At 42.4% G+C, this 144,179-nt stretch overlaps 3 protein-coding genes across 4 annotated transcripts; 1 reads left to right on the forward strand and 2 right to left on the reverse strand.

Moving 5' to 3' along the window:
* Window positions 1–555: 555 nt before the first annotated feature.
* CUL5 (cullin 5) lies at window positions 556–79,089 on the reverse strand. 2 transcript variants are annotated; one of them, XM_005289963.5, is made up of 19 exons: window positions 78,784–79,089; window positions 45,639–45,748; window positions 40,707–40,806; window positions 38,839–39,015; window positions 35,573–35,714; window positions 34,922–35,067; window positions 33,129–33,209; window positions 31,373–31,466; window positions 27,768–27,898; window positions 23,074–23,181; window positions 22,174–22,238; window positions 16,691–16,823; window positions 16,046–16,177; window positions 11,493–11,616; window positions 11,095–11,270; window positions 10,754–10,915; window positions 9,857–9,975; window positions 8,584–8,707; window positions 556–4,614 (listed from the first exon to the last, which is right to left on the reverse strand). In XM_005289963.5, the coding sequence occupies exons 1-19, from the start codon at window positions 78,805–78,807 to the stop codon at window positions 4,420–4,422; spliced, it is 2,343 nt and encodes a 780-aa protein (XP_005290020.1). In that variant the 5' UTR covers window positions 78,808–79,089; the 3' UTR covers window positions 556–4,419. The 2 variants fall into 2 exon arrangements, with proteins under 2 accessions (XP_005290020.1, XP_065437549.1); XM_065581477.1 differs by lacking the exon at window positions 78,784–79,089 and adding an exon at window positions 70,108–70,772.
* On the forward strand, window positions 53,764–55,848 carry LOC135980913 (uncharacterized). Its single transcript, XM_065581478.1, has 2 exons — window positions 53,764–54,638; window positions 55,234–55,848. Exons 1-2 carry the CDS (start codon window positions 54,098–54,100, stop codon window positions 55,734–55,736), a joined length of 1,044 nt encoding a protein of 347 aa, XP_065437550.1. The 5' UTR covers window positions 53,764–54,097; the 3' UTR covers window positions 55,737–55,848.
* A 32,518-nt stretch (window positions 79,090–111,607) lies between the features above and the next one.
* On the reverse strand, window positions 111,608–137,238 carry RAB39A (RAB39A, member RAS oncogene family). The gene is made up of 2 exons (XM_005289964.5): window positions 136,817–137,238; window positions 111,608–116,700 (listed from the first exon to the last, which is right to left on the reverse strand). The coding sequence occupies exons 1-2, from the start codon at window positions 137,137–137,139 to the stop codon at window positions 116,274–116,276; spliced, it is 750 nt and encodes a 249-aa protein (XP_005290021.1). The 5' UTR covers window positions 137,140–137,238; the 3' UTR covers window positions 111,608–116,273.
* Between the last annotated feature and the right edge of the window lie 6,941 nt (window positions 137,239–144,179).

Raw genomic sequence — 144,179 nt, forward strand, 5'->3', positions numbered from 1 at the left:
AAGTTCCATCAGTTTGCATAATTTGGTGACATCACTGATAGATAGTTCTAGTACGATACAATCAGTAAACTAACGGTATCAGTGATTTCACAAAGTGATTTATTCTGGGAGGTATTTAACAAAGATGTGCCAGAGAATTTCATGTACATAAACAAATTTTTAAAAGAATCACAACATTTGTGTGCTGTATACTCCTGAGCAACACTGTTACTGAGGGTATTCAGCTGGCATTTCTTGGTTTAAATTACCTTTCATTTTAGATTTACATTTCACCTTTAAAAAGGAATTTAACATATAGCATAAAAAAGGACAGCAAAAGATCCGTCTCTATGTACATACACCACACACTTAAATCAAATTACATAGGTGAGAAAGGAGGACTGAAAACTGTTTCATTGTATCTTTTGATCCTCTGCTCACCTTGTAATATACACTGGAATTTAGAATAGGTGGATTTCACACACGGTGGTATTTCTAATATAATAACTAGGAAAGAGTACTATGCTCATTAAAAAATTTGCAGAGGAGGACACCAACATATCTTGCTAAAATGAATAGTCTTTTATATTACATTTTTATTTTGCAAGAAAATAAATTATACAACTTAAAAAATAAAATTCAAAAATTAAGCAGTACATCAAAATAGTTTAGCCGGACTGCCATAAAGAAACTGCTACCATTCAAAATTGTACAGCATTATCATCTCAGTATGTAGTGGCACACATTCAAAATTGTAAATACCATATGTAGATAGATATTACAACCTAGGAACTCAAGCTTGCTCAACACACCAGACTACATATAGTGTATATGACAGGAAAGCTTTCATGTATTGTTTATTTCACAAAGACTATTTCATATGACCTTGAATTTACAAAGAGAGCATCCCAGTCATTTAGATGAAAATAGAAAACTGTTGGAGTCTAAGAGCAAATCTTTCTGTAAAACTATATCTTTCACCCCATTGTGTTTTTAAAATTTGCATCTTACAGGATGACATCCCAATGCAAATAAATGTAAAATGCTGACTATTCAGAACATATTACACATTTAAGAAAAGGTGAAAACAAGAAAGTCATTTGTTTTGTTTTTTAAATGTAATTGTATTACGCTCAAAACAAGTGCAAGAGAATTAGATGACTAACAGAAGCTATGGACACTAACAGTGGAAAGATAAAAATGGAAGACTTCAGAATTAAAACTGAGATCTTCATTAAGTTATTGGGACAGAGGAGGATTTAACAATGTTTCTTAATTCAATGAGATATTAAGAATGTGATAAACTGTATTTTCGCTTCTGTAGTCAGTTTTACTCCATACCTATTCACTGTGACACCATGAGTGGCACCATATGTTTCAGATTCAGCACCTCTTTAAGCTAGGTCTTTGGAGATGTATAGTCATTGCTAAACTTCAGCTTTAAAAGTGCATTGTTGCCATATTGCAAGTGAAGAATCTCATTTTTATTTAGATCGGAATTCCTCCCATTCCCAAAACACTTTACTGCAAGTATCTACCTATGCCTCAGATAATATTAGCTTTAAATGGATGTTTGTGAAAGTAACCTGATGAAGGATGCTAAATGTGATTCTGCATCTTTAGGAAGTTGCTGGTGTGATTCTCAGATTCAAGTTTAAAAAAAAAAAAATCTATTTTTAAATATAAACCTAAGGAAAATGTAACAATGTTATAGATATGCTGTTAATTACAAATTCCCCTCATCCAAATAATGACACAGGCTATAATTTTAGTATATGCTAGTGGGAGGGGAAGGGAGAAATGTAAATAACTAGCATTTAAAAGTTTGTTGCTGTCTGGATGCAAAATGAACTGGGACATAATTGTTTATGAAAGTCAATCTCAAAGTTGTCTCCTAGATTTTGGTTAGGGTTTAGAAATTAGTATTGCCCACTTTTATATTTAACTTGCTTGTGTGTGACAATACTTCATGGCTATTATTCTCTGATTTAATGCTGTAAACTGTTACAGATTCAAAATAAGTGCTCAGATCATCATAATAGAATTATTTTAAAATTCTGGCTTGTTCGCCATTTCCCAATTATTCCCAAATGAGCATTTATTCTTCTTAATATCAAATTACAAATGCTGAAAATCTTGTGGCACCATACAAAAAGATTTCTATTCTTAGAACAAACTAATTTTAGTTTTCTAAATTTAAAATGTTGGCATATGTGTTACTGGCAAAATACAGAGAGCACCATTTACTTTTAATTCTGAATAGCAACATTTTAGGGCTAAGAATCTGATGTTTCCATGCTACCTTAAAGGTGAAATACGTTTTCACAGTATCTGCTCTCATTTATAAGCATCAATAAAGGCATATAAATATATGCAGTGAGATTTCAATCAGAGTTTTATATTGCCACATATCAGTTTTTCTTGCTCTCTTGCATGTCCATGAAGCCTTCCTGGAGCTGAAGATGTCTTATTCAGCAAGATATCAAATATGCACTGTTCTAAGGAACTTGCACTGGCACATACTTCAGTGGTAGGACACACAGCCCTGGTCTACACTAGGAGTTCACATCAGTACAGCTACATCTCTCAAGCATGTGAAAAATCCACACTTCAGAGACATTATACCAACCTAACCCCCACTATAAACAGAGGTAGGTTGACAGAAAAATTCTTCTGTCTACCTAGTTACTGCCTGTTGGGGAGGTGGATTACCTACACCAACAGTAGAATCCCTCTCGATGGTGTGGGCAGTGTCTATACTGAAGTGCTGCAGCAGTGCAGGCATGCAGCAGCAGCATTTTAAGTGTCAACAAGCCCACAGTCAGCTTAAGGCAGTAAAAGACCATCCCCACAATTTCTTTTTTGTAAGGTGCTCTTATTTTATGCATTACAGCAACCATGCAAAATTCAGTTCCCCACTCACCTAGGGAAAGGTTGGTTCTTTTTGGAAGAGTGTGTAAAATTAAGGGGTCCCCCCCCATTATCGATCATCAAAAGAAAACAAGTAGATTTTGTGCCTGGGTTGGTAAATTTTCAGGGCAGTTTTTGCAAGGCTGCCTGATAGCATCTAAGAGTACTCACATGACACTGAATAAAAGCTGACTTACCTTCCACCCCCCACCCCTCCAAGGCAGATTCTCTGCTCCAGCAGTACTGATGTCATCAGTCCAATAAACACTGGAACATTTGAGGAGGAGTTAGATATTACCAAGAGGCTACTTAACATGGCTGAAGAAAGATGTAACATTTAAAATTTGCCAAATACACATCAGGAATTTTGACAATTTCTTTTCACACACAAAAACTGGGAGTTTTTTCTTCCTTAAACATTTGCAGGTCTCCTTTAGATACATCCTTTATCTCCTGCTCACTTCAAATCAATAGGCAGTTGCTGCTTTATGTATTTATTTATTTTAAAGAAGACTGACTTTTAGGCAACTAAGAGTCTAATCCCTAAAACATAAAGCCATTGGAATACCCAGATATGATGCTACTGTATGTGTACAGAAATTGCAAAGGGTTTTCTTCTCATAAGGGACTTGTGGATCAGTTACTTTTTAATGCCTTCAGATTTATGTAGTTAGTTATATTCAAACATATGGAATACAAATATTAAATGTACAAGGGAATACACTTAATATTTCTGTTCACTATAACAGACGCAGCCATGAAACAGATATGGGGAAGAAAGCTTCACCTTTCAAAAGGATTGTAATAAACCATTTGCTCAGATAAGATAAGCAATGTATATCCATATGTTTACAGCAAACAATATAAAACAATGATCTCCTGCTTAAGGAAAAACAACATCCACAAGTTGGAAATATTTTTATGTCACTTGTATGTCAATATTAAAATCCAGTTACTATATTGAAGCACTGCTTGAGCCAACAGGTTGTTACTGTAACAAATACATATCTGTTGTGATGCATCTGTGTCTCTCTCAAATGTTATACATAAAAAGGATCACCAAAGGTGGACAGTACATTTACTCTGTTGATCCAAAACACAAAGTGAAAGTGCTACTTCTAGTCCTAATTGCATTTAAAAACAAAAACAAAAACAAACTTAATAGCAGTTTCTCAGTGCATGAGTATTGGAAGGTCTTTTTTTGTGTGCAAGTACTGTTCATCTAAAAACCCAAACCTGTATTCTTCTTGGTGGGTGTAAATCAAATCTACTTTAAAAAGCTCACAATGGGCTCTTCATAAATGCAAGTTTCCCACAAAACAACATGCTGTTAAAGTGTGCATCATGAAGGGAATGCCATCATGCTAGCTGAATGAGATTGGCAAAATATAGTCCTCTTGTAAGATAAGGCAGGGATTTTAATATGTAATGAAAGTCAAAATGAGTCCTTCTCCAGCACAAAAAACTGTTGCAGCTGTCTGCCCAAGCACCCTTCAATTTGTGTTCTTGGCATCTTACAGAGTCTTCAAATTATGCCATGTATATGAAGGTGTTGATATCCGATTCATCTCTTCTGATATATTTGTGCTCTATAAGCCATTCAATTTGCTCTTTTATCATTTTCTTTTGTGGCAAGAACATGTTTTTCAATATTTCTACCAGTTCAGTCTGAAGCTGAGCATTGGTAATTTTCTTCCGCATTTTCATTATTTGGATAATAGCCTCCTAGTAGGGGGGGGATAAAAAAGAAAATGTTTTTGGAAATATCCGGTACAAGTGGCAAAATGAATACACAGGGTTAATTGGGAGGCTGTGGGAAAGGAAAGAGAGCAATTCAGTTTGATGAACACCAATTAATGTTTTTTTTCTCAATATGTCGCTAATAGGAAATTTAGCCTGTCAGGTTATAACATTAGATCCTAAAGAAAGTATATATAGTAGATCTTAGTAAAAGCAACCTAGAGCCAACTTCTGCTTTTGTTCATATCCAATCAATCCTACTGACTTCAGTGGATGTGCATAGGTGTACATGAGGGCAGGATCTTACCATGAGAAAATCCCTCCACATATATGCATATTTAAGCAGTGTGATATGCAATAACTATGTGGATTAAATGGTGAGATGACTAGCCTTTAACATCTGGAAAAAATAAGGAATGGTAATCAGAAGGTTGTTTGGGAACACAAGAACATGGTGATATTCAAGGAAATTAAAAGGTGGAAACAATTAAAAACTGACCAAAGAAAATACTTGTTCCACACAATGAATAATTAGACGGTAGAATTCAGTACCATTCGAAGTTGCAGAAGCCAAGAACTCAGCAAAATTCAAAGAGAGATTGGAAATGTATATGGATAACAATATCAAAGATTACAATAGGTAATGCCAACAAAGATTTTGGAAGGAATATTAAACATTATGCTCCAGGGTTTAAACCCATCTCTAAACTATTAAAGACCAAGGTAAGATCTAATGTGGAGAGCAGAATACTCCACATTCACCTACTGCAGGGCTCTTAACATTCCTTTGAAGCATCTGGCACTGGCCACTGTCAGAAACAGGACAGTGAACTAGACAGACTACAAGTTTGATCCAGTATGGCAATCTCTATGTTCCTATGAAGTCTGGTTTAAAACTACGTTTTGTTCAGCAAATATCTAAGATGGGAATAGTGATGATTTTATTGTCCATATCAGTTATGGACCAAGTACCTTCAGTCGCTCACTGAAGAAAAAGGGCACACTCCATGTTTTTAATAACCTCTAAGAGGAAAACATTAAAAAGGGCTGTTTTTTTCCCTGGGCTTACAACAGAATTCCTCTAAACAGACTACTTTGGAATGATCTGCACTGTAGAGATCTTTGAAGTTAGTATGCTACACAGATCTATACTTTGAATAATCATTTGTCAACTAGCTTGGTAAGAACTGAAAGTCACATCCTACAACCATCCTTCTTAATTCACCTAACCAGATATTGAATATATTTCATGAAGAGGTTGGTGGATGGAGAGTATACAGTTAACTGCTGAGAGGATGATTAAGAGTTATGATGGAATTCAGTCACCAACTTTTGAAGGAATTTAGAAGGCATTCATCGTGCTACCCTACTTTGTGGTTGGTATACAAACCACATGGGTCAGCCACTAAGGCATTCACTCACTCCGTGTGCTAAAGTAATTGTCATTAGAAAAACTATCTTTCCTTTGAAAAACAAGCTCTCAGGCATCATGGGGCTCAAAAGGAGTTTTCATCAGCTTAGCTTGATTTTATGCATGGTCATGGCTTTCTGTTGAAAGAAGAGCCAAAATGTCAAGTGGACCCAGATGGCACAGTTTGCTAGACAGCTGGCTGCAGTGACCTGGGCTCTAATTCCCGATCATGATCAGAAAGAATCTACAAGTTGAAGTTAATATAAAATGTTGAGAGTCCACTGCAAGGGGTAGTGTATGATAGTTCTACTGACTCCAGTGAGGGTTATCAGCTTGGAGACTTTCCATATGGGTATGTATTTTTATAGAAGTGCATTTTTTATTACATTTGTGAAGTACTTTTAAACCTTCTCTAGAAGTTAAATGAAATAAGGGACGTTAAAGCTTCTCGAAGAAAGCAGGTCTCTCTTTTGTACTTAAAGTCTGGTTTCACAAGAACGCTGCTCTCACCCATTCTGTGTATAGAACAGTCAAAGAAAAATTAAAACTATGATTCATTGTTTCTTCATCTTTGTCGGGAACTTCTGCCCTGGCTGGAGTGAGACTCAATATCCCACTGTCCCCACTACAAAGTGTCCACTCCCATTGCATTGCTCTCTGCCATTTACAGATGACAGTTTGTTGTTACATCAGAACAGTAGGTCGATATTATCTGTAAATAAATACAAATAGACACTCACAAGGGCTCAGATGGAGCCTGTAAGTCAAAACTAAGCATCCCCCCCATCCTATCCCATCACTGAATCTCAAATTTGATCTGAGTGAACCCCTTTACAAGCAAGAAATTAATTTTGCTTCCAGAAGTCAGTCAGTTTTTGACATCCCCGCCCAGAGCCCTCACAAGAAAAATCAGCTACAGCTATGTTTTCTATGATTTGGACACCTGCTTTCTGGGAACTGGACCATAAATTAGACCATCGACACCTTTCACACAGGTTACCAGATAGCCATCAGATGGGTAACAGCTTTCATTAACTATGGATTGGTTCTGCATACCAACAAATTGCTTAGGTGAAAAGTTAGATATCTAATGCTGATTTTCGACTCATCTAGTCATCCTCTAGTACAGTCTTCAAAGGCTCAATACAGAAATTGGTAACAGTTCAGAATTTAGTTATTTTCAAAAATCTGCAGATTTTTACATTGAAAACACATAACTACATTATAGATGCCCTCGGGGTAAGCAGGTGATTTCAGCAGGTAAGCAGGGAACAGATGGGCTTTTGGCACCTAACAATAACTGGGAATGTTGCCTTGGGTGCTTCCTGGGTGTCAAAAAGCATTTGATAATGGGAGGGTATGAGTCTCCCTCTTTTGGGGAAGAGACGAGACACTAGATTTGAAGGGGAGTGGAGGGTAGGTTGAATTTCCCACTTTGTACCTCCCACTGACCCTTGATAGCAGCTAGCTCCCCACTGCACGCCATCCCAATATTTGTCACTACATCCAACAATGAAGTACATTAGCTTGAGGTTTCTGCTATAATGACCAGTAGTCATTTATACATTGAACTACATTGTCATTTATAACAGTCTTTTGTTTCTGAGTTAATACCTAACTGAGATAAATTGGAGTTGGGCAGCAAACACCTCTCAGAGCTCTCGTTTCAGGCTGACTTCAGTGGACAAGTTCACATTTGATTCAAATTCTGAAGGTTTTCTTCACAACCATAAGGGCTAGAGACTGGATATTTTTAAATGAAAACTTACATTGGGAGCAATGCTGCGGAGTACATAGTTCCCATGTTGAACACATTTATGAAACTTTCCCTCCAAAGAAAAATTCATGCATTGTAAACCCTTTTCAAAAAACAACCTCATTTTGAATCCCTCCCCCTCCCCCCACACTTACACTGATGAGCGTCTAAATCTGGGATTCTCTAACTTCACTACGCCGCAACCCCCTTCTGACAACAAAAATTACTACAGGATCTCAGGAGGGGAGACCGAAGCCTGAGCCCGCCAGAGCCCCACCGTCCCAGGTGCGAGGGGGGGGGGGGGAATAGGAGAGGCAGCAAAGCCCAAGGACTACAGGCCTCCCCTGCCTGGGGATGAAACTTGAGCCTTGCCACCCAGGGCTGAACCCCTTTGGCTCAGGATTCAGTCCAACCCCAGCAAGTCTAACTCCAGCCCTTGGTGACCCTATTAAAATGGAGTCACGACCACTTTGGGGTCCCAACCCCCAGTTTGAGAACCGGTGGTCTAAATAAATAAATCTGGAAGGAAATACAGTTTGAAAACAGCCTTTTTCAAGTGGTGCAGAATAGAAAAAGTAAGTACTTTTAAACAAGAGTGGTAAAGCAGCATAACGACCCAGACTCCCTGTGCTCTGCAGACTTTGTGAGGTTGAGCTTAAAGCTATTTTTATCCAGTTTAATAAGCTTTTCATGGAAGAACATCTCAGAAACGGAGGTGGCATATGGTGGTAGTAGTAAACCAAAGGAAATGGGACTGTTTTACATTGCTCTGTTAAACTTTACTTACCTGGGTTCGTAATATTCTTAGTTGGACAATTCCTTCATTCTCCTCTTCTCGCATTCTTTCTGTAGTGAGTTGCAACCGGCCAATCAAGTTTATCTTACCCCTTTTCTGAACTTTAGCATTTTTTCTGAAAGAGTCAATTATATATGAAAATAAGCTAAAACATACCCATTTTACATTAAGAAGGAATTCACATTAGACTTTCAGCAAAGCAGTACTGCAGCAATGGTTGGAAATGGCTGGTTGGCAGTCAATACACAATTCAAAACCCCACCCCCGAAAACATGTGTAGGTTAGTTTAATGCATCAACAGATGAAAAACATACACAACAGATGTCAAACTGACAGGCTGGACTGTGGTATTATGTAGTTTTACAGACAAAAATACTTCACGTACAATATTAAGTTCAGGGTTCTGGACAAGGAGTTATACAAAAGTAAAATTAGAAAGTTGGGCTACTTTCTTGTTCATCATAGAGGCCGGCTGTCTGTCTATCACAGAAACACATGAAAAAAAATCAGATAAATTATGGTAAATATGATAATCATGGTGTTATTCAATTTTCACCCCCAACATTTTTCCGGACTGCTTCCTCTGTATCATGGTGTCCTGTCATCCGGTCTCCCAGGGTATGTTCCAAGAAGGAAGCAGGGACATCTTCAGCCCTTTGCAGGGGACTCAGCAGCTACTGGGGACTAAGCAGCAGTTGTCACTATATCCCCCCTCTAACAAGGCCAACCAGCAAATAGGAGAGAGTCTCAGAATCTGATCCCCACCGCAAGCCGCCAGCCCTACTGATAGTTATTCATGATAAAAAGAGCTAATATCTTCTACATAAAGTGCCCTGAAGCAAATGTATATCAGATGTTGTTAAAGTTTTATTTCTATAGCATCTTTCATTCTGAAGGATCCCAAAGCACGAACATGAGATTTCTACATTTCTCACTACAATATGGTCACCTCTATTGTAAGATACAGTAGCTGAGCCACTTTTTAACAGTGCACAGAAACATTAAACAATTTAGAACAAGAAGTGAAAATATCATTCCTATTGTTTCTGACATCATAGGGTAAATGTAGATAGCATCAATCTTCTACTCAGATTCTCTTCTAACACAATTATTCCTGCTTGAAGTGCCGTGGACTCATTAGTAACAAGTCATCAAAACCTCAATTTTGCATCTCATTGTTAAGGGATTAAGAAATCAGCTAATTTCAAGAGAAATCCTTTAGTACTAAAACATTATATATTTTTATTTTCAAAGAATATCTTACATTAAACTGAACTCCTGGTTCACGGAGAAGAGAGTTCCTTCTGTAAAGTCTTTGGGCGAATTGACTTGAGGTTCATACAATAAAACCTGACGTTTCAGCTTTGGAAATGCTACAAGAGACTACAGAGAAAGGGGAGAGGGGAAGAGACCATGAAAATGAAACATTAGACTCTTAAAACAGAACCAACCAACCTTCAGGATTTAACTGCATAACAGAGAGCTGTACTATACGCTCATTGGTACAGGAACTGTGTAGTCTTATTTGATTGTAAAAAGCTCATGCATGTTGTTGGCATTCATAATAATCTAATCAGCATCAAGTCAATGATTTATTAAACACTGTTATGATACATTATTTACCACACCTCTTTTTGAAATGTTTTAATATAAACAGTATCATTCAGAAGAGCTGAAGTGCATAAACTCACAGCCACAGAAATGGCCAGTGGTAAATCTGATCCATTCAAGATTTCTTCTTCTAGAGTTTCTGCTGATCTGAGTGGATTACAGGAGTGTTCCCCAAAAAATTAAGTCACTTTTAAATAAAGTACATTTAAGTAGTAACTGCTGAACTCCTAAAACTTGACGAGTCCTACAACAAAAACAAACTATTACAATTGCATCCTCTAAGCAACATCTGGCCAGAAAGACTTAGCTGCCTCTAAAAGTTTAAGTTGGGCAATCTTGATAGGAAAGAATGCCTAAAGATGAAGGCTATACATATTAATGTAAAGCACAAAGAAGCACCATTGCAACTAAAAGGCTAGTTAGGAAAGGTTTTCACTCTTCAATTTCAAAAGCACTGCCAGAGTTAGTACTTGAATATTTTTTAAGGTGGAAATTTAAGTATTAAATAAAGGTAAAGAAGAAATCTGTTTCAACAGAAAGGTAAAAATACCCATAAAGTCCTCCTAAGTTCTGCATCAGGGAGCTCAGTTGCCAGTTTAAGATTTTCAAAGCTGATTTTCTCTCTGGGTCTTTGGTTCCATGCAAACAGCACAGCCAGCTGAAACGTTGTTACCTCTAAGTCATACTGGCCAACCTCATTCTTAAATGTTATCTGACAACAGAAAAAAATATATTTTTGTTCATTAGGTTTTTTTGTTCATCAGTTGTTTTTGTTCATTAGGTTTTTTTGTTCATCAGTTGTTTTTCTAAGTCCAAACATATATTGCTTATTGCTGTAGACAGATACAGATTTTATACATTAAAAATGAATAGTAAACTCAATATACTTACAATTCCATTGGACATGAGATGATGCCAGTGCAGTTTTCTGCCACTGTGATTCTTTTTGTAGAACTCTTCTACCTCTGGGATGAGGTCTTCTAATTCCGTGGGTAGCGATACAAACACTTTTTCAGAACTTCGAGACCAGGCACCAGCATTTAAAATTTTAATATTCACAGAATCAGCTATAAAAACCAGACAGTATTAAAATATATTAATCTGAAAATACACCACCAAACTAGATAGCAAAGGAGCATGTTAACTGTTTTTGACCTCAAAGTAAGATGTGTTCTAACTGACAACCTATGTTCAAACTGAAGTCTAAACATGATAGAAATTCCAAGTTTTAAAAGAACTATTCTTTAACATGAGTAAAACAAATATCAAAACACATTTGAGAATAATACCTGGTAGGGCCAACTTATTATTTTTGTGCATTTCTTTGAAGGCCTGGTTCAAGTCTTCAGATACTTTGATATCCTGGAACATCCTGGCCAACTTGTTTACATAGTCTGCTGGCATACCTACTTCCTGTATAAACAGATGACAAATTATACCAAGAAGCCACAATCTTTAAGATAAAAAGCGTACATACATCAGTCTTGAGGTTTACATAAGTAATTTAAAAATAAATGGACTTCAGTAAAAAAAAAAAAAAAAAAAAAAAAAACAGATTGTGGCATTTTGTGATAGCAAGTCGCAATCTTTCTGTAGATATATATCACATCAGGGCCGAAAGAAAATGCAATTACTTTCAAGAATCAACATAAAAAAAGGTAAAAACATGAAGAGACTGACGGATCCTATAAACTGAAGGGGCTTAAACCAAAAAGTTTAAAGTGTGCAAATAAACATGCAAAATGTATAGTTAACTTGCATGCAATTTCCACGAACGTGCTCACAAATCTGTTATTTTGATGCCTCAACAACCAGTTAGCAGTGTATCTGGTCATCTGGATATGTAAAGACCAGATGGCTTCACAACTTTTGCACATCTAGCCCTAGGGCTGTTCTTTTGATAGGGCAGGAACTAATCTGCTGACAGTTTCAAGTCACATGGTTTGCCTAACTATCACCCAATGTTACAAGAACATATGCACAGGATTTTACAGAATCATTTTGAGAAAGCCAAATCCCACGTATGGCCTATTGAACAGACCTCTACGTACACAATTCCCATTATGCATCGGGATGCAGGATTATCCCTTAGAATGCATCTGATTCCAATGTAAAAAAGTCATCATGAACACAAAAACTTTCATAAAGTAAAACAGTTCTGTCTGGGCTTTTTTTCCATGTTAAACCACAACTCATTTTGTTCCACATAACCCTTTATATCCGATATACTAAAATGACAATTCATAAAACATTGGTCTCATTTTCATAATAAATTAAAATTTAACCAGTAGCTAAGGTTTTTTTTGTTTGTTTTGTTTTTTAAGAGTTTCATTATTGGAGAGAGAAAATGTTTTTTAAATAATTCATAGGTCCTGTTCCACATCTGCAAAATGTTGGAATTTATACAGAGTAGGGCTGTCAAATGATTAAAAAACTTAACCGCACAATTAATTGCGCTGTTAAACAATAGAATACCATTTATTTAAATATTTTTGGATGTTTTCTACATTTTCAAATATACTGATTTCAATTACAACACAGAATACAAAGTGTACAGTGCTCACTTTATATTTATTTTTTATTACAAATATTCGCACTGTAACAAAACAATTCACCTCATACAAGTACTGTAGTGCAATCTCTTTATCATGAAAGTTGAACTTACAAATGTAGAATTATGTACAAAAATAACTGCACCCAAAACAATGTAAAACTTTAGAGCCTACAAGTCCACTCAGTCCTACTTCTTGTTCAGCCAATTGCTCAGACAAACAACTTCATTTACATTTATGGGACATAGTGCTGCCCACTTCTTGTTCACAATGTCACCTGAAAGCGAGAACAGGCATTCGCATAGCATTGTTGTAGCCGGTGTCGCAAGATACGTGCCAAATGTGTTAAATATTCATATGTCCCTTCATGCTCCAACCACCATTCCAGAGGAAATGCTTCCATGCTGATGACTGCTTCTGCTTGGCAACGATCCAAAGCAGTGCATACCAATGCATTTTTTTGCCTCTGTCTTCACAAACAAGGTCAGCTCCCAGACTGCTGCACTGGGCAGTACAGCATGGGGAGAAGGTGACCAACCCTCTGTGGAGAAAGAAGTGGTTCGGGACTATTTAGAAAAACTGGACGTGCACAAGTCCATGGGGCCGGATGCGCTGCATCCGAGGGTGCTAAAGGAGTTGGCGGGTGAGATTGCAGAGCCATTAGCCATTATTTTTGAAAACTCATGGCGATCGGGGGAGGTCCCGGATGACTGGAAAAAGGCTAATGTAGTGCCCATCTTTAAAAAAGGGAAGAAGGAGGATCCGGGGAACTACAGGCCAGTCAGCCTCACCTCAGTCCCTGGAAAAATCATGGAGCAGGTCCTCAAGGAATCAATTATGAAACATTTAGAGGAGAGGAAAGTGATCAGGAACAGTCAGCATGGATTCACGAAGGGGAAGTCGTGCCTGACTAACCTAATTGCCTTCTATGATGAGATAACTGGCTCTGTGGATGAGGGGAAAGCAGTGGATGTGTTATTCCTTGACTTTAGCAAAGCTTTTGATACGGTCTCCCACAGTATTCTTGCCGCCAAGTTAAAGAAGTATGGGCTGGATGAATGGACTGTAAGGTGGATAGAAAGCTGGCTAGATCGTCGGGCTCAACGTGTAGTGATCAATGGCTCCATGTCTAGTTGGCAGCCGGTTTCAAGCGGAGTGCCCCAAGGGTCGGTCCTGGGGCCGGTTTTGTTTAATATCTTTATTAATGATCTGGAGGATGGTGTGGACTGCACTCTCAGCAAGTTTGCAGATGACACTAAACTAGGAGGCGTGGTAGATACACTAGAGGGTAGGGATCGGATACAGAGGGACCTAGACAAATTAGAAGATTGGGCCGAAAAAAACCTGATGAGGTTCAACAAGGACAAGTGCAGAGTCCTGCACTTAGGACGGAAGAATCCCATGCACTGCTACAGACTAGGGACCGAATGGCTAGGTAGCAGTTCTGCAGAAAAGGACCTAGGGGTCACAGTGGACGAGAAGCTGGATATGAGTCAACAGTGTGCTCTTGTTGCCAAGAAGGCTAACGGCATTTTGGGCTGTATAAGTAGGGGCATTGCCAGCAGATCGAGGGACGTGATCGTTCCCCTTTATTCGACATTGGTGAGGCCTCATCTGGAATACTGTGTCCAGTTTTGGGCCCCACACTACAAGAAGGATGTGGAAAAATTGGAAAGAGTCCAGCGGAGGGCAACAAAAATGATTAGGGGTCTGGAGCACATGACTTATGAGGAGAGGCTGAGGGAACTGGGATTGTTTAGTCTCCAGAAGAGAAGAATGAGGGGGGATTTGATAGCAGCCTTCAACTACCTGAAGGGGGGTTCCAAAGAGGATGGAGCTCGGCTGTTCTCAGTGGTGGCAGACAGAACAAGGAGCAATGGTCTCAAGTTGCAGTGGGGGAGGTCCAGGTTGGATATCAGGAAAAACTATTTCACTAGGAGGGTGGTGAAACACTGGAATGCGTTACCTAGGGAGGTGGTGGAGTCTCCTTCCTTGGAGGTTTTTAAGGCCCGGCTTGACAAAGCCCTGGCTGGGATGATTTAGCTGGGAATTGGTCCTGCTTTGAGCAGGGGGTTGGACTAGATGACCTCTTGAGGTCCCTTCCAACTCTGATATTCTATGATTCTATGTTCACTTTCATCATCTGAGTTAGATGCCAACTGCAGAAGGTGGATTTTTTTTTTTTTTGGTTGTTCGTCTTCTGTTGTTTCCGCATCGGAGTGTTGCTCTTAAGACTTCTGAAAGCATGCTCCATACCTCATCCCTCTCAGATTTTGGACAGCACTTCAGAGTCTTAAACCTGGGGTCGAGTGCTGTAGCTATCTTTAGAAATCTCACATTGGTACCTTCTTTGTGTTTTGTCAAATCGGCAATTAAAGTGTTCTTGAAACGAACAACATGTACTGGGTCATCATATGAGACTGCCATAAATGAAATATATGGCAGAATGCAGGTAACAGAGAGCAGGAGACATACAATTCTCCCACAAGGAGTTCAGTCACAAATTTAATTAACGCATGATTTTTTTAACGAGCGTCATCAGCATGGAAGCATGTCCTCTGGAATGGTGGTTGATGCAAGAAGGGGCATATGAATGTTTTAGCATATCTGGCATGTAAATACCTTGCAAAGCTGGCTACAAAAGTGCCAAGCAAACGTCTGTTCTCACTTTCAGGTGACATTGTAAATAAGAAGCGGGTAGCATTATCTCCCGTAAATGTAAACAAACTTGTTTGTCTTAGCGATTAGCTGAACAAGAAGTAGGATTGAGAGGACTGGTAGGCTCTAAAGTTTTACATTGTTTTGTTTTTGAGTGCAGTTATGTAACAAATAAAATATCTACATTTGTAAACCCTACTTTCATGATAGAGAGTGAACTACAGTACTTGTATGAGCTGAATTGAAAAATACTATTTCTTTGTCACTTGTACAATGCAAATATTTGTAATAAAAATCACAATATAAAGTGAGCAGTGTACACTTTGTACTCTGTGTTGCAACTGAAATCAATATATTTGAAAATATAAAAAAACATACAAAGTATTTCATAAATTTCAAGTGGTATTCGATTGTTCAACAGTGCGATTAAAAATGGTGATTAATTTTTTTGAGTTATTCACGGGAGTTAACTGTGATTAATCGACAGCCCTAATACAGAGGCATAAAATATCAAAACTGGATACAATTTAAAATAGAAAAGTCACACATGACAGGAGAAACATTTAAATTGAAAAAGGAAAACTGATCATCAACAGGAACTAAGAAATCAAACAAGGTTTCAGGATACTTACTCTCAGCCATTCCACCATATTCTCTTCAATTTCACTATCAGCTGATATATCTAGTATCAGACGTCTTGTTAAGTGAGCTTTGTGGTATCGCATGAAAACATCCTTATTCTGTACATATTTAAGTACCAAAAGCTGTTAAAAATAGATTTCAATGCCTATTTATTTCCATGCCAAATCAAACCACTTCATTTACAGTTTCCCCCCCCCAAAACTGGTCCCACATATCACCATAAAATAAAACTAGCGCAAGGCTACTTTAGATTTCCTTACAAAAGGATCATGTTACAAACTAGTCACCAGTTGTAAAATTGCTACAGTATCATAATCACCAATTTCTTCAACTGAATCACGGAGGAGCAAGCCCTTCAATGGTGTATCAGATCTGCTTTGTATTTAAACTTTAATTTCCTGTCTATATTTTCAGAGTCTTGTCCATTATATATGTAATACACAATATGTAAATTGTAAACTAGCACATTGACATTGCTGTCCTGTGACAGCATATGGACATATAAATATTCGCTGTGGAGGTTTCAGTTTCAACTATTAATATTCTAGTGTAGCAACATTTTTGAAGATGAAATCCTGAAAAACAGCAAAAATTATTTCTTAGCTTAATTAAAAAAGTTGAGAGCATGCACATACCACTTCCTTAAGCTTTGCTTCAATTTCTTCAGAGGTTAATTTTTTGCTTAGTGGTGTTTTTCTTAACAGCATGTCACAGTAATTAGCAAGCAGTTCAGGGCATTTGGACTCAGGCTGTGTTTTCAATCCAACCCTAAAAGCAACATGAAACGAAAACTCCATAAAACTGTGAAGAGAAACCTGCTATACCAGGTTAACTAGAAACTAAGATTAAAGGGAAGGGAATAAATGACCAGGTAAGAGATCCTACCTCAATTAAACTGTTGCAAAATGAAAGGTAATTCCCTCTTCCATTCCCCCTAACCCCACCCCATTCAGTCAAACAGTAACCAAAAGATGTCCAAGTGTTTCCATTTGTCTCTTCAACTAATGTTGTTTGGAAATTTCAGAACTGCAATTAGCTAGGAATAATTTCAAACAGTAATTTGCATAAACATCTGAAAGGTGGGTGTCCACATACTGGTTAGAGTTCCAGAAAAGAATGATCAAATAAGGAATGCATTTTCTGTGTCTTCCTGTTACTAGTGCAATTTGATGGGTCCCAAGTAACAATGCGGAGAAATGAAGTTCATAGAAGCAAGAGAGCAAGCCATTATTGTCACAGACACACCAAATAAGTATTGGATGCAAACCACTGGAAGGTGGTTCAGAGACAGACGACCTGAAATCCTGCTGCTACAAGCGGAATCAGCAGAACTACAATATTAAGGCCTGGTCCCCACTAAGTCCCCACTTCGGACTAAGGTACGCAAATTCAGCTACGTTAATAACGTAGCTGAATTCGAAGTACCTTAGTCCGAACTTACCGCGGGTCCAGACGCGGCAGGAAGGCTCCCCCGTCGATGCTGCGTACGCCTCTCGGCGAGCTGGAGTACCGGCGTCGACAGCGAGCACTTCCGGGATCGATCCGGGATCGATTTATCGCGTCTTAACCAGACGTGATAAATCGATCCCAGAACATCGATTGCCTGCCGCCGGACCCTCCGGTAAGTGAAGACGTACCCTAAGACTATAGTGCCTCAAAGTATGCAAGGGCCACAAGATAGTATTCTTATGGAACACTTCAGACAACTCAGTGGTTTTAGGACAAAAAGCATCTTGTAGTACAGGGTTATCTGATGGCCTTTTAAAGGTCTCAGAAATGAAAGTATAGCACCTTTAGGTTATTGTAAGTCTTGAAGCCTTGGCTTTGGAATAGTTCTCAGGATTTTCTGAATGATGGGATCATGCTGATTTTCGGGCCATAGAAGCATTCAACAGGTATCAAAGCTTTATTTTGTCTGCTCGAGGTTTAGGGTACAAACTAGGCAGGAAAATGTCCTGGTTAAAGTAAAACAGACCAAAAGGTAGAAAACTTGGACAAATTCATGGAATGAATGACATGCAGAATTCTGAATAGGAAGAGGACAAAACAGTCAGTTTTTCTACCATTCACATTAATATTATGACCTCTAGGAAAACTATAGGCCAGGAATGTCATTAGTGGTTCAAATGGTGGAAGAGGGCGTGGTAGAAAGGCTAAGCTGTGAAAGAACTAGATGTAGGTTCTAGGGAGGAACCACAAACTTAATCAGGAATCTTTGTTTGGAAACTGTGTTAAGAAACTGGACTTTGGTGAGTGAAAAATCTAGTGGAATTCTCTCTATATTACCTTACCTGGAGAAAACTGGGCTCCAAGCTTCTGCCAAGTGGGTTCCTTTAATAATTTAGGAGGCATAGCAATCTCTCTTACTGACTATAGTTTACCCCAGTCTAGGTTAGCAAAAACATGACACTGGTGCTGCACAACTCTGGTGAAATCCCATGTGAAATTTTCCATATAAGGCACTGACAGGCAAACAGATGTGGGTAAAAGTTTCTATGATGAACGATTGCCCTACCTGTAGCCCAAGTCCATATGGACACCCAGGAATGTTCTGAGATGCTGACTGTGGGAATACCAGAGAAAATATTCCTTTTGAGTTGTTAGTGGGAAATGGTGTAACCGGGTAACCCCAGAGTGCACAGATGCAAACCCAACAAGGCCAGATACAGTGGCCCAGAAGCTGAGCTAACAGTTTTCCTTTACCAGGGAAGAAAATCAGTGTCAACCATTTTGGTGGTCAAAAATCATGCCAGAAGCAGGGGGAAAGATACAGTTCAAGGTCTTATGGATTCAAAACCCTGCTGGGAGAAATGGTAAAGATACCCCCTCAAACTCATGATATCCAGCAGATGTGGGAAAAGCCCCAGCTGGGTATAAAGCAACTGCTTAGGGAAATGCAGAGAAAACGAAGGTGGGAAATTTCCCCTTAATCTATGGCTTCAGGGTAGTCAGTCAAGATGAATCATTGAACTAGAGTGGGGATGGATGAGGAAGCACAGCTCACCTCTCTTCAGCAGGTGTGAAGAATAGAGATTCCACCTCATCCAGCAAGAGAAACTGCTCACTTGACAGAGGCACTACAATAATAATATTCTCCAGGGGGCCAAGCCAAGCCTCTCATGGCTGCCCCAGCCAACCAGAAGTATTGGGAGTGCCAAGGGCTCTGGGTGAGCCATGAACTCTACCCAGTCCCAACAAGCTGTGGGATTCAGCACTTGGATCCTCCCGCACAGCAGTCTGGTAACTGTCCAACAAGGGGAGCTCAACCAGATCTGACACAACACACTATACGCCGTTGTCAGGAACTATGTCTTAGGATTCTATTTGCTTAAAGTAACAGTAACTATCGTCTGCCCTTAAAAATGCAACTTTTTAAACATTAGAACTAAAGTGTTTTTGCCCAAGTGATCAAGGCTCTTAATTTTCAATTCTGACTGTTGCAAATAAGTGGTTTTCAGACCACGAGAGCTGACAAGTTTGTCAATGAGTAGCTGTCAGAGACCCCACCCATCAGTGCTTTGTGTAAACACTGTTCACAATTAAGAGACTCCCTGAAAAAAGCAACAAGCTATATCGGGTACTGAAGATTCATACCATGTTGACATTCATAGTCAGTTGTATGTTTAAGTTTTAGAGGAATCACATTGACTTCTACATAAACTTAAATCATTACACAAAAACCCTGACTTCTTTGAATACAAAGTTTTGAGTTTTTCAATTTAAAATAGATACTGAATTACAATTTTAAAACCAGAATTAAAAGAAAAATACAGCCTCTACCCATAACAGTAATCTATAAGAAGGAACCATTTTTACTGGATACAGCTATCATATGGTTATTATAAGCAGATTCATTTTATATGAGTAGGGTCCTACCAAATACACTGCTATGAAAAAAGCGCCATGGGCTGTGAAATCTGGTCTTTTGTGTGTTTTTACCCTATACCAGCAGTTCTCAAACTTTAGCAACCCGAGGACCCCCATTTTGATTTTAAAATTTTCATGGACCCCCAACCCTCCTGCTCAGCCCCAGGCCCCACCCCCACTCCACCTTTTTCCCCAAGGTCCCACCTTTTTCTGGCCCCGCTCCATCCCTGCCACCTCTCCTCCCAGCACACCCCGTCCCTGCTCCTCCCCCTCCCTCCCAGCGCCTCCTGCATGCCACTGAACAGCTGTTCCCAGGCGTGCAAGAGGCACTGGAAGAGAGGGGGAGGAGTTGATCAGCGGGACCGGCGGACCCCCTGGAGTACCCTCGCGGACCTCAGTTTGAGAAATGCTGCCTTGTACTATACAGATTTCACGGGGGAGATCAGCGTTTCTCAAATTGGGGGTCCTGACCCAAAAGGGAGTTGCAAGATTATTTTAAGGGGGGGGGGGCACAGTATTGCCAACCTTACTTCTGCGCTGCCTTCAGAGCTGGGCGACCGGAGAGCAGTGGCTGATGGCCGGGCACCCAGCCAGCAGCAGTGCAGAAGTAAGCGTGGCAATACCATGTCATGCTACCCTTACTTCTACATTGCTCTCTTCAGAGCTGGGCGGCCAGAAAGTGGCAGTTGCTGACCAAGGGCCCAGCTCTGAAGGCAGCAGCACAGAAGTAAGGGTGGCAATACCATACCAGGCCATCCTTACTTCTGCGCTGCTGCTGATGGTGGTTCTGCCTTCAGAGCTGGGATCCCGGCCAGCAGCTGCCGCTCTCCAGCTGCCCAGCTCTGACAGCAGTGCTGCTGCCAGCAACAGAGCAGAAGTAACGATAGCAATACCACAACCTCCCCTACAATAACCTTGCGACCTCCACACAACTCCTTTTTGGGTCAGGACCCCTACAATTACACCATAAAATTTCAGATTTAAATATCTGAAATCATTAAATTTACAATTTTTAAAATCCTATGACTGTGAAATTGACCAAAATGGACTGTGAATTTGGTAAGGCCCTATATATGAGACGGCTACAGAATTTAGATGCAGGTTGTCACAGCATACTCAGGGTTTGTATATAATCCTATGTTGATGTTCCATAGGACAGAGAATGGGCAATTTCACCTTTCCAAATGAGGCTCCTGGCCAAAAAAGGGTCTCTATAGCTTACCAAGTTTTGCATTCTCAGTTTGAATGCTTACTTCCCGAGGGTTCCTATTGTTTGGACACAAGGATTTTTTCTGCCTTTGACATTTCTACCTCAAGAATAGACCATGCCCTGATTGATACCAGGTCCTTCTGGACCTAGTGACCATCTCGTGGTCTCTTTAACTGAAGTTCTCTCCTTCAAATTACAGCTTGAAACTGCTGCCTTGCTGTGGAAATTCACAGTCTGCTCACAGGTCACAAAAATCCTGGTGAATAACTACTGCACGAAGCTCCCCACACACAGTGCACCTATGTCTTTTTTCATCCCACTTCCTCCGCTATTGTCATCATTATCTCAGTGAAAAAGAAAGTAACAAATGTGTATAAAATAAAAGTGCAGTAGGACAGAAAGTGATGACAATGGCCTCTTCCTTCCTGCCTGATTCAATGACAGAAATTAAAACAGTAGAGGGAAGTAAAAGTTGTAGTTACCCTAGCTGAGGGGAATGAAAATGCTTGGCATTCACTGCCAGCTCTCAGTATGAAAGAGGACTATCCATCAGTCTGGATAGTGGCAGTCCAATAACAATATGTAGAGAGACAAGGATTTGTGTATTGATACATACACAGCTCAACAGCAACTTTACATAATTAATAAAAACACCATTTAAATAAGGACAGGTTAAAAAAAAAAAAGAATCAGTATCCCTAAACAGTCCTAAACTTATGTAGACCCCAACTCTAAGTCATTATAAACAATGTAAAAATATTTAAGCAACAAAATACTACAAGTAAAAGCCAGCTTGATAGGCTACATTTTTTATTTAATAACTGATCTGCTGTCATGTGAAAAAGTTCCTCAGAGTATGAAAAAAGGTACAAAGCCCCAACAGGCCTTTAGTTTGCTTTTCTGTTGACCCCAAAAGCACTCAAAGTAATCTGTAGTATGACATTACATAGCCTTCTTAAAACATTTTAAAACATTATTGAACTCACCTGTTCAAATTTAAATTTGAAATACTTGATTCACATTAGTATTTAAATGGCTTACCCTTTCTGCTTCAATGGCAATTCAAGTTTAAATATTGTAGCATCATTCACAACTGCCTTATATGCCTAAAATGAATAGTTAAAATAAGAGTATAAAACACTTCATTCAATTTTTTTAATAATGTATTCAAATATGAAACAATTCACATCTCCAATTTTTTAAATTTACTATAGCAAGTGTCTGTACCCTCTCATCCATGTCCTTTACTAGTCCAATATGTTTGTAGACTGCTTTTCAATATGTGTGTCTTAGAAGCAGGCTAAGGCTTTTTTAGTATTAAATCCATCGATTTTAAATTCATCAGTGCTATACGTTTCCAGGGCTTGTCAGTGATTTCCCCAATTCTTGTATGTCACTGACAGGCCCTGGAAATGTATAGCACTGATGAATTAAAAATCAATTGATTCAACACTAAGAATGTCTTAGACGCAGACTAATGCTACCGTACTGAAAAGCAGCTTTTTCTTAAGCCCCGATTCAGCAAGATACTTCAGCACATGCTTAACTTTAAGCATGTGAGGGGTTCCACTGAAGTCAGAGGACTATTCAGAATTATACGTACAACCTGGAGCATAACTACTTTGCTGAATCAGGCACTTAGACTATAAGCTCCTCAGCACAGTCAGCATCTTCATAGGTGCTGTACAATTAAACAACACTACCAGCTCCAGGCCTGACTGGGTCCTTTGGGCACTACCACAATACAAATAATAAAAATCAGGTTACCAATTACCTTAAAAAGATTCTAACCAGACTTTTATTCAACAAGTTTATTAGCATAAGAACAGACTTCAGGACTCATCAATAAACAGGCAATGGGATTTCAGAGGCATAATTTATTATGGATTTCAAAAATTTAAAATAAATGAAGACAAAGATCAGTTATATTAAAACATATACCTTATCTCTTGCAGTAAGAAACCTTGGGTCATCTTGAAAAGCTTCTTTAACCAGCTTACTAAATCGATTAAATAATGTAAGCAACTGCTCTACATATTTCTCAGAATCCTAAAAGTAAAGCAGCAAAACAAAACAAATGAAAACAAAAAAACCAATCTCCAGGTGAAAAAAAAGAGAGGTTACTCACCTTGTGCAGTAACTGAGGTTCTTTGAGATGGTTCTCACTGCGGGTTCTCCACTTTAGGTGTCTTGATGCCCTGCGCTTGTAATTGGAGATTTGTCGTAGCAGTGCCTGACTGCACCGCGCCGGCGCCATCTTGTGCCACTATGGGCGGTTACATAGCAGTGCACAGCTAACTGTCCCTCGGTTCCTTCTCTACCCCAGAGAATCTACGTGAAACTCCGAAGTAGAGGGGAGTAGGGAGGGTAGTGGAGCACCCACAGGGACAACCATCATGAAGAACCTCAGGTACTGCACTTCTCTTCTTCAAGAAGTGTCCCTTTGGGTGCTCCACTTTAGGCGACTGTTGAGCAGTGCCCCTCAGTGGAAGGGAGGGGCTTCGGAGTTTCGATATTGACGCTGGATAACACTGAGAGTCCAAAGTGAGCGTCTGATGCTGACTTGTTGTTCTTTAGCATAGTGCTTTGGGAATGTATGGCTGATGCCCAGGTTGCTGCTCTGCAAAGATTAGTGACGGGGACATTACTAAGAAAGGCCACAGATGCTGCCTGTGCTCTGGTAGAGTGCGTGCGGACTCCCACTGGGCCTTGTAGGTTGGTGTTTTGGTAGCAGAAGTGGATGCATGCTGATATACATTTGGATAGTCTCGGTTTTGAGATGTTTTGACCCATCGAGCATTCTGTTATGGAGACAGATAGTCTTGGTGATTTTCTGAATACTTTTGTTTCTTTCAGTGTAGAAAGCTAATGCTCTTTGGATGTCCAGTCTTTATCTTTAAAGAATGCTGTGTATGGGGGATGTTCCATTAAGGCACCTAATTCTCTCTCTCATCTGGCGGATGTGATGGCAATGAGGAAGGCCATCGATGTGACAATCCATCTCCGAATGGTTGGGAGATAGTGTCTGTTTCTAGCATTAGAACGTGCAGTTGTCTTGTGCCCTCGAGCACACCTTCAAAACTGCTCGCTAGTGTTGGATTGTTGGGACGTCGAAGGTTGGTTTTGGGTCTGTCAACGTCTGGTTTGCTGATGTTTGCAGTGCTGGTCATACTTTCTATGTTGTGTGTATGGAGGCGATCAGGCTCCCTGGTTATAATACCTGTCCTGTTTCTTTTTATTTGCAGGCATGTAGATATCCATGGATTTCAAAGTTGCCCATGTGTCTTTCAGGGTGTGGAGAGACCCATCTGTTTTGGCCACAAATAATTTTGGGTCTTCAAAGGGAAAGTCTTCGACTGTAGCCTGGACCTCCATAGGGAACCTTGAGTGAGGGAGCCAGCCGCAATGGACAATGCAGCCATGTCTACGGAGTCAAGAGAGGCCTATAAAGCTGTTCTGGCGATGAGATGTCCTTCAGCGATATTAACTTTAAATTGTTCTTTTTTTATTGTCAGGCACACTATCAATAAATTCTGACATTTCTGAAAAGATAGTGTATGTGTGTATTTTGCCAGTAGGGCTGCATAATTACTATAAGGAACTGAAGTGTCGCAGAGGAAAAGGCCTTGCGGCCGAAGATGTCTAATCTTTTCCAGTCTATCATATGGGGTTGTTCTGGAGTGGTGTTGTTTTCCCCTCTCATTTACTGCCTCCACCACTAGTGAGTTTGGTGTGGTGTGTAAATAAAAACTCAGCTCCTTTAGATGGCAAATAATATTTTTTGTCCAATCTCTTGCATGATGCTGTTGCTGGTGTCTGCCAGATGTTTTTGGCAGGCTCCATAATAGCATCGTTGATCGGTAATACTATCTTTGCTGACGGGGATGACTGGAGTATGTCCAGTGACTTATGTTGAGATTCAGGTACCTGTTCTAATGAAATAGCTAAGGATTCTGCCACCTTTTGAAGAGGTCCTGAAAGGCCTTGAAATCATCCCAATGATTAGGGACGGTGGCCTTATGGTTTCATCCGATGACAAAGATGAGAGGTGTGCATGTGGTGAGGTTTCCTGGTCGGGGGGGGAGGGGGACAGCTCAGTGGTTTGAGCATTGGCCTGCTAACCCCAGGGTTATGGAGTTCAATCCTTGAGGGGGCCACTTAGGGATCTGGGGCAAAATCAGTACTTGGTCCTGTTAGTGAAGGCAGGGGGCTGGACTCTATGACCTTTCAAGGTCCCTTCCAGTTCTAGGAAATAGGATAGGATACATCTTCCGTTTCCTCAGTCACTTCCTCTTGTATTTCTGAGGGTGCTGGGATAGTTGGCAATAGGAATTGTGCAGCTCTCAATCTTAGCGGGCTAGTAGACCTGTGGTGTTGGGCCCTGTATATAGCCCATGGATTCCAGTATGGCAAGTTAGGTGCCAATGGCACGGGGGGCAGGGCCCATACCAGGCACATGCCTCTGCAGATGAGTGATGTTCTGATAGATGAGACGATCCATGTTTGGGTGAGGAGTGACGAGGAGTATATGTGACTGGGTCATCCTCGTCACTAGACAGAGGTGGAGCTGATCTAGGTGGAGTATTCGAATGGCTCAGTACCGATCTGGATGGAGTACCCTCAGTACCGAGTAGAGGGGACTAATAGATCCACGTCTCATGAACTGTTGCAGAACCGTGAGCTTTGGTACTGGGGATGGTGTTGCTGACAGCCTGGGAGTGTAAACTGTAGCCACCGGTGCCAAAGATCTTGAGTAGTGCAGCACAGGCACCACTGGTGGCGCCACTATGCCAGTTGGTGCCAAGCTTCTTTTCGCCTCTGTGGGTGCCGACGTGGAAGGTTTCACTTTGCTCTGTGAACCTCCATTCGAGCTTGCCCTCATAGGGTCTTTCGCTTTCTGAGGACTCTCAGTACCGGAGGGTCCCAGTGTCTCATGGTCCAATGCACTAAGTGCCATTGGTACTGGGGTAGATTTTTCGGGCGGGGATTGCTTTTCCTTGGCTGATTCCCAGTGCGGAGAATTCTGGGACCACTTTTTGGTAGCCTTCTTGGGTAAAGACTCCTTCATAGATGTTGCTGGAGCGGGCGACCGTTGGCCCGGAGGTGTCCTGGACTCAGGGTCCACGGCCGGCCTGAGTGATTTCTCTATCATAAGGAATTTAAGTTTGAGATTCCAGCAGTGTGGGCACTTCTGAGTAATAAGTGTTACTGACTGACAGGCTGGTGCTGGGACAGGCAGCTGACGCACTGTGCATGACTGTCAGAAACCTGGACTGACAGTCTGCAAGTCAGGCAGCGTTTGAAGCCTGGTGGTCCGGGCATGCCTGCAAAAGTCTATCCCCCAACAAAAAGGGATGGTAGTAATCCTACGGGAGGATAAACTTATCTTTCTACTGAGGGGTAGATAAGGAAGAAAAAATATTTTTTTAAAGTAAAGTAAAATAAAATAAGTATAAAGGGTAGAATATCTAACTACTGCTTATACTAACAACTATGAACTACCTAAACGCTAATCTTATCAAAGGTAAGAGAGGGCCGCTGCTGATCACTTCGACTCAAGCCGAAGGTGGTAGAGAAGGAACTGAGGGACCGTTAGCCGCGCACCACTATGTAACCGCCCGCAGTGGCATGAGATGGCGCATGCGTGGCCCAATCGGGCACTGCTACCACAAATTTCCGATGACAAGTGCAGGGCGTCAAGACAACTAAAGTGGAGCACCCACAAGGACACTCCTCAAAGAATAATATGTGATCACGTAATTAATGACCATTAGAAATTAGAGACTATCATAATACACATGCATAGGTAAGGCACGAGTAGACAACGTTAACTGTATTTCCCGAACTTAAGTGTTTTGGCTTTGCAATTTTTACATTCTTTTAATGCAGTTTTTGGTATGAAATTTCCTACTTAAAAATGTGTATGTGTACATTGAGTATTTAAAAACCTTATAAATGCCAAATCAAATCAGTTTTCACTGGAGGGATATCTATGCTCCAGAGGCAGGGCGGTGGTACCTAGTATCATGTGTCTATTATGTCTCTCCTGTGTGGCTACAACTATTAAAAACAACCCCCACCATCTAGGATTTTTAAAAAAATAACCGAAAAATATATTTTGTCCTCTTGCTTGAAAAACAAACATTTCTGAGAAACTTCCACACAAAAAAATACCATTCCTTAGTTCAGAACAAGCATGCCAAATTTTAATCTCAAAAGGTAACAGGTTCAAAAAGTTATAAGTAATTGAAAAAGTCCTTTATAACTAAATTGCTAATACATCTAACTATAGGGATTGATATGCGCTCCCTCCAATTTATCATCTGCACATTTTCTTTAAATTTCGTGTTTTAATATATGGATCCAGTATTTGTAAGTTCAAACATGCAAAAGGATTCAGGTATAATTGTACAAAATTCCTTTTAGGATGTTTTAAATTCTGATCTCTTAAAGAGAAAGTCAAAGTGTTTGTTGACATATCTATTAAATTTAAAAAATATATGTTTACACTTACATGTAATATACCCAGTAATCCCACTATGTGGGGGGGGGGGCATTTTTTGTTTTCCTTTGCAAGAGGTTCTTGCTGACTATTGAAATTCCCCCCCTCCCCACCCCCAAGACCATACACTTACAGTAGTAATAGTTTCAGCAGCTGCTACCATATCTGCTAGTCCAGCACTAACAATATGCTCTTCCAAGTCTTTTAACATGGGCTCTATTCCATTAGGAACTTTATCCATCAGTGAAAACATTAGATGCAACTCTGGAAAAACACAAAATACTGATGAAACCACTAGTCACTCCATATGTAACAACCAGACAATGCTTTAAGTAAAATTTGTATATGTTCTGTTCACACGAATATCTCAAATGGGACATAAAAATCACAAAAATAGTAGAGTAAGCGATCTCAATAACCATACATCCCCTCAAATAGTTTTATATTAATATTACTGAAACTTCTTCAAAATGTGAACTCCACAAGGAAAGGATTCTTCTCTTTGAGAAGTTAGTAAAAATGGTTAGTAGAATGTTAGAGAATAAAAACTTTTCTGTATTCACCAATAAAAAAAACTATAATAAAAAAATCACTGGCAACCAGGAATAGGTCAACATATATGCATTATCCTCCCCTTCTCTCAGTGTTTAATTTATTTTCTTTTTTGCTAGATTACTTGTACACACACACACACACACACACACAAGTTCAAACTAAATGCATCTCATATCATAAGCAGTTCTCGTCCCACATCCCATTTTTGTTTCATCTTGTTCATGAAGAAGTAGGTTGGGGTACAACTAGAACCCCTTTTCCCACCTTCAATCACACTCATCCTCTCCAGTTGCCTCAACTTTCCTAGTAACAATGGATCTCAGAATTAGAAGCCTACATTCATATAGGTGTGAAACTGACCAGGGATGCAAGATTGGGAACTGCTATACAAGCAGGGTTGTATTGTTTTGGTCCTGCTGCTTGTCCCAAAAAACATCTGTGGCAAAGAATTCTTTGGTCCCTTTTTTCTGAATCAATATCCTCTCTAGTTCTTCCTCCCCACTGCATCCACAAGGAGAGTAACAAAGGCATCTCCAACCTTTCTCTATTTTTTTCCCCTAATAATAACCTCCAAGAAAGATTTAATAAATTACATCTGAGCCTTTGAGAAAGTACATAGATGAAATGTCAGAGATGCAAATATTAGCATTAAAACACTTTGACAACTATTTCAAGTTTTTAATTTGTTTTGAGTTTACAAAGATTAACAACTTAGATTTGACAAATAAAATGATTGTAGGTATAAAACTCCTCGATTGCCCCCCACCCAGCTCCCCTCCCCATGCCCCTTAATTGTCCCCTACCCAGCTTAGGGTTACCATATTTCAAGTTCCCAAAAAGAGGATACTGCCCGTGCATGTGTACTGGGAGGGACTATTTGGGGGGTTTGGGAGGGGGTACTGCAGCCTCACTCTTGAGTGAGGGACACAGTGCCAGCCCATCAGTCAGCACCTCCCTGTGGGCTTCCTCCCACCCCAAAGTGGGGAGTCGGGGCCTGGCTCTGTCACCCCTCCTGGCCAGGCTCTGAGGCCCCGCAGTGGAGCAGGCGGCCCAGCCGAGAGGCACTTGGCAGCTCTGCTCACCTGGTGGGCTGGGCGGCCCAGCTCCCTGCTTGTCCCACTCACTGAGCCTGAATGCCAGCACCTGCTCATTCGCTCACGTGGCCCACTTGCCCCATCCCTGAGCTGCTGCCGGCCAGTGGAGGAAGGAGCTGTGGCTGAACAAGCAGCTGCCTGGGACACACTGCGTCCCACAGCCTAGCCCAGCTGCCCACCCCTTGCTGGGAGACGCTGCGCTGAGGAGTGGGCACTGCTCTGCACGGCTCCAGCCCGTTTGACCTTTAAAGTCCACTCAAAAGTTTCTGGAGGTCCAGATTTGGTCCTCAGTCTGCCTATTGGCTACCCCAGCTTACAATATAAAATGACAAATGAAATATGAAAGGTGGGAGAATACATTATAGGCATGGTTGCATCTTTTAATTTAAGATTCAGCTATTTCCATCTACCTTCTTAACCCAGCCATCAAGTGGCTGATTTCTTATAGTCAATAGGGTAGAGGTGAGTTTTGAAGAGATCTGAAAGAAATGGTAGTAGCCTTACAGATCAATTCAAGAGAAGGCATAAAGAACGTGATGGAAAGATGTTGTAGCCATGTTGGTCCCAGAATATTAGAGAGACAAAGTGGGTGAGGTAACATCTTTTACTGGACCTCACCCAACTTGTGTCTCTAGCATGAAAAAAGGAACAGAGAGGCATGTAAGTAACTAGCAAAGTTTCTAAAGAAAGTATCTTTGAAGTACCTCTATAGCTTTGGGTTCAAATAAACCTACTGTACTCCTTTGGGGACTGAAAGTTATACTGTAACGAGCAGACATGACCCGTGCCTGCCAATTTGCGGGGAGGGGGGAGTGAGGGCAGCCAGTTTCACCAGTGTTACTGAGCATGTTCAATCCTGCGAGTGTGCTCAGTACAAGCCAAGCAGCAAATGGGGACTTTGCTATATTCAGTCCTGGTCTAGTGCCAAGAAAGTATTGCTAGACGGAGGGATCAGTCTGATGTAGTATAAAACATTCACTTCTAGACCTGGCATTTCAGAACATATTTGATCTTAAGACTATCTGAAAGCTGAGAATCCCAGTTCTGACGTGTGTATAGAAATGAAAATGGGATAGCTCAGTGGTTTGAGCATTGGCCTGCTAAACCCAGGGTTGTGAGTTCAATCCTTGAGGGGGCCATTTAGGGATCTGGGGCAAAAATCTGTCTGGGGATTGGTCCTGCTTTGAGCAGGGGGTTGGACTAGATGACCTCCTGAGGTCCCTTCCAACCCTGATATTCTATGATTCATACAGTTACAAAAATTCAACAATTTGGTTGCAGGATTCTGTGCTTTTAAAAATAACCACACTGATTTCTGGTTTTCTTTGTCAATTCCCCTACTTCATTTCTGACATTTTAGTAGCTATCATCTTGAATGGCCAGCAGATCAGCACCTTCACAAATCTTTCCTCCTTCAATCACCCCACTCTCAAAATCCCTAGAAGCAAACGCTTCAAACCATCTTTTAAATGGCATACAGCATTAATCTTCAGCTCTCTCAGGTCTTGAGATATTGGATGTGAAACAGGTGAAAGACATGCAGAGGTACTTTATTCGCTGACCAGTTCATTCTTCCAAATGTTGGTACTGGACCAGAAATAGTAATTAAAACACCCAACGCTTTCCCTGCCTTCAAAAGCAATATCTTGGTAAAGGAGAGAGATTTCCAGAGAGAAGTATTTTATTTTTAAAATTACTCAAGTTCAAGAGGATGCAATGCTCTGAAGAAGAGCCCCAAAGTTGATTAAAATTGGAGAAAGCAGTTTGTTGCAAAAGAAAGAACAATAAATGTGTGTAAAAAAAAATCCTTCGTCACAATTAGCCTTTCACGAAAAGAAGAGTTATCCAGTCAATCAAACTGGGGTATTGAAGGTACAGAGTATAAACACATTTAAAAACACATTTCCCTACAATGGCACATGGAAGCATATGCTTTTTGTGGAATGAAAGGGCTCCATATGCAATAAAAAGAAACATGTAGCCGCCTCAGTTACAAAATGGTAATCAGATACATTTATTAAGAATTTTTTTTTTTTTAAACCTAGCTGACTGTAAGATCATGCTGCAATATTTTTTAAGCTTCACTTACTTTCCGTTTCATTTCGTTTGATCATGCCTTGGCATTCAGCTAAAATAGTTTCTTTAAATGAGGTCACCAGAGCATTCACACAGCACTCCATAAGCTGAAATGTATTAAGAAATATAGTTAGCTTATTACTGTACAATCCTTTGAGTGCCAGTTTGTTCTCTCTAAGTTCATGTTCAATATAAATACTAGCCTCTCCTCATGCACTACAGCTCAGAAAAATGTTTCATGCTCATAGGCTGTACTTAATACAGAAATTATGACACCACGAAACAAAGTAATACTTCAGTTCATAGGTGTTTTTCCTTTAAAGCATGTAGCATGGGAAATGTAGTAGCCTCTCTCATGAAAGAGTGAACAGTTTAATATTTCTGTGGCCTCTTCCTCACAAGGAAGTATCAGTTCTGGAACAGTAACTACCCTACTTAGTTTCCAAATGCACTTCCAACAGCCAAGAATAGTTCATTCCAGTGTACCCTACCTGGCCTGATTTAGTTTGCTTTGAACAAGAGCCTAATGACAATTCTAGCGCAGAAATTACTTCTGCACTCAAGAGATTGGCAGATGAGACACAATTTTATATACTGCTTACCATTCATCTTAGCTAGGGATGCCCCACTTATGATGTAATGCAGAATGCGACCAAGCAAATCCTGACCACTACAGATCTTAGGGTGTTTGTTTAAATAGTTTTGTGTCCTGAACAAATTTCAGCACAGGCAACTACAAATTGCTTCTTGCTGCACTTAAATCTCTCCCTGGAGTTTCACCCTGATAAAGTATTTTTCACTTTCCTTCTTAAGCTGTTTGGTGAGCACTGGTAAACCGTTGATGTACTTCACACCAGAGATGGTTACATTTCAGTTATGGAGGGAGCAAATTTAGTCATTTACCAGTTATGAAGTGTTTGGGGAGTTTCATGTGATAAACAGTGAACTTTTCCAGATATTGTAAGCTGGCACTGAATAACCTTTTACCTCCTAGGACTGCCTACCTACTTCCCAAGTCACTATAACCCACTAAGTGCAACATAAATTGTACTAACTTACATTTAAAAAAATGGCAAACCCATTCCCAATCCAACAATCAAGTACTGAATCTAAAACAGGAGAGTTGTAAATTAAAAATATGTACTTTTACTGTATTTTCCTCAGAACGTTTAGTAAGACTCCAAACTACAAAGTAGAGCAGTGGTCCTCAAACGTTTTACTTCACGCTCCTCCCTTACCTTTTGTCCACGCCCCACCGCCCCCAAGAGCCAGGGCCGGGAGTGAGGCCGTGGCTCTGGGAGGGGCCCCACAGATGGGTACGGGGACTGAGACTGGGGCCACAGCTGAGGGCGCGGCTGGGAGTTGAGCCTCGTCTGGGGCCTGCAGGCAGGGCCTGGCAGATGGGATGAGGGCCAGAAGCAGAGCTGGGTGGTGCTCTCTCCCGCCCCCCGTGGGGGCTGGCCCGGGCCCACCATCCCCCCAGAATGTTTCTCCCCAGCCCCCTCGGGGGACACACCCCACATTTTGGAGACCTTTGAAATAGGGCCTACTGATTTTTATTTTTAAAATAAGTAAAACTAATAGTGGATTTAAAATAAAAATAAAAATAAGGCTTCTAGTACGTCAGATCTTCTGACTGCAATTACGTGTTAAAATAAAAATGCAAGACAAATTATGCTCAAAACTGACATCAGAACCCTTTACTACTATTGAAATACTGCACATGATTTTACTACATATACAATATACAACTAAGTTTTTAAACTTACCGCTTCTACAGAGTTACATTCGCGCCTTGTCTCTAGATACCTTAATGCTCTTTTCTCTTCTTCCTTTAATTTAGCGTCTGCCTGTGCAGAAGCAGAACAGCAATCATTTTAAGTACCAACAGCAGAACAGTTATCACATGACTATCTTTACACTAGGGCTGTCGATTAATCGCAGTTAACTCACATGATTAACTCAAAAAAATTAATTGTGATTAATCGCACTGTTAAACAATAGAATATCAATTGAAATTTATTAAATATTTTGGATGTTTTTCTACGTTTTCAAATATATTGATTTCTATTACAATGCAGAATACGAAGTGTACAGTGCTCACTTTTATATTATTTTTTTATTACAAATATTTGCATGGTAAAAACGATAAACAAAAGAAATAGTATTTTTCAATTCACATCCTACAAGTACTGTAGTGCGATCTCTTTATCTTGAAAGTGCAACTTACAAATGTAGGTTTATTTTGTTACAGAACTCAAAAACAAAACAATGCAAAACTTTAGAGCCTACAAGTCCACTCAGTTCTACTTCTTGTTCAGCCAATCGCTAAGACAAACAAGTTTGTTTACATTTCCGGGAGATACTGCTGCCTGCTTCTTACAATGTCACATGGAAGTGAGAACAGGCGTTCGCTTGGCACTTTTGTAGCCAGCATTGCAAGGTATTTACATGCCAGATATGCTAAACATTCGTATGCCCCTTCATGCTTCAGCCACCATTCCAGAGGACATGCTTCCATGTTGATAATGCTCGTTAAAAAAAATACTGCGTTAATTAAATTTGTGACTGAACTCCTTGGGGAAGAACTGTATGTTTCCTGTTCTGTTTTACCCGCATTCTGCCATATATTTCATGTTATAGCAGTCTTGGATGATGACCCAGCAAATGTTCATTTTAATAACATTTAACAGCAGATTTGACAAAATGCAAAGAAGGTACCAATGTGAGATTTCTAAAAATAGCTACAGCACTCGACCCAAGGTTTAAGAATCTGAAGTGCCGTCCAAAATCTGAGGGACGAGGCGTGGAGCATGCTTTCAGAAGTCTTAAAAGAGCAACACTCAGATGCGGAAACTACAGAACCCAAACCACCAAAAAAGAAAATCAACCTTCTGCTGTTGGCATCTGACTCAGATGATGAAAATGCACATGCGTTGGTCTGCACTGCTTTGGATCGTTATCAAGCAGAACCCATCATCAGCATGGAAGCATGTCCTCTGGAATGGTGGTTGAAGCATGAACGGGCATATGAATCTTTAGCACATCTGGCACGTAAATATCTTGCGACGCTGGCGACAACAGTGCCAAGCGAATGCCTGTTCTCACTTTCAGGTGACACTGAACAAGAAACAGGCAGCAGCATCTCCTGCAAATTTAAACAAAACTTGTTTGTCTGTGCGATTGGCTGAACAAGAAATAGGACTGAGTGGACTTGTGGGCTCTGAAGTTTTACATGGTTTTGTTTTTTAATGCAGTTATCTTTTTGTACATAATTCTACATTTGTAAGTTCAACTTTCATGATAAAGAGATTGCACTACAGTACCTTTATTAGGTGAACTGAAAAATACTATTTCTTTTGTTTTTTACAGTGCAAATATTTGTAATCAAAAATAAATATAAAGCAAGCACTGTATACTTTGTATTCTGTGTTGTAATTGAAAACAATATATTTGAAAACGTAGAAAACACCCAAAAATATTTAAATAAATGGTATTCTATTATTGTTTAATCACATGATTAATTTTTTTTAATCGCTTGACAGCCCTACTTTATACTTACATATTTCATATAATTCTGTACTCCATTTTGTTGTAAATAAGAAGGGGCTTGTGTTCTATAAAATCTCTCTGTTGAATCCAAATATGCCTTCTCAAAGTTATCCCGATAAATCTGAAGTTTATCTTCAGGATTAGAACAAAGGTTAACTATAAAGAGAAAAAGTTAGATCTTACTCTAGTTTTTCGTGCTTTGCATTTGACTAAAAAACAATTATTTCTCTTGCTAAATTTTTCTTTTGAAGATAATGAGGTATGTCTACCCAGCAAAGAAAAACCTGCAGCTGACCCACGCCAGTCAATTCTGGGTCAGGTAGACTTCCAGGCTCAGGCTGGAGCCCAGGCTCTAGGACTGGGACTGCACTGCCAGGTGTCACATTCAGAGGGGTCTCTTTGCAACATTAAGGGCTAAAACTATTATTTAAAATGTACATTTCAATTTTGCAGAAATTGGTGAGCAGTCTCCTCACCTGCCAGTGAAAAGTTTATTACTTGCCATTGGCAAGTACATTTACCCCACTGATAATCAATACAAAAACATTATAATGATCATTCCAAACATACCCCTTTTGTCAACATCTAGTTGAAGGCATGTTATGAAAGTCTGTGAACTAGAAAGGAAGATGCAGCTGAGATCACACTGTATAAGACATACCATATGATTCTCTAACTCCAATAACAAGTTGAGAGTCAAAAGCTTCTCCTAGTCTTTCAGCATGAACCAGCTTCATTGCACTGTCCTGAAGTCGATTCTTTATATTTGAAAATATGGACTCATTCCAAGTATCTAGCATGAGCTAAATAACAAGGAAGAAAAAAAGTCAGTTAGAAAAGGATGGGCAGAACTTCAAATTAAGGGCATGTCTACATGAGCACTTACTGCACAGCAAGCTGGGGTGTAAATCTGAAGAACTCAATCATGCCTTGCACTAATTGTCTATATGAACCCTGCTGACGTGCACTAGAAGTTCCCTAAGGGCGCACTGATATACTAAAGGACGTAACAGGTCTCTCAATACAAAGGAGTTAACCTTGGAGCTAAATGTCAAATAGTGGTCCAGCAGTTGGCAGACCCAAAGGCTTACGTAGAAAAATTAAGATAAAATAGCAATTAGTAAGAGAGCAAAGGGTATACAAAAAAAGTAATTGTTGGATTGCCTTAGATTTTCATGACAGTTAGATTAAGCTATTAGCATCCAATGCCATGCGATCACTTGTTTCTGTGAGTACAATGTAAAAATAATCAATGAGCTACATAGATATTGCAATGAACAGTTCAGTCAATGATGTAGTCCCCATTTAAAAAGAGTTACCGTTAGATAAGGGTCTCACTACTTTTACTGGATGACTGTCTCTTCAGCTGGTTCTGGTAAGCAGCAAGACCCCTAAGATTTTGGTGCTAAACCTCAAGATCAGACCAATGTGTTACATCTGAACAACACTGAAAGCTCCCTGGTGGAAGTCATATTTGTACAGAGTCAAGCACAATAATTCTACAACTAAGCAGCATATATGTAAATGGCATATTAGTCATTTTAAAGTTAAACTGTCTGTAATAACCTTTCCTTATAAATCCTGGTTCTCTTCTTTCTGCCACACAGAATACCTAAAATTTCATATTTTAAACTCTGGCTTAGTTAATGTATAGTATCTCCGTGCTTTATATTAATTGCTATGGTCTCAAGTTTAAGTGCACCAACTGCTTACTTGAGATTCCAGTTTTGTTTTTCACTGTCATCACTGGAGAAGATATTGAATCAACTTTGTTTTTAAAGGATGATTGTGAACAGTCTTATCTTTAAGTGATTCCAATAGTGATTTTCTAGGAGCCTAATTTTTTGGCAAGTTTGGTAAAGATAAAAATGTCAATTTCTGTGCATCATATAATTTACTATAGTGGGTATCTAATGAAATGCAGATGAGTGTTTGGAAAAGTTAAGGAGCATAAAGACACCCTTTAGCTTACGCTCCAATAAATGGGTTAGTCTCTAAGGTGCCCCAAGGACTCCTGTTCTTTCTGCGGATACCGACTAACCCGGCTACTACTCTGAAACCTTTAGCCTGAGCTGCTCCATAAAACCAAATTCTGCCCTGACTTAACTTCAGTGTTTTGTTCTTAAACATGCCAGATTCAGACATGTTGGAACTGAATTAATGCTCAGAAGACAGAAGGTAATTTTTGAGTGTCATTAAAATAAAGAATTTTCTTAAGTTGTGTTTCTTTTGTTTAGCTCTCCTTTCATATTTAAAAGGAAATTTAAAATGAAGATGTCAAAATAGAGAGTAAATGTATACATTACAGTTGCTTTTCTTTTAAAATTTCACTTCAGAGAAGGTAGGTGAAATACTTAACTTTTTTCAGAGTAGCAGCCGTGTTAGTCTGTATCCGCAAAAAGAAGAACAGGCGGATACAGACTAACATGGCTGCTACTCTGAAACCTGTCATTATGCAAGGCACTGCATTTAGCCGTATGGAATGGAAATCCATCAACCTCATGAAAAAACTCGTACAGATACAGACAGACATCATCTTCCTTTCCAAATGCAAGCAGATGGACATCATACCAAAAGGACTAAAGGTAATAAATTTGTTAGTCTCTAAGGTGCCACAAGTACTCCTGTTCTTCTTTATACTTAACTTTGTATTTGGATGTACAAGGATTTATTCAAGAACAACTTGTGAGCTTTAACATGATACTGTGACGGTCACCTCTTGGAACTGGAGAGGAATCTCGCACTCAAAATGAATAAATGCTCATTTTTTAACACCTGGAAGCCAAAAAAGCTAGGGATTCTCAATGTGAGCTCATCACACTGTCCTAACCACCAACTCTAAAGGATTTATAGTAATGTTAAGATGTACAGTAGGTATGCCACTTATCGGAGATTTTAGCGAAACATGTCCAAACAAAATTAAATTTAAAAGCCACAGGATAGTGAAATTTTTGGGCTGCTACTCAAAAAAAAATGGTTCATTTTTTAGAGCTCTAAAAATGCATGATCATAGTTCAAGCATTCCAAAAAGCAGTCTTCCAATTTACAATTTTCAAAGTAACAATAATACTGGCTCAGAGATTTATCGATAATGGAGATGAGGAAGAGGTTTCTTTTCAGCAAAGACTGTTTTTCAATATTTTTAGCTATCCACCTCAGTACACTTTTTAAATTGCATTAAAAAAAAAAATCAATAGGAATTCCAGGGAAACAAGTTAATAGATGCTTAGAAAACATGATCAGCATTATCTTGAGCAACAACCAAAAAAACCCCAAAAAACAGATATAATCAGTGCATGCTCCCAGCCTCTGTTATTTTACACTAATGATCTCCTCTACTCAGTTGCCAGATCAGCTCCCTTTTGTAATTCTGTGCAGTTTTTGTATCTGATGGTTACAGCAAATTCCATGCTATTTAAAAGTATAAATTCTCTTCCTTCCCAAAGGGTAGGGAAGTGTCCTCTACGGAGCAGGAGGGATTGCCCTTGAATAGCCCCATTAAGTGCCCTCAGTTACAGCTGTCCGGCTCCTTGCTAAGTACTGACTAGAGCTTCATCTATAACACGTCATTACTACTCCTTAATGGTCCAGTAAATGTAAGCTCATTGACCTCACGTATCTCAGGCTGCAAAGGGAGCAAGATCAGAAGTATTTTTGTTAAATAAATCATTTTACAGAGATCTACAACTATTATAAAACACAGGGAGCTGCTCTGAACAGATGAAGGAAATGGTCAGGGTTAGGGCAATATTCGGTAAGTGGCAGAGGAAAACTATGGGAAGAGGAGTAAAAGTTGCAAGGTGATTTAAGCAAAGTGATACTCCAATACTGTGAGGTTAGTGCAATTTCATCCTTCAGCTGTGGAATGCATCAACACTAAAACTTTTATGTTCTGTTACAAAACTCTGATCAGAAAGTGTCACTTACCTTTCGAACAATACTGTCTTCTACATTGGATTTCTTGTTGCTGCCCTGCTTACCCATTAAAGTAATTTCTAGTTGACAAAATGGTTTGGGCAAGATATCACACTGTGTAAAGAATTTGCGCCATTCTACTATGTATGCTTTTAGTAAAGCTGTATCATCTTGATGACTCAGTACTCTCTGGAAGAAAAGAGCAGCTCAGTTGTAAATAAGTTTTTACATAAACAACAGATGGCTGTGTCTTCATGGTACAAGTATTTTTGGTATAACCTAAGATTTGAATTTAAAATGATATAATCCCCCATGTAACCACTCTGGTATAAGAATGGCTTTTTTGGGTTAGGTTATGTTGCCTGTGAAGAGATTTGGCTTTATTTATTCTTACACCAGAATAAATGTCCACATGGGGGTTATATCAGTATAGCCTGTCTACACAGGAAAGTTTCACAAGGACTATTTTCTACCTTATATGCAGTAGAAGTTTGAATTCAATGTGATCTACTGATCTGGCTTTAGACACCTGAACTTTTAACATTTATGCTGCACTAGCTCCTACAGGTTACAGCCAATTTAGGCACTATGGGCTAGACATTGCATAAACATAAGCTTACAAAAACAGCTACCAGTACAGATCATGCCAAAGGTCCCAATTCGACAAAGCACTTAAGCACATTCTTAAGTACCAATAAAGTCAAAGGAACATCAGCACGTTTAAGAGCTTTGCCAGATAGGGATAGTCTGCTGTATCTGGGCCTAGCAAAGAAAAGGCTTTGTTTGAGTAAAAGGCCCTTTCTGAGTTTGTAGGAACACATTTTAGATTTATTTTTATTTTCCAAATTTTTGTCTTTGCACATCTTTCACACTCTACAAAAACTCTTATGAGCACACTACAACACTATTTCATATGTATTTTAATTTAGAAAAAAATCAAATCCAGGTGGTCAAGTCAACAGTAGACCAAAGCTACTGAAATACAAATGGCCTATGGAGCTTGTCAAGCTGTTAACTCACTAGTATTCTGTCAGAAGACTATACATTTGACCATTTCTTAAGCAAACTCATGAATATGCTGGTGTAGTATTGAAGCCAGCTAAAAGAATTAAAGAACTTCCTTGCATTTAAGAGTTAATCTTTATTTCCAGACATTTTCTTATAGAACACAAATTCTGGCTTTATCAATCTGATAGTCAAGCAAATATTGGTAATTTTTGAAAAATATTTAAAATATCTTTGATCTGATCTCTTTATCTTTTTTGATAGGCATTAAAGGTCTCTTCACTGATAGCTAAATTTAGAATATTCTAGCTACTTCTGTAGCAAGTTAGACAGCTTGCAGATCAAATCCCCAGAAATGAATGTTCTAGGCAATAAAAACCAGAACTAGAAAAGGGGGTTTATTGTTCCTTTTCCAGCTCTCTCTCTAATCATACAAAAGAGATCACTTTGATGCTTAACTTTGCCTCAAGTCAAAGATTCAGCAGTAAGTGCTTTTATTTATAAGTCAAAGAGGCAAGCGAGTGAAGGAATATTTCCAAGGAGACTCCCTGATGAACAAAAATATTTATCCAATAATGGCCAAATCTCCTCCACAGTATATAACAATTATTACCTCTTTATTCTCAAGAGCAGACTGAGAAGTACTTAATCTTTCTGGTCAAGGTAAACACTCAGGATAAAATGAATCGGTTAATAAAAAGTTTTCAGTACAATTGTGATATTCAAAACAAGGTCCACCAATGCCTAAAAGGCAATTTTCCATTGTGTTAGAACAAGTCATTGGAACAAGTCATGTGTGGGATCCAAAGAGGTTTACGATTATACTTTTATTTTTTTAAAAGGACAGTGTAAATTATTGAAGATTGAGAACTTACTGCCTGTGCTTGTTTAATAAAATCAAGGATGTCTTCTTTCAAAGCTTGATGAATTTTTGCTGGACCTTTGTCATCCCACAAGCAAACTGCATGCACATCCCTAGAAAACAGTTTATACATCTTTCAGTAAGAACTACACTTAGAATTTAATGCAGAAATGTACGAAGTCTAAAAACAGTTATATTGAAGTAGTTCCTCAAAGGAAATGGGTGTACATTCCATACACTAAAAATGAAATCCCACCAATACAGTGACTGTTTGTGAATGAGGGCACATGCCCTCCTCTTTTCTAAAAAGCTCTTCACGAACTATTTTGACATGTAATTTTAGGTTTTATCTGATAAACACCCCTGGGAAAAAAAAAAAAAAGAAGAATAAAATAAAATAAAATAAATAGGTGTTGATCCAAATCACACCAGAAATGGCTACTTGTATTTGAGGGCTTGTCTACACGGAGCAGTAATGCAGTCCATGGAGGTGTGACTTCTGAAGCACTAAGGGTGTTGCATACTTATTGGTCAGTGTAGGCTTTCTGGTAAGCACTAAAGATTCCCTTGTGCGCTTTAACATAGTGCTTTTGAAACAGTAGTATGCTAAAGTGCACTAGGAAACAATACAGAGAGATTACTCATTACTGTATACGATGAGTAATGTATATAATATACATTATTCATTAGTCTATAAAAAAGAGGAAAGCACCCAGCCTCCCCAATTATTGACATCTACATAAAATGCAAAAATTGCTAAAAATAAACCCTGAAAAATGAAATTCATAAACCCAAAATGATGCCTTAATATTAAATGTAACACTGAAATTTGATAGTCAAGCAGTATAAAGTCAGGAACTGCAGTAATACTTTGTCCTTCACCTTCCATTTGAGTATACCATAGGGGCATCATTAATGTTCATAAAGCACCACTCTGAGGTAGGGAAATAGCCCCATTATACTGATATGAAAGTGGAGACCTAGCAGGTTTAAATGACTTGGCCAAGATCATGCTGTAACTCTGTGGCAGATCCAGGAAATGAGCCTACATCTCCTGACTCTCTGTCCTCAACTAAAAGGTTGTCTGCCACTCCCAACAAGTAAGACGATCTCCACAGCTTCTCGATAGAGTGAAAAACTATCATTTGGTATGCACAGATAAACAGCTGCACCAGTATGAACACTAAGGTCCTAGTCCTGCAATTGGATCAACACGGGCAGACACTTATGCCTACATGGAAACCCAATGCCTTTAATGGGAATCCATTGTCCACCTGTGTGGAGCTGGTTGCAAGACTGGGACTTAAATATGCATTTTGAACTTTATATATTTTCCTACAGTGCCTTCTCCAAATGTTCCTACTTAAGTTATCAAAACTAAAAACATTTAAAGGTAGCACATCTTAATGAGAACTAATCCATGCTATACAACCACACACCTCATTTGGACCTGGAAGTACGCAATCAGGCAGCAGAGACAAATAAAGCAAATACTCTACCGTACAAAATGTGTTAAACTACTATAAATAAAGGGAAGTTTTAAAAAAATTGGCAGGGTAAAAAAACTGCTTCTGTGCTTGTTTCATTTAAATTAAGATAGTTAAAAGCAGCATTTTTCTTCTGCATAGTAAAGTTTCAAAGCTGTATTGAATCAACATTCAGCTGAAAACTTTTGAAAGAATGACCATAACGTTGTGTTCAGAGTTACGAACATTTCAGAATTACGAATAACCTCCATTCCCGAGGTGTTCATAACTCAGAGGTTCTACTGTACTCAGACAAGAAAGAGACTTATTCACTCACATATTACTTTCTGAAAACATTTACCACATAAGTATCAACACTCTTGAGTCTGTTCCTTTGCAAACCAAGGTGGGAACTCCAACTTCTAAAACTACTAATTTGTTCTAAAGCTACTACAACAAGCAGAATCATAACCTAGTACTAATTATTTGTATCGCTTTAGTCCTAGAGGCCCCAATCAGGATTTATGACCCATTGTGCTGGGCACTGCAGAGAGTAAAAAGCAATCTAGTCACTGAATCAGAAAGTAGGCAATTTTGGGGCTCTAATGAAGAGATTTTATGTAGTGAGAAATATGGTACCTCTCAAAACAGGAAGAGGATGTAATTTCACTTTATTTGGGGAATATTTTAAGAAATGGTTGGTCAAACCTCCCTTGTAAAGGGGCTTTTATAACACTGACAGATCAAGTCTTAATTCATATCTAGAGGCCAAATCTAAGCAATACCATACCATTTAGTGAATGCGTTCAAAGAACTCCATATATATGACTATCTTGCAAATCTCCTGGATGGCCACATATTAGAAGCTTTCTAATGTAGCAGACTTGACAATAGTCATTGCAAGCTTTAAAGCACCAATATGCTGCAGTCTAACAGATTCACTCAGATATTTTAAATATGATTCTTTTGGAAACAGCAAAACATACTCATTTAGTACCAAAATAAACAGCTGGATCGCTTTTAAGGAAGTTTTAGTTGTTTTTTTTAACATGAAACATCTGAAGGAGGACTAACAGGAGTGGCATGCAGACATGGGAAAACATCAGCAGAGGGATTGACCGATTAAAGTGGGATTATCACCATCTTCTGGAGGAGTCTAGAGATGGTACAAAATGGATCTCTCTCTCTAAATCAACAGTTCTCAAATCTGTGGCTCACATGTTATTGTTGACCAATCATGGTGCTGAGGCCTCATTTCCAGTTATTGCAAAGAGTCTTGACATCTATAGAAGCAGCTGGAAACAGAAAAGGAGCAAGCCTCCACTAGAAGCCATTCCTATATATGAGGAGAATATGCTTAGGGATTACAGCCGCCAGCCACCATTTGAACCCAAGAGCTACCAATGGGACTAGTGGTTCCCCCATTAGAAACAGAACATCCAGGGAAGCAAAGGAGAGGTAAACAAGTAGCCAAGCAATAAATTCAAGGAATCAGGGAAAGGACAGTTGTGAGTTGGATGGAGCTGGGGTAGCAGGGAGATCATTAACACATGCAAGGATTATGGGAGAACAAAACTGGGGATAGGGAAACATAATGGGAGAAAAGAACCAGACAATAAGAGAGAAGGGGACCAGGTTACAGAAGCATGTCCAGGCACCTGGTAGGAGGTAGGGGGAAAAAGAACAGATGGGAGGAAAGGGAGCATAAAATGAAGAACAAATGGAGGTTTATTTTCTTTCAAAAGGGACAGGAACACTTACTAAATTAAAAACATCTAAATAACTTTCCTAACTTTACTTTTACCTAGAAGCAACTGCCGTCATTGCCACATTGACACTGACCAATCCTAAGCAAGATGAGAGCTTTTCATGAAACACTCTATGAAGATGTGCTCCCAACTGTGAAAAATTTCTGAATCGCTGCACTACAGCTTGAAGCTCACTTGTTCAGCAAGCTGAATCACCATTGCCCGGAAATTGACCTTCCTTGTAAGAAATTTGAGCTTACAGATAATCAGGGACCTCAAGAGGCACTTTAGTCAAGAAATGTTCCATGGCATGGGTGGCTTTTAAAAGTGTAGTTCTCCTCTGGAAAGGAACCAAAAATGGCACTATTGCATCACTAATTCCATAACAAATTTGATCCACAGGAACATAAACATTTTTTTTCCCCTAATTGCCAGTCCAGCAAACTCAACCTGGCCTTTTAAGAGTCAAGCTGGGCTCTTTCCTTCTCACCACTAATAATAGAGATTCTGCAGGTAAATTATGCCCTCAGTTATATCATCATGAGTCACGTAAAACATGCTATGTCAAGCATCACTTTGCTTCATTACCACCTTTTGGGATACTACAGCCATGTCTACATGGGAAAGTTGTACTGTATAATCCAAGGAGTGGGTTTACACCAATATAGTTACCCTGATGCAAACCCCTGTATAAACACACATTTCTTTAGAGAAGTGGGTTTTTTTCAGTTTAAGAGCATCTAAGCAGGGTTTAACTATATCAGTTTAAAAGCCAATTAAAGTTAAACCAGTGCAAATTTCCCATGCAGACAAGGGCTAGATCTTTGAATACTCTTCATCCGTTTGAGACCACACTGTCCTCTGATCAGGGTCAGAAAGGAACCAGTAGCTGGAATGTCAGAAGATGCCTATATTCCATTGCAGGAGTTGGTGCAAGATATCCCTGCTGGAACCAATAATTTTAGAACTTTGCAATTAAAACAGGGCCTCCCCAAGCTCAATCTTAATTTTTGATCTATCATAAGTCATTTATAATTTCAGCTGACAGAGCAGAGATGGCCTGATTTATATAATAGAAGGTTTATTATCTACTCCTTGTATCATAGTGAAACTGAAATAATAATAAAAAAAAAGCTAGAAGTATAATGCTGCAATCAGTGTCAGGAAAAAAATTGTATAAGCGTTATGTTTAAAAGTATACAATTACTCCAATTATATCAGTAAAATTGCATTATTATTTCATTTTTGAAGGACGCCACAATCAGCTTAAAGCTAAACCACTTGTAAGTCATATGCATTTATTGTCAGAGTAATACTGTATGAAGTGATTGGTCATATATGCAGACTTTACTGTCAAAGCACTACAAAATATCTAGTCCCCATTTCCAATTAGAGTGAAAGGTTTGCGGGAGGGTACAAAAGAAGCCTATCGTCTTCAGCTGAAGTAAAACAAAATTGTAAAAACAATAAGAAAGTGGTGCTGTTTTTTGTGTTCTATTTGTGGAGGCCTGTGTCTCAGTAAAACACCAACTCTACAAAACTGTATTCAAGAGAAGCAGTGTTACTATTTAATGAAATGGAATTAACCAGTATTTTTTGTTCTCTTATCTTGTAAATGCATCCATTTCTACATGGCCCTCCTACATCTGACTTCTACGTTATAAGCAATATTATAATTTTATTTCCATCCTGTTACCAAAGAACTGGAAGTTAAAAAAAAAAATCACTTACGAAAACAGATCAAACCACTGCTGTTTTGTGACAGATTCCTGGCGTAACAGCTTCAGAACAATGGGGCGCATGAAATCCCATTTGTCTTCAAACTGAAGTGAACCTTTATTCTTTAAAGAAGAAACAAAAAGAATAATTTAAATGCAGATCAAGTAAAAATGAACCTCTAAGTCAATTAGGACAGTTTGAGAGCTTCCACATTTTCTAATACTTCCTTTTACTTCAAGTTAAGGATTACTATAAACAGAAGCTAAATAGTCAAATTAACACTCAATTTTGAGTAACATTAACAAACAGTTAATTCTAAGAGTTGTGAGGTATGACCTACTTCACAGAATAGATATAAAAGAACAGTTATAAAGTTTTCCAGATCTGTAGGTTTCCTATTTAAGATTTTTACAAATAATAATTTATAGTAACTTACACTTAATATGTATGTTTAATACCTAAAAGAATCTTAATTTTGTGATTTAAAATTACTTCTAAGAAGTACAGGCCTCAATGGATTATAGTTCAATAAATATTATGATCTCGTCACAGATGTCTCACATTTCCTTCCATTTGAATTGTTAGATCTACAATATTCAAGTTCAACTAAGTTTTTCAAGACAGCGACTGACTTTTTTTGTAAAATGCCATGTACACCTACAAATTCTGTATTGTATTTGGAGTACATGATGGTCATGCATTCTAGTATATTAGAATGGCCAGTTGTGAATGTTTCATATTTATGTTAATGATTCTAAACTATAAACTTTGTTCTATATGTCACTTGAGATATGGCTGTTTTATAAAATTTAATAAGTGATTTTTAGAAAAAGCTATACATCGATTGTCTTATTTAAGAAGTACAACCTGAACTCTAAATGCCCATAATGTTTCCTAATGTTCATTTTTAATTCCAACACTCTTTAGAGAAAATATGCACTCAGGCCATCCATGTGCATACGAACCCTTGCTTCCCCAGTGAATTAATACAGGGAAGCACTTCTTCATGAAATGCAACTTTAACTCTGAAATTCCCCAATTTTCTAACTTTTTAAAAAAAAGTCTAAAGTTCTTGTAAGGCACATTTTAGGGAGTCCATGTAAAGTAGTTGTAGCTAACTCTAGACAAAATTTAGTTAAATCTAATGTTATTGTAGTAGTGTTCAGAGGCCCCGTCAGAATTGGAACTCCATTGTGCTGGGCCCTATATAAAAACACATACAGAGACAGCCCCAGCCCAAAACAGCTTACATCACTTTCACTGTCAAAAATTTGTATACATTGTATTTTCATAGATTGGCAGTCACCCCTATGTTCCTTGTAGACCCAAGTAGCCAGAGAAATCTAGGTTTCCTGATAAGCTGCACATGACACTATTTACACAGCCACCTCTTTGTTTATCATGAAGTACATATGCCAAGGCTAAAATGCAGAATGGCATTTTCTCTAAGAGCCAGACCAGTGGTTCAAACTGTGGGTTGGGACACCAAAGTGGGTCACGACCCTGTTTTAATGGGGTCACCAGGGCTGGTGTTAGACTTGCTGGGGCCCAGGGTTGAAGCCCGAGCCTCACTGCCCAGGGCCCACCATCCGGTGCCGAAGCCCAAGGGCTTCAGCCCTAGGCGGCGGGGCTCAGGCTTCGGCTTCAGCCCTAGCCTGAGTGGCAGAGCTCAGGTTACAGTCCCCCCGCCGAGTGCTAAATCCCTTGGGCCTGGGCTTTGGCCCCCCCATCCGGGGCAAGGCTCAGGCTTCAGTCCCCCTTCCTGGGGTCACATAGTAATTTTTCTGGTCAGAAGGGGGCTGCGGTGCAATGAAGTTTGAGAACCTCAGAACCAGACTATTCCCAAGATTAAAACATTTAGTGGAAATGACAGTTCTTTTGAGCTTCCAGCTCAAAAATTCTTTAGCAAACATTAAGATTGACTATTTACCATACTGCATGTCCAAGCACATTCATCCTTTCATAAAACATTTAATCTTTCCAGATGTTGTAATGAATGTTCCTCCTCAGATTGGGTGTCCTTGCTGCACCGCAATCTCATTTGAAAAAAGGAGCATTTTGTTCCCATAGGATGGTTTCCTACCCTCATATTTAACCAACTACTGTCCTTTAGGCTTCTACAAGCTCACTCTTAAACTAAGCTGTCCAGGCAGCAAGCTTCTTAAAGTATTAACCAAACAAATACCATAAGACTACACACACTGCACTAGCAGCAGAGAAAGGGGGAGAGAACAAGGAAGTGGAGGAGTCTCTATACCAAAGGAGCCTCCTTCCATCAGGCTGATTCTCCAGGGGCAGGCACATCAGCATGGCAGCCAGAATCTGCAAGCAGTGCAGTCCAAATGGCCACATTATGCTGGAGGATCTGGATTTTCAAAAGCATCTAAGTAATTTAAACCCTGACCTCTTACACCACACAGGTCCTATAGATGCACTGAACCCTAGCAAAAATACAGACTGGGGGGAGGGGGGGGGGGGGAAAAAGATAAATAAGGATATAAAAACAATAAAGGATATTTACTGTACATGTTGTAATCTTGCCTGAGCACAGCCCCCCACTTTTTCCAGAAAAAAAAATTCTATGGGATAGAAAACATTCTTTTAAGAATACAAACTTGGTTTCTGTAGCAAATTCTGTGGCCTGGGAATTGCTGAAGACATGGGGTCTTGTTTGAACTCTCTGATGTCCTAATATACCCACTTAAACAATGGCCTGTGCTATCAACCTATTTCTTAGTCTATAATCATAACAATTAGATACAATGATTTACAACTTATTTAAATATAACCTACAAAATTCCACTAATAAAATTTTAACTCTTTGGAAAGTCTGATGTAGGCTTTGTAAGCTGGCCCAATTGACCAGTCAAATAATATCAACTGACTACCTATTTGATCATGGTCAAATATTGTCAAGTATTCCAGCAAGAATGGCCTGATATAGGCAGCAGCCTACTTTTTGACAGCATGGTCGTGCCATCTGTTAGCAAGTCTACTTAAATATCTTGATCATTCACTTTACTATATATGAATATATGCAGTGTTGTTGTAGCCGTGCTGGTCCCAGGACGTTAGCGAGACAAAGTGGGTGGCCCAATAAAAGATATTACCTCACCCACCTTCTCTCTCTCATATACTAATGTCACCTTTTAGACAAAAAGGAGAATCAATTGAAAGTTGAGCATCTTGATTGGCTGCAATCTTCTAGCATACAAACAAAGATATACATACAATATTTGTACTAGACCATCAATGCTGTGACAACTGCGCGAATTTTGGCAATATTTTTGTGATTCTGTGTATGTCTTATTTTTCTTCTGTGCTTTGCACTGAGTATAAAGGCTCCTGCTTTTCTGCTCTGTTCCTCCTCCTGAACCTGCTTAAGAATCCACTATATTTGCTGCAGAAAGGAGTCGCCGCCTCTCCACCTCACCCTCCATGTGATCTGGGAGTCTGCAAAGGTCCTGGGGATGGGGGCAGCATGCCCAAAAACATTTTGATGGGCTGGAATTTTCTGGAATACCAGAAGTTAGAAATCAAACTTAGTGGCTACTGATGATGAAATATGAGAGATACTTCATAATCTAGAGAGCATTCCAGAAGTAGTGAGACATTAACAGTGACATAATAAATTATACAGTCAAGGAAAGCCCAAAATCATTTGTATGGAAAAACTGTTCAAGCTAAGTGCAAGTTCTGTTCTTCTGAAAGCGTGACACGTAGATAGAATGGAGAAACATTTATTGAATTCTTGTGATGTTTGTCGACCTATTGTCAAAACTAGATTATTGCACTCAAACAGAAAGAAAGGGAAAACCAGTCTGGAACAAAATTTGCTTTCTTCTTTGCATTCTCCTCTAACTTCATCTTTGGCAGCAGCACCATGAAGCATGGAGTCTTTTGTTGAAGATAGTGATATGAATGACAATGAAAGTGAAGCCAATTCCATTTCTTCTAATAAGAATTTTACTACTCCATCTGCTTCAGCACTGAAAACTCCTTACTCCTGGAAAGCCTTCAGATGTCCATCAAATTGGGATCAAGAGATTTTTTTTGCATAAAATATCCCATGACCAGAAACACGAACTTGACCATATGTATGCTAGAGGTATTTATGCCAGCAATACACCCACCATTTCATATAGTTTAAAATCCTTATATGCTAGAATTTTTTTCACAAGCAGTACCCAGTTTACAAAATATGGTTTGCAGAATGTCTTCTGAATGCCAAAGTGGACCAAAAAGAGTTGGCATTTTTACTCCAGGATGGCTGGAGCACTAATCACAATGAGGGTGTTTTCAACTTCATAATAAACTTCACAATCAGCATTTTACCCATCCCAATGCACAGCTAAGCATCAATGCACAGCTAAGCATCAACACACTGCCCAATATATTGCTGACCAGTTTAAAAACAACAAATTGGGTCCATGGAAAATTATGACACTAATATGAAAGCTGCTTGGGTTTTATTGATAAATGAGTATCCACATCTTTTATGTTACAGACATGCAACCCATGTAATGCAGCTTTCTGTTAGCGATGTTCAATATCTGACAACTTTCTCATCATGTCAGGAGAGAAAACACACTAACAAGTTTTTTGTTTTTTAAAAGCCAAAATACCAGCAGTCATTTTTTAGCATTACACCTCTACCCTGATATAATGCAACCCGATATAACACGAATTTGGATATAACGCGGTAAAGCAGTGCTCCCGGGGGGCAGGCTGCACACTCCGGTGGATCAAAGCAAGTTCAATATAACGCGGTTTCACCTATAACACAGTAAGATTTTTTTGGCTCCAGAGGACAGCGTTATATCAGGGTAGAGGTGTATTTACTACAGCACTCAATTCATCTACACTAAGTAAGCCCTGTCATACTTAAGGGGCATCTTCTATTAAATGTCTCAAAAATCTTCAGATACTAACAGCCTTCTAGCAATCAGCTGCTGTTCCAAAAGGGGTGGCTGGGTATTGCTCCTGAGTAATCCGCACTGACATTCTTGATGAGGAGATCTTTTGGATGCAAAACTCAATCCATTCAGAATATAGAAAAATGATCGTTCTACATTGTCTGATGCCGAGAATAAGCTCCTAAAGGTTAAGAAACATTTGTGAGAATACTGAACAGCCCACATACAAAAGCAGAAGAGAAAGATAATACCCAAAATAATAGGATTGAAAAAAATCCCTCCGTGTAATGCTGCCTACCTTCTTGATCCACGCTCCCAGGACCAAGACCTTTCTGATGATGAATTTGATTCAGTTTGTAACCTTGTAGTGACTGTTGCAAATTTTAAAAGATCTCCAAGCGACCAAAATTCTGATGGAAGTAGCAAATTATAAAATAAGAAGCAGCTTGTTCAGTCGTAGAACAATATGGAGTACAATCCCAGCAGCTGAATCAAGACAGTTTGCTACTTCATCATGATTGAAACGGTGGGGGTCTATTTTGCACTCTAGCTATAGTGGCAGTAATTCTTTTAACACTATATGTACTACTTCATGTATGGAAGAACGTTTTTCAACTTGGGGAAATCATACATTCAAAATCCAGAAATCGACTGAAGACCTCTAGTGCTGAGAAGCTGGTGACTGTGTATCAAAATTTAAAATTAGAGAAGAAAATGGCAGATGAAGCGTTGACTCAATATTGATCAGATGAAAAGGAAGGAGGAGGTACGGATGAATTTGATGACAACAAAGATATAGATGAAGCAGCTGAAACCGAAAAAGAAAAAGATAATGAAAAGTAAGATGCATCCCGAGTTGGTCTGTTGCCTACCTAGCATAAGTGCATTTTAAAATTACTTTTCTTTTATTGTTATGTATTATTCCATTTCTGTTTAATTTCTTTTGTTTTGTAACTGTTCAGTTTTTTCTTTCATTTTTTAGAAATTCATTATGTTTCATATTTTTCTGAGTTAGAATAACTAGTTAAGTGCCATATATACTCGTTCATAAGCCAAATTTTTTTTAGTAAAAAAGGGAAGCACCAGAGAAGGGGGTCAGCTTATGAACGGGTATAGAGAGTAAGAGGTGGGACACAGCCCCTCCCCACAACAGAGGGAGCAAGGAGAGGCAGCACAGTCAGAAGGGAAGAGGCAGGGCAGAGTCTCTCCACTTCTGGCCACCCCTGCTCTCCCCCCAGCCTCTGAAGCAGCTGCAGCTCTGGGGCTGGCAGGCTGCAGCCGCTGGGCCCAGCCGGCCAGAGCACGCTGCGGCCCCGCCGCCCGGCCTGGCCTGCTGGAGCAGCTCCAGCCAGGCCAGATAAATCCTCCCCTGGCCCTCCCCAGATAAGGTGGGAAGGGATAGGATGGGGAGAGTGTGGGGGTCCCGGGCTAGGGGCGGGTCATGTGGGGGGTGGTCACCGAGGTTACTCCCCAGACCCCCAGCTTCTCCCCCCCAAAAAATTTCCCCACCAGTTGCTGTCCCAGCCCATCAGGGTAAGCAGCTGGCACGCCGGGACACTGTTTACTTTGGTTTACCTCCGTGCCTGCGGACACTCGAGGTAAACAAACTATCTCGGCCCACCAGCGGCTTAGCCTAATGGCCCGGGAGCCAAAGTTTGCTGACCCCTGAATTATAGGGTTGGCTTATGAACGGGTCATAAAAATTTTCCATTTTTACTTATCCATCTTGGGGGGAAGGGGATGTCGGTTATAAACAAACTGGCTTATCGAGTATATACGGTAACTTTTTGTAATTAGGCACAAGTATATCTAAGACTAAGACCATTGGAGACCTTTTTGTTACTGTTCTAATAAATTAGAACTTTAAAATATTTCATAGTTTTTGACATCGGTCAAACATGGGTCAAATTATTGTCAGATCAATTGACCAATTATTTTTGGACTGATCAAATGCCCCACCCTAGTCTGAAGTAGGGACAACTCTCTTCTTGAATTCCACACAGTATCTTTGAAAATCATGAACCGCATGGTTCTTCCTACTTCGGTTCAGTTTTCTTAAGTCTGTTGGACAATCACAGGTAGCCTGCTTAAATATTTTCTTGTTCCTATGGCAAGATTTCAACTTCTGTTAGCATTTCTGGTCCCGATCAACTGCTCTAGCAACAAGATAACAGACTTGACAGACAAATTGTTTAATAGAGTAGGATTTGCCATCATAAACTTGTGTTTGCACTTAGAGCTTCCTGAAAATAGGCAGGTTTAAAACAAAAGGAAGTTCTTCTTCACGCAGCGCACAGTTAACTTGTGGAACTCCTTACCTGAGGAGGTTGTGAAGGCTAGGACTATAACAGAGTTTAAAAGAGAACTGGATAAATTCATGGTGGTTAAGTCCATTAATGGCTATTAGCCAGGACGGGTAAGGAATGGTGTGTCCCTAGCCTCTGTCTGTCAGAGGATGGAGATGGATGGCAGGAGAGAGATTACTTGATCATTGCCTGTTAGGTTCACTCCCTCTGGGGCACCTGGCATTGGCCACTGTCGGTAGACAGGATACTGGGCTAGATGGACCTTTGGTCTGACCCGGTACAGCCTTTCTTATGTTCTAAAAGATTTAGTTCTGGGCTGAAACTTCACAAGTATGGTATTAGTCCAAAGGTGGGTGTTTTGGTAAGTGGAGAAAACCCTGTTCAGCCATTAGGATTAAGAGAGGAATAGGAATACACTTTTTTGTTTGTTTTTTAAAGCAGGAGAAAACAACTGTTCAGACTTGTTTGAAAATAAGAAACAAATGCAGCTGAACTTTAAAATCTCATGCTTTGCACCTGGCTGTATGAATAAGAATAACTTCTTTTACTAAGTGTGGTGAAATACAGCTAGGATCTGAACATGTAAATCAGATAAATAAGTGTAACAATGATTATCTTGTAAGTTTTAAGCATATATAAAATTAAATGCAGTTTTAAATGTAACATACAATTAGAATTAACACATCAACAAAAAGGGCTCTCTGCCCAAAGCATCTCCCTACGCTCCCCCTCCAGAAAAAACCTGAATGAATAAAATCAGCCTCGAACCATGTCCTCAAAGCCTGGCACAACAAGGTGAGGCAATTCCGGATACAATGGTCCTCCACAGCCTCCCTATCACCAATCCTCAGCTGTCACATCTGAGGCCTGGTCTACACTACGGGTTTAGGTCAACTTTAGCAGCGTTAAACCGAATTAAGCCTGGACCCGTCCACACAACGAAGCCCTTTCTTTCGACTTAAAGGGTCCTTTAAACCGGTTTCTTTACACCACCTCTGACGAGGGGATTAGCGATAAAACCGGTCTTTGCGGGTCGGAATTGGGGTAGTGTGGACGGAATTCGACGTTATTGGCCTCCGGGAGCTATCCCACAGTGCTTCATTGTGACCGCTCTGGACAGCACTCTCAACTCAGATGCACTGACCAGGTAGACAGGAAAAGACCCGCGAAGGTTTGAATTTCATTTCCTGTTTGCCCAGCGTGGAGAGCACAGGTGACCCCGCAGAGCTCATCAGCACAGGTAACCGTGATGGAGTCCTCCCAGGATCGCAAAAGAGCTCCAGCATGGACCGAACGGGAGGTACGAGATCTGCTCGCCATATGGGGAGATGAAGCAGTGATAGCTGAACTCCGTAGCAGTAAAAGAAATGGAAAAGTATTAGAAAAGATCTCCAAGGCCATGAAGGACCGAGGCCATAACAGGGACACACAGCAGTGCCGCGTGAAAATTAAGGAGCTACGGCAAGCTTACCACAAAGCCAGAGAAGCAAACGGAAGGTCCGGGGCAGAGCCGCAAACTTGCCGCTACTACGCGGAGCTGCATGCGATCCTAGGGGGTGCAGCCACCACTACCCCAACCGTGTGCTATGACTCTCTCACTGGAGAAACACACAGGGAAGACAGTTCGGGGAACGAGGAAGATGATGATGGAGGTACTGTAGGTAGCTCACAGCAGCAAGGAAGCGGAGAAACCGGTTTCCCCAACAGCCAGGATATGTTTGTGACCCTGGACCTGGAACCAGTAACCCCCGAACTCACCCAAGACCCTCAGGGCACACAGGAGACCTCTGGTGAGTGTAACTTTGTAACTATTTGTAAACATTACAAAAAAAAAGCAAGCGTGTTTAATGATTACTTTGCCCTGGCAATCGCGGCCAGTACATCTACTGGAAAAGTCTTAATGTGTATGAGGATGGAGCGGAAATCCTCCAGGGACATCTCCAGAAAGCTCTCCTGGTTGAAATGGGGTGATTTTATTAAGGGGACATTCAGAGGCGCCCGTTCCTGCTCTTCTGACCAGAAATGTTCCCCGCTGTTAACCACGCGGTGGGGGGAGGGGTGAAGTGATCATCCCAGAGAATCGTGTGTGTGTGTGGGGGGGTGGTGGTTTACTTGTGTTTGTGCCGCATGTTAACCGGGAAACCGCAGCCCCCTCCTTTTACATTGAAACCCCATTTTAAATGGACAACCCAATTCATCCTTGATATGGGAAATGCGCTGCTGTTTGCAACCTTTCCCGCATGTTAAGAAGGTTAAAAAAGCCAAAACACTGTGGCCTACGATGGCTGCCTGCAAGCCGAAATATGCGACCTTGTAATGAAAGAGTGTACCCATTGTTCTCTAAAATGTGTCTTTTTTAACCACCTCTCCCTTCTCCTCCGCCAGCTGCAAATGTTTCTCCTTCGCAGAGGCTCGTGAACATTAGAAAGAGAAAACGTAGGACGAGGGACGAGATGTTCACGGAGCTGCAGATGTCCGCCCAGGCTGATAGAGCACAGCAGAATGCGTGGAGGCAGTCAATGTCGGAGATGAGAAAAGCCCAATATGAACGAGAGGAGAGGTGGCGGGCTGAATCGCGGGAAGAACAGAGCAAGTGGCGGGCTGAAGACGATAGGTGGCGTCAGCTTGCAGACAGACGGCAAGAGGCAATGCTCCGTCTGCTGGAGCATCAAACTGATATGCTCGAGCGTATGGTTGAGTTGCAGGAAAGGCAGCAGGAGCAGAGACCGCCGCTACAGCCCCTGTGTAACCAACAGCCCTCCTCCCCAAGTTCCATAGCCTCCTCACCCAGACGCCCAAGAACACGGTGGGGGGGCCTCCGTCCACCCAGTCACTCCACCCCAGATGATCGCCCAAGCATCAGAAGGCTGGCCTTCAATAAGACTTAAAGTTTTAAAATGCAGTGTGTCCTTTTCCATCCCTCCTCCCCCACCCATCCCAGGCTACCTTGGCAATTATCCCCCTACCTCTGTAAGGAACTAATAAAGAATGCATGAATGTTAAAAAAAAAAATGACTTTATTGCCTCTGCAAGCGGGAGGGGAGGGTGGGGTGGGGTGGTTGGTTTACAGGGAAGTAGAGTGAACCGGGTCGGGGGGGGGGGGGGGTTGGAGGGTTCATCAAGGAGAAACAAACAGAAGTTTCACACAGTAGCCTGGCCAGTCACAAAACTCGTTTTCAAAGCTTCTCTGATGCGCACCGCGCCCTGCTGTGCTCCTCTAACCGCCCTGGTGTCTGGCTGCGCGTAATCAGCGGCCAGGCGAGTTGCCTCAACCTCCCACCCCGCCATAAAGGTCTCCCCCTTACTCTCACAGATATTGTGGAGCGCACAGCAAGTAGCAATAACAATGGGGATATTCTTTTCGCTGAGGTCTGAGCGAGTCAGTAAGCTGCGCCAGCGCGCTTTTAAACGTCCAAATGCACATTCCACCACCATTCGGCACTTGCTCAGCCTGTAGTTGAACAGGCCCTGACTCCTGTCCAGGCTGCCTGTGTACGGCTTCATGAGCCATGGCATTAAGGGGTAGGCTGGGTCCCCAAGGATCACGATAGGCATTTCAACATCCCCAATGGTCACTTTCTGGTCCGGGAAGAAAGTCCCTTCCTCCAGCTTTTGAAACAGAGCAGAGTTCCTGAAGACGCGAGCATCATGTACCTTTCCCGGCCATCCCACGTTGATGTTGGTGAAACGTCCCTTGTGATCCACCAGGGCTTGCAGCAGCATTGAAAAGTACCCCTTGCGGTTTACGTAGTCGGTGGCTTGGTGCTCCGGTGACAAGATAGGGATATGGGTTCCGTCTATGGCCCCACCACAGTTTGGGAATCCCATTTCAGCAAAACCATCCACTATTGACTGCACGTTGCCCAGAGTCACTACCCTTGCTATCACCAGGTCTTTCATTGCCCTGGCAAATTGGATCACAGCAGCCCCCACCGTAGATTTGCCCACTCCAAATTGATTCCCGACTGACCGGTAGCTGTCTGGCGTTGCAAGCTTCCACAGGGCTATCGCCACTCGCTTCTCAACTGTGAGGGCTGCTCTCATCTTGGTATCCTGGCGTTTCAGGGCAGGGGAAAGCAAGTCACAAAGTTCCATGAAAGTGCCCTTACGCATGCGAAAGTTTCGCAGCCACTGGGAATCGTCCCATACCTGCAGCACGATGCGGTCCCACCAGTCTGTGCTTGTTTCCCGGGCCCAGAATCGGCGTTCCACGGCATCAACCTGCCCCAGTGACACCATGATTTCCACATTGCCTGTGCCTTGTGAGAGGTCTATGTCCATGTCAATTTCCTCATCACTCTCGTCGCCGCGCTGCAATCGCCTCCTCGCCTGGTCCGGGTTTCGCCTTGGCATGTCCTGGCTCTGCATATACTCCAGGACAATGCGCGTGGTGTTCATAGTGCTCATAATTGCCGCGGTGATCTGAGCGGGCTCCATGATCCCAGTGCTAGCTATGGCGCCTGGTCAGAAAAAAGGCGCGAAAGTAGTATCTGATGGACCAGGAGAAGGAGGGAGGGCGGGCGGGAGGGAGGGAGGGCCGAGTGACGACATGGCGTACAGGTACAGGAACAGGGAGAAACACAAACAACTGTCACACAGAATGGTCCCCCCAAAGATTAAACTGGAAACCCTGGGCTTAGCAGGCCATTGATTTCACGGAGGAAGGGGAAGCAAATGAATACAGAACAAATCTATTTTTTACATCTTAAGGTGGCAGCCGACGGTGCAGCATGAGTGATAGCCTCTCCAGTACGACGATGACAGATACCAGTCATAAAATACCATCATCTGCAAAAAGGCAAGGGGCTGCTGCTGTGTAGCAATGCAGCCCCACGTCTGCCAGCCCCACGTCCGCCAGCACCCAGCATCGCCCTCGGCCTCTTCTGGGTGCTTAGCAGACAATACTTGGCAATTGGCAGAAAATAGTATATTACGACTGGTAACCATCATCATCAAAACAGTAGCATGTCTGCCCAGGTGGCCATGATTGACAGCCATACCAGTATGACGACGATGGGTACCAATCATAATATACCATCGCCTGCAAGGGGCTGGTGCAATACAGCCCTACGGCTGCCAGCCCCACGACTATCACTCATGCTACACCGTCTACCGCCAAAAGGCAGTTAGCAGCTGCTGCTGTGTAGCAATGCAGTCCCACGTCTGCCGGCACCCAGAGGACATATGGTGACGGTGAGCTCAGCTGAGCTGAGCGGGCTCCATGCTTGCCGTGGTATGTTGTCTGCACAGGTAACCCAGGTAAAAAGGCGCGAATCTATTGTCTGCCGTTGCTGTGACGAGGGGGGAGGGGCCTGACGACATGTACCCAGAACTGCCCGCGACACTGTTTTGCATCATCCGGGCATTGGGATCTCAACCCAGAATTCAAAGAAAAGGCGCGAACCGCTTCTCGGCTCTCTGAGCTGTGGCGCAAACGTAGTATCTGACGGACTAGGGGAAGGAGGGAGGGCGGGCCGAGTGACGACATGGCGTACAGGTACAGGGAATTAAAATCAAGAACGGTGGCTGTGCATCAGGGAGAGACACAAACAACTGTCACACAGAATGGTCCCCCCCAAAGATTAAACTGAAAACCCTGGGTTTAGCAGGCCGTTGATTTGACGGAGGGAGGGGGAAGCAAATGAATACAGAGCAAATCTATTTTTTACATCTTAAGACAACGGTGCAGCGTGACTGATAGCCCTCGGCATCTTTCTGGGTGCTTGGCAGCAAATACGGGGCGGTGTATGACGATGGTCTTCAGGCCTATTGCACAATTGGCTGCTCAGGAAAGACTCTGCTAACGTGCGATGACCCGACTTGTAATAGGACGGCTAACAGTCGTAATACACCATTTACTGCCAAAAGGCAAGCCCCACGGCTGCCAGCACCCAGATCGCCGATGAAGGCTACCAGTCTACTGCACCGTCTACCGCCAAAAGGCAGTTAGCAGCTGCTGCTGTGTAGCAATGCAGTCCCACGTCTGCCGGCACCCAGAGGACATACGGTGACGGTGAGCTGAGCTGAGCGGGCTCCATGTTGTCTGCACAGGTAACCCAGGTAAAGAGGCGCGAATCTATTGTCTGCCGTTGCTGTGACGGGGGAGGGAGGGGCCTGACGACATGTACCCAGAACCACCCGCGACACTGTTTTGCATCATCCGGGCATTGGGATCTCAACCCAGAATTCAAAGGGGCGGCGGAGACTGCGGGAACTGTGGGATAGCTGTGGGATAGCTACCCATAGTGCAATGCTCTGGAAGTCGACGCTAGCCTTGTACTGTGGACGCGGTCCGCCGACTAGAGCACCTAGAGCATTTTATTGTGTGGACACACACAATCGGCTGTATACAACCGATTTCAATAAAACCGGCTTCTATAAATTCGAACTAATTTCGTAGTGTAGACGTACCCTGAGGAAAGTTAGCATACGGGCCAAAATAGATCTTAACTGCCATGCTGGCTCATAGGAAAGGAGATTAAATCAACACCAAACCTATAGCAAAAATGAGAGCCCTACTTTCTAGAGACATGGCTACATCAGCGCAGCTCCACCGATGCAGGTGTGCTGCTGTAGCACTGCTAGTGCAGACGCTCCAAGTCTATGGGAGAGCTCTCTACCATGGACTTAATTACTCCAGCCCCTGTGAGTGGCAGTAGCTATGTCAGTGGGAGAAGTGCTGACCACACCAGCGCTTAGATTGGTATAATTTACATCACTCGGGGCGGGGATATTCACACCCAAGCAACACAATTTATACCGAGGTAAGCTGTATTGTGTACATAGTTGTTTTAAACACAAGGAATATATTGCCTAGGCTAAGTAAGCAAATAAGTAGTACTGGCTGAACTTTTCAAGTGGTTGTCAAGCATAGATCCACGTAAAGTGCATCCACACTACAGAGAAACAGCTGTAGTTGCAATCCAATAGGAAAGAGACTCCTTCCTACCTGGAAGCACAGTACAGTACCTTACAGAGAAGCCTAGCATTGTCTTCCATTCCCAACTGCTAGAAAGTAGGGCACGAGACAAGGAGAAGCACTGGGCTTCCCACCAAAGCAATGGCTCTGGAGCCTGCTTTTGAGTACTTGAGTCTCATAGACTTTAACCAGGGCTCCCCGTATTCTGTGATGAAATGGAATTTACTCCTTGTTGCGGAATGGCACTCCAGAATGACAAAATGGCACTCCAGGCTTTCATTTAAAATAAGTATTTCCAGTTCTCAGTGTTGTGAAAAAAATCATGAAATTGTGACCTGAAGACTGCAGTATTGTCTGCCTGAATCTACAGACAGCCTGAAACAGTAGCTCTGAGAGTTATGAACTACCCCCTATTCATTCACTGAGGTGGTGAATAATAATGTAACAACCACTTTAAAAAAAAAAAAAAATAAGTGTATCTAATGTTCAGGAGAAATAGCCAGATTATTTCGACAATGCAGCTATGTGTTAATACTGAAGTCTGCAAAAGAGAGTGTGAACAATGCAAATGATAAAGAAATTTATTTAAATATAAAGGGTGGCTATTACATTGATTGTATCATTTGTTGTCACATATATATTCTTCAATACTTCATTTTTTTTTAATTTACAGAAAGCTACTGCAGAACTTCCAATCACCCAAGCGGTACAGAATGCCAGGACCCTGCTGAAGGCTTAGATTCATTTTGCTGCAGAATCCATCTGGCTGGCATGGCCCTTTACCTTCAGGTATCGAATACATTTTGTGTCCTCCCATACACACACCACAATGATACTTAGAAGGAGGGGGGGAAAAAACCTTATCCTCCCGCACTACTGTTTCCTGCCTACTGCAAAAAGCCAGGGAGTCCTCCTCACTCTTCCTCTTCACCAGCCTATTTTTGATCCTCTTCCCCTCTGTCTTCCATATTTTCACTAGTCATGAATTTCCAGAGCAAAAGAATGATGTTTACAAAAATGTGTTGAGTTTCATTGCCATTTAAGAGCCCAATTCTGTATGCCACAGGCAGACAGAACTACAAATGGAGAGAATTAAGGGTTTTGCCTGAGGAATGCAGCATTAGGCCTATGGTTCTGAGCACTAGTAAAACCCATGAGATCGTTGTAATTTTCATTGCTGGCGCTGAGGAAAGACACTATCAATATAACACAATTCCTTGCTGCGGAGAGTGTATGGGTACAGAAGCAGACACTCCCATTACAAGGGGCAGGAAAGAGGGAGCAGAGGGAAGACTGAAAACTTGAGGCTGCTCCCAGCCTCCCTCAGAATAAGCCTTGGAAAAGCCACTTGCCAGTGGTGAGCACAGTATGTTCCTTGGTGATTAGGTCACTAAGCCAACAATTTCTGACAGATGTAAGCTTATATTTATATAAAGTTTCTAGCCTTCAGAGTTTCTTAAAATAATCTTCCAAATCTGAATCCATCCAGTACGGGCTACTGAATCAGCAGACCGACAGTTCCAATGCCTTTGCTGCAGATCCCAGATTTCACAAGCATTAGCAAAGTGAAAATGTCAAGGCTAGCTATTTTTACTGTTACTATCCAGAATATACAGTTGTGAAACTAATAATCATGTCAATTTTATTCTAAATACTGCTTAGGAAAGCTCTGACCGGCAGCCAAGACAAGTGCTGGGCTACCTGAAAAGAAGAGTTCACCAACCCAAAAAGTCTGGTCTTGTCTACACAGGAAAGTTTGATCAGTATATGTTTTTCCAATATAACTATACCAAAATATGCACCCACAACACTTCGTTGATGCCCGCTTAGACTGCTTCCCATGTTAGTGTCCAGACAGCTCTGTGCTTTTTCAAAATAACCGCACAGCATTCTGAGCAGATTTTCCCATGGTGCAATGTTCCACCACTAGCCTATGCATTCTGGGTTTTTTCTTGCACTGCATTGTGGGATTCCTACCAGAACCAACTGGAATTCTGGGATTTGGGAGTCATTCACAGAGGAATTCACCCTTTCAAAGAGGGAGGGTGTGTACACTACAGACTCTACAATGGCACAGCTGTGCCGCTGTAGTGCAGATGGAAACGATTTTTCCATAACCTTAGTTAATTCACTGCCACATGAGGCAGTAGCTAGGTCAATGGAAGAATTCTTCCTTTGGCCTATCAGTGTCTATACCGGGACTTTGGTCAGCTTAACGTCTCTCACAGGTGTCAATTTTTTACACCCCTGACCTAAGTTGACCTAAATTTTAGGTATAGACGTGACTGGAGAAGTTAATTCTGGTTGTTTCCTCACTTAAATAGTATTACTTCCATCTAACATGCAAGTATCTGCAGACAAATTTTATTTGATTTCCGATCATAGTATGAGGAATGGCTAATAACATTACTATGCAGGTCCAATGAGATGATGAAAGAGCTGAGCATCTAGCACGTAAATGCACACTAAATTGAAATCACCTCAGCAGTTTGACACAAAACAAGGAAAGCTGACAAAATAAAACCCTACGAGTTCACCTATGAGAGAGATCTCCAGACAGATAATCCATCACACAATACTATCCTCTGGTTCTTCTCAAAAAGAAAAGAACCAAGCCACTCAAGTGCTACCCTGGCTATCTCTGCCAGGTTCTACAGTTGACACAATCAACTGTGGTCGATGACAGGATCAAAAGCAGTGATGGACCTAAGTTAGCAGAGACATTTGATCTGTTCGTCACCAGAAGGAAATGATAGACCAACAAGCCCAGCATAGTCTCCATAACACACATAAGACTGAAGGGGGTAAAAAAAGTTCACATGTGCCAGAGTGGCAGTATCACAATCTCCTCAGTAATCTTCCCCACTTTCCAGCCCCCCAAAAACGTTAGAGACAGGGCAAGACTGTTAGCACTGAGAGATTATTTTTTGTGTAAGGGCCTTAAGAATAATTTATTTGAGAGATGCTCACCTTGCCTTCCCAAAGGGACCATATATTAACACCTTCTCCCCCCGTAAGTTGCTATAATTGTCAAAGTTTTGGACATGTGGCAGCCATTTGTAAGGGAACAATAAGGTGTAATAAATGTGGAGGAAATAATTCCTATGAGAACGGTGTAGAAGGGACAGAACCTAAATGCAGCAATCATGGGGGGAAAAGCACAGTGCAGAATATAAAGGATGTGCAGTAGCAAAACAAGCTAGCGAAATATATTTAGAATTATTTTAATTTTTTGTATGTGTCATAAGCAGAGGCTACCAAAAGGTACTCACTGCAGAAAATAGGAAGAAAAATACTCAAGGAATTGATGGGCAGCAGAACACATCTCTGGTCAGGGAGGAGCATATGAAAGGAATAGGAGATGATGTCCTGCTTGTAAGTAAAGAGCAGTTTATAGCGTTCATTATAGAAATAATTAACTGAATCTTGCAGACAGGAAAAAAAAAAACCGTGAAATGATTAAAATCATAGCAAAATCAGCAGAAAGATATCTAAAGATAGACAACCTCTCAATAGACCGCATTCACATGATTTTAAATTAAAGCAATAATACATCTTAAATAACATGGTCTTAACGATCCTTACAGATGGAACGTGCATAATTTAATAATGCAGTTAAGAATTGGGGAAAAAAGCCTAATGTAATATGTGTACAAGAAACATGGCTAATAAGTAAACCTGTGTTAAATCTACCAGGATTTGATATGTGAATTGTCACTTACAACCCCACAATGGAACCCATATGGGGCATCATCAAACAACTACAACTCGCACTCGATGAGGACCACATTCCTGAATCTCCTCTTCTGGCCTTCAAACAACTCACCTACCTCCTCAACAAAAGCAAGCTCTCCACAAACCAGGATCCAGTAACTCAAAGCAGAACCAGATGACATATCTGCATATCTGTCCTACACATACCTATCACAGAATGTGGTGTACCTCATCCAGTGCACTAAATGCCCCAACAACAACTACACGAGTGAAATGAGACAATCACTATGCTCTTGGATGAACTCATGCAAAAAAAAAAAAAGGATAAACAAAAACACCGTATCAGCTATGGGTGAAAGCTTTTCACTGAAGTGATCATTCTATATCTGACCTCAGACCTCATCCTTAAGGCTGTGTTTGTTACAGAGGTCACGGATTCCATGACTTTCTGTGACCTCCGTGACTTCTGCAGCAGCCCAGTGCAGCTGGTCCAGGAGCTGCTTGAGCAGCTCGGGTGGCCCCTGGGGTCAGTCACACTGGCTGCTGCTGGGGCAGTCTCAGGGGGCCCCTACCCCCAGCAGCAGGAGTTTGGTGGGGCACCCTCAGGACCACTGCTTACTGGGGGGAGGAGAAGAGGTTCCTCTCCCTCATCTCCCCTAGCTCCTCCACATGCTGCCTCTGCTGGCAGCCGGGCACCACCCCTGCAGCTCCCAGCCAATGGGAGCTGCAGAACTAGGGCTTGGGGCCAAGCAGGGGCAGCTGGGACTGCCGCTTCCCAGGAGCTGGGTAAGGAGCCTGCCCTAGCCCCACCGCCAGTACCCACGGTGCTCTCGAGTCCCCCACACCAGTTTTAGTCAGGGGTATTTTTAGTAAAGTCATAGACAGGTCACGGCCCGTGAATTTTTGTTTACTGCCTGTGACCAGTCCACAACTTTTACTAAAAGTACCTGTGACTAAAACGTAGCCTTACTCGTCCTCAAAGGAAACCTGCATAACTCCTTCAAAAGATGAGCCTGGAAGCTTAAATTCATAACTTTGGTAGATATTAAAAATCATGTACTGAATAGAAACACTGGCTTTATGGCTTATTACAACTATCTATAACCCACTAATCCCCGCTCCAGCCCCCAGCTTTCCACCCCCTGATGACTGGAGAGGTGTTAATGGGCCACTTCACCTTGAATAGTCTCTTGAAATGTGTTATCTACTTATGTTAAACAATCGGTTCCACCTTGTATTTAGCTGTGACACAGAGTACATTTTCCAGACCTGAAAGAGAGCTCTGTGTAGCTCAAGAGCTTGTCTCTCTCACCAACAGAAGTTGGTCCAATAAAATATTACCTCATCCACCTTGTCTTTCATATTCTGAAACCAACAGGGCTACAACACTAGATACAAATACATGGACTAAGGATAGAAGACTTAAAAGTAGATGTGGAAAAGTCAAAAATAAATCACTAGAGAATTTCAAGTCAGGATATGATTGGAGATTTAAATTCTCACTCGCAAAAAACTAAGGAAATGTTTTTAAGCAGGAAGAAAATTAGGGAAGACAGGGACTTACTTCTTTATGGTGAAAAAATTCAGATAGTTCAAAAGTTTATATTTCTAGGAGTAGAGTTTAATAATAAATTAACTTGGAAAGGTCACAGATAAGGTGCAAAAAAGTAGAATGAACTTACTTTAAAGTGTTGTTGGAAGCAAATGGGGTGCAAATAAGAAGGTATTAATAATGTATTATTCTTGAGACTAGTTTTAGACTAATTTAATTCAAGCTTTTGGTTCAGCCTCAAAAAAAAAAAAACACCCTGTGTTGCTGTAAGCTCTCCGTATAGCCGCTCTAAGCTAAGGTAGAGAGCTCTCCCATCAGCTTAATTACTCCAACCCCCGCGAGTGGCGGTAGCTGTGTCAGTGGGAGAACTTCTCCTTCAGACATGGCACTGTCCACACCCACCCTTAAGTTGGCATAAGTTATGTCGTTCAGCAGGGTGGCTAATTCACATCTCTCAGAGACTTAATTTATGTCATCTTAAGCTGAATTGTAGCCATAGCCTAAGGGCATGTCTACACTTACCAGGGATCAACGCCGCAGCAAGCGATGCACCAGGGGATCGATTTAGCGGGTCTAGTGAAGAATCGCTAAATCGACTGCAGATCACTCTCCCATCGACTCCAATACTCCACCAGAACAAGAAGCGTAAGGTAAGTCAACGGGAAAGTGTCTCCCGTTGACTCAGCGTGGTGTAGACACTGCGGTAAGTGGACCTAAGCTGCGTCGACTCCAGCTATGTTATTCATGTAACTGGAGTTGCTTAACTTAAGTGGACTTACTCCCATAGTGTAGACAAGGCCTTAGAAACTTGGAACTGCTCCAGGCTTACGTTCTGCAACTGGCATATATGCACAATGATAACAACACCAGTGTGTGCGCTGCACATAGCCACTAGAGAAGCACCTGTACATTTAAGGATGAAAGTATTTGATCTAACCTTTTGGGCAAAGGTAAAAGGGAATAATGAAAATAGAAGTACACAACAAATTTAATAGGATTGCTGAAAGCTTTGATGCTCACATTATCAGCATCAAAAATGGGTAAAGGAGATACGTAAAATGAAAAGAATGAGAGAACTAGACGTTTTTAGTCATGAGAAATCAAATTACAACTGGACCGTTATTTTTCCCCATTTGTGATTTTGGAATTGTATTGGTTTTACAAAAAGTATTATTCAGTTTTTTCTCTCATTCTCACCCTACTTGTGTACCATTCAACTATATAAAAAAATAACTTGTTTTATTAGGAAAATACAATACACTGCATGAGCTATATGTATTACAATAATGCATTATTATCTGTATATATATGCAAAACTGCCTGTTGAAGTAAGGCTATGTATTAGTCTAGAAGATACACACAATAAACAAACAGGCACGCATGTGTGCATCTGAACGTACTGATAAATCTCACGTCCACCACATACATATTTCGAGTTTCTAATAGACAACGGTTTAAAGATTTGACACACTAAAATGGAAAGAAAACAAAAGTCTGTGTCAGAATACGTTTCAGAACACAAGGAAGTATTCGAAAGTTTTAAAAAACAAAACCAGGAGAAACGAATGAAGTTGAATGTATGCACTGCAAATGGTGTGGCCCAATTCTTAAATGTAAATATTTACAGGCTAATAGTTCTAAGACTACAACAGTAAACTGTTTATTCAAATTAAAAGTTTTATTTGGGGATTAGACATGTATTTTTCTCTTAAACTCAGAGGTGGCATGTTTTGAGTTCTGTTGTAGTTCTGCAGCAAACCACATCGATGAACTGAATTCAAAGTGTTAATCTACTAATTTTTTCCCATCTTTCCATCTACCAAAATAAACCCTGATATTTACCCAGAAAAATTATTAATACTTCTGCACTGATTTTCATCTGTTTTTGTTGTGATGGTAATAAACACTGAAATTCCCAGGAAAAAAATTAAATTAAATAAAAACTGAAAACGAAGGGCCCTACTTATTTGTCATTCTTTTCCACCCTGATGATTGTGCTACCACAGAAAGCATCCATCTGGTCCAAATCTACATGATCTTATCCACAAGGTAGAGAAAAAAGGTAAATTTAAAAAATAACTAAGAATCTTTCACTGTGATACATTTAAGGAATCTTGCTAATGAAATTTTGACTTTCCTTTCCTCCCAGCATTCACATACTACATTAACATACAATAATTGCATTTCAACAATACCAATATCTGCTGTCTGAAGAGGCACTGAATACCAGACACGACATGTACCGATTTTAGACTCGCTCTCTCTTCACTACAAAAAGAACAGGAGTACTTGTAGCACCTTAGAGACTAACAAATTTATTAGAGCATAAGCTTTCGTGGACTACAGCCCACTTCACGGCTGCTACTCTGAAACCTTTCTTCACTACATATTTCCCAAACATTGCTCTATGAACAAGTTTCCTTTTTCTTCCAGAAATCCTATGCCATTTGAATTGTTATAATAGGAAAGAATAAATGAGTAGAGACTGATGCAAGGAGAAGTATTTTTCCAGTGGAAGTTAAACTATAGTGCAGTGGTAGCCAAGGTTCACATAGCATCAGAATGAGAATACATACTTGCTTTTTGTCAGAGTAACAAAGCTGACTAGACTAACTTTACAAACAAAATATAACTGTAGAACAAACATTTGTATAACTGGGCTTGGAAGGATTATACTTTTATCAATAAATGTGGGTAATCGATTTCACTGTACACAAATGGATCAGAAATATTTCCATCTATGATAACTGAAATTTACAAATAGATAAGGTTAGAAAAATGCTACTTGAGAGCCTATTAGAGTTTGATATAAAGATATTTACCTTTGTATATTTTGATATTTAATGCTGACAACTTGTGTTTAAAACTGTTCAAAGCTTTACCTTTTTGAATCTCAGTATCTACAGTCATTAAATTGTCTGACCATTCCCCATACTTCCCATAATTGTGAAAATTTATATAAATAATAGCTTAAAATTATCCTTTGACATTCAAAAAAAAAAAATCAAACTCTGCCAAGTCTATGTATAACACATAAAATTATATTTTGTACTAAATACATACAGATAATGTCTGAACAATCCTTACAGTTGTAGTTATCTACCAAAATAACCTCTATTTCTTCAAAAATATATTCTGCTCCAGGATGGGGATTCTGACTCCACCATATATTCACTTCCCTCTCTGCACAAATTTTCACCACTTTTTTCCAAGAGAAAGTTGACAAAAATACTATATGACCGTCATCCTCTTTTCAGCTGGTCTTTCCTTCCCTTCCTACAACTCTCATCTCCTTCTCCCGTCATAGACACAATTTTCTCCTCTGCTCTCCACCTCTAACCTCATCCTACTTGCCTTAATGACCCCAGCACATCAAGTGATCTGATTCTTTTGTGCCCACTTTCATGCCCTCCTTTACTCTTTCATTTTCCCTGCTCTAGTTTCTGCCACCCTAAAAAACACACACACCCTTGACCCCACATGCCTCTCCAGCTACTACCCCGTCTTCCTTCCATCTCTAAGCTCATAGAGTGCACTGTCTACATTCACTGTGTGGAATTCCTCTCCTCCAATTCCATCCTAGCTCTTTTCAATCTGGCCTCTGGCCAGGATATGCGGTTAAGGTTGCACATGCAACCTTAACTCTGCTCTCTTTCAGCAATGCCCCAGTACATCTTGTTAACACAAACAAAAATATATGACTAAGTGTTTTCAGAGCTCTAGCTATACCTTTGCAAATATAAATTTCCATAATTTAGGGCCCATTTCTACAAGTCTTGAACTTAACTGGACTGCTCACATGAGTAAAGATCACTCAAGAGACATGTGAAAGATTGGGCTCCTTGGAATGGAGGCCTGTCATTCTTGTTTGTCTATAAAGTACTATGTACATCTTTGTATTATTACAAACACTGTAAACTAGCCAATGTTGTTAAACAAGCAACAGTTCTGAATCACAAAAACGGTGATTTGTATGAGAAGACCCAAAGGAAAATAAAACCGTCATGCATCTTGGGGGGTGAGGGAGAAACAACACATACCTTTACTCTGCCAACCCCACAGTTCCTGAAATATACTTAACTTTCTTTTACAAGTTTCAGAGTAGCAGCCGTGTTAGTCTATATCCGCAAAAAGAACAGGAGTACTTGTGGCACCTTAGAGACTAATAAATTTATTAGAGCATAAGCTTTCGTGGACTACAGCCAACATCCGAAGAAGTGGGCTGTAATCCACGAAAGCTTATGCTCTAATAAATTTGTTAGTCTCTAAGGTGCCACAAGTACTCCTGTTCTTTCTTTTACAACCAATTCACTCTCACCCACTGGATTCCATCTAACACTATTAAAGGACAAAAAGGAATGTTTGCACAGGCAACTTTCACTTGCATTTCCTGCTTCTCAGAAGTTTGAGTTTTCCTCAACTCAAACATTCTGCAACAGGACGACACACTACCAAGCAACTGTAACTCTGCCTTCATGTAGCGGGTTGTTGTTTTGTTTTTTAAACACTGAATAGTAGCCTCTTTGGGGCAAGTCTGTCTCTTACTGCATGTTGTATCACGTCTAGCACAATGGGGCCTAGATTTCAGTTGGGGTTTAGGCACTATTGTAATACAATAAAAGAGAATGAGACACTTTATACTGAGAGCACACCCACCCATCTCAGTTATTTTTGTAGATAGCACTGCATTTCCCTCACACTTATTACTTCATTTTCCTTAACTTTAATGTTACATGCAGTGTTGTAGCCATGTTGGTCCCAGGATATGAGAGAGACAAGGAAACTTATATTTGTAACTACTGAACACCAAATACCATGGATTTAAAAGAGAGACTGATTTCATGGCCCATTACAACAACTTACTACTAGGGCTGTCAAGCGATTAAAAAATTAATTGTGATTAATCACACTTTTAAACAATAGAATACAATGTATTTTATATATTTTTGGATGTTTACTACATTTTCAAATATACTAATTTTAATTACAACAGAATACAAAGTGTACAGTGCTTAGGTTATTTTTATTACAAATATTTGCACTGTACAAAAGAGAATTGTATTCTTCAACTCACCTCATTCAAGTACTGTAGTGCAATCTCTCGATCATGAAAGTTGAACTTACAAATGTAGAATTATGTACAAAAAAACTGCATTCAAAAATAAAACCATGTAAAATGTAGAGCCTATAAGTCCACTCAGTCCTATTTCTTGTGCAGCCAATCGCACAAACAAGTTTTGTTTACATTTGCAGGAGATGCTGCTGCCCGCTTCTTGTTCAGTGTCACCTGAAAGTGAGAACAGGTGTTCGCTTGGCACTGTTGTCGCCAGCATCGCAAGATATTTACATGCCAGATATGCTAAAAATTCATATGCCCGTTCATGCTTCAAGCACGATTCCAGAGGACATGCTTATGATAGGTTCTGCTTGATAACGATCCAAAGCAGTGCGGACTGACGCATGTTATTTTCATCATCTGAGTCAGATGCCACCAGCAGAGGGTTGAGATTTTCTTTTTTGGTGGTTTGGGCTCTGTAGTTTCCGCATCAGAGTGTTGTTCTTTTAAGACTTCTGAAAGCATGCTCCACGCCTCGTCCCTCTCAGATTTTGGATGGCACGTCAGATTCTTAAACCTTGGGTCGAGTGCTGTAACTATTTTTAGAAATCTCACATTGGTACCTTCTTTGCGTTTTGTCAAATCTGCTGTGAAAGTGTTCTTAAAACGAACATGTGCTGAGTCATCATCTGACACTGCTATAACAAGAAATATATGCAGAAAGTGGGTAAAACAGAACAGGAGACATACAATTCTCCCCCCCAAGGAGTACAGTCACAAATTTAATTGACACTTTTTTTTTTTAAAACGAGCATCATCAGCATGGAAGCATGTCCTCTGGGATGGTGGCTGAAGCATGGAAGGGGCATATGAATGTTTAGCATATCTGGCATGTAAATACCATGCAACACCAGCTACAAAAGTGTGATGCGAATGCCTGTTCTCACTTTCAGGTGACATTGTAAATAAGAAGTAGGCAGCAGTATCTCCTGTCAATGTAAACAAACTTGTTTGTCTTAGCGATTGGTAGAATAAGAAGTAGGACTGAGTAGACTTGTAGGCGCTAAACTTTTACAGTTTCGTTTGAGTGCAGTTATGTAACCAAAAACAAAATCTACATTTGTAAGTTGCACTTTCACGATAAAGAAATTGCACTTCAGTACTTGTATGAGGTGAACTAAAAAAAATACTATTCCTTTTGTTTATTATTTTTACAGTGTATATATTTTTAATCAAAAATAATATAAAGTGAGCACTGTGCACTTTGTATTGTGTTGTAATTTAAATCAATACTGAAAATGTAGAAAAACATCCAAAAATATTTAATAAATTTCAATTGATATTCTATTGTTATAGGTGTGATTAATCGCGCTTAATTTTTTTGAATTAATCGCGAGTTAACCGTGATTAATTCACAGCCCTACTTACTACATACCCTGCTATCTACTAATCGTCCATTGTTCTAGAACTGTAGGGGTGTTAGTTGCCAATTTCATTTTAAGTGGTCTCGTACAACACCGGTTCTCAACTGTGTGTGTGTGTGGGGGGTGTCCCCGAGCAGGTTTCAGGGGTTCTGACAAAATAAACCAGGTGTCAGCCCCAGGTAGCGGAACTCAGGGAGGGAGTGCCACCTCCACTCCTGACTCACTTCAGCAGGCCACCCAGCCTGTCTGGGTTTGGGGCGGGGGGGTGCGGGGGATGCAACCAAAAATTGCAGGATCACAGCAGAAGAGAGCTCTCCCCCTGCCATCAAAAGGGATTGCGTCACAGCCACTGACTCCACGAGCAGGCAGCAGCTAGCCAAGGAGACACACCACAGCTCTGCCCTGCTACATCAGCACTTCAGTGAGCAGGGACAAATGGAAGGCAGAAATCTTGGGGGCATGTGACACCTCTGTGCATCGCTTCTGATTGTGGGTTCGCAGATTTGTCTATTTAAGTTTAGGGGTCCTTGGGTAAAAAAAGGTTGAGAACCACTGTCCTACAACATGTGTGAACCCTTTATGCTTAACAATCTATCCCACCTTGTATTTAGCTTGGACACTTCAGTTTCCTTCCTTCCACAGATCTGAGGAAGAGCTCTGTGAAGCTCAAAAGCTTGTTCTTTCCACCAACTGAGGTTGGTCCAATAAAAGATATTACCTCACCCTCCTTGTCTCTAACTTTAACACGTATGACAGGTTTCAGAGTGATAGCTGTGTTCGTCTGTATCAGCAAAAAGAACGAGGAGTACTTGTGGTACCTTAGAGACTAACACATTTATTTGGGCATAAGCTTTCGTGGGCTAAAACCCACTTCATCAGATGCATGCAGTGGAAAATACAGTAGGAAGAGATATATTTATTCTTTTGCGTAGAGACTGTCCGGTTTGGCCAATGTACATGGCAGAGGGGCATTGCTGGCACATGATGGCATATATTACATTGGTAGATATGCAGGTGAACGAGCCCCTGATGGTGTTGTGTGGTCATTCACATCATCCAGACCACATCACACGATTCATTGTGTACAGCCAAGCTCTAAGATACAACCGCATTTGTTCCAATCCCTCAGACAGAGACAAACACCTACAAGATCTCTATCAACCGTTCTTAAAACTACAATACCCACTTGCTGAAGTGAAGAAACAGATTGACAGAGCCAGAGGAGTACCCAGAAGTCACCTACTACAGGACAGGCCCAACAAAGAAAGTTACAGAACACCACCTTCAGCCCCCAACTAAAACCTCTCCAGCACATCATCAAGGATCTACAACCTATCCTGAAGGACGATCCCTCACTCACACATTTTGGGAGATAGGCCAGTCCTCCCTTACAGACAGCTCCCCAACATGAAGCAAATACTCACCAGCAACCACACACCACACAACAAAAACACTAACCCAGGAACCTATCCTTGCAACAAAGCCCATTGCCAACTCTGTCCACGTATCTATTCAAGGGACACCATCATAGGACCTAATCACATCAGCCATACCATCAGGGGCTCGTTCACCTGCACATCTACTAATGTGATATATGCCATCATGTGCCAGCAATGCCCCTCTGCCATGTACATTGGCCAAACCGGACAGTCTCTACCCACAAGAATAAATGGACACAAATCAGACGTCAAGAATTATAACATTCAAAAACCAATCAGAGAACACTTCAACCTCCCTGGAAACTCAATTACAGACCTAAAAGTCGCAATTCAACAAAAAAAACAGACTCCGATGATAAACCGCAGAACTGGAATTAATTTGCAAACTGGACACCATTAAATTAGGCTTGAATAAAGACTGGATAATAACCCACCTTAATTGATTAGTCTCGTTAGAGTTGGTACGGCAACTCCCATTTTTTCATGTTCTCTGTATCTTCCTACTGTATTTTCTACTGCATGCATCGGATGAAGTGGGTTTTAGGCCACAAAAGCTTATGCCCAAATAAATTTGTTAGTCTCTAAGGTGCCACAGGGACTCCTAATTCTTTTAACATGTATGTTACTGTGCTGGTCTTGTACTAGCTCCTGGATGTCAAATATGGGGCCTAAAGGATGCTTAAATCTAGCTCTCACATCAACTTCAAATTTAGCATGCAATTTGACCAACCTCTACTGTCTGGCAGCTCTCACAATTGGTGCTGTGATTGCACTGCAGTTACTACTGAATACCGAGCAACGATCGACAAGCCGAAGAATGGGGCTTTACCGGCAGATATTGAGGGTTAGGCAATGTTAACGACAAGAAGGCCTCCACTATAAAACGGCAATTGGCATATATTCCTTGCTGACATTTTAAGGAAGTCCTATTACGAAATAGTCAAGACGAGACACCCAGAGTATGCAGCTGGAAATATTTACTGTAAGTTATAGAGATCAAAACTAGCTGGTATACTGCAGGTTGCCAGGGATGAGAGGTTGGAGAAGAATGGTTGAAATAAGAGGTAAACGGGATAAGATACAGGATTTAAACAGGGGAAGGGGAAAAAACATAGCAGGTTTCCTACAGAATCCGTCCGGACTAATCTTATGCCCCAATCCCTAACTAAATCTGCAAGGGTATACTTACACCTGCATGCAGCTCCTTTCACTCCTATGAGAATCTACATCAGAGGTAGGCAACCTTTCAGAAGTGGTGTGCTGAGTCTTCATTTATTCACTCTAATGTAAGGTTTCGCGTGACAGTAATACATTTTAACGTTTTTAGAAGATCTCTTTCTATAAGTCTATAATATAGAATTAAACTATTGTTGTATGTAAAGTAAATAAGGTTTTTAAAATGTTTAAGAAACGTCATTTAAAATTAAATTAAAATGCAGAGTCCACCGGACTGGTGGCCAGGACCCAGGCTGCGTGAGTGCCACTGAAAATCAGCTCGTGTGCCGCCTTTGGCACGCATGCCATAGGTTGCCTACCCCTGATCTACATAGATACAAGGTTCTGTCCACATGGATCCAATTGCACAATCAGGGACCATATTTTCTTGCTCCCTGTACCATCAAGGGCTCTGAGGAGACCACAGTATTGATATACTGTGATATCTGAATGAAAACCATGGATCTGAACATGCCTGAACTTTGGGAGTTCAAAATCCTGTTATGTATTTGGCCTCTCTCTACTTCAAAGTTCCAGAAAGCAAGTATGAGATCCCTGCACTAGTTTGAGCATCTTTACTACGTTTTGTAATGCAGTCATTTACAGAGTAGCAAATATACTTCTGAAATAACCACAATTCATGTAAGTCTCATAATTGCTCCAGTTTTATGCAATGAACTCTAGAAATATTTAAATACAGACACAAAGAACTGCCTCCTGCAATCTGAGTCCTATATTAGAGGAGTGTAGCACCACTACAGATAAGGCAGAGACCATCTTACTGATTTACAAAACAAACTGATTTTGATAAGTGCTCTAAAATCCACAGGTATATTGAGATTGCCTTGAAATTTGCTGTGCCTCATCATGGTCCAGGGAAGGACTAGTTGGCCAACTTTGAGGTTGTTTGAGCAAAGTGTTTTCAAAACACAACATCCCAATAAAAAAAATGCATGTGATATCAAAATTACTATTCTTCATTTTGCGGGGGAAGGAAGGTGCATATCTGAGGCTCAAATTATTGTATTGATCCATTCCAAACTGACATCACCCAGTCAGGTTTCAACTCAGCTAGTGTCAAGGCATCCACTGCCCCCATGGGGAAGTCATATTTCATTTCACTTCACTTCCCAAGCAAATAGAGAACCCTGGGGAAAGTGCACAAGGAATGAGAGGGAAACTCTTAGGTCTTGTATTTACTACGATAAAGGTACAATTTAATGAACAGAAGCTACCTAAATCAGACCTACACTCAACCACTTGGCCTTCTCCCTCCTCCAAGGACTAGCCAAATGTTAACACCTTTTCTTTCTAATCCTAAATATTACCTATGGGACAACACCTTCAGTTATTATTTATTTGTATAGCAGTAGTATCAGATGTGGGCCACCAAACAGCTGGAACTCCCCAGAGCCACAATGCAGCACAGAGGACAGAAAGGATGCAGAGCAATGCGTGAATATGGGTACTGATATGGGGTTCTGCTGAGCACTGAGAATATGCAAGAGGGTTAGAATGTGGTGCAACTCGTATTCCCTTGCTTTCTGGACATGCCTAGTGGAATGCCAGGACGTGGAGGTGTCTGATAACAAAGCTAGCGATTCTGCAATTCCCGCATACCACAACCCCCACCTCCCCCCCAAAAAGGAAGGGGGTGAAATGTTATGCTATGTCTACATTAATTAGCACTTTTGTCAGTATAACTTCAGTGGCTCAGGGTTGTGAGAAAAAAAAACACCGACAGACGCGCTGGCGTGGACAGCACTACGTCAGCAGGAGACGCTCTCCCACTAACATAGCTACCGCCGATCGGAGGTGGTTTTATTACGTTTCCCATTGGCATAGAGTGGCTACACAAGTGATCTTACAGCAGCACAGCTGCATCAGTACAGCTGTGCCGGAGTAAGCTCGCTAGTGTAGACCTGGCCTAAGTTGAACTCTGTATTGTAGAGTGTTCAGAAGGTTGAAGTATAGGTGCATCTTATATTCTGAAAGGATACGAGACACTGCCAGTCAACCTTAGTTTTGTGTTAATATGCTTTAAGTGTAGTAGTTTTTTAAGCCTCAAGACTGGGAGTCAAGAATGTTTCTACTCCCAGCTCTCTCAATGGACTGCTGTGTGGTTTCTTGTAAATCAATCTCTATCTCAGTTTCCCCTTTAGTAAAAAGGGTTCATATTTGTCTTTGTACAGGGTTTTGAGATGTTCTGATGGAAAAGGCAAACTACCATTCAATTACTACTAACTTAATTATCTAAAAGCTTTATAGACACCAGCAAGTTATCTACCAGGCATCTATATCTAGATCATCTGTGTTGAGCCTGCATCTTTGTATATTTAGCATGTGATTATAAACACTTTTTCAAAACCAGTTTTGCAGATATTATCATTCCACAACTAACAGAATCAGGGCTTTACACTGCACTCTCCCCCAATTGTAGGAATTATTTTCTAGAAGATTTAAAGTGAAATACTATCAACTCTGAGATGCTAAACTTTCTTACATCTGTTTATAAGACCATGTAATTAATGTTTTCCCAAAGCAAATGTCAATCTATTCAAAATCCCTAAACATACTATAAGTAACAACACACACAGTGCTGAAGTAAAACATGGCCAAATATATTGCTTCCTTGAAGAAAAATGACTTTCTGACAGGGAAGCTGCAAGAGCAGTCACACACCACTCTAGCAACACAGGTACATCGTTTCAGGTATCCTGAACAGCTGGCAGAGAGGTAAATCACTGCAGGGCTGGGGACACCCCAGCCAGGGGCTCCTACCCTGAGTCGGGATCAGCTGCTAGTCATGGCTGGGCTGGAGGTAGGAGAGGACTGGACTTCCTCTTCCCCTGCAAGGAGTGGCTCGGGCTGTGTCAAACCCACCCCCAGAAACCTCCCCCGGCTGCAGGAAGCGCAGCATCCTCCTCTGCTTCCTGCCCCCATCACTCCTCAGCTGGGGGGAGCTGCTGTCCCATTTGGCCAACCCCCTACATCCAGACCGCCCTTACCCAGACACCCCCGCCAAGCCTCATTCCACACACCCAGAACCCCCCTGGCACTCCATACCTGAACCCCACCCCACTGAAGCTCAACCCCTGCATTTGGAGCCCCCTGCACCCAGATCCCCACCCAGACCACCCCCCCAGAGCTCCCTGCATTCAACCCCCCACCCTGATGAGCCCTACCCCCCTGAGTCCCCACATCCAGACCCCGATGCTACTGACCCCCAACTAGCTGCACCCAGACCCCAACCCCATCAAGCTCCACTCCCCCAGCACCCAGGCCCCCCTGCTGAGAAGCCCACACCCAGACCCCTCCACTGAGCCCCAACCACCTTCAACTGGAAGCCCCAACAGAGTCCCATTACCCCTGCACCTGGAACCCCACCCCCAACAAGCCTCTGTGAATCCAGATCCCCCTACACCTAGACCCCCCCACTGAACTGCCTACACCCAGATTGTCTCACACAGAATCCTCTCACTCCACACCTGGATCCCCTCCACACTTGGATCCTGCCTCGTTGAACCTGCTTGCCCCACACCTGGTGCACCTGGCACAAAAGGGCAAGGCCCCAGGGTGGTTTTGGGGCAGGCCCAGGCCTTGTGCTGTGTCAGGGTCGGGTACAGCCTCACCACTGAGTCCATGTCCCAGGGGGGCTGTAGGGTCATCTCCCACCTTCGTGCAGCCAGTGACCCATGCTCCCCACTGCCGTGCTGGAGCCTCTGCATTTATTTATTAATAAAACTTGCAGAATTTTAAAATATTGTGGGCTGAATTTTTAATTTTTTGGCACAGAATGCCCTCAGGAGTAATATTATGTCAATGTTCACTGATGTTTATCATCATATACCAAAAATTTATGGAAACACTAGATTATGTAAAAAATGTTGCTTAAATAATTGGTACATATTCAGTGTTTTTTTCCTTCCAGGTAAACTGCACCCCTCAAATTTTGAACATGGTGGTGATGCAAACAATACTTACTCACGGTACAATCATTTCAAACTCTATCTAAAAATCATTTGCTGTGTGTCTAGAGTTTCTTTGTTAATGCAGAATAGAATTAAACAGTGTCCTGTCTAAAATATGTCACCGTATACTTTCCCCACATTTATCTGATGGGGGTGGGGGGGGGGTGGCGTTAGACTGTGTGAAGTTTAGTACTGGAGGGAAGGGGACAGGGGAGAGAGATCCGTGTCTCTCGAGCCCACACAGCCACCAGCATAGGGGAAGATGAAGGTTTTTATAAGCCCTCCCCCCAACCCCAAAATATTACAACATACTGGACACTAAAACTTCATAGACAAGCTCTTCTATGCTTCCCCCTTCAGGTCTCTGACCCCGCACAGCCCCTGTCCCTCCCACCGTCACCACTGTCCCCCCTTCTCCTCTGCTCCCCCCTTTCTCCCTACACCCCCAGCCCCTCCCCCACTCCAGGCTGCCCCCTCGCTCCCCCACATTTCCTCTGCCCGGCCGCCGCGCTCCCCCACCTCCCCCGCCCCGCAGCGACGGGCCCTGGGGACCGCCAGGAGCTGCCCCAGACCCCGCCGCCACCGGCGGACCGAGACACGGGTCCCCCCAGCGGGCCCTGCCCGGGCAGCGGGCCCGGGTCGCACCTTTAAGAGATTAGACGTCGCCATGTTTCCCCCCGCGGGGGCCCCTCGGGGCCGGCGGCGGCTCCTCGCTCCGGGCGCGGGCTCCGGGCCGCTCCGCTTCACATGGCCCCGCGCTCCCGCCGGCCGGACCCGCCGCCGCAGCGGACGGGGCTTCGCTCGGGACAAGGCCGGGCGGAGACTCGGGGCTGCGGCCGGCTCGATCCTCCCCACGCAGCCGCCGCTCAGCGCCTCATGGCGGCGCCCACCCAGCAGACACTCGGCCGCGGCCGCGGCTCCGTGCAAGGGCTGGCCTGGCCCACATGATGCGGCGCCGAGGAGCCGGCTCCGCCGCCAAGGGGAGAGGCTGGGGCGGGAGGCTCCGGCTGCAGCGCCCTCTGCTGGCCGGGCGGCGCCTCGCAGGGAGCGCCCTGCCCTGACTCCCTTCGACCCCGGCAGAGCCCAGCCCCCTGAGCCCAGCCCAGTGCCCACCCTTATCCATCCCCGGCAGACCCCTGAGCCCAGCCCAGTGCCCACCTTTATCCATCCCCGGCAGAGCCCTGAGCCCAGCCCAGTGCCCACCCTTATCCATCCCCGGCAGAGCCCTGAGCCCAGCCCAGTGCCCACCTTATCCATCCCCGGCAGAGCCCTGAGCCCACCCCAGTGCCCACCTTATCCATCCCCGGCAGAGCCCTGAGCCCAGCCCAGTGCCCACCCTTATCCATCCCCGGCAGAGCCCTGAGCCCAGCCCAGTGCCCACCCTTATCCATCCCCGGCAGACCCCTGAGCCCAGCCCAGTGCCCACCTTATCCATCCCCGGCAGACCCCTGAGCCCAGCCCAGTGCCCACCCTTATCCATCCCCGGCAGACCCCTGAGCCCACCCCAGTGCCCACCCTTATCCATCCCCGGCAGAGCCCTGAGCCCACCCCAGTGCCCACCCTTATCCATCCCCGGCAGAGCCCTGAGCCCAGCCCAGTGCCCACCCTATCCATCCCCGGCAGAGCCCTGAGCCCAGCCCAGTGCCCACCTTATCCATCCCCGGCAGAGCCCTGAGCCCAGCCCAGTGCCCACCCTTATCCATCCCCGGCAGACCCCTGAGCCCAGCCCAGTGCCCACCCTATCCATCCCCGGCAGAGCCCTGAGCCCAGCCCAGTGCCCACCTTATCCATCCCCGGCAGAGCCCTGAGCCCAGCCCAGTGCCCACCCTTATCCATCCCCGGCAGACCCCTGAGCCCAGCCCAGTGCCCACCCTTATCCATCCCCGGCAGAGCCCTGAGCCCAGCCCAGTGCCCACCCTTATCCATCCCCGGCAGACCCCTGAGCCCACCCCAGTGCCCACCCTTATCCATCCCCGGCAGAGCCCTGAGCCCAGCCCAGTGCCCACCCTTATCCATCCCCGGCAGAGCCCTGAGCCCAGCCCAGTGCCCACCCTATCCATCCCCGGCAGACCCCTGAGCCCAGCCCAGTGCCCACCTTATCCATCCCCGGCAGAGCCCTGAGCCCAGCCCAGTGCCCACCTTATCCATCCCCGGCAGAGCCCTGAGCCCAGCCCAGTGCCCACCCTTATCCATCCCCGGCAGACCCCTGAGCCCACCCCAGTGCCCACCTTATCCATCCCCGGCAGACCCCTGAGCCCAGCCCAGTGCCCACCCTTATCCATCCCCGGCAGACCCCTGAGCCCACCCCAGTGCCCACCTTATCCATCCCCGGCAGAGCCCAGTCCAGTGCCCACCCTTATCCATCCCCGGCAGAGCCCTGAGCCCAGCCCAGTGCCCACCCTTATCCATCCCCGGCAGAGCCCTGAGCCAAGCCCAGTGCCCACCCTTATCCATCCCCGGCAGAGCCCTGAGCCAAGCCCAGTGCCCACCTTATCCATCCCCGGCAGACCCCTGAGCCCAGCCCAGTGCCCACCTTATCCATCCCCGGCAGAGCCCTGAGCCCAGCCCAGTGCCCACCCTTATCCATCCCCGGCAGAGCCCTGAGCCCAGCCCAGTGCCCACCTTATCCATCCCCGGCAGAGCCCTGAGCCCAGCCCAGTGCCCACCCTTATCCATCCCCGGCAGACCCCTGAGCCCAGCCCAGTGCCCACCTTATCCATCCCCGGCAGAGCCCTGAGCCCAGCCCAGTGCCCACCTTATCCATCCCCGGCAGACCCCAGCCCAGTGCCCACCCTTATCCATCCCCAGCAGAGCCCTGAGCCCAGCCCAGTGCCCACCCTTATCCATCCCCGGCAGAGCCCTGCCCGCTGAGCCCAGACCCCCATCTACCCCCGGGATACCCCAGCCCCCTACACCCCAGCCCACCCTTATCCATCCCCGGCAGACCCCAGCCCAGTGCCCACCCTTATCCATCCCCAGCAGAGCCCTGCCCGCTGAGCCCAGACCCCCATCTACTCCCGGGACACCCCAGCCCCCTACACCCCAGCCCACCCTTATCCATCACCGGCAGACCTCAGCCCAGTGCCCACCCTTATCCATCCCCGGCAGACCCCAGCCCAGTGCCCACCCTTATCCATCACCGGCAGACCCCAGCCCCCTGAGCCCAGACCCCCATGTACCCCCAGGATACCCCAGACCCCTACAGCCCAGCCCACCCTTATCCCATGCCGGCAGACCCCTGCCCCCTGAGCCCAGCCCAGTGCCGGGCAGGGCCGGATTAACTTTTTGTGGGCAGGGTGGATTTGATTTAAAGTCATGATTGACTCTGTGTACACAAATTTGCAGAGGGACAATAGAGTTGAGGTCTGAGACCCCAGCCCCCTGCAGCCCTCCCCAGCTCCCTCCACCTTCCCCCAGAGAGACCCCAGGCCCCTGCAGTTCAGCCCCCCAAGGGGTCATGATTTTTGAACACTTGACATTGCTAATGTTGTGATGTAGTTGTATGTGTACAGCAAACGTATGTGAAGCTGTATAATGTGGTAAATATGCTGAACAGTTAACAGAATCCGTACCCCAAGGCATTTCTAGGCATCTTAAACAATTATGTATGTGCTTAACTTTAAGCACATTCATCATCCCACTGAAATCCAAGTTAAGCATGTGTATAAATCTTTGCAGAATTAGGGCTGGTTCCTGCAAACATGATAAATAGGCATATGGTTACTGAGGTGGGTAGTTTCCTATGCCTATTAATATATTGCTTATAGCAATAAAGACTATACATAGTCAGAGACCCAAGTTTGTACCATGTACACTTCAACTTTCTATGTCTAAGGGTATGTCTATACTACTCACCTGATCGGCGGGTAGTGTTCGATGTATCAGGGATCGATTTATTGTGTCTCGTCTAGACGCGATAAATCAATCCCCGAATCAACGCCTGTACTCCACCTCCGCAGGAGGAGTAAGCGGAGTCGACGGGGGAGCCGCGGCAGTCGACTCGCTGCCATGAGGACGGTCAGTTAAGTCGAACTAAGATACTTCAACTTCAGCTACGCGAATAGCGTAACTAAAGTTGCGTATCTTAGGCTAGGTCTACACTGGGGAAGAGTCAACCTAAGATACACAACTTCAGCTATGTGAATAGCGTAGCTGAAGTCGGCATATCTTAGGTCAATTTACCTGGCCGTGAGGACGGCGGCAAATCGACTGCTGCCGCTCCCCCGTCGACTGCCATTAATTATGATAAATGGGCATTCTTGTTATTCATATAAATGTCCCATCCCTTTCTGAATCTTGTTACATTCTTGGCCTCAATGACTCTGTGCGGCAATGATTTCCACAGTCTAATTACACAGTGGATGACACAGTATTTCCTTTTGTCATTTCTCAAGCTGTGGGTCCATGAGCCTAGCCTCTTCCCTAGCTGTCTTGCAAATGTCCTTGTATGCTGCTATAACGGGTTCCCCCCAGGGTGCCACCTGGAACTGGGGTACCACTGAACACCCCTGACCCACCAGCCTGGGCTCCCTTTACACTGTACTGCTGTGACTAGCCTGCACTTTCACCAGCACACATACAGGTAGGGACACACCCAGCGGCAGTTACATGCAGACGCTGTAATCAGCTCTGCATGGGAAGGCTCCAGATAAGGAACTTCCCAGCTACTCAGGCATGCACCCCCCTCTGGAGAGTAAATCCAAAATTATACCATCTTGCACTGCACAGGGAACGGTACAGCGTAAACTCCTGAAATTCACCCCCTCCCTCAATGTGGAGAGGAATATACGACAGCTTTATGCCACGAGTTATGATTCTCACACACTGGTTTTAGACAAAACAAAAACAAGTTTATTAACTGCAAAAGGTAGATTTTAAGTGATTATAAGGAATAGCAAACAGATCAAAGCAGATTACCTAGCAAGTAAACAAAACATGCAAATTAAGCTTAATATACTACATAGATCGGATATGAATAGCAAATCCTCACCCTAAGTGATGATACAAGCAGGTTGTAGATTCTTAAGGGGCAAGCTGCACTGGCTTACAGCTTGGAATCCCTTTAGCCTGGGTCCAGCAGTTCCCCCAGTTCAGTTTTTGTTCCTCAGTTGTTTTCAGGAGTCTCTTTGGGTGGGGAGTCAGTGAAGTACCATGATGGTGTCACTCCCTTGCCTTAAATAGCTTTTGCATATGACGAGAACCCTTTGTTTCAAAGCTTGGTTCCCACACCGGTCAGTGGAAAAACACCGACATCCCAAGATGGAGTCCAGCAGCAGGTGACCTAGTCACATGTCCCTGTAGTGTCACAGCAGCCATAACTCGGAGGCTGTCTGTAGCGTCCTCAGGACAGCTCCCAGGTGGGAGATAAGCTTCTTCTAAGACCTATTGTTTTCTCCTAATGGCTCATTAACCTGAATGAGTCCTTCCCAGCCAGCCATCTAGACTGACAGCCTTTTGTCTAGTGGGTGTTCCCCAGGTGTAAACACATTTTTAATACAGACACATAGTCAATATTCCTAACTTCAGATACAAAAATGATAATTGCATACAAATAGGATAATCATATTCAATAAATCATAACCTTTTTAATGACATCTCACATGACTTATCTTGCATAAAATACATTATGATTATGTCATAATCATATCATAATAATATCTCTGTGAAGAACATGGCGTGCAGTGTCACAGCTGCCTCCAAGGGTGGAGTGGGGGGAGCACAATTTGCCCCTACAGTTACTTTCCAAGAGAAGATAGACTAAAGAAAACTGTGGGAAGTTAAAGGAATTAATAGGCACCAGGTTTAAAACAAACAAAAGGAGGTTTTTTTTTCACACAATGCACAGTTAACCTGTGGAACTCCTTGCTAGGGGATGTTGTGAAGGCCAAGACTATAACAGGGTTCAAAAAAGAACTAGATAAATTAATGGAGGATAGGTCCATCAATGGCTGTTAGCTAGGATGGGCAGGGATGGTGTCCCTAGCCTCTGTTTGGCAGAAGCTGGGAATGGGCGACAGGTAGGGTGACCAGACATCCCGATAAAATCAGGACTGTCCCAATATTTAGTTGTTTGTCCCGTGTCCCGACTGATGTACGGTCGGGATGCCATTTGTCCCAATATTTTGGCTCAGGGCTGGAGGAGTTCACTGGTAAGCGCTCACCTGGGGCCCCAGCGGTGCTTATTGGGGGGGGGGAGGGCTCCCGGAAATGGCGGGCAGCAGGATCCTGCTGCCCCTAGGCACAGGGGCGGCTGCGAAGGGGTGTCTCTGCATGCTGCACCTACCACAAGCGCTGGCTCCATCACGGTGAATGGGAGCTGCGGGTGCGGACAGAGCGCAGACCCTCCCAGCTACTCCTGACCCTGGGGCGCTGTGTGCTACTCACACCCCCAAGTAAGTCCCGCCCCACAGTGTCCAGCCAATGGCAGCTGAAGCCAGTGCTTGTGGCAGGCGCAGCATGTGGAGTGGAGATCCCTCTGGCCATCGCTGATCCTAGGAGCCAGAGGAACCTGCCAGGTGCTTCCCAGTGGGTGGGAACCGTCCCCCAGGTAAGCAGCAGGGCTGTGGCTGGGGCCCTTCGCCCGCGGCTTGCAGTGGGGATGTGGGCTGGAGCGAGGGCTGTGCACCCCTGACCCCCACCTTCCTCAAGCTGTGTAATCCCCTTCCCCCATGGCTCCAGTGGGGTGGGGGCTGTGAGCCTGTGGCTGCCCCCCTCATGTGTCCCGATATTTTATTCTTGTCATCTGGTCACCTAGTGACAGGGGGTGGATCACTTGATGATTACCTGTTCTGTTCATTCCCTCTGGGCACCTGGCATTGGCCACTGTTGGAAGACAGGATGCTGGGCTAGATGGACCTCTAGAAGAAGTCAGTCTCTCTGAACTGGAAGCAGGGTCACTGCAGTGGAGGGCCTCAGGGAGAGAGGGGGTAAATGGGGAGAAGAAGCAAAATGGAGTCTCTCAAGTTATACTTCATCTCCCTGAAAAAAAACTTACAGTCTATATGTTGTACATAAGAACGGCCATATTGGATCAGACCAAAGGTCTATCTAGCCCAGCATCCTGTCTTCCGACAGTGGCCAGTGCCAGTTGCCCCAGAGGGAATGAACAGAACGGGTAATCATCAAGTGATCCATCCCCTGTCGCCCTGGCAAAGCTGCATTAAGTGGAAAAGGAAACAGGACTAAGATAGTGGCATAGTCATTAATTAGTTAGGCCCAGATCCACAAAGGGACTGAGGCATTGTGATGCTCAACATCACAGCACCCAACTTCTAGGTGTCTAGAAAACCACTGGAACAACAATGGGATTCGCAAAGCCTGAGTTAGGCACCTAGCTCCCTATACAATGTATGCTGAGGGGGCACTAGGTGCTTAAGAATGACATGCACAAAAGCCAGCATGCTAGGTGAGGAGTCAGGGCCGGCTCCAGGGTTTTTGCCGCCTCAAGTGGCAGGGGGGAAAAAAAAGGCTGTGATCGCGTTTGGCGGCAGGCCCTTGACCCTCCGCCGAATTGCCGCTGAAGAGCCCGACGTGCCGCCCCTTCCCCTTGGCCGCTCCAAGCACCTGCTTGCTCAGCTGGTGCCTGGAGCCGTCCCTGTGAGGAGCTGCCTAAGCACCCAATGGGAGATGTCAACAATAAGGGTGTTTCCTAAGCCCTGCCCCTTTCATGGAGATAGGCACCTAAGTCTGGGCTGCAGGGAGGTGGCTTTCTCTGCTTGTGATCAACAACCGAGCCAGGCAGCTTTAGTTGCAAGAACGAGATAGAGATAGGCAGGTGTCTGCCTAACTCCACACAAAATGGGGATGGGGAGGGAAGGAGAAGGAGGAGGTGGTGATGATGGTTTCTACATTATAACTTTTAGCCCATTAGTTAGAGCATACACCTGGGATGAGGGAGACCTAGGTTCAATTGCCCCTTCTTCCTGATGGGAAGAAAATAGTTAAAGCACTCACCCGAGAGGTGTGGGAGACAGGGAAAGTGGCAACCGAGCAGGGGTTTTGTGGATCTCAGTGGAGCCTAAAACTGGGATTTAGGCACCTAAATTTGGAGCTTAGGCACTCATGTCTCTTTTTGGATCTGGGTCCTAATGCACTATGTTCCAAGAGGTGGGTTATTCCTTTTAGGATAGAAAATTAGTGGTCAGAAGACACTGGAGTATTAAATGATCCTAATCCATTTTTATTTACAAATGCACAGTTCCCAGACTTTTGAACAAAAATGGGAATTAATTGCAAAGACAGCAAAATTCAGGCTTGCAAAAGTGGACTCATATCCATGACTTTTCTCACCAAAGTCTTAATGTACAGTTCTCTACAGGCAAAATTCTGATGTCCTTATTCAGGCAAAAGTCTCGAAGACTTCAGGATTTGTCCCTTTTTCCATCAGAGCTCAGATTCTTCTCCATATAACTAATTTTTCAGAGGTTCCTCTCATAGCTTGAAAGTTCTGTGTGCAACTCCAACCCAAACACAATACTTCCCTTCAGTCCATGCTTGGCTGGTGCCTGTCCAGATTCTTTTACTAGACCAGTCACTCCTCAAGTACTTCAGTGGGACTAGCTATGTGTCTGAAGTTAAGCATCTGCATAAATGTTTGCAGAATTCAGGATAGAGAGGGTAACATGAGTCAAGTCATTGAATCTATGTTTCTATGAATCTATTAATTGAAATTACCTCTTTTTTTAAAATGGGAGTAATAACACTGGCCTTATAGAGATATTGTGAGGATTAGTGATTTTTTTAGTGATTTTTGCTTTTGAGAAAGGATTTTAGCCAAAATGCAAATTGATATGCAGACGATGACTTCAGTTCTCAAACATTGGCACAGAGTTTGTAGTACAAAACCACAGTGCAACTCATCAGAATTTCATGACTTAAAAATTTTGCTTATCCAGCATTCAAACAGGATGAACTTGTAAAAAATTTTTAATGTTATGATTTACAACAAACTCACCAAGGAGATACATACATTGCTTTTTATTCATCATCTATTATTATTTATCTAATTATTATTTATCTTTTTATTTCTCTCCCTTAGTGATGCAGGTTGACAAGCAATGGTGGAGCTTGAACTGTCTCATTATGTCCTCTTGAGCTTTTGTGGTGGGTGTTGATAAAACAAGTTTGTTTCCTCCATAGGGTTTTTACATGTACTGTAGCTTACAGTGATTACACATTCCCTGTAAAAATATCAAATGCTGCAGGGCAAATGTAAGAGCACCCAGGTTGCAGAAGTGTCTGAATACCCTGCAAGCTCTTGTCTGCATAAACATTTTAAAAAATTCTCCCACCATTGCTCTAGCACTGATGTGGTTCAACCAGTGCTGCAACAGTGAAAGCGTTAGCATAGAGAGAGCACATACCATTAGATCTGTTCTGAAATAAGCTTTGTGAGTAAAGATAGCTAGGGAAGAAAGGGTATTTGAACAAACAAAAAAACGCAAGGTAAAGAAATAATGGTACTTCCCGCTGATAACAAAAATAAATAAATAAATAAATAAAATAAATAAAATAAAGCTTAATTTATAATGAAGGAGACATTATTTTGTCTTATTAGTTTTAATGATTGCAAGCTGATTATTACTAAATGATGATGGTGACAAAAGATTAATAATTTATTAATGAGTACATGGTGTTATATTGATTGACAATTACAAATATATTGCATGAATGTAAAAGATAATAATGAATGATATTTAGCACTGTACACCTTCAAAGTGATTTGCAAAACATTAGCTAATTAAGATTTGGCAGATGACAGAAATAAATATTGGATATAATGTCCTAGAGATATTGGGCCGAATTTATCCCTGGTGTAATTCCATTGACGTTAACTGATTTACATCAGAGATAAATTTGGGGCATTAAGATCCTTACCAGGACTTAGTATCAGCATGTTATGCACAACCTGTATAGAATTTATCCCACTTTTTACTGAGTGCATGATGGGACAGAACATTTGATGGGAGTTTAGTCATTTTTATGTCACCCTCCAATCAGGCTGTATGTATTCAATAAAGCTGTTTGGCCGAGATCCTCAAAGGTATTTGGGCTCCTAAACTCCACTGATTTCAATGAGAATTAGGAACCCAAATACCTTTGAGGATCTTGGCCCTGTTCCATTGCTATTTGGCAACTCTTGGCTTGTCAGTCCAACATATAACCTCAACATTAAGGCAAAGGTAATATTAACAAAATGCCAATCTTCTATTTGGGTTTTATAAACTTCTTTACACCTGTCATAACTATAAAGGGAAGGGTAACAGCTCTCCTGTGTACAGTACTATAAAATCCCTCCTGGCCAGAGACTCCAAAATCCTTTTACCTGTAAAGGGTTAAGAAGCTCAGGTAACCTGGCTGACACCTGACCCAAAGGACCAATAAGGGGACAAGATACTTTCAAATCTTGGGGGTGGGAGTGGGGCGGAAGGCTTTTGTTTGTGCTCTTTGTTTTTGGTAAGTTGTTCGCTCTTGGGACTAAGAGGGACCAGACATCAATCCAGGCTCTCCACATCTTTCTGAACAAATCTCTCATATTTCAAACTTGTAAGTAAACAGCCAGGCAAGGCGTGTTAGTTTACCTTTGTTTTCTCAACTTGTAAATGTACCTTTTACTAGGGTGTTTACCTCTGTTTGCTGTAACTTTGAACCTAAGGCTAGAGGGGGGTCCTCTGGGCTCTTTAAGTTTGATTGCCCTGTAAAGTTATTTTCCATCCTGATTTTACAGAGATGATTTTTACCTTTTTCTTTAATTAAAAGCCTTCATTTTAAGAACCTGACTGATTTTCCTTGTTTTTAGATCCAAGGGGGTTGGATCTTGATCCACCAGGAGTTGGTGGAAGGGAGGAGGGGGAATGGTTAATTTCTCCTTGTTTTAAGATCCAAGGGGTTTGGATCTGTATTCACCAGGGAATTGGTGAAGAGTCTCTCAAGGCTACCCAGGGAAGGGAATTAGTCTCTCAAGGCTACCCAGGGAGTGGTGGCAGCGGACCAGATCTAAGCTGGTAGTTAAGCTTAGAAGTTTCATGCAGGCCCCCACATTTGTACCCTAAAGTTCAAAGTGGGGAAGCAGCCTTGACAACACCTTTATCAAGTATTTTATACATATAATTATAAGAATGTTATAGCAAAAATGTTAAAAATATAACAATTTTGCTATGTGTGGTTATCCCACCTTTGGCTGCCAAACACAACAAAGTGTCATGAAAATGTAATACCCTCAAAGTGTCTGCAGAAACTTGCATTTAAAATTCATTTTGGTTTAATTTTTTATATGCTTTTCTTTTATGTTATGTTAAAGGGAAGTAATGGTTGTTAAAGTTTGTGCTTCTAAACAGTTAACGAAAGTGGAATTGGTATCACCAGCAAATTAACTTTAAAAAGTTTGGGTAAAAATTCTGTTACTAACTTTTTTGCTAAAACAGTGCTCAACAGGGGAAAGCAATACATCTTCTCATAAAAGGTTGTGAGCATCTATTTTAGCAGTCAAGCATTATATTTAGTATAGGGCTGTCAATTGCAGTTAACTAAGACGATTAACTCAAAAAAATTAACTGCGATTAAAAAAATTAATCACGATTAATTGCACTGTTAAACAATCGAATGCCAACTGAAATTTATTAAATATTTTTGGATTTTTTTTCTATATTTTCAATTATATTGATTTCTATTACAACACGGAATGTGTACAGTGTACTGTACAGTGTACAGTGTACAGTACTCACTTTATATTATTTTTGATTACAAATATTTGAACTGTAAACTGATAAACAAAAGAAATAGCATTTTTCAATTCACCTCATACAAGTACTGTAGTGCAATCTCTATCACGAAAGTGTAACTTACAAATGTAGATTTTTTTGTTGTTACATAACTGCAGTCAAAAACAAAACAATGTAAAACTTTAGAGCCTACAAGTCAACTCAGTCCTACTTCTTGTTCAGCCAATTGCTAAGAGAAACAAGTTTGTTTACATCAGGGGTTCTCAAACTGGGGGTTGAGACCCCTTAGGGGGTCATGAGGTTATTACATGGGGGGTCGCGAGTTGTCAACCTCCACCCCAAACCCCGCTTGCCTCCAGCATTTATAATTGTGTTAAATATATAAAAATGGGGGGTTGCACTCTGAGGCTTGCTATGTGAAAGGGGTCACCAGTATAAAAGTTTGAGAACCACAGGTTTACACTGATGGGAGATACTGCTGCCTGCTTCTTATTTACAATGTCACCTGAAAGTGAGAACAGGCTTTCGCATAGCACTTTTGTAGCCGGCGTTGCAAGGTATTTATGTGCCAGATATTCTAAGCATTCGTATGCCCCTTCATGCTTCAGCCACCATTCCAGAGGACATGCTTGCATGCTGATGATATTTGTTAAAAAATAGTGTGTTAATTAAATTTATGACTGAACTCCTTGGGGGAGAATTGTATGTCTCCTACTCTGTGTTTTACCTGCATTCTGCCATATATTTCATGTTATAGCAGTCTTGGATGATGACCAAGAACATGTTGTTTGATTTACGAACACTGTCACTGCAGATTTGACAAAACGCAAAGAAGGTACCAATGTGAGATTTCTAAAAATAGCTACACAGCACTCGACCCAAGGTTTAAGAATCTGAACTGCGGTCCGAAATCTGAGAGGGATGACATGTGGAGCATGCTTTCGGAAGTCTTAAAAGAGCAATACTCTGATGCAGAAACTACAGAACCCGAACCATCAAAAAAAATAAAAATAAAAAAAAATCAACCTTCTGCTGGTGGCATCTGACTCAGATGATGAAAATGAACATGCATCGATCTGCTCTGCTTTGAATTGTTATCAAGCAGAACCTGTCATCAGCATGGCGACATATCCTCTGGAATGGTGGTAGAAGCATGAAGGGACATATGAATCTTTAGCACATCTGGCACGTAAATATCTTGCGACGCCGGTTACAACAGCGCCATGAGAATGCCTGTTCTCACTTTCCAGTGACATTGTAAGCAAGAAGCATGCACCATTATTTCCTGCAAATGTAACCAAACTTGTTTGTCTGAGCGATTGGCTGAAATAGGACTGCGTGGACTTGTAGGCTCCAAAGTTTTACATTGTTTTATTTTTGAATGCAGTTTTTTTTTGTACATAATTCTACATTTATAAGTTCAACTTTCATGATAAAGAGATTGCACTACAGTACTTGTATTAGGTTAATTGAAATATACTATTTCCTTTGCTTATTACAGTGCAAATGTTTATATTAAAATTAAATAGAAAATGAGCACTGTACACTTTGCATTCTGTGTTGTAATTGAAATCAATATATTTGAAAATGTAGAAAACATCCAAAAATATTTAAATAAATGGTATTCTATTATTGTTTAACAGTGCAATTAATCACGATTTTTTTAATCGCTTGACAGCCCTAATTTAGTATAAAATATTAGTAATGCACCTCAAGTGAAAATAAATGTCTATACAACAATTGCAAAAGTAAAGCTTGTGTTATAAAAGACTTGGTCCCTATTACATTGTAACGAAACTAAGTTAATCTGTGTATTTTGGGTTACTGAAAACAAGAAAAATGTAAACAAGCAAAAACTGTATTAAGTTAACTAACTTAAGCTGTTTAAGGTTGCATCCCACAGACCAAAGACACCAGAAGATATCACACCACAAAGACACCAGAAGATATCACACCACAAAGACACCAGAAGACATCAGTATACAGTGAAGGAATCCCCAAGAGTCAAGAAAAGCAAAATGAAGTGCTTTATAAATAAGACACTGGTCAACTACACCTCAGTCTACCATATATGGCCAATTAAGTTGGCAATCAGCTAGAAACCACTAGCTGGACCAGGTTAAACTGTCATTTAATTTGAATTTGGCTATTGTATAAAAGCATGTGTATTATTGCTGTATTACTGCATTATTGCTGTATTGTTGTATTATTGCTGTACAACATTTACAATGTGCATAACATTGCTAAACTATTTAACCAAAACACAGGTAAAAATCAATAAATGAATGGCAGGAAACAACATGAAGTCAAGAAAAAGAAATTGGTAAAGAAATTAAGTTACATAGTAATTACAAATTAGGTAAACAAATTCCCTGTTAGTAATAGTCACAATTTGGGGTCAGTGACACTGCATCCTAACTGAGAAACGTAATTCAAAAACATCTCGTTCAGTGTCTGGGTACTAATACTAAATCCTAGCACGGCAATATTTAATATATTGGTTACTGTCTATTCTGTAGATTATCTGGAAAACAGCATCTATAAGAAACAACTGGATCTATGTCAACTACTGGTGTATCACAGAACCGCGCAACCAATGGAACAGAGAAGCCAGCCGCTCCTGTTTCCTGCCCAGAAAAGCTTACCAGAGGGTGACAACCAGCAGTAAGGGTAACCTATAATATGGATGGACAGTACTGTGTTGTAACTAATTATAAAAATATTATACGTAAAGGCCTCATTTGTAATGTCACTACTCCAAATTTTTGTTTTACTTCTTAGATACATAGCACTATGGGACACATAATTTATTATTTTATTATACTGTAATAATACCTAGCCCAGTATATCAAAACACTCAGCCTCTACTAATGATACAGGTGGTTACTATAATTGCCCTAAAAGGAGTGTGTGGCTATCTGTGGTACAAAAGTAAAAGGGCCAGACTACAACACCAGACTGGAAAAGGATTGTCATGCTTGGATATAAGGTGGTGTCATATGTGCACACACATACTATACATATATACCCATATAAACTACACATATAGTTTATGTGCCCCCAAGGATCAATTATAAAACTACATTCCTCAATAAAAGTCCTGGGCCTAACATTCCCAGGCCCACCATAAAAAACTAAACACAATTAAAAAATAAAATCTGTCCATCAGTCGTACAAGGGAATGTGCAGCCCAAGGGACAGATGGGGCATGAATGGATGAATGATAAAGTGAGGTGGCCATATAACAGTATTTAGTCCACTGGATCATCTTCAGTCCATGCATTATGCTTGTCTGGGATGATGGGTAAATGTCCTCCCCATAAAAAGACAAAAAATGGGGGAATGTAGTAGAAAGAGAGACCTGAAGCATGGGCCTGGTGCAAGGCCTGAGGCCTGAACCAAAGTCAGCAAAAGTTATGCTATGAGCAACAGTCAGACCCTAGCAAAAGCAGCTGCTTGCCTGCAAGTCAGTGTCTGGTACACGAACTCGGCACCACTAGGTAGCATTGCTAAAACATACTGAATATGTAACACATTCCACCTGGCCAGCACAAGAACACCCCAACCTAACACACGATAAAATGGTTAGACAGAAATGATGAATAGTGATATTTTTTCTGAAACATTATTCCTGGGGGCATTCTGCACCAAAAAATTAAAAATTCTGCACATAGCATTTTAAAATTCTGCAAATATGTCAAAATAATACTAGATAATCACGCCAGTTTCAGTTATTTTGGTAATTTATTTCAAAATACCTGTCAGCAAATATGTCTGTAACAATACAGACACATACAAATTTCCCCCCAGGAGTAGAGAGTTAAAGAAACCCCTATGACAACCCAGTTCCTGTTTCTCTGCCACCTTCCGCCCCCTCCAAGCCCAGCCATGGGGCCCCCACTTGCTCAGATACCCACACTCCCTCCCCACCAGAGCCCAGCCATGTCCCCAGCCCCCCAACCCAGACACAAGCCCCCCTCCCTCCCCAGAGCCCAGGGATCCAGAGGGAGAAACAGCCTGATGTTGGGTCCCAGCTTGCATGGCGTTTCCTGCGCGCCGCCCTCTCCTTCCCTCAGGGCATGCTGGGAACTGCAGCTGCCAGGAACCCTCTAGCTCCCTAGGGGCTATCAAGGGGAGGTAACAAACATGTCATGAAACACATAAGGTGATACCTACGTTATTTATCCCAGCTGTTTGTCTCAGTCTATAAATGTTGGGATACCTTGCTTTAACCTTTCGTCCAGCCTAGGGGGCAGTGGAAAGTCCTGCCACTGACTGAGCTGTGTCTGTCGGCACAGGCATACATGTGCTGGTGTAAGCATTGATCCAGGAACCTAGGACTGTGCTTTGTTGGCAATAAACCTGACTGAGTTCCTTCACTACTAAAACAGGTCTTGTGGTCTCATTGGGCAGTTCGATCGGAGCCTGCTGTATGGGCTAACTGGCCAGAGCCAGTGTGGCACACAGAAAGAACACATGTATGCAGCCGATCATCTGATGACGTTCAATACTTGGCTTGTCAACCCAAAACATAACCAGCACCCATGGGAAAGAAGCAATCATAATCAGCATGTTGTGTGTATGAATTTAATAATGATAATATTAGTAACACAAGATGTCAGATAGGGTCAATTGGAATTATTTAATGAAAGATTATTAGTACGATACGGGAGAGTAGCACAATATGGGATACAGAAAGAAAGGCATAGTTTACTAAATCCTCTGTAACTGGTGAAGCAATAGCAACTTGTCCACTTTCAGCATAGCTAACTTTTCCTTTTTATAGGGTATGGGACAAAGATATTCCTTTGGGGAGAAGAGAAGCTAATTTCCCACAGTTGATCCCACTATGTGTTGTTTTCGATATCTCAGTTTACGTAATTACTTATGGAACTTTTTTTATGGTATCACAGTTCACATGCCTGATAGGGATTTCTAATCCAGTCATTATTACTAAGAACATGTGTGGCAACTAGCAATTCCTAATGAGTTATAAACACCTTTCAAGGGGTCATTATTTAATAAATCACAGAAAACAATAACAAATATCTCTTACCAATCACAGAACATATTTGGATAAGTACCTGTTATTTATCACACTGTCCTAGTGAAGTGATGAGTCATCCCTGAATTATAGCCTAATTAAACGACATGTGGAAATGAGTCTTTCTTGTGTTAGGCTCCAGCCAATCCATAAGTCAGGAGCTGGTCTTGTGACTCTCAGAGCAGGTACATACCTTACAGGATTAGAAACAGCAGCTCAGTTTGCTCAACATTGCTCCATGGGGTGGAATGCTACTCTGCCTGATGTGACAGATTCTGCAGGCCTCAGCCCAGCTTTTGCTCCAGTCTTGTCTCTAGTCTTGCTCCAGCCTGGCTCCCAGCTCTGCACTTGCCGTGTTCCAACCCTGCTTTTGGCTTCTGATTTCAGTGCTGACCCGTAGGCCTGACTAACATTGTTCCAACCCCTAGGCATGACCAGCCTCGCCTTGGTTTCTGACAGTCTTGCGTTGTTTTTACAACACACATCTGTCATAAGAGCCTCTGACACTTTTTGGGGCTAGCCGAGGTGACCAGGTGAATCACTACCACTTGCTCACAGCAGGACAGGGACTCCTCTGCACCCACCAGAAGAAACTCTCCCCAACTACCAGCTAATGGCAACATAAGCGCTCTGTTCCAGGCTCCACAAGCCCTGCCCTCTGTCTATGCAGGCTAGCAATTTACACACCCCACTTTGTTACACTTGAGTGCCCAGTCCCTTATCTTCATCTGCAGTATACACTGATTCACTGTCTCCGGTGAAGCAGTGCACCCCAGTCCAGTGGCTTCCCCTCAGCTCAACGCTCTCTTGAGCGCAAGTTACTTAGACAAGTCTATAGTAAAACCAGATTAAAGTTTATTTAACAGAGCTTGAGATAGCAATTCAAATAAAAGCAAGGATAAGGATTTGGAAACATAAGGTTACAGGAAAAAGAAAAACATAAGATGCAATCTAGAGCCTATACTTACCAACAGGTTACTTTCCTGTCTAACAATGTATTTCTCACCCAAAAGTTATTCCTTGCAGTGCTTGTCCATGAGACATTCCTTCTGGCAGAGAGTCTCCTCCTGTGATGGGTAACAACTTCTGTTGTTTCTTCTGCTCTTTTACCAATACAGACTATTGTCTCTTAGGGCTTGTCTTCACTACCCCCCCGGATCGGCGGGTAGAAATCGATCTCTCGGGGATTGATTTATCGTGTCTTGTCGGGATGCGATAATCAATCCCCGAATCGATGCGCATACTCCACTAGCCCAGGTAGGAGTAAGCGCTGTCGACGGGGGAGCCGCAGCGGTCGATTTGCCGCCGTCCTCACAGCGGGGTAAGTCGGATCAGATACGTCAAATTCAGCTATGCTATTCCCTTAGCTGAATTTGCGTATCTGAAATCGATCCCCCCCGTAGTGTAGACATAGCCTTAGTCCCCCCCCCCCGCCCTTCAGAGAGCCCTCCTGGGGTTCTTGTTCAACTCTCTACCTGGACCAGAAACCCAGAAACTAAACAAAGTGCTGTCTCCATAGATGTCCATTGTTCTTAACGTTGTTTGAATTAGCGCTGAACCTGCCTTGCCTCAGGTGATAAGTCTCACTTCAATAGTTTTGCCAGCTCATATTCTACATTTGACATATCTCACAAACTGTTTCCCATACAAACATCTTGTAATAACCATGACAATCAGCTAGTTCTTAGCTTTCGGCAGAGACCACACATGACCCCTTTTGATGTAGTATCAAGAAGATGGTTTGACATAGACGTACCCTGCCTGGGTATGCAGGGGCATGTCTGTGTCACACAGGTATCCTTTGTTAGTCACCAGAGATCTCTTTCTGGACATGTGGACACAATTCTCCATGGGTTAACAGGGTCAGATTAAAGGTTATGCACATTCTGTTATTAACTACATGCATTTCTTCATTTGCTCATCCACTATGGTTTTACCCAAAGTACAAAGAACTTTTCAGTTTGATATGTATAAAGCACTAAATTTGTAATAAAAAAACACATTGGTTTATACATGGAAAGGATTTTAGTTAGTGGTTGTTATGGTTGTGAGAGGACGGGAAGTACCACCTTAGAACCAGGAAAGACCTCCATATTTACAGTCAGGGTGGCCCAAAAACATACATAAGAATGACCATGCTGGCTCAGACCATCATTCCATCTGGGACTGTTTCTTGTCTCTTCTAGTTGTCAGTGTAAGGTTCTTCAGCTGGGGATGCAAGAAATGTCATAGAGGACAACTATGGAATGACATCCACATAGGGAAACTTCTTTTCTAATGTCATTAGAAGTGATTGGCATATACCCTGAAATATGAGGGTTTCTCACTCTTATACATTTTTTTCCTCCTAGCTAATGTTGCTGTGGATGTTCTCATTATCCATATAAATATTTAATCCTTTTGTGAATTGTACTAAGCTTTTGCTCTCAATGTCTTGTGGGAATAAATTCCACAGTTTAATTGTGTTATGTCAAAGAGTATTTCTCGTTATCAGTTTTAAAGTATTTACTTTTGAATTTAATTTAATGACCCCTTGCTCTAGCATTATGAAAAAAGGTAAATTAGAGTGCCAGAATTACCTTCACATTTTATTTACCTCTATTATATCCTCTCTTATGTAAATTGTCTCTAAACCAAGCAGCACCAATCATTTCACTCTCTCTTCATATCAAAGTCCCTCACCCACGCTAACTGCTGAGCAAGTTGCTATCTGCTGGAAAGTGTAGTAAACTGGTTTGTATATATAAATATATATATTAGGGCTGTCAAGCAATTAAAAAAATTAAACAATAATAGAATACCATTTAGTTAAATATTTTGGATGTTTTATACATTTTCAAATATATTGATTTCACTTACAACACAGAACACAAAGTATACAGTGCTCACTTTATATTTATTTTTATTACAAATATTTGCACTGTAAAAACAAAAGAAATAGTATTTTTCAATTCCCCTCATACAAGTACTGTAGTGCAATCTCTTTATCGTGAAAGTTGAATTTACAAATGTAGAATTATGTCCAAAATATAACTGTATTCAGAAATAAAACAATGTAAAACTTGAGAGCCTACAAGTCCACTCAGTCCTACTTCTTGTTCAGTATCAGAGGGGTAGCCGTGTTAGTCTGAATCTGTAAAAAGCAACAGAGGGTCCTGTGGCACCTTTGAGACTAACAGAAGTACTGGGAGCATAAGCTTTCGTGGGTAAGAACCTCACGGTTCTTACCCACGAAAGCTTATGCTCCCAGTACTTCTGTTAGTCTCAAAGGTGCCACAGGACCCTCTGTTACTTCTTGTTCAGTCAGTCACTCAGACAAATATGTTTGTTTACATTTGCAGGAGATAATGCTACCTGCTTCTTGTTTACAATGTCACCTGAAAGAGAGAACAGGAGTTCACATGGCACTGTTGTACCCAGCGTCGCAAGATATTTACATGCTAGATGCGTTAAAGATTCACATGTCCCTTCATGCTTCATCCACCATTTTAGAAGACATGCATCCATCCTAATGAGGAGTTCTGCTTGATAATGATCCAAAACAGTGCAGACCAATGCATGTTCACTTTTATCATCTGAGTCAGATGCCATCAGCAGAAGGTTGATTTTCTTTTTTGGTGGTTTGGATTCTGTAGTTTCCACATTGGAGTGTTGCTCTTTTAAGACTTATGTAAGCATGCTCCACACCTCATCCCTCTCAGATTTTGGAAGTCTCTTCAGATTCTTAAACCTGAGGTCGAGTGCTGTAGCTATCTTTAGAAATCTCACATTGGTAGCTTCTTTGCGTTTTGTCAAATCTGCAGTGAAAGTGTTATTAAAATGAACAACAAGTGCTGGGTCATCATCCGAGACTGCCATAAATGAAATATATGGCAGAATGTGGGTAAAACAGAGCAGGAGACATACTAATCTCCCCCAAGGAGTTCAGTCACAAATTTAATTAATGCATTATTTTTTTAATGCGTGTCATCAGCATGCAAGCATGTCCTCTGGAATGGTTGCGGAAGCATGATAGGGCATACAAATGTTTAGCATATCTGGCACGTAAATATCTTACAATGCCGGCTACAAAAGTCCCATGTGAACGCCTGTTCTCACTTTCAGGTGACATTGTAAATAAGAAGCGGGCAGCCTTATCTCCCATAAATGTAAACAAACTTGTTTGTCTTAGTGATTGGCTGAACAAGATGTAGGACTGTAGGCTCTAAACTAAAGTTTTATGTTGTTTTGTTTATGAGTGCCGTTATGTAACAAAAAGAACAGGAGTACTTCTGGCACCTTAGAGACTAACAGATGCATATAGAATGGAACATATATTGAGGAGATATATATACACACATACAGAGAGCATAAACAGGTGGGAGTTGTCTTACTTAATTGGCCTCTCAGAGTTGGTAAGACAACTCCCACCTGTTTATGCTCTCTGTATGTGTGTATATATATCTCCTCAATATATGTTCCATTCTATATGCATCCGAAGAAGTGGGCTGTAGTCCACGAAAGCTTATGCTCTAATAAATCTGTTAGTCTCTAAGGTGCCACAAGTACTCCTGTTCTTTTTGCGGATACAGACTAACACGGCTGCTACTCTGAAACCTGTTGGACTCTTGAGTGAGTCTCCCTGCTTCCTTTGGACAATTTGGGACCACAATGAGGTAATGCTCACCTGACCCTGAAGCGGGGGGGAGCAAAGCCAAGAAGGAAGAAAGAACATGATAAGAGGGAAAAACGTTTGCCATGTTCTTCCTCTCTCTTCCATCTCCATCTATAGACATCACCACCAAGTGACTGAAGCGCTGATCAAAGGGGAGAGCCTGGCTGAAGGGCAACCAGCCAGCCTGTGGTGAGAAGCATCTAAGTTTGTAAGGGCACTGAAAGTATTAAGATCAGCTTAGAATGCATTTTGCTTTTATTTCATTTGACCAAATCCGACTTGTTGTGCTTTGACTTATAATCACTTAAAATCTATCTTTTGTAGTTAATAAATGTTTGTTTATCCTACCGGAAGCAGTGCATTTGGTTTGAAATGTGTCAGAGACTCCCCTTGGGATAACAAACCTGGTGCATATCAATTTCTTTGTTAAATTGACAAACTCATATAAGCTTGCTGCGTCCAGCGGGCATAACTGGACACTGCAAGACGGAGGTTCCTAGGGTTGTATCTGAGACTGGAGATATTGGCTAGTGTCATTCGGTTGCACAATCCAAGCAGCTTACATGCCAGAGGCAATGCATGAACAGCTCAGGAGTGGGAGTTCTCACAGCAGAGCAGGGTAAGGCTGGCTCCCAGAGTCAAGGACTGGAGTGACCTAGCAGATCACCGTTCCAGATAACACCAAGAGAATGTCACATAGGCTGAGAAAGATACCAAGGGAAGTGGTACCATAGAAAGTCCATCTCTTGGACCTTTAAAAACCATACTAGGCAAAGCATTTGAAAATATATTTTAGGGAGTAATCCTGCCCTGACAGGGACAGGTATCAGATGATTGAATAGATCCCTTTGATCTTTAACTTCTATGACCTACAAGGTCCCTTCCAGCCTTAATTTGTGATCCGATTCTATGACCATTGTTTATATATGTGACTAAATCACCAAAAAGTAACAAGAGTAATTCAAATATGTTATTTAGCCTTAAAAAGCAATCAGATGAGTCTCAGGAGTTTTAAAACTCCATCTATTACTGCAACCATGTACTTTAAATAGTTAATCGATTACATGTATCTGGTTACTTTAACAGCCCTCTGGTTAAAATATGAGTTTGTAAATACTTTTTGAGAAAATCTGTTCTATTGTATTCTGCATAGGTTCTTATACTGCACACACCACCATATTATCTGAGTGCCTTCCAGTATGCATTAAATGACATGATTAACATGTCATGTGTTGTTTGTTCTCTCAACCTCTTCCCCAGGCGGGGAATGATACTCACATATGTGGAACTCTCTGAGATATGTAGATGAAAAGTGTTAAATATTATAATAAACGAAAGGAACATTTTAGACTTAATTTACTATACACAATGTATAGAATCACTCTCTCATGAACAGTCTTTCTATTTTACAATTCTTCATTTTGCTTCAAAATGTGGGGGCATTGGGAAGCTATGAACTCCATAATGTCCGATTACATGCGCACATAATGTCTGGATGATGCAGCAACTTTGCTGTGTTATAGGGAGTAATGCCTAGAAATTCATAGTAATAATACCCCCGCTGTTTATCAGGGATTGAAACACTGTGGGAAGTAAAGACCATCCCCCTGGGAGAAATGAGTATCAGAGGGGTATCCGTGTTAGTCTGTATCCACAAAACAACAAGGAGTCTGGTGACACCTTAAAGACTAACAGATTTATTTGGGCATAAGCTTTCATGGGTAAAAAACCTCACTTTTTCAGATGCATATAATGGCACATGAAGAGAAGGGAGTTACCTTACAAGTGAAGAACCAGTGTTGACAAGGCCAATTCAGTCAGGGTGGATGTGGTCCACTCCCAATAATAGATGAGGAGGTGTCAATACCAAGAGAAGGAACATTGCTTTTGTAGTGAGCCAGCCACTCCCAGTCCCTGTTCAAGCCCAAATTAATTGTGTTACGTTTGCAAATGAATTGTAGCTCTGCAGTTTCTGTTTGAAGTCTGTTTTTGATGTTTTTTTGTTGAAGGATAGCTACTCTTAAATCTGTTATTGAATGTCCAGGGAGATTGAAGTGTTCTCCTACTGGCTTTTGTATGTTACTATTCCTGATGTCTGATTTGTGTCCATTTATTCTTTTACGTAGAGACTGTCCGATTTGGCCAATGTACATGGCAGAGGGGCATTGCTGGCACATGATGGCATATATCACATTAGTAGATGTACAGGTGAATGAACCCCCGATGGTGTGGCTGATGTGGTTGGGTCCTATGATGGTGTCGCTAGAGTAGATATGGGGACAGAGTAGGCAACAGGGTTTGTTACAGGGATTGGTTCCCGGATTAGTGTTTCGATGGTGTGGTATGTAGTTGCTGGTGAGTATTTGCTTCAGGTTGTGGGGCTGTCTGTAAGCGAGGACTGGCCTGCCTCCCAAGGTCTGTGAGAGTGAGGGATCGTTTTCCAGGATAGGTTGTAGATTGTTGATGATGTGCTTGAGAGGTTTTAGCTGGGGCCTGTACGTGATGGCCAGTGGTGTTCTGTTATTTTCCTTGTTGGGCCTTTCCTGTAGTAGGTGACTTCTGAGTACCCATCTCGCTTTGTCAATCTGTTTCCTCACTTCCCAAGGTGGGTGTTGTAGTTTTAAGAATGCTTGATAAAGATCTTGAGTTTTTTACTCAGTTTAACAATCTGTACAGTAGGAAAATAGGTTATGTTTAAAATTGTGTTAGCTAACCTGTTTTAACTAGCACATTTTAAAACACTTATGTGGACAGGGCATTAATACCTCTAAAATGTGTTAGCTCGCCCAGCTGTACTTTGTCTACACTAGATACTAAATGATGGTTAAAACAGATTAATAAGCATGTATTTGCTAACATGTTTTAAAACACAGCCTGTTCTAAGATTAAGAGGCGCTTGCAATTGCAAGAAAAAAGGGGGGACTAACAGTGGCAAGTAATATGTTTGTTTTATCTCTGAAAATTCTCCAGAATCAAATAAAGATGCTTCACTCACTAATGAGACCAAAACTTTTAAATGATGGGTAGGAAAGCTGAAGAATTTGGAAGAGAGAAAGCAGAGTTCTTATTCACTGACACTTTTAAAGGATCCTTATAAGGTCGTTTCCAGGAAGAATAAATAATGATCTCAGATGTTATCCAGTAAAACCATATTCTTCACATTATGAAAGTGAATATAATTGGATATGCTTTAATAACTACATAAGTGATTTAACATTTTTAAATGTCTAAACTATTTCCCTGACTCTGAATACTGTAACCAAAAGTGGGAATTCCCAATATGCTGCTGAAGCAGTGCCAGGTCTGCAATTTTCTTATTACCATTAGGTAAAGAAAATTGACAATTTTCTATTTTTCTTTTCTCTGATTTAGCAGTACTTGCTAAACATCAATATACTAGGATGGCAATCGGTTTCTATCATAAGTATTCACAGGGGGCCCATAGTTCTGATATTTAAGTTCCAAATAAAGCACCCAATAATGTTCTCCTATGAGGAAAACCAGCAGGAGGGGGCCTAAGGACTTGTCCACAAAATTCTCAGATCCTGAGGGATAAGCAACAGGCCCAGTGCAGATGGCCTGTGCAGATGGCCTGTCTCTCCCATCATTCCCTAGCTCTCTAAAGATTTCTGCAGCATCTTAAGGGTTCTGCCACCTTTTAAAAGGGATTTTTCCAACAAGGGCCTTGAAAATGTAATACAGATGCCTGAGCTTTTCAGGGATGGTTGAGGGCATAATTTGTAGGGCTGTCAATTAATCACAGTTAACTCATGTGATTAACTCAAAAAATTAATTGCGATTAAAAAATTAATCGCACTGTTAAACAGTAGAATACCAATTGAAATATATTAAATATTTTTGGACGTTTTTCTACATTTTCAAATATATTGATTTAAATTACAACACAGAACAAAGTGAACACTGCTCACCTTATATTATTTTTATTACAAATATTTGCACTGTAAAACTGATAAAAGAAATAGTATTTTTCAATTCACCTCATACAAGTACTGTAGTGCAATCTCTTTATCATGAAATCGCAACTTACAAATGTAGGCTTTTTTGTTACCTAACTGCACTAAAAAAAAAAAGTAAAACTTTAGAGCAGAGGTTCTCAAACTTATTTGGCCTACCGTCCCCTTTTCAGAAAAAAAATTACTCAGCGCCCTCCTGGAAACCTACCTTCTTTAAGCGAACAAACAGAAAGATGCAGTGATAAATTTGCGTTCTTTTATGTATCTATATTTCTACCTACGTCCTACAATATAGTAAAGAAAGATGTGTTATTAGAATATCGCCCATGACATCAGGTATACAGTGGTTTTTGCATAAGACTACAAAAGACAACCAAACTAAAATCCTAATTAAACTAATAAACTGGGTTTTGCTTTGCTCAGCATTAGATATATGTATTTGAGATTAAATTGTCAAATATCAAACTAAATTTATCAAGAAATAATTAATTTAAAAAATAATCAATATGCAATTAAAAATCAGTTAATAGTTTTAATTTAGTTTGCCCTTATTTAAATAATTGTACCTTAACACATGCCTTATTTACCAATTAACACAGATGATTCGATATATATAAATAAATGTTAATAGTTAACAGTTTTTTACGATTTCATTCCCCTGTTTTCGTTAATATTGTAATAAAAATATGACAAATATATTGACTGTACACTTCAAATAGTACTGTACCGACACAAACCTGCTACGATTTTATTATTAGTAAGCACTAGAGACACAGAAACGTACGGTAGATATGTAAGAAAATGTATAAAAATACTCATGTAAATTGCTGTTTTATTGAAACAACGATAATACAGTTTGCTTTGTATGTGATCCGTAATCCGTAAAGATCGAAGGTATCGAATGTGAATAAAAAAATTTAAATACTTATTGCATTATTGTTAACTGCTTTTTACACAATTCAGAAACAATCTAAATTAGATTTCATACATGTCACCTATTTATAGTATCGTATTGTAAACAAGTCATTACACGCACATATTCCTGCTGATGCATGCTGGACTTCCCGACAATGCGCGACACGCTCGCCTGCCAACACTTGCTTGTTAAGAGCTGTTGGTGGACTTGACACCTGATTGGTTATAATTTGTGAATTTATTTGGAAAATAAAGTAATTACTATAACTTTAACTCTATGTTACACAACAGATGAAATATGTACGAACGTTTTTTCAAAATTTTCTTATATTCTCTTCTTTCTTTATGCTTCTGCCGCCCCCTTATTTTCATTCAATGCCCCCCAATTGCACCTGAGGCTACTACTGCCCCCCTGGATCGTTCCAGTGCCCCCCAGGGGGTGGTATCGCCCACTTTGGGAACCTCTGCTTTAGAGCCTACAAGTCCACTCAGTCCAACTGCTTGTTCAGCCAATGGCTAAGAGAAACAAGTTGTTTACATTTACGGGAGATAATGCTGCCCACTTCTTAATTACAATGTCACCTGAAAGTGAGAACAAGCATTCACATGGTACTTTTGTAGCTGGTGTTGCAAGGTATTTACGTGCCAGATGCGTGTGGAGGCTTGGAATAAAGTTGTGGTGAAGCCAGGTCATCATGCAATAATACCTCAAAGGATAAAAGTCCTGCTGTGAATCTGTAGGAGTATTTGAAGCTACCAATATCCAGGCAGGAATGCTGTTTAGTAGAATCCTCTTTCAAGCTGGATCAAATGGTTCTGTGTAAGAGCAATTAAAGTGACTGCCCAGGAAATGCAGCTGATGAAAAATCAGACCATGGGGACAGTGGTCAATGTAGCTGGTATCTCAAACCTCACAGGGGCCAGAGATCAAGAGCTGTGAAGTGGCCCAATCAGTAAAAGGACTAGGGTGGGGATGACTTGATGGAAGAAGCTGCAGAAGGCAACAAAAGGAAGTGATTAGAACAGCTGTTCTTACAGTATGCTAGTGTATTCTCCAAGAATAATGAAGAGTTTAGGAGAGATGATTGGGGGTAACATCAGATTGTGCTTAAGACAGGAAGTGCTCTTGTGAGGCACCCCCCCCCCCATCAGATTTCACTAGCGTATCAGGTTGTAGTGACAAATTGTCTCTGTGACACCCTATAGGCAGTGGTGTAGCCAGGTTCTAAGAGCAGGGGGAGCAAACACATAAAAAAAGTGGCCTCCCCCTTGGCTCCAGGGGGGAGGGTGGCGAGCCCGCTGCGGCTCCGCTCATCCTGGCGGCCAAAGCGCCGGAGGAGGGCGGCGAGCCCAGTCACGGCCCCGCTCTCGGGCCGGAGCGCTGCGCCTCCCCCCTCCAGGTGCCGCCCCAAGCACATGCTTGGTGGGCTGGTGTCTGGAGCTGGCCCTGCCTCCGGCCGTGCCACACCCCCCTTGGCTCCTCCGGCCGCATCCTCGCCTCGCTCCTCCAGTTGCGCCCCTTTGCTTTTTTTTTTCGCTTGGGTCTCACCTCTGCTCCGCCTCTGCCTCCCTGGGCCTGAGCGCACCGCCGCTTGCTTCTCCACCCCAGGCTTCCCGCACGAACAGCTGATTCGCGGGGGTGGGTGGGAGGGGGCAGAGAAGCAGAGCGGGTGGCGCTTCAGGGGAGGAGGCAGAGCGGAGGTGAGCTGGGGCTGGTGGGCGGGGCAGAGAGCTGCCGGTGGGTGCTCTGCACCCACCCACCAAATTTTGGAGCACCCATGAGTTGGCACCTAAGGCGCCACTTTTGGATATGTGCTCAGTGGGGGAGCAGACGCTTCCCCTGCTCCCCCCCTTAGCTACGCTAATGCCTATAGACTGTTTCAATTCCACAGAATGCCTTTTGGACCCATGAATGCATGAGGGATGTTCAGAGGGTAGTAGATGATCTAACCCAAATTTTGAGCAATCAAGACATCCTCACATACTTAGATGATGTGGGAAGAACATCTGGTAGGAGTGGAAAGGATTCTAAAGCTTTTTAAGCAGTCAGGGTTTAAACATTCAGGAAACAAATGACAGTTTCTGAGGAGCAGCATCACCTTCCAAGGATATGTAGTCAGTGAGATTGGGTTGGAACACCAACCACAGAAACTGAATGTTATAAAGGACTAAAGTTTCTACAAGCTGGGAGGAGGTACAGCCGTTTGTAGACCTCTGCAGATTCTATAGATTTGTAAAAAAATTTGCAGAGCGGGCAGCACCGTTATAGCAGCTAACCAGGGGTGGCCTTGTCTGGATGGAGGAAGATCAAAAAGTGTTTGAGTCACTGAAGGAAGGACTTCTAAATTATGCTGGGCTTAATTTCTCAGATCCAGCTCACCCATTTATAGTAACCTGTGATGCCTCAAAGGTTGCACTTGAACAAATTGATGAGCTCTGTACGTGGCTTTTGGTGGTAGTAAGTTAAATGAGAGGGAAACAAAATGTAAGATGATGTCACTCCTGTGCTATACTCCAGCCAATCCACAAGTTAGGAACTGATCGGGTGACTTTCAGGGCAGGTATATAAGCCTCACAGGAAGAACAGCAGCTCAGTCTGCTCAATGTCACTCCAGGGCTTGGAACTCTCTCCTGCCTTATGGGGCATCTGGTGCCACTAAGCCTTAGCTTGCTCCAGTCCTATTCCTAGTCTTGCTCTGGCCTTGCTCTTGCTCCCGTCCTGTTCTGGGTTTGCTCTCACTCTGGCTTCACTCAAACCCCACTCTGGACTCCCGATTCCAGCTCTGACTCTTGGCTCAGACCACTAGGCAAAACTGCCACAGTTCCAACCACTAGGCATGACCATCCCCATCACAGTTACTAACATCAAGTATTCAGCTACACAATTGGAGTATCTGGCTACTGTGGATCCCTTGAGGCCTATCATCCCAATTTACTAGGTACAGAATTCACTGTGAACATAGACCACAGTGCCCTGCAGAGGCTCCTTATCAAGCACAACCCAGAAGAATACCTGTGGAGATGGATTCACAGACAAGATGGTCAGGGATGCAACCCCATTATCTGGGTGTCCCTAAGCCTCTGACTGACAGATACTAGGACTGGATGACAGGGGGATGGATCACTTGATAATTGCCCTGTTCTATTCATTCCCTCTGAAGCATCTGCCATTGGTCTCTGGTGGGAGACAGGATACTGGGCTAGATGGACCATTGGTCTGCCCCAGTATGGCCATTCTTATGTTCTTATGTCTGTCTGTCTCTCTCTTCACCATAAACCTGGAAAGCAAAATGTGGTTACAGATGCTGTCAGCCAGGTGAGACCAATGAGAATAGAGTCAGACTGGTCTTATGAGGACATCTGGCAAAAACAGACTAAGGACTCTGAATTATGTTCAGTGTGCCAACAGCTCTACCAAAGGAGACCCAGACTAGGGAGGTTCAACGTAGCTCAGGAGCAATTATCCATTAATCCTGCTACCAACTTGGTGGTGTAGGAAGGTAACAGAAATGTCTTTCCAGTAATCTTGCAGAGAATGGTACTGAAGGGTCTTCATGATAACTGAGCAGCAGGCCATCTGGGTTATGAAGACACTGAGACTGGTATCCAACAGATTTTCTTGGTTGGGCTTGGAGGCAGATGGTAAGGACTGGATACTTTCCTGTCAAGAAAGGAAAGCACTGGCAAGGAGAGGCAGAACTCCTTTAGGGGAAAAACCCCAACCTAGTGAGCCCTAAAAGTGCATACAGTTTGACTTGAAAGGCCTGTTACAAGAAACACCATTTGAAAATCAGTATTTGTTAGTGTATGGCACCTTCTCAAATTATGGTGGCACAGCTACTGACAGATAAAACAACTGAGGCAGTTACAGTTGCAATGAAGAAACATGTAGTATTGTAGTTTGGCCCACCAAGCTGCATCTGCAATGATCAGGGGAAGGAATTTGAATCACAGTTATTACACAAGGTTTGCTGACAATTCCAGATAACCAAGGTGAGGACCAGTGTCTCTCATTTTGTGAGTAATGGGAGAATGGAGATAGTAAACTGCACCATTGGTTAGAATCTTAGTCAGTGAAGACCAATGAGACTGGGGTATGAAGACACCTTTTGTTGACTTTGCATATCCATCGCTCTTCTTTATTAGATTATTTCTGAAATAATATAATTATTATTGATATAATAGGCACCACACAAATTTGGTAGAATGATGATAATCAATGGGACATGGTAATACCAGTTTGCAAAATATAATGGAATGACAGAATAGATCATCCTGGTGGGGGAATGGCACTATATGTGATAGAAAGCGTAGAGTTAAATATAGTAAAAATCTTAAATGAATCAAACAATACCATAGAATCTCTATGGACAGAAATTCCATGCTTGAATTATAAGAGTATAGCTGTAGCAATATACAACCGCCCGACCAGGATGGTGATGGTGACTGTGAAATGCTCTGGGAGATTAGAAAGGCTACAAAAACAGAAAACTCAATAATAATGGGTGATTTCAACTACCACATATTGACTGGGTACATGTCATCTCAGAATGAGATGTGGAGATAGAATGTGTAGACATCATTAATGACTGCTTCTGGGAGCAGCTATTCCTGGAACCCACAAGGGGAGCAGCAACTCTTGATTTAGTCCTACGTGGAGCACAGGAGCTGGTCCAAGAGGTGAACATAGCTGAACCACTCTATAATAGCAACCATAATGTAATTAAATTTAACATCCTTTTAGGGGGGGAAATACCAAAGAAACCCATCACAGGAGCCACCGTTGCAGGATGAGTGTGGGGTGGGCTTGCTCTCCAAACCTCATTTTCTGGGGGGGACACTGTTTTTGCACCTTTGATTTCTTGGTTTTTTGGAGTATTCTTCTTAAACTCATTTGTCTCCATGGTATTTTTTTGAAGGGTGGGGGGCTCAGTTTCAGGTTTTGCCCTGGGCTCCCAAAAGCCTCTGTATGCCCCTGCGGTGGAGTCTTATATCAGTGACCTGAGGACAGCATTCCAGATGGTGGAGGTACAGATAAGCAGGAAACACAGGAGTCAGGAAAGAGAAGAATCATGTGCCCATCCAGGAAGGAGAGAAGGTGTGGCTACACAACTGGAAAATACCCCAAATGTACTCCTTTTTGGCTGGGACCTTGCATGGTAATTAAAAAAACGTAAACAACTTATCCTTGCTGATAATACTAGAAGGAAAAGCTCATCCCTTTGTAGCACATTGAGAACTGGTGGACAGATTCATTGACAGAAAGGGGAGGGCAAACACTGAGGATGCTCAACCACCATCCCAGAGGGAGGCAGAAGACGATTTGGAAGTACCCTAGCAGGTTCCTGTGGCTCCTGGCAGGAGACCAGTTGTGGAGGAAGAATTGCCAGGCTGTCCTTGGGATCTCAACACACTGCAGAGTTCATCAGACACAATGGATAGGACTGACCAAAAGGACATGACTCCTGCACTTGCTGATAATCTAGATCCAACTACTAGTGATGGTTCATTGACTGAATATAGGACTTGAGCAGACAGACCAATAGGAAACTTGTGTGTGTGTGGGGGAGATTCACTGGAATTCTTATTTAACTAGAGAGGGGAAAGTTGTAATGATTAGTGTAGGCAGTACCTCCACCACTAGATTGTGCTGTATCTTTATCTTAGTGTGTAGTTGTTGTGTGATATGTTATGTTGTTGTAGCTGACCTGGTTTAGCAGGAAGTTGAGTCCTGCTTGTGTGTGCTGGAGTTGGTATTTCCAGTGTTCCAATAAATCCCCGTGGTCCTATAAGTGAGTATTACAGCATATTTTATTCCTGTGAGATTTTGATTTCACTGTTCCCTTGCAACAAAAATATTTTGATGAAAAAGATGGCTGTGTGGAGCAATATGTTCATTGTGTCTCAGTCATCGGCGCCGACTCCGTGGGTGCGCCAGCGCTGGAGCACCTACGGGAAAAAAATAGTGGGTGCTGAGCACCCACCGGCAGCCCCCAGATCAGCGCCTCTCCCTCCCTCCCAGTGCCTCGCGCTGCAATCAGCTGTTCTGCGGCATGCAGGAGGGGAGAGAGGGCAGGGTGTGCTTGGGGGAGGGGGCAGGAGGAGGCAGGGCAGTGGCACTGAAACATTTTTAATAGTGGAGGTGCTGAAAGCCAGCCCCCTTACCCCATCCACCCCCTCTTGGCCCCCCAGAACTGAGGCCGGGAGCAAAGCCCTGGGTGCAGGGCGGCAGCAGATCCCCAGGCACGGGGTGCCCTCAGAGCCCTGGGTGTGGGGCTGGCAGCCGGGACCCTGGGTGCAGGGTGGCAGCTGAGCCCCGGGTAAGGGGCTGGCAGTTAGGAGCCTGGGGGTGCTGCAGCACCTCCCGCAACCCTAGTTCCCGTGCCTATGGGGCAGGGGCGGCATGGGGGTGGGAAGAGGCAGGGTGGGGCCTTGGGGGAAGCGGTAGAGTGGGGGCAGGGCTGGGATCGAGCACCCCCTGGCACATTAGAAAGTCGGCACCTGTGGTCTCAGTGGTTCCACATCAAATGTGCCTAGTTTATATGTAAAAAGGAGGTTTTTCTAACTCCCATCCCTGCCCCGCAAAAGGAACCTGGAATCTGAGAGTCAGGTTAGGTATTTTCCTTCTCATGTTTTGTCACCAGTAATAAATGTACTGTGGGCCAAATTATGTTCTCAATTACACCTGTGTAATATCGTCTTCGTATTATGGCCCCAGTGACATTTTTGCAACCTCGCTGCCTTCAACAGATTTGCGCAGCAATTGTAATTTAGTAAACAATTCTGTTGTTGATGCACACAAAATAGAATTTAACGCTCTGTTTTAGATGTGTTAGCGCCATAGTGCTGAGGAAAGAACTGCTGAGTAAGAGGATGCCATATTTATATAGTCATTTTTCAGAGAGCCACACTTTTAAAGTTTAAGAATTGGGAGCCAATAGAACGTGTAGGTATGCCAATGAGATACGCTTTTGGAAGTTTTTTTTCTCCTAAGTGGATGGACAGCTGAATGTGGCATTCAACACAAATACTCCTATTTCTAAATACATTCAGAAATTGGCAACACTATTCCTTATCCTGTTAGCCAGGTCCATGACTAGGACTCAAGGTGTTATTGCAATATAAATACATAAATAAATAATAAAGAATCACTGACAAGCAATCAGATTTTTCTTCTAGCACATTCATAATCTCTTTATTTTGTTGTGCAAATCATAGCAACTAATTCTTTTAAAGTGGTTTATATAATTATACAAATAATTTGGTTACAACCTTTATTATTTTGTAGTACACAGTCTCTGAAATGAATATGTGTAGACTCAATTCCATAAAGGATAGTACCTGTTCCTTTGAAATTCATAATTATTACTGTCAGACTACTGTGGTGTTAACTTGTGGTTCTTTTGGTAATTAGGAATTGCTGTAAATATTACTACATTCAAATATTTTGTTTTGGGAACAGCATTCCATGAAATTATTTAAAAGATTGTCTCTGCAAAACCAGCAAGAAGAGTCTTAACTATTAACAATTGTCCTAGGTGGTTTTGAAAAATATTTTAAAACATTTTGGCTACATTGCCACAGCTCTTACACGCAGGGGACTAAGCCCTGCCCCTCCACCCCTTTCTTCCCTACATGGCTGAATAAGGGCTGCTTAGGCCATGGCTCCAGCTCCTGTGGGAGAGCAAGAATGGCAAGAAGTGGAGAGTGAGAGGAGCCCAGGCTCTGTTCTCTCCACCTGCCAGCCAGAGTGGCTGGCTGGATGCACAGTGGGGAGCAAGCTGCATCAGGAAAAGAGGCTACCTGATATACTGCCCTCCCTCTCAGAGGATTGGGGAGCAGGGGAGAAACTGACTAAATTTGAGTCACAATTCATTCTCTGATCTGTTCCTAAGCTATGTGCTGCCACTTAGGGCACATTGTAAGCCACAGCTATCTGGAGAACTCTACTGCGTAAAGCATTTCAGTGAGCGGAGCAAGATTATTTTTCTTCACTAGCAAATTTTCAAACATCTTAAAGCTCTAATTACGTTTTTAAAATTGCAGTGGCGGGACACAAACCAAAGTTTTGGATGCCAGAATTTTTTTAGATCAGTGGCTCTCAACCTTTCCAGACTACTGTACCCCTTTCAGGAGTCTGATTTGTCTTGTGTACCTCAAGTTTCACCTCACTTTAAAAACTACTTGCTTACAAAATCAGACTTAAAAATACAAAAGTGTAACAGCAAACTATTACTGAACAATTGCTTACTTTCTCATTTTCCCCATATAATTATAAAATAAAATGATTGGAATATAAATATTGTACTTACATTTCAGTCTATAGTATACAGAGCAGTATAAACAAGTCATTGTCCGTATGAAATTTTAATTTCTACTGACTTCATTCGTGCTTTTTATGTAGCCTGTTGTAAAACTAGGCAGTATTTAGATGAGTTGATGTACCCCCTGGAAGACCTCTGCATACCCCTGGTTGAGAACCACTGCATTAGTGGACACTGGAATCCAAATGCAGACAGACTTGTTTTTAGGATTCTACTTATCCATAAATGGGACTTACCATACATAAAATACTTCAGAACAAATATTTAATTGTAAAGGATTATTTTTCCCTCTACCATTTCTATGTTTTAATTTGGCAGGCAAAATGATCTATAAAGAACAATATTAAGCTCCACTATTAGTTTCAAGTGATTATCTTTAAACTTTCTTGAAAAAAGAATTAAGGTGCATTAAGATATAATCAGATATCTACAACGTGCTCAAGCTGTTACTTCTATATTGCACTGCAAAACATATAAAAGCAAGTTCATACATTTCATCAAGTCAGCTATACAGCAGAGACTTCTATTAAACGTGTGTAGTGAGACGGTACTGTATCATTTTAATATGTTATCTAGATATGCAATGTTTGAATTTACACATTACTCTACAGTTATAGGTGCTACAAATAAGATGAATATGTGCACAGTACTTTAAAATGCATTGCAAATCCTTTCTGGTTTTATTGGCTATGGCAATTCCTCACACAGTCCAATCTGGTTAAATCATTCCTCCCATCATAATTAATTGAAGACTACAACATTCCCAATAGAGATCATTAAGGCTGTATTCAGATGATTGTTTCATTCGTCTGTGCATATTTCCCCAATGTTCCCACACCCAAAATCTTCCACATAGAAAGAAAAGTGTGGTGGCTCCAGAGGGTTCAGGAATCTTTTTTACAAATGAACAACTTTGGCCTGTGGATGCCTGCAATTAAATGTAGACTTAAAATAATAATACTTAGCACTTATATAGCTCTTTTCATCTGTGTAACTATTATTTGCATTGTGGTAGAAGCCATAGTCTCCAGGCTCCATTGTGACAGGTGCTTTACAATCACACAGGTAAAAGGGTCCCTGCCCCCAAGTGTTTATAGTCGTGCTACATCTCAATGGCTTTGCAAAGGTGAGTAAGAATTATCATTCCTATTTTAGAGATGAGGAAACTGAAGCATAGAGCTTAAGTGACTTGCCCATGGTTACACGAGTCAGAATTCAGGTCTTCTGACTCTCAATCTGATGCTTTAGCCATAGGACTATGCTGTCTCCCTTATAAGCTATGAGGAAATATTTTGAGACCTATAAGCAAGGGCCCTGGAACCTTTGTAACAGTGGGAGGGTGATGCCAGAACCAGGGGGATATGCACTCTCCCATTTTAACATGGTCATATTTTGGGTAGCAGGGAGTGGCATTGCCCCCCCAAACTGCAAGCCTCCTGCAGGTGCGGAGTGGTGCTGGCAGGGGCTGCGCTTGGTGGCAGTATTGCCCCCCCAAACTGTAAACCCAAGGCCAACCCTGCCCCCCAAAACTACACCCATGTTAAAAAGTGGGAGGCATGGCACCAGTCCAAATGTCTAGGCTGCTATTTTTAGCCCTGCAGCCTGAATCCCGCGAGCCCAAGTCAGTTGACCTGGGCTCTGAGACTCGATGCCATGGGGTTTTCTGTGCAGTGTAGACATGCCCTTAATGTGCTGCACCACCCCGGCTAGCTGTAAACTAAGTGTTTGTATAGACAAGCTCTAAAAGGTGAAAGTCAGTGGAGAATCAGGCCCCTTGCCTCTAGCAGCATGTAATACACAGGAATAGGTTGGTTCATGGCACACAGCAGATTTATGTTAACTGCTATATTATGGCACTAGAATCTTAGGGCCAGATTCCCATTTATACTAAGGTCCCTTTATATCACTCTGCCAGCATAAAGGGGCCTTAATATAAATAAGAATCAGGCCCTTGAAGAGTTCAGTTCAATGCCATTTGAAGTCAAGGGATTTTTAGTGCAGTTGATTCAGAGGTGAGCACTCATCAACTGTGAGCCATCCATCTGTTTTGCCGCCAAGATACAAGTGACATCGGGTTACTTGGCATATAAGTGACACATAAGGGAATATTCTTCACAAAGCAAGTATGAGTTATGCCCATAGGTAGTCAGGAAGGTGGGCCCAAGGTCAGTTAAAATGCAGCAGACTTGCTGGGTCAAATTTCTTAGTTTAAGATTCAGTGTTTGTTTTCTGAGAACAGGAATCCTCCAACCTTTTTCATTCTATGTCTACCTCTTAAGAGTGAAATCCTCTTATGGACTCCCTCCCCTTCCAACATGCCAATTCCCAACTGCTAGATTCTCAGAACCTTTTATTCTGTGGACCACAATTGACAAAGAGTGGCTGAGAATAAACCAATCCCTATTTTCTCCATATTCAGGGCAGGAGTGCCCTGAGGACACAGCCCTAAATATTTTCTTGAATCTTACTTCTAGACAGAATCAGAATTATTCTTTAAAGTTAGTGGGCAAGATCTTCAGCTTGTGTAATTGGCGTAACTTTACGCCAAGTATCCCAGCTGAGGATCTGGCCCAATAAATATTAGGTTATCAACTGTGATAAATATTTTCATGGATGAATTAATTATTATAGCTCAGAAGTGTAAACTGATTCCTTAAAATATACAATCATCATACTTGCCTAAAGCAACTCCTATTTTGAACAAAAATTTTACATTTTACAAATTTTAAATTACCTTCTTGGTATCTAGCTTCTAGTAGTTGGAAAATCTATTTTCTATGCATCTAGAATAATGGCTATACCATTTCTTGCATTACATCTAGTTACACTGGTGATTCAGAAAATATTTCATACTAAACTTCATTTCTTCTATTCCCTGTTTTAGTATATAAATATATGAGTCTTCTCAAATACATTCTTTTTCTTTAATAAGGCTTGTATTCACAGTCATAACAAAAGTGTTCGCTGATGGAGCAATCTTTCAGTTTGCTTTCTTCAAAGTGATTTATATTATGAAATTCTACAGTGCTCTAAATCTTAGCTGTCTTTTAGCAAATCCATTCTTCATGAATGAAGAATCACAATAAAAAAGGTACAGGTTATAATACTTTTTATCCCAAACGGAGGCAGGATGAACTGGAGCAACGAGCTTATCAGCACTTAGCCTATATACAAGAGCTTGATTTTAAACTCTGTTCAAAATCCAAAGCCCATAAAGGACGCTACCATGATGATTATTGCACTTTCTCAACATCTTGCTACTTAGCACATATTTTTCCTTAAGCAATATCTAATTTATTTTCTTGAAGACTGCTCAAAGTTATTGTATTGTGGGGAAAAAAGCACTTTAAATTTTATGAAGTTATGAATTAGACAAAATGATACAAAAATGAATTATCATTTGGTGATTCAACTACATCATGATCTATTATGTCTTCAGAATGATGTTATTTATGTTGGTATCACTCTCTGAACACCTGATATGCTCTTTGGCATTCTATGAATTTAGCAGATGCATTGTCTTCTAGGCTTTACAGCCTCCTCTGATGAATGGACAACATTTGGAACAAAGCCACTTTTAACACCTTCCCATCCATCCTGTATAGAAATTTCTCCTTTCTTTACAAGTTCATATATGTCTCGGGTCAGAATCGTAAAGGATTCTTCAACATTTGTGGCATCTTTTGCTGAGGTTTCTATGTATTTCATACCACGGGTAGATGACAGTTTTTCAGCTTCTTCTCTTGTAACCTGACGCTGTGACACTAAATCACATTTATGTCCAACTAACAGAAACACAATTTGAAATGGCTGTACATGCATTTTAGCTTCTTCTAGCCAGTCTTTCACATGTTCAAAAGATCGCCGGTTTGTGATGTCAAACACCAGTAAGCCACCAACAGAATTGCGGTAATAAGATCGTGTTATTGATCTGAAAAGTGAAGAGAGAAGGGGGGAAAAATAAGAGTTTAAAGGGAATGTAATTACATTTCTCAAGTTGATATTTCAATGCAGCAGTACATTCTTTACTTGCTACCATCTCTTCACAAAATACACATTTGTTCTTTTTCATAAACCAGAATTTATTTACTGAAGGTGTCTTTGATCATGTTCATTGTCCATATTTTCTTAAAGCCAAAAGCTGTCACTGCATGCAGCATCTTTGGACTCAACATCTCTGATATCAGCTTTGGATGCAGACTCAGTTTGGAAAGAGGTATTTCTGGTAAAAAAAATTACCATATTGCACTTATTCAAGAAGAAAAAAAATAACAGCATTAACTACTACATTTTTTAAAGATAAGGCTCTGATCCTGCAAACAGAACTGTCCTTTGCGTAGGCCGAATCGGGGCGACCGCCCTGCCCTGCACTTTGGGGGGTCCCGCGCGTCGATAAAATTGGGACTGTCCTGATATTTAGCCCTTTGTCCCGCGTCCTGACCAATGTGCGATGGGGACGCGATTTGTCCTGGTATTCAAGTGAGGAAGCGAATGGGGAGGCGAGCGGCAGGGAAGCGGGGGAGGAGGCGAGCGGCAGGCGGGAGTAGGGTGACCAGATGTCCTGATTTTATAGGGACAGTCCTGATTTTTGGGTCTTTTTCTTATATAGGCTCCTATTACCCCCCACCCCATCCCGATTTTTCACACTTGCTGTCTGGTCACCCTAGGCGGGAGGGGGGTGAGGAGGCAGGCGGGTGGGAGGTCGGTGGTCGGGCTGGGGGGGGTGCACGCCGGACAGACGGTGAGGAGACTAGTCGGGAGGCGGGTGGATGGCAAGCAGGAGAGCGGCAGGCTGGCGGATGAGGAGGCGGGCAGGTGTGCCGGGCAGACGGCGAGGAGACTAGCAGAGTGGCTGATTTGTCCCAGGCCCCGTACCTCCCTAGGGACGGCCCTGCCTGCAAACACTCATGCATATACTTAACTCTGCTCATGTGAATAGTTCTATAGTTAAGCACATGGAATAGTGTTGACAGAATTGGGGCCTAACTTTGCCATAGACAAGTATACTTATTGTAATCTCCTCTCAAACCAATTCCTTGATATTAAACTATGTGCAGATAATCATGCCTGTTGAGGTCAGCAGCAATAAGACTTGTTATGTTCATGGCATACGAAGAGAGAAGTTAGAAAAATAAAACACTCTTTCTGGAAGGCTGCAACACAACACTACTTTATTTCTTAGAATCCTGAACCCTAACTTGCAAAAATCAAAGACAGAGAGACAAAGCAGCTGCTCCCTAAGGCAAAGAGGCATAAGTCACCCCACCTTGCTCTAGGATGGCTCTCTGCACAGACTGACCCAGATGGCAGGCTTTCCTACAGAGCCTTATACCTTACAAGCAGGACCAGGAAAGCCCTTGACAACTGAACGTGACATTTTACAATTTTAACAGTTTTAAATATACCACAAGACCAAGAAAGGAAGTTCTATAACACTTGCCAAAAAGAAATCGGAGGTGCAAATGCACTTATGACAGCACTGACAAAGAACCTTCTTTACCTCTTGCCCATCTATGGCACAGGGCTTCCAAAATTCTTTATGCTACAATCACTCAGGCTTGGAATGAGACATTCAGCATTGGGGCTCTATCCATCTGTCATCAATTCCAAGGCCAGAAGGGACCATTGTGATCATCTAGTTTGTATAACATAGGCCATAGAACTTCCCCAAAATAATTCCTAGAACATATCTCTTAGAAAAATATGTAATCTTGTTTTGAAAGGAGACTCCAACATAACCTTTGGTAAATTGTTCCAATGGTTAATTACCCTCTCTGTTAAAAAATCTATGCCAAATCTATGCCATATCTATGCCTAGCTTCAACTTCTAGTCATCAGATCGCTTTTTATCTTTCTCTGCTAGATTGAAAACCGCATTATCAAATATCTGTTCCCCGGCAGGTACCTATAAATTGTAATCAAGTTACCCCCTAACCTTCTCTTTTGTTAAACTAAATAAACGCAGGTCCTTGAGTCTATCACTATAAGGTAGGGTGACCAGACAGCAAATGTGAAAAATTGGGACAGGGGATGTGTGTGTGTGTGTGTGTGTGTGTGTGTGTGTGTGGGGGGGGTAAATAGGAGCCTATATAAGAAAAAGACCCAAAAATCAAGACTGTCCCTATAAAATCGGGACATCTGGTCACCCTAATATAAGGTATGTTTTCTAAACCTTCAATCATTCTCGTGATTCTTCTTTGAACCCTCTCCATTTATCAACATCCTTCCTGAACTGTGGACATAAGAACAGGACACATATTCCAGCAGTGATTGCACCAATGCCCAATACAGAGGTAAAATAACCTCTCTACTTCTACTTGATATTCCCCTGATAATGCGGCCATGGATTTTGGTCACAGCTTCACACTGGGAGCTCAAGTTCAGCTGATTATTCATCACAACCCCGAACTCTTTTTCAGAGTCACTGCTTCCCAGGATAGAGTTCCCCATTGTGTTAGACTGGCATACACTGTTTGTTCATAGACGTATTCATTTACATTTAGCAGTATTAAAACACATTGATCCCAGTTTACCAAGCAATCCAGACAGCTCTGTATCAGTGAGCCTAACCTCTTCAGTATTTACCACTCCCCCTGTTTTTGTGGCATCTGCAAATTTTATCAGTGATGATTTTATGTTTTCTTCCAGGTCATCAATAAAAATGTAGGGTAAAGAACAGAGCTCTGTAGGACCCCACTAGAAATATACTTGCTCAATGCTGACACAAGAAATAATTCTTACGCTCTACTCCATAATGATTAGGCCTCAACTGGAGTATTGTGTACTGTTCTGGAAAAGATTTCAGGAAAGATGTGGGCAAATTGGAGAAAGTCCAGAGAAGAGCAACAAAAATGATTAAAGGTCTAGAAAACATGACCTATGAGGGGAGATTGAAAAAACTGGGTTTGTTGAGTCTGGAAAAGAGAAGACTGGGAGGGGACATGATAACAGTTTTCAAGTACATAAAAGGTTGTTACAAGGAGGAGGGAGAAAAAATTTTCTTCTTAACCTCTGAGGATAGGACAAGAAGCAATGGACTTAAATTGCAGCAAAGGAGGAAGCGGCCGATGGCCAAACTCGGGGGGTCCGGGCCCAGGCGCCAGAGCCGCCGAGCTTGGCCATCGGACTCTCACTCATCCCGGCCCTGTGCTGCCCCCTGCGTCTCCCGGGCCTCCCTCCACAAGCACCGGAGGGAGGAGGAATGGCGAGCCAGGGGAAGAGGCGGGGATTCGGGGAGGGAGCCAATGGGGGAAAGAAGGGGTGGAGTCGGGGCGGGGGGGCGCAAGCACTTCCGGGCTCCGGAGCATTTGCTTGTTTGTCCAGTGTCCCGACTTAACATTGGTCGGGACGCGGGACAAACAAGCAAATATCGGGACAGTCCCGATAATATCGGGACAGTCCCGATAAAATCGGGACGTCTGGTCACCCTATGTGCAGCTGCGTGCTTTGAGTATGGATAGGGACGGCCCTGGCAGGAAGGGATGGAGTGGGAGAAGGGCCTGTGGCAGAGCCAGGGGTTGAGCAGTGAGCACCCCCTGGCACATTGGAAAGTTGGCCTCTTTAGCTCCACTCCCGGAGTCGGTGCCTATACAAGGAGCCACATATTAACTTCTAAAGATCCGCATGTGGCTCCGGAAACACCCCTGGTCTAGATCAGTGGTTCTCAAAGTCGGTCCGCCGCTTGTTCAGGGAAAGCCCCTGGCAGGCCGGGCTGGTTTGTTTACCTGCCATGTCCGCAGGTTCGACCGATTGCGACTCCCACTGGCCGTGGTTCGCCGCTCCAGGCCAATGGGGGCTGCGGGAAAGGCAGCCAGCACATCCCTTGGCCTGTGCCGCTTCCCGCAGCCCCAATTGGCTTGGAGCGGCAACCGCGGCCAGTGGGAGCCGCGTTTGGCCGAACCTGCAAATGCAGCAGTTAAACAAACCGGCCTGGCCTGCCAGGGGCTTTTCCTCAACAAGCGGCAGACCGGCTTTGAGAACCACTGGTCTAGATAATACTTTAGCCCTGCCATGAGTGCAGGGGACTGGACTAGATGACCTCTCAGGGTCACTTCCAGTCCTATGATTCTATGATGACCTCTGAGGATGCTGCTAAAATAGTTTGGATCAGGGTAAACTCTACTTGATAACATTTTTCTACATCAGTAACCCTCCTTAACTGTTCAATTTATCACCTGTATAGTTTTTTTATAACAATTTGAACATAAAGGTATAACAAACTCAAATAATGATGTTGCAGATGTGTACATGAATCCTGGGACAATTAAATTCTGGTAGTCACAGCAAGTTGCATTTGAAGCGGTAGCAGCTATATATTCGGGTAAGACTAACTGTTTACCCTAATATTTTGGACTGATCTTTTCCAATATCTTAGGGCCAAATTCTATTGTGGATGTGTGTGCGTGCAGTTCTAAAGTGAAGCCAATGGAATCTTACCTCAATATTAATTCAAATTGGCTTGGATCTGAAAAATGACGGTGCTGAACACTGGCTGAAGAATCATAAATACAGGGTAGATAATACTTTGTGTGAAGTGTCTAAAGGATCTGTATCAAGCTCTGTCTTACTCAGTATTTTCACTAATGATTTAGAAGAGGGCATAACTAGCATGTTGCTGAAATTTTCAGATGATGATTTGGATGAATTGCAAATGCAAGCAAGGACATAAGAAATAATTGAATTGGATCTAGAGAGACTAGAAATATTGCCACCAAAATGAGATTTAACTTGGAATAATGTAAATAATGCAAGCAATCTGAAGAAAATCCTTGAAAACAGTAATGCAGAAAGTGATATAAGCAATACGGGACAGAAAATTAGATATTGGTTTATACTGGAATACTGGAATGCTATACAAGTACCATACTTTCTTATATAGAATTATGTGGCATCAAATATTCTTATATAGAATTATGTGGCACCAAATTAAAGGTCTATTTGCCTTTAAATAATACCTCATGTACACCTGTGTGTTTTACATATACAGGACCAGATCCTCAGCTGTATATCAGTGTAGCTCCATGGCTTCATTATAGCAATGTTGATTTACACCACCTAAGAATCTGGCCTGTATTATTTGTTTAATTAACTAAAAACAGTTCTGCAAAATAAACAAATGATTAAAAAAGGCAACTGTAATTTTGGACTATGTAAGAAGTGGCATCATATCAGGGAGAGAATAGTTTCTATCTTTTGGTACAATCATAACTCAAATAAATCTTTCATTTTCAGATCTCATTATTAAAGAGAACCTGATAAACTTGAGGGAGTTCAGAAAACAGCAAGAGAGGAGGGTTGGAGAAAATAACATATGAGGAAAGATTTTTTTTTAAAAATGATTTAGATATGTATAGTTTGATTAAGTGACAGCTAAGGAGGGCAGATATGTGTGGAAATACTGTCTACAAATATTTGAAGAGGTTTAATCTCAAGGAAAGCAATTATTTAGAGTACTGTATTACATGAAAGTATAATTATGAGTGATGAGATAAAATTAAGAAGTAGGAAATTGAGGCTGAAAATCAGGAAAAATCTTCCTAGCACTGAGATCTATTAGGCTGTTGCACAGTCACTCCAAAAGAAGTCATGGAAGACCCCAGACTTGACGTTTTTAAAACTAGACTGGGCAAACACTAGAAAAATATACTTTGGGGAACATTCCAGCATTGGTTGGGAAATGGACTATGACCCAGATCCTCAAAGTTATTTAGGTGCCTAACTCCCATTCAATTCAGTGGGAATTAGTCTCCTAAATACCTTTGAGGATCTGGGCCTCGGTGACTTAATAGATGCATTGCATCTCTGACTTCAGTGGTTCTCATTCACACTATCCTCTAAGGTTTCAGAGTAGCAGCCGTGTTAGTCTGTATCCGCAAAAAGAAGAACAGGAGGACTTGTGGCACCTTAGAGACTAACAAATTTATTAGAGCATAAGCTTTCGTGGACTATAGCCCACTTCTTCGGATGCATATAGAATGGAACATATATTGAGGAGATATATATACACACATACAGAGAGCATAAACAGGTGGGAGTTGTCTTACCACCTCTGAGAGGCCAATTAATTAAGAGAAAAAAAACTTTTGAAGTGATAATCAAGCTAGCCCAGCACAGACAGACAGTTAGATAACAAGTGTGAGAATACTTACAAGGGGAGATAGATTTCAATGTTTGTAATGGCCCAACCATTCCCAGTCCTTATTTAAACCGGAGTTGATTGTGTCTAGTTTGCATATCAATTCTAGCTCAGCAGTTTCTCGTTGGAGGAACAAATCTGTACAGACACATGCCTAGAACCCCGACCAGGGGTATTCTATTTGCTACCCAAGATCCATAAACCTGGATATCCTGGACGCCCCATCATCTCAGGCATTGGCACCCTAACATCAGGCTTGTCTGGTTATGTAGACTCTCTCCTCAGACCCTACGCTACCAGCACTCCCAGCTATCTTCGAGACACCACTGACTTCCTGAGGAAACTACAATCCATCGGTGATCTTCCAGAAAACACCATCCTGGCCACTATGGACGTAGAAGCCCTCTACACCAATATTCCACACAAAGATGGACTACAAGCTATCAGGAACAGTATCCCTGATAATATCACAGCTAACCTGGTGGCTGAACTTTGTGATTTTGTCCTCACCCACAACTATTTCACATTTGGGGACAATATATACCTTCAAGTCAGCGGCACTGCTATGGGTACCCACATGGCCCCACAATATGCCAACATTTTTATGGCTGACTTAGAACAACGCTTCCTTAGCTCTCGTCCCCTAACGCCCCTACTCTACTTGCGCTACATTGATGACATCTTCATCATCTGGACCCATGGAAAAGAAGCCCTTGAGGAATTTCACCATGATTTCAATAATTTCCATCCCACCATCAACCTCAGCCTAGATCAATCCACACAAGCGGTCCATTTCCTGGACACTACTGTGCTAATAAGCGATGGTCACATAAATACCACCCTATACCGGAAACCTACTGACCGCTACACTTACCTACATGCCTCCAGCTTCCATCCAGGACACACCACACGATCCATTGTCTACAGCCAAGCTCTAAGATATAACCGCATTTGCTCCAATCCCTCGGATAGAGACAAGCACCTACAAGATCTCTATCAAGCATTCTTAAAACTACAATACCCACCTGCTGAAGTGAAAAAACAGATTGACAGAGCCAGACGAGTACCCAGAAGTCACCTCCTACAAGACAGGCCCAACAAAGAAAATAACAGAACACCACTAGCTGTCACCTTCAGCCCCCAACTAAAACCTCTCCAGCGCATCATCAGAGATCTACAACCTATCCTGAAAGATGATCCTTTACTCTCTCAGATCTTGGGAGACAGACCTGTCCTCGCTTACAGACAACCCCCCAACCTAAAGCAAATACTCACCAGCAACCACACATCACTGAACAAAACCACTAACCCAGGAACCTATCCTTGTAACAAACCCCGATGTCAACTCTGTCCACATATCTATTCCAGTGACATCATCATAGGACCTAATCACATCAGCCATACCATCAGGGGCTCGTTCACCTGCACATCTACCAATGTGATATATGCCATCATGTGCCAGCAATGCCCCTCTGCCATGTACATTGGCCAAACCGGACAGTCTCTACGCAAAAGAATTAATGGACACAAATCTGACATCAGGAATCAAAATACTCAAAAACCAGTGGGAGAACACTTTAACCTGTCTGGTCATTCAGTGACAGACCTGCGGGTGGCTATATTACAACAGAAAAACTTCAAAAACAGACTCCAACGAGAAACTGCTGAGCTAGAATTGATATGCAAACTAGACACAATCAACTCCGGTTTAAATAAGGACTGGGAATGGTTGGGCCATTACAAACATTGAAATCTATCTCCCCTTGTAAGTATTCTCACACTTGTTATCTAACTGTCTGTCTGTGCTGGGCTAGCTTGATTATCACTTCAAAAGTTTTTTTTCTCTTAATTAATTGGCCTCTCAGAGGTGGTAAGACAACTCCCACCTGTTTATGCTCTCTGTATGTGTGTATATATATCTCCTCAATATATGTTCCATTCTATATGCATCCGAAGAAGTGGGCTATAGTCCACGAAAGCTTATGCTCTAATAAATTTGTTAGTCTCTAAGGTGCCACAAGTCCTCCTGTTCTTCTTTTTACTATCCTCTAACAGGCCAAAAGAGAGGGTAGTGATGACAGTGCATGGGCTAGATGATGCACAATAGGTCTTTCCAGCTATAGAGTCTATGAAACCATATGAAAGGGCAGAATTTGGTCCTTACTACTATTAAGGGGAAATCTTTTAAGTATTTTTCGATGGTATTAAATTTATTTCTCAACTCACTCTGTCCTGCCCAACCTTAAAGAAAAAGAGCTTAATTACATCTCAGACATTCTTCTTGTGACCACCACTGTCTGACCACCATCACAATAATTATGAACAGCATGATGCAGTTCATAAGCAAAACACCCATTGACATCACTAGCAATGTACAAATAAGTGCTGCAATATCAGACCCTAAAAGAAGTTTAATTTATTGTAAAAGAGAAAATGAAATATACAGTATTTCCCTCTTATTAGATTATTATATTAGAGTCATGATATCACAAAGATTTGCTAAGTGCGAATCAAACCAAGTTTATGAGTGTTACTAAATTTGAGTCTAAAAATCATTTAGAAAAAACAATGCTATATTTATTCTCTACTCCATATAAACCAGTGACAGATTATGAAGCCTATGAACCATTTGTGCTTTTGCTAATTATAGTAAAACAATCTATCTTTAAAAAAAAACAAAACAAAAAAAACACCAAAACCCACCCCCGGATAAACAATGTTAACTAAAGGATATCAGAAAGGACTGCTATCATTTCAGATTTGCAACAAGAGAGTTTGTATCAAAGCTATCAATAATACATTTGTAATCTTCATACAACACTTTTCAACAAAAAAGGCAGGGTTTTTTTTGAGAAAGTTAATCTTTGTCAAACAGAATACGTCAAAATAAGTCTTAATAAGTCTCTGCCTGTTCAATAGATTAAATAATGCTACAGTAGATATTAAACCGGAACCAGATGGCTTTGATCCTGAATTCTACAATTACAAGGCCCACAAAATAATTCTGTATTCTACAACAGTTTCCTGTTGAAAATGAGATTGCTCCATCAGAAAATCATGCAGCAGACTGACCCTCCAAAGAATAATAATTTCACACTCTTTCATTTTAATTGAGAGTATATTGTTGAATGTAGATTCTAAAATACTTATTGAAATTATGACTTCTCATTTAGAGGAATCCTTCTGTAGGTTAATTAATCCTGATTAAACTGGCTTTACTAAAGGGGGAAATTGTTTATTTCAGAAGTCATTTTAGCTTAAACTGAGTAATAAAAAAAGTAAGTCCCTGATAGTCATTCTAAATGAAAGCAATGATAAGATATTATTCACTGGACAACTGTTTCTGAAAATAAATTAGAGGCTATATTAATCAAATCAAACTGTATTCTTAGAGTGATGCTCATTTTAGAGTGATGCTTATTTACCCACCAGTTTCTTTCTGATTCTGATCTCACTGATTTTTACTAAAATGAAGGAAACTTTCCAAATGAAAGCTTTATCTTTATCTAATTTAGAAAGAGAATTATTTTTATTCCCAGCCTAAGAATTATATTATAATGGAGTTAAATTTGAGAGTACATATCAATCAATTAAAAAATTATAGGGATGGTTTAATTATCCCAAAACCATGCTTTACAAAGCCATAATGTATCAATATAATATCCTGGCTTTGTAATGCATAGTTTTGGAATAATTACAACATCTATGCAATGTTTTTACCCTTAAGCTACTGATATATACTCTCAACCTTATCTGCCTCAAAATGTAGTTTTCAGTCTTGGAATTTCCCTGGTATTTAAAAGTTATTAAAAATTTCAAACAACATTAAACAAGAAACCTAAAGCAAAATTGACCATGTGACATTTCTAATGCTTTGATGATATGTAAAATCAACCGTAAATAATTTTTACCTTTTACGGGCAAATTCACTGGAACATCACTGCAGAGAAAAACAGCCATTGTGCACTAGCCAGTTAAAATAGGTGTACAGCTGCTTTGCATCACAGCTGTGCAAACCAGTCAAACTTCACTGGTGACTCTGACCCTTAATTTCTTATTGATGTATGAGTTAGAGGGTGGTGTTAATGAGACAGACAAAATATGAGAGTAGGTTTGGGGAGTCCTGTGCCAGAATCCCAATGACTCTGGGGTTTAAGGGTTCCCCGTGCACTCCTCCCTCAGTTTCCCCAGAAGGTCTGGCTTGGTGCTTAGTGGAGCTGAGGCAGCAGTGCTATGGGGAGACTTTCAAGCAGAGATGCCCAAGCTAGTATGCAAGCTAAGAAACTTTAGGGAGCAGTGATAATTGTGTCAAGTAGTCAACCAACGAAAACTCTTGACACACGGTCCTGTCTGCTTCATACCACTGTCTCATTACAGCCAATAGACTTATTGCATGCAAATTAGCTGTAGGAGAAGGGTGGTAATTGGTTGATTTACCTCTGTAGTCACAATGGCCCTACTTAAAAGTTACCTGAGCCCCTCTGTAGTCTATATAATCATAATAATTAAATACAACAATCATGAATAACTTAGTTTAATTTCAATCTATTTTTTTTCAAATACAGCCTATGCACAAGATTACAATTCATTTTAATTATATGGAAAGCTGAAGAGTCTGTGTTATTCCATTATTAAGATAATCCAGAACAAAGAAAAGATTGACACTTGCTAAATTTCTTAAAGGACTCAGTTTTTAATTAATTTGAACTCAAACTGATTTACAGATTTACTTGTATGTGAATGGAAAATTCATTCTTTACTCATAAAGGAAGTGCTGTGAGTTTGGGGATGATAGTCTATGTTGACCCTAACTGCGGAGCCTTTACCATTACCTCCATAATAAAGGTATAGCCTTTCACACAATTTATATTTAATCTATATTAAAAACTGCATGTATAATTGTAAACATCTAAAAAAATCAGAGCAACAAGGCAAGCTAAATTCAAGTTCAATCTCTGTCTTTAACTCACCCCATGGCATGTATGTCTGCAGCTCAGATTACATAAGAGAAATCAACGTGGTTTAGCCCCAGGGAGGGCTGAAAAAATAATTTAAAGTCCACACTGCCTGCTCACTACTGAACCAGGCAGGTAATAAGCACTACCCAGTCAATCTGGCAACCGATCCATTCTCTCTTCAATTCTGTCCTGACATTGGCAATGGCAAATTATTTGTTCCTACGAGGTACCTTTGCATTCAGTCAGGCACAGGAAAAAAACAAATGTGTTAACATGTGAGACGGTCATGTGAAAAAACTATCCAGTCTGGATTCATGTGAGTTTCACATACAGATTGTTCAAAGTTTCCTCTCACTTAACCTGGAAGTTTATTGTTTTGCTTTAATGTGTAGACAAATATACTATGGTACAGTGTCACTTCAATGGGAACTGGGATTGCTCATCTTCTTTGAAAACCAGGCCATAGTTTTAATACTTAAAGATGGATTCAGGATCCTGACTAACTTCAGTCACTCATCTTTGCAAATGTTGTGCAAATAATAAGATCGGCTCCCAATTCAGAATCACATTCTGACTCACCTGTTGGATCTGCTTACCTAAAATCTCCTTCCATAACCAACTTCCTCTCTAGAAGCTCCTTCTATGTTGTAGAAACAGAATGCAGAGCTAAGAAGAATGTGATAGGAACACAGGGATTGCCATACTGGATTACATCAGTAGTCCATTAGTCTAGTTCCTATCTCTGACAGTGGCCAGTATCAGATGCTTCAGAGAAAGGTGCAAGAAACCCTGTGATGGACAATTATGGAAAAAATCTGCCTAGAGGGAAAGTTTTTCCTAACCCCTGTCAATTAGAAGTTGATTTACGATTTGAAGCATGAGGCTTATATCCTTTATAATGTTTTATCCTATCTGACATTACTATGGATGCTCTTATTAGCCATGTAAATGTCTAATCCTTTTAAAAATCTTACCGAGGGCTTTTCTATACACATATTGTACTACTTTCATTATATCAGTATTGTTGAAGTGTCCTTAGTGTGGACACAGTTATACTGGTAAATGGTGCTTACACTGATATAGCTTATTTGTGTAGGGATGGATAAAAAACTATACTGATATAAGGCACCTTTATACCAAAATATCTTCATCTACACTATGATTTGTACTGATTTAACTAATTTGATTAAAAATATACAGCTCTAATCAAAGTACAGTAGTTAAATTGGTACAAGAACTGTTCGCTCACCAAGCCTAAGCACTTGGCTTCAAGGATATCTTGTGACAGTGAGCTACACAGGTTAATTATGCACTGTGTAAAAAAGTATTTATTTTATCAGTTTTAAATGTGACATCTCACAATCTAATTTAATAGCCCTTTGTTCTTGTATTATAAGAGAGTAAATAGGAGTGCCCAATTTACATTTTATTGTATAAATGCCATCAAGCCATGGTGTCTTGTTGCTTTTTATCAATATGTCTTAGTGCCTCCTCTTTGACACCTGGATCTCTGTCAGTACCTCTTCTTTATTACCTGAAATAATTAAAGCTGGTGTGTGTGTGTGTGTGTGTGTGTGTGTGTGTGTGTGTGTGTGTGTGTGTGTGTGTATAGAAATGAAGAATGCTAACATTAATAAAATGTTCAAAAACCTTCATAAGAGATTAACTATACTAGGCAACTCCCTGACACCATTCTACAGGCCATTACCCTCTGATCCCACTGAGGGTTACCAAAATAAACGACACCATCTCCTCAAGAAACTCCCTGAAGAAACACAGGAACAAATTTACACAGACACACCCATAGAGCCCTGACCAGGAGTATTCTATCTGCTACCCAAGATTCATAAACCTGGGAATCCTGGATGCCCCATCATCTCAGGCATTGGCACCCTGACAGCAGGATTATCTGGCTATGTAGACTCTCTCCTCAGGCCTACGCTACCAACACTCGCAGCTATCTTTGAGACACCACTGACTTCCTGAGGAAACTGTGATGTTGCACCCCATAATGCTTTATAGAAATATGCTTATGAATGTAAATATAACATAAATGGAATATGTTTTACACTAAATATGCCATGTAACATATCTTTGCAAAGATTATGTTCTACTGAACGTATTCATCCTATTTGTATGCATGTATCATTTTTATATCTGAAGTTATGAGTGTTGGCTCTATGCTTGTATTTAAAGTGTTTGCTGTAGGAAGCACCTAAGGTAAATCTGGTCAACCTAGTGTGAAGGTGTTATTCAAGTAATTGGGAGTACTTGACTAACAATGGACCTTGATAGACGCCAATCCACATCTGAGCTTTCCTGGGAACATTCAAACTAGCATGTGGACAATGGCATCAGCCTGTAAAGAACTGAGTCATGCCCGGACATGTGACTTGTCAGTGTGACTCCAAAACTCCATTTTGTAGCTGCAATTCTACCCAGGGGGAGAGAGGGGTTTCCACCCAAAAGAGAGAGGCTATATAAGTCCCTGGGAACACCCTCCATTTTGTCTTCAGCTGGCTCAAGAGATAGCCTCTCCACCCCAAAGGATGCCTGAAAGAAACTGGAACAAAGGACAGTAACTACAGGGGTGTGAATGATTGCTGGACCCAGACTAGAAGGAGGCTAGTCTGTCAACGAAGCTTATTGGAACATCTCTGAGGGTGAGATTTACCTGCATTTAGTTTCCTACTGTTAGGTTAGACTTGCGTGTTTTATTTTATTTTGTTTGATAATTTACTTTGTTCTGTCTGTTATTACTTGGAACCACTTAAATCCCACTTTCTGTATTTAATAAAATCACTTTTACTTATTAATTAACCCAGAGTAAGTATTAAAATGGGGGGGGGGGAAGCAAACAGCTGTGCATATCTCTCTATCGGTGTTGTAGAGGGCGAACAATTTATGAGTTTACCCTGTATAAGCTTTATACAGGGTAAAACGGATTTATTTAGGGTTTGGACCCCATTGGGAGCTGGGTATCTGAGTGCAGGAGACAGAAGCACTTCTTAAGCTGTTTTCAGTTAAGCCTGCAGCTTGTGGGTGACGTGGTTCAGACTTGGATCTGTGTTTGCAGCAGGTAAGCGTGTTTGGCTCAAAAAAGGCAAGGTACTGAAGTCCCAAGTTGGCAGGGAAAATGGGCTCAGAGGTAGACTAGGCACATCAGGTGGCAGTCCCAAAGTGGTTTCTGTGATCCAATCCATCACAGAAACTACAATCCTTTGGTGATCTTCCAGAAAACACCATCCTAGCTCTCTACACCAACATTCCACACAAAGATGGACTACAAGCCGTCAGAAACAGTATCCCTGATACCATCACGGCAAACCTGGTGGCTGAACTTTGTGACTTTGTCCTCACCCACAACTATTTCAGATTTGAGGACAATTTATACCTTCAAGTCAGCGGGACTGCTATGGGAACCTGCATGGCCCCACAGTATGCCAACATTTTTATGGCTGACTTAGAACAATGCTTCCTCAGCTCTCGTCCCCTAATGCCCCTACTCTACCTGCGCTACATTGATGACATCTTCATCATCTGGACCCATGGGAAGGAGGCCCTTGAGGAATTCCACCAGGATTTCAACGATTTCCACCCCACCATCAACCTCAGTCTGGACCAGTCCACACAAGAGATCCACTTCCTAGACACTACAGTACTAATAAGCGAAGGTCATTTAAACACCAACCTATACTGGAAACCTACTGACCGCTATACTTACCTATATGCCTCCAGCTTCCATCCAGACCACATCACATGATCCATCATCAATAGCCAAGCTCTAAGATACAACCGCATTTGCTCCAATCTCTCAGACAGATACAAACACCTACAGGATCTCTATCAAGCGTTCTTAAAAATACAATACCCACCTGGTGAAGTGAAGAAACAGATTGACAGAGCCAGAAGGGTACCCAGAAGTCACCTACTACAGGACAGGCCCAACAAAGAAAATAACAGAACGCACTAGCCTTCACCTATAGCCCCCAATTAAAACCTCTCCAGCACATCATCAAGGATCTACAACCTATCCTGAAGGACGATCCCTCACTCTCACAGACCTTGGGAAACAGGCCAGTCCTCGCTTACAGACAGACCCCCAACCTGAAGCAAATACTCACCAGTAACTACACACCACAAAACAAAAACAAACTCTAAACAACACAAAACAAAAACACTAACCCAGGAACCAAACCCTGCAACAAATCCCAGTGCCAACTCTGTTCGCATATCTATTCAAGGGACACCATCATAGGACCTAACCACATCAGCCACACCATCAGGGGCTCGTTCACCTGCACATCTACTAATGTGATATATGCCATCATGTGCCAGCAATGCCCCTCTGCCTTGTACATTTGCCAAACCAGACAGTCTCTACACAAAAAAAATAAATGGACACAAATCTGACATCAGGAATTATAACATTCAAAAACCAGTAGGAGAACACTTCAATCTCCCTGGACACTCAATAACAGACTTAAAAATGGCAATTCTTCAATAAAAAAACTTCAAAAACAGATTCCAATGAGAAACTGCAGAACTGGAATTAATTTGCAAACTGGACACCATCAAATTAGGCCTGAAAAAAGACTGGGAGTGGATGGGTCAGTACAAAAACTAATTTCCCCCTGCTGATACTCACACCTTCTAGTCAACTGTTTGAAATGGGCCACCTTGTTTGCATTGGCCTCATTAGCACTACAAAAGTGATTCCCACCGCTTCTTGTCAACTGTTGAGAATAGCCCACTTCCACCTTAATTGAATTGCCTCGTTAGCACTGGCCCCCCACTTGGTAAGGCAACTCCCATCTTTTCATGTGCTGTGTATTTATACCTCCCTACTGTATGTTCCACTCCATGCATCTGATGAAGTGGGTTTTAGCCCACAAGAGCTTATGCCCAAATACATTTGTTAGTCTCTAAGGTGCCACAAGGACTCCTCGTTGTTTTTGCTGATACAGACTAACACGGCTATCTCTCTGAAACCTATAAAAGATATGCATTTCAAAAGCTGAGCCAGCGGAGTTCTGGAAGAATAAATGAGGCCAAGGACAATATGGTTGCCTTTCAGCATCCATAGTCTTCCTGTGGCTGTGAACATACTATTCCAAAGCAGTATGACCATTCTGGAACATTAGCACTATTGATTTGAGGTTGTAAATCCCTGTTATAAAAAGCACCACCCCTAATAAATCCAGTTTCTCATAGCTTCATTTACTCACCAAAGACACTCCGCAGAAGTGGGGTCAGCATGGATGGGTGTAGGCAAAAAAATTCTGAGAACTGCAGTTACTGGTAAGTAACCTTTTTTAACTCTATCATAACATTGTCTCTGCAGATCCCTACTATAGTAAATTAGCCCTCCCATTGCAGTTGTCTGCTAACGTTTGCTGGTGAATACTTAATTAAATAAAGACAGAAGCTGTGCTCTCTGATCTGGGCATAAGCCTGAGTCTCAGAACCAAGAATAATTTTGTGAAAAAAATAAACTGAGCAACAAATGGCAGTATCAGAAATCGAAACACTTTCTGAAGCTAGTTTCCCTGGCATAGTGTGAGGCTTAGGAAAAAAGGTAGGCAAAGAAATTAACTAATTTAGGTGAAATCTTATCCTATCTGGGTCAGAAATACACAGTGAATAACCACTTTATCTTCATTAAACATAGTCTATCTAGGTTCTTGTCCCACTAGATTGTAAACTCCTTAGGGTAGAGATATCTTTTTGTTCTCTTTGGATAGCACCTGGCATAACGGGGTCCTGGTCCAAGATGGCAGCCCCTTGGTACTACCACAATACAAATAAATTAATAATAATAAAACTGTATCCATCACTGTATTATCTGATCTCAGTATAAGGAGCCATCCAGGCTTGCAACTTGCTTACCCACTTTGAAGAGGTAGTAAAAACCATGCCACTTTAACTGAAAAGTAATGCACTCCTCAGCAATATAAATGGTGTTTCCATGAGCCTAATTAGAATCAGATCCCAATCCCAAGACACCGCTGGCAGATCCAATAACTTTCTCAGAAGTTTTACCATAGGATGTAGAAGAAAGAAAGAGAATTGAATAGGGTGGTGGTGGGGGCAAGTACACCATCAAAATGTACTTTTCTCTGGAGATGTGCCCTAGGCTTGGGACCAGCAGTGGGCTGGCATATAACTACTATGGATTCCCCTTACACAGGGAAATCCTCTGGGAGTGTATTAAGCCAGGCTCAATGTAGCTTTGCACCAGTGGGACAGTGCAAAGGAGCTGGAGCAGACTTGAAAAACAGACCTATACACTGCTTGGTCATTTTTATTGTTACAACAAAAGCATCCTAGTAAGTTAAGAAGACCTTTTGGCATCTTCTAATCTCCCAAAGGTTATAGCTTGATTATGATCTACAGTTTTCTTCATTTAAGTGTAATGAACAGAGCACAGACTATACAAGTTTCCAACATACTGTTTATATTTTAGTAATCTGTTTGTAACATGCTTGAATAGATTTAAAAGGCTAAGCACAATAATTGCTTTCATAATTTCTATGTATGCCAACTGTCAAGACATGTCTATTAGCAAACCAAACACTTTTAACAGTATTTCTTCTGGTAAATATCTGCTGGGTATTGAAGAATACTTATCAAATACACTAGTGGGTATATGTCAAAGCAACGGCATACATGACTCATGATTGCATATCCCCTGAGCATCATCATGTTAAATGATGGCTATTATTTGATTTCAGATGGTATTGTATTTACATCCCTTTGAGTCAACTAACAGTCTTGTCATTGGATATATTGGCCCTTTGCCAGCAAAATCAAAATACAGCGACTACTAGTTATTAGGCCTGTGTTTATAAATATTTTACATTTGTTTGTAGGAAAATACTAGGAAGCTTAAAAATATGAAGAGGCTGTTGTTATCAGTAGTGAATTCAGCACTAATCTTGGAGAGGCCTGACTCTGCAAAAAAATATTTATGCACTTCTGACTCATGCAAGCCCAGGAAAGTTGCTAGTTACTCTTACGGGTGGCAGGTTTGTATAATTTTTGGTGGTACACAGAACGGGTCCAAGTCCCCACATCCCACACCTGCCTTGTAAGCTGAGATATATATTTTAAAATAATGTAAAAATGGACTGGAAACAGTACAGTTTCCCTATATTGCACAATTGGGGGGGGGGTATGCGGGGATGAGGGCTCTGGCTGGGGGTGAGGGCTCTGGGGTGGGGCTCGGCATGAGGGATTTGGGGTGTGGGAGGGGCTCAGGGCTAGGGCAGAGGGTTGGGGTGTAGGGTGAGGGCTATGGGGTGCAGGTTCTAGGTGGGGCAGGGCTGGGGATGAGGAGTTTGGGGTACAGGCAGGCTGCCCGGGGTCTTGGGCCAGACAGGAGGACTCCACAGTCCCCTAGCCCTCTCCCCACCGGCTGCAGTGAGCTCTGGGGAAGGGGCCTCCTTAGTCCTCCCAGCAATACACTCACCCAGCACCGTCACTGCATGTGCTCCTAAGGGACGGGCCCCTCTCAGGTCCAGGAAGCCCCCTTGCCTCCCCTGTGGCGGGTGCCGGGGGGGAGGGCTGCCATCACATATGCGCCTCCTCCCCTCCTCTCTCCACAGGCAGAGGCTGTGCCGCCACCTCAGCCTGCCGCCCGTGCTGCTCCCTTTTGTGGCCAGCAGCGGCCGGTGAGGGAGTGCAGCGTGGAGCAGCATGGCAGCTGCCCGCAGCCCATGGCACAGGTAGGGACAAGGCCCCGAACATTGGAGGAGCCAGGCCCCCGGGCCCTGAATTTGCTGGATCACGGGCTCCATGGGCCCATACAACTCGCCGCCCCTGGTTACTCTGTCTCCCTGTCCAGGGAATAGGTTGCCCTGTCAGCTGTGGAGGAACTGTGGATCTGCAAGGGAGGAAGATGGCATGTGTAAATGAATCTCCTGCAATTTCCTATGAGGGTCCCTGTCACAATTTAACCCCAACAAGCTCAGGAATACGCTGGAAGCACAGTGGTCATCAAGAGTCTGGATTAAGGGAGGAGGATGTGCCTTAGGGGAAAGAGGGATGCCTGGCTTTGCCTTCTCCAGAGGGAGGAGAGACAGGAAGGGGGTATCAGTGGCTGGACTGGGAAGTGTGTGATGAAGGACAGGAGTGTGGGGGTTGGGGTGGAGGTGAGTTTCTGTGGCTACAGGCAGTTCGGGGAGAGTGGGGACCCTAGAAAGCAGCGTAAGCGGCTAGGAGGACAGTGTGGTCCCTGGAGGGACGGGGGGGAGTAGGGAGCACTAGGGTCTATGCAGGGGAGGAGCAGCAGGCGGGAGGCCTGGGTGGGATCAGGGTGCAGTAGGGTGTGTCCAAGGTGTGTTGTGGAGACAGGAGGGCGATGGAGGGGTCCCAGGTGTGGGGTATGGTCCCGGGAGAGGCACAGGAGTGATTGGGAAAGGGTAGGGGACAGGATGGCGGTCCTAGGTGTGGTGCTAGGGTGGCAGGGGGACGGGCGGGGAGGCAGGGGGTCTTGGGGCGGCACAGGGATGGGCGGGGAGCCAGGGGGTCCCGGAGCGGTGTGGGGATGGGCGGGGAGCCAGGGGGTCCCGGAGCGGCGCGGGGATGGGCGGGGAGGCAGGGGGTCCCGGAGCGGCGCGGGGATGGGCGGGGAGGCAGGGGCAGGGTCCTGGGGCGGCACAGGGATGGGCGGGGAGCCAGGGGGTCCCGGAACGGCGCAGGGATGGGCGGGGAGGCAGGGGCAGGGTCCCGGGAGGATGCGGGGATGGGCGGGGAGCCAGGGGGTCCCGGAGCGGCGCGGGGATGGGCGGGGAAGCAGGAGCCGGGTCCGGGGCCGCGCGGGGAGCCAGGGGGTCCCGGGGCCGCGGGGTGATGGGCGGGGAGCCAGGGGGTCCCGGGGCCGCGCGGGGATGGGCGGGGAGGCGAGGCAGAGGCGCTGGGACGAGGCCGGGAGCGAGACAAGCCGCCTGTACCTGAACCGCTCCTGCCCCGCCGTGTCCCACAGCTGCAGCTTGACGCGCTTGCCGGGCTCGATCTCCACCAGGCGGGAGAAGAAGTCCACCCCCACGGTGGGGTCGCAGTGCAGCGGCCCCGGGAAGCGGCCCTCGGTGAAGCGGTGCAGGAGGCAGGACTTGCCCACGGTGGAGTCGCCCAGCACGATCAGCCGGAACTGATAGATCCAGATCGCTGCGTCCATGGCGGCCCCGGCCTGGCCCGCCTCGGCCTCGGGGCCCTTCCTGGGGCTCCTCCTCGGCCGGTGCCTGCACCGCGCTCCCACCGCCCCTATCCCGGGCATCGGCGCTGCAGGCCGGCTTGGGGGGAGGGGACGGCTCGGACCCGAGCAGCTGCACCCTGTGATGCCAGGGAGGGGCGGGGCCCCCTGGCTCCCGGTGGCGATGGGGAAGGGCTGGGGTCCCGCCTATCCCAGTGGGGAAGAGGGGAGGGCTGGGGTCCCGCCGATCCCCACGGGCAAAGGGCAGGGTTGGGCATCCCATGGACCCCGTGATGCAGGGGGGAGGGCTGAGGTCCCTGTGATCCTGGGGGAGGGAGGGCGCTGTCCCTTCAGCACCTGTTCTGCTCAGGTTGAGCTGAACAGGTCAGCCTGAGCCATTGCATCACACAGCCTGTGCCTTCCCTGCAGGTGGGAGACAGAGCAGGAAGGGCATGAGACTGAGGTGGAGAGCTGTGAACTGGGAAAGGAACACAAGACAGTCAAGGAGAAGCATGGGTGGGCGAGAGTGCAACATAGTGAAGAGTAGGACCTGGAAAAGGGGTAGGAAGGCATGGGATGAGTCATATAAAGAGGGACTGAGGAGAGACTCATGTAAGACGAGTTGAGAAAGAGCAGGAAATGGGTGTTGAGAGATAAGGAAAATGTGGAACTTGGGTGGCAGCTTAAAATAAAATGGTCACTTGAGAAGCAGCAGCTGGAGGATTTAGCTTTTGCAACTGAGTGAGACTTCAGTGGTTCCTAGGTGTCCCTAGGAGGTGTCATGTTCCATCCAATGGTGGTGATGTTCTGTCCAAAGTTTCTTCTCTTTTCTCTTTTCACCTTACAGTTAGGCTCCCATCAGTTCTATGTCCTTGACAATTTCCATGGAATTAACCCCATTCTGCAGAAACAACTCGTCACTTTTAGAAGACATGATTGCCAACTTTGGGGCTGACCTCATTTTGCACGCAATTGCTGTTATTGGCTCAATAAATATCTGTATATAATCCGCCCCTTTCCAGAAATTTAGGACAAAGAGCTTAGTCCCTATGGGAAGAAAACTGGGCTATAATATGTCAACAATGTCATACTAATGTCTTCACCCGTTCCCTGCTAACGCTAAATAAAAATCTTAAATATATTATACTATTGGATCCCAGCAAAATTCTACTCAACTAAAGTAACAGAGTGCAAAATGTTGGAGGTGTCAACACTCCCCAGCTTCTCTATCACACACACTCTGGCCCTGTGACAAAATTATCCTAAATTACTCTATGACACAGCCTCTACAGTCCTAACTCTCAGGCTTTTAACATCCTCATTACACTATGAATAAACTGTGTATATTAGACATAGGTGAAAATACCCCTATTCCAGTGTGTCTTAAATAATCTTCACCAGTGATGACCCTCTTTAAAATAATTCCTTGATAACAATGGAAAGATGATCGAGCCCCGTTTCTTTAAGCACATAAGTGTTGAAGGGAGCTCCTTCTATCAACATGGACATTATCTTCTCCAGAAAACCTGGATAGTTTTTTCTCTGCCTTCAGTAACATATAATGTTGTGATCAACCTGTTGCACTATAGCTTCTTTATTTTCAAGCCCCAGGAATAACTCAGTTGTACATAATTGGTCGACAGGAGAGAACGGAAGCCTCAGATCAGTCTCCTGGCCAAAAGGTCCAAATGGATGGAAATCCTTAAAAAAGGGTTTGTTCCAGAAAGGGAACTTGCCTAGATGGATCTTGCAGCAGCTGCTGCCACCTCAGAGCTGGGACAGGGAAGTAAGGAGCAGGCAGCCTGAGAGCTGGAATGAATAGGCTGGATGAGAACCAGAAAGCTGAGTTTGGAAGTAGCCAGTTGCTACTTTATTATTGTTTCTCTTATTCTAATAAAGTTCCTTGTTCGGTATTAAAAGAAAATTGAATTATTTCACCCTTGTCACATGACACAGGGTAAACTGGAAATGGAGGGTAGCAGGGGATGCAGAAACTGGAGAAAGGACAGGAGTGATGAGTTGTTACAGAATGTGGAGGGGCATTAGGTTTGATAATAATAAGAAAAATAGAGTATTCATGGAGGAGAGGAAGAGAGATTTTCAAGAAGAAAAGAGCATGGAGGAGACAAAAAAAATGAAGAAAACAGAGAGAAAAATATAAAGGGAAAAAAGAATCTTGTGAGGAAGATATAATTGAAATATATATACAGATAGAAATAGATATAATAGAAATAAAAGTATACAGAAGGAAGGAAAATGTCCATTCTAAGGGACAGCTCCTCAATCTTATGAACAAGGAAAGCAAAGAACTAACAAAAGGCAGGAGACATGGTACTTGTTTTATTTTATTTGAAGTTTCCTGTTTTACATATGCTACATTCATAACAATTATTTATGAAAAATAGTATTAATGGAAAGCATTTTTAGTTTCTTTTCCATATTATGAGTAAGTTGGCACATCTTCTGTACATTTTATCCACATTTTGTTATCTCTTGAATAGAATGATGGACATTGACATAACCGCAAGCTTTTTGGAGACCACAAGCTGATCCCCATAGAAATGGGGCATGAGGGAAAAATGTATAAAGGCATCTGCCCTCCCTAAATGGTGTTTATAGGATAATAAATAAATAAATAAATACACACATACATACATAAAATAATAATCATTAATAACAATAATAAAAGTTAGCTTAAGTTTGGTTAAGAAAGTAACATTTCCCCTTACAGTTTGTGACCAGTATGGAAAAGGCCCTAAAGCAAGTAAATGAAGGCCATGAGAATAGTAAGTAGTGTTACTTGTAGTATGAGAAGGATGTATGGTTTTAAAAGTAACTAATAAATTAAAAATAGCTGTAGTAACAAGACAAAGGGAAATTGTCTCAAAAGAATAAAACCCCAAACCTTCCCACTGTATTGCTGTGCAAGCAAGGATGGCAGGAAGGGGGATAGCAGGTCGGGAAGAAAATAAGAGAAGGTCTTGAAGGAAGGAAAGTAGTAGGGAGAAACTGCTTCAAACTAGCTTTTGCTAAAGCTAGTAAATTATCTGAAGTCAATTCTTGGCAATGACATCATTTGTTTGTATAAAAAGTAAACTCTTAAAGGGTTCATTACTAATACCTGCCTGACCGGTTGGAGCCGACCAATATGGGTCTAAGCACCCCTGGTTTAGCCTATTTGTAAGTATACTGATCATATGCTTATAAATATTTTTACTGTATTGAATTTAGTAACTGCTTATTGTAATTGCAAAAATAAAAGTTCAACTCAGACATGGCTATCCAGCAAGAGACAATCACATAAAAGAGAAAATAAATTAGTAGTGTGCAGTTGGGAGATAATTAACCAGTATAAATACCTGATCCCTAGTGGTTGACTCTAATGACTGCAATGCATGTTATGAGGTTGTTATTGGTCTCCTTGCTTATGTCCTTCCTGCTAAGGACACAGTGAGAGAACCTACTTCCTTTGCCGTTATTCCCTTTATTCGGGAGATGTAGCTACCTAGTTATTAATTATTGATTATTATTACTACTGCTACTACTATTTAATGGCTGTACAAGACACAAAATTAAGATATTCCTAGCTCACAGTTTATAGTCTAAAAGAGACACACAGAAACAAGAGGACTCACTGGGAAGCTCAGAGGAGGGCATAACCTGGATTATTTTCCATCTTTAACCTTACTGGATGTAGGCATTCTGGAACAAGTGAGACTTTAGGGAGGGATTTGAATGCAGAGAGGCTGGTGGCTTGCTGAACTGGGATAGGGAAGCACCTGGCGGCTGGCTTTTCCCCAGCGCCTGTCCCCAGTATTTGAGGCACCCTGTGGGGAACCACAACCTCAGTGTCCCCTCCCAGGGTCAATTTTTCAGCCTCCTGTACGAGGAGAGCGGTCACTGCAACGGCCCGTAAACAGGCAGGCCACCCCTTGGCGACAGGGTCCAACACCTTTGAGTAGTATCCAATGGGTCGCCAGGCTGGTCCCGACCTTTGGCATAGAACTCCAGCAGCCACCCCTCCCCTCTCATGAACGTATAAAGTGAACGGCCTCCGAGGGTCGGGGAGGGCTAGAGCGGGAGGCTGAACCAAGGCTTCTTTTAGCTCTCGAAATGCTTTTTCCATCTCTTTGGTCCACGTCCAATGGAGCAGACCCTCTTTAGTTAAGGATTCATATAATGGTTTGGCTCTTCCCCCGTAGTCAGGGATCCAGAGTCGACAAAACCCAGTCAACCCCAGGAAAGCCCTCAACTCTCGGGGGTTTTGAGGTTGAGGGTTATTGAGTATCACCTGGATTCTTTCTTTACCTAAACTACGACTTCCCTGGCACAAATGATACCCAAGAAAAGTGACCTGTCGCCTAACCAATTGTGCTTTTTCCTTTGAAACTTTATACCCCTGTGCCCCAAGGTAATTAAGGAGCTTTACAGTCTGCTCTTTACAAGCTGCCTCTGTTTCAGTACTTAAGAGCAAATCATCGCAATACTGGACTATGTTACATGAGGGGTGTCTAGCCAGGAATGGGGCAAGGTCCCTTCTTAACTGGCTGCCAAAAATCTCGGGTGCACAGGTAAGTCCCTGTGGGACCACGGTCCAGAGGTATTGAGCCTTATAGTGAGTATCTGGGTCCTCCCACTCAAAGGCAAACAGTTTCTGAGATTCCAAATCAAGGGGGATGGAAAAGAAGGCATCTTTTAAGTCTACTACAGAGAACCAATTGTGCTCTTTGGGAACTTGGCCCAAAATAGTATGGGGATTCGGGACGACTGGATAGGGAGCCTCTATTAACTTGTTAACCTGTCTCAGGTCCTGAACCAACCGATACTGCCCATTAGGCTTAGGCACTCCCATTATCGGAGTGTTGTATGGGGACGTGCCTTCCCTGATCCACCCACACTGCAGAAACTTTTGAATGAGAGGTTTTAACCCGATTCTAGTAGTCAGCTTAAGAGGGTATTGTCGAATTCGGACCGGGCTGCTTCCTTCCTTAAGGGAAATATGCACTGGTGAAGCATTCCGGGCTCGAGCGACGCCTCCCTCCTCTGCCCAAACCTCAAGGTTAACCCCTGACAGCTGGCTTTCTTCATTCCTCCCCCGGCACTCCGGGAAGTGATTTCCAGCGCTTATCAGGGCCATCTGGTAATTTGAGGACTGCTGCTTAGGGATTCTAACTTCCATAGTCCCTTTATCAAACGAGATTTCTGCCTGGAGTTTAGTAAGAATATCTCGTCCGAGCAGCGCGATGGGGCAAGAGGGGCTGCAAACAAATTGGTGGGAAATTTGGCGGTCCCCTACCTTTACTAGGAGGGGCAAAGTTTTTTCCAAAGCTGTAGTTTGTCCCTCTATCCCCTGTACCATGGCACATTCCCGAGCTCTACCTCGGGGAGCCTTACTAAGGGGGAGCAAACTAAGAGTGGCCCCAGTATCAATAAGGGCTTCAATTGGGCGGCCCTCCACATTAATTTTTACCGTGGGATCCAGACTGGCAGCTTGTGCCGCCAGGAGGGGCCGCTGGGTCCCTCGGCTTCCCTATGGGGAAGATCCCTCCCCTGAACGTCCCGTGTTGTTGTAAAGGATGGGAAGGGACGGGGTTTTGTTTTTACGTTCCCTTCCCATGGCCTGTCGCCGGGGGCATTCGTTCTTCCAGTGCCCCTCTTCCCTACAGATAGCGCACTGGTTTCGACCCAGGCGGGGGCCCCGTCCCCTCCCAGGTGGCCCTGGCTTCTCCTTAACCTTGTCCCCCCTTTCTGCATATCCTTCTTTCAGGGCCATGGCCAAAACGCGGGCCCCTTTCTTTCGCTCCTCATCATCCCTCCGATCATAAACCTTCATGGCTATTTCTAAAAGTTCCTCTATATTCTTGCCCGAGGCCCCTTCCAATTTTTGCAACTTCTTCCTAATGTCCTCGTAGGACTGCCCAATAAAGAGGGGGATTAGTACCCGCTTCCCATTGGTATCCTCAGGATCGAGGTCTGTGTATCTTTTACAGATATTACAGAGCCGCTCATAAAAAGCAGCTGGATTCTCATTCTTTTCCTGTCTTATACTATACAATTTGGCCCAATTTGGGGTTTTCCTAATGCAGCGTTTCATTCCCTGCACTATAGCCGTGGCGTATTGGCTATGGTGGGCCCGACCTTCTGCATTATGTGACCAGTCGGGAGGGCTTTCAGGCAGCCGTTCAGCCACCGTGGCCGAGTTTCCCTCCATCTCAGTTACCCATTCGCGGGCCCTTGAGAGGACTAAGCGCCTCTCCTCCGCGGTTAGTAGAGTGTTAAGAGCGACCCTCATGTCACCCCAAGTAGGGTTGTGGGCCGTAATTAAGGTCTCAAACACTGCTGTCAGCGGGGCAGGATCTTCCGAGAACGGGGGATTTTGTTGTTTCCAATTATATAGATCACTAGTGGTAAAGGGAACATATATCATAGTGAGATTGCCACCGGGGGCTACAGCCTCCCGCAGTGGACATAAGTATTTCTGCATTTCGGGCATTTCGATTATCCTACCACTCTGGCCCGGGGAGCCAATAAGGGTAAATCTAATATCCCCAGGGTTATAATCAGTCGACATCCTCCACTGCGTCTCGGAGTTTTGATTTGTTACTGGGCCCGTCTTGCTCCTGGTGCGGTCGGATACTGAGCTGCTCAGAGAGGTTGAAGGGGACTCCTGTTTGGAAAGGCCCTCGTGGTTCGGCTCACCCCTTTCAGCTGAGGCATTATCCTCAGAGATGTGGGGGGGGGGGATTTCAATTGAGGATGCCAGAACGGGGAGACCAGGATACAAAGGGGGAGGGGGCATAGGATCAGGGGCAGAAGGAATCACAGTCGGAGGACAGGATTTCTTAACAGGGGGACAGGATTTTCTAACAGGGGCACGGGCCATTAAGGTTTTAATAGTTTGTATTTTACATTTCTGTAACCATGGGGGAGGATTGGCTACGAGATCCTGCCATATATCTATATAGGGATATTGGTCCCAATGCCCATCCCGGGTCACAATGTTATGTACTGCTTGTACAATTTCTGGCTTGAGTGTCCCCCCCTCGGGCCATTCCACCCCGAAGGTTGTCCACTCAAGAGTACAAAATCTTACAAGATTGTCTTTACATAATACAGTTCCATAA

Source organism: Chrysemys picta, chromosome 1 (assembly GCF_011386835.1).
Source record: "Chrysemys picta bellii isolate R12L10 chromosome 1, ASM1138683v2, whole genome shotgun sequence".
Classification (NCBI taxonomy): domain Eukaryota; kingdom Metazoa; phylum Chordata; order Testudines; family Emydidae; genus Chrysemys; species Chrysemys picta.

What these genes read in the sequence shown, in the direction of transcription:
- RAB39A (XM_005289964.5), bottom strand. Translation starts at nt 137,139, where the DNA reads ATGCCCGGGATAGGGGCGGTGGGAGCGCGGTGCAGGCACCGGCCGAGG. An exon ending in GCGGGGCAGGAGCGGTTCAG is followed by an intron (nt 116,701 to 136,816) that starts GTACAGGCGGCT and finishes TTCACTTTTCAG; the next exon opens with ATCAATAACACGATCTTATT.
- LOC135980913 (XM_065581478.1), top strand. Translation starts at nt 54,098, where the DNA reads ATGGAGTCCTCCCAGGATCGCAAAAGAGCTCCAGCATGGACCGAACGG. An exon ending in GGGCACACAGGAGACCTCTG is followed by an intron (nt 54,639 to 55,233) that starts GTGAGTGTAACT and finishes CTCCTCCGCCAG; the next exon opens with CTGCAAATGTTTCTCCTTCG.
- CUL5 (XM_005289963.5), bottom strand. Translation starts at nt 78,807, where the DNA reads ATGGCGACGTCTAATCTCTTAAAG. An exon ending in ATATGGTGGAATGGCTGAGA is followed by an intron (nt 11,617 to 16,045) that starts GTAAGTATCCTG and finishes CTGTTTATACAG; the next exon opens with GAAGTAGGTATGCCAGCAGA. An exon ending in AACCAGGAGTTCAGTTTAAT is followed by an intron (nt 8,708 to 9,856) that starts GTAAGATATTCT and finishes TGACTCTTTCAG; the next exon opens with AAAAAATGCTAAAGTTCAGA.